Genomic DNA, 144179 nt, shown 5'->3' with positions numbered 1-144179 from the left:
ATTATTACAGCACAGGCGAACATAGTGAGCTAATTACGACGAGACAGTAGCAAAGTGACAAACAAAAGAACTCAAGTTGTTACTAAACATAAAGTGGATCACACAATGACCACACAGAGACGGAAGAGCAAACCCATCGATGCGATGTGACAAAACAGATATTATGGACACCACAACGACTTCAGCACTGACAGACACTGTAGACTTCCAAAGACAACAGTTGCGACGTGTAGGGAACTGATATTTTGTTCCCGTCTTAGATTGTATTAGGAAGCAGACTTCGTTTGTCTGTGCTGTCGTCATTTTGGTGTCCATATTACCTGTTTTGTCACATCGGTTGGTTCGCATATACGTCGTTGTGCTGTCCATTTTTTATTTACTATCATCGTTTGGTTCTTCTGTTTGTCACCGTGTTGTCCAAGGTTTTTTTTTGCTTTATTTAATTTTCTTGTTGCTACTTTCTCGTTGTTTTTACCCCTCTGTGTCTGTCTGTGATGTAACATATTTTGACTAATTCTTTCCACAGAATTTTCTGTTCTGTCGTGTTTTAAACTTGTTGGCATCGCCTGATTTTGGCTTATCTGCTTGTTTGCATATTTACCTTCGTTTCTGGTACGGAGGTTCACTATGATATACAGTATAACCAGTAATGCCGCATGTCCAAAACAACATTTTGAAGCAATATTTCACATTGCAAGAACCATTCCCAAGAACGTAAATAAATACTGATTCTCTGATACATAATTACTAATGAAAATACTGGATAGCAAATAGATTTTTTTTTTGTGAGACGATATACTTCACTTGTATAGCAGATTCCAAACGAATTATAGTAAACGTCGCATTTTGCAAAAATATTCTTAGTTGAACGCAATGTAAGATGAAAAAACTGAATTTTGATAAATTCATTTAATATGTACTGTGAGCCTGGAAACTAAATAATGTATTTCCTGAAATCACCACGAAAATTAGTTTCAGTTTAAGAATGTTATATTTTATTTTCTATTCGAAGAACACTCGTTTTTAAGGAAAATGGTAGTATTTATTGGTATGTCCGGCGCCAGGGTGAAGGGTGCGGTGCCGGTGCCGACTGACCTCTGATGTCACGGTGGCCATCTTGGATGAACTAATTGGACCTAAGAACTAAATCTCTACCGCCATTTTGAATTATGGAACTTTCGCCATCTTGTCTTCTATAACTTTCCGTGATTTTGTCTTTTATAATATTCCACCATCTTGGAATCGAATGCCCCACTCTCAAACGTTCAAATTTTCGTCACGACCGCCGTCTTGAAAATCAGTAATTTTTATGCTAGAATATCGGGAAGAATTTTAAAATTTATAAAATTAATTACTTAATAAGATTTTATTATAAAAACCTCCATCATTTCGAAATTTATCCTCCATATTGAAAATCCGTATTTATTATGCTAGAAATTCAGGAAAAAAATTAAAATTTATAAAAATGTTATTTAAAAACGATTTTTTTTGATTTGGAAATTCTACCTTAGACCTTGATCTTGACATTGGCATTGCATTTTGACCTTGACATTGAACTTGGCCTTGGACTTGACCTTTACTTTTGACCTTGACCTATGACCTTGTGCTTTACCTTTGACCTTGACCCAGGGTTCCTTTTATTCTAAAAAAGTTGCAAATTTAGTTACGACCGCCATCTTGGATTCTAGAAATGTAGCGATTTTCGTTAAGGTCGATAATTGAAAAATCCATAACTATTATCGGATTTAAATGAGAATTATTTTAAAATTCATAAAAATTAATTAAATTTTAATAAAAACTAAGTCCTCGAGTCCTCGGTTCAAACCCGCTGATAGGCAATAGATTTAAAATGGTGACAAATCATTACTGCACAGAAGCCACCGGCAGACTGACCTCCTACCACTAATGTCAAGACAGGATTAACGTCAGCAGCCAGTATGACGTCATGGCGGTCATATAGTTTTCGTCTGCTGGAGGCCGCCATCTATAATTCGACAAATGTTTTCGTGTGATAGAGGGTGATGACGCGATATTAGTATAATTTTTACCCGCTATATTACAGGAATAATTTATTGCCGGGGCACTTGCTATCTTGGAATCAGCCATTTTAAAAATTTGTAATTTTAGGCTATGAATTCAGAAAATAATCCCCAAAATCCTTAAAAAATTACTTGTTAAAATAAATATCAATTCGATCGATTCCTGTCCGCAGTTTGATACCAGGCAGTACAAAGCTCAATTAAATTTATTAATTATATATTACGAGTCTAAGTTCAAGGATACAAAAATTTAAAAAAACACCGATATCACATGAAACAGCAGCACAGAGAAGGAGTTAGCACACACCAACAGCCAGTCACTCATGTGATCAATACTCGCCCGCCAACTTTGCATTTTTTTTTTTTTCCTTGGCTTGCATAGAAAAAAAATATTTCCAACAATACATGTGAGTTTAAAAGTATTCACGTACGATTAGTCAAAGTACCTAAATTCAAGCATGTTAGCAACAAAGTTTTTTTAATAAATGGCCAGGTTTTAGAGACAGAGGCGGCCCGGACGAAGCCCGTCTGTCGCTGCGTGCCGCGCGCCGGGAGAGACTTGCAAGCTAGCAGAAGTGTTGGGTGGCCGTCCACCTGGCCGCTCGCTCGAGGCTCGCGACGCACCAACCAACACGGCAAACCGTAAAAGCATGGTTGAAATCATAACACGGTACATCTAGAGAACTTTTTCGAATGTCTTCAAAGTACGAAAACGGGAACGAAGAGTAAAAAACTAGACTATGAATGTAACATTTGTCAGCCGAAAATTTTTGTAGAGCATATACCAGAGTCTAATTCAGGCCATGTGGCACAAAAAAAAAGACATTCTCACAAATAATAACAAATAAAACAATCTAGGTATTTTTCGACATGTTCGGCAAACACTTTAAACATGTCATGTTCAATGTCTAGCGTATAGAATAGGCGTCTCCGAACCATCAGGCCAATAATGACCTAACTACAGACGTGACTACGCACATTTAACGAAACGACACACATTCAACAAAAGAAAGAAACACGTAATACACACATTGGACAGGCAATGGACACGCATTACACACACTGGAAACGCAATAAACACACAATACACACACTTTACACGCAATCGACAAGCAATAAACACAAAATACACACAATGGACACACAATGGACACACAATGGACATACAGTACACACACATACACTGGACATGCAATAGACACACTGAACATGCAATGAACACGCAATGCACACATTGAACACGCAGTCGCGGGAACTCAGTCTTAGTTAAAAATCAGAAAACTAAGAATAAACAATAATTTTTGAAATCCAAGATAAGTTATATATATTTTTGTTTAATTTTATACAAATGTGTGTAAAACAATTCATTTTTGTAGCTAGCTAGTTTTCATCAGTTCTTTGATTATTATGTCTAATTTTTTGACGTGAGAGTGGGTTTCTCCACTAATCGATGCAAATCTGTAGTCTCAGGCGATCACCCAATATGTTAGGACCTGCACATTATGTATAATCAATCTATTCTACTATCGTCATCTTCCTGGAAAGTTTGTTATTAATATTTTTATGATCTCTGTCATCCTTGTTATCATCGTAAGCTTGACGAGAATGATTTATTTTATCACGTAGACTCCATCATTTTGGTCTCAGAGCTTAATCACAGACTTCGATCTTGCCAGCTTCAGTGGCTTCATCACAGTGTTTGGTCCTGTCACTAGCTTCAGTATCACTGTCGCCATCATCGTAGAAGTCAGTCGTTGATATCAAAACTTCATCATCTACAAGCTTCCTTTTTAAGTGTCCAACATTAGTCCAAAGTATGGAGGATCTACTTCAGATGGGCTTGAATATATTCTCACTTTTCATTGTGATGATACTTCCATTGTCTTCAGTCTTCCTTAAATCATAAACGTCCTTCGAATTAAGTTCTTTGTCGAGATCAGGAGAGCTGTGATTATAATCATGTTTAAGACAAGGAAAATTATTGTAGTCATGCAGCACACTATTCTTTAGAATAGTAGCTTCATCGGTGTCCTCTATCTTGTAAGTGGCCTTGGCTTTATAAGTACTGACGTTTCGTTTTAAGCCATCGATTCGGGTTAACAATCTGTTTCACCAATCACAGCTTAAAATTTCGCGTAATAGGTTTTTAACACAATCATTCTTCTCGTGGCGTCTAGCATTCCTTCTCAGGATAAATTCCTTGCTGCGGTATCTATAGCGGTGTCCTTCCGATACAGCTGCAGGCAACGAACCAGGATCTATGTTTGGTTCTGCGACCAATGCCAGATGCAAACTGGGAGTTTCAATAGTTTTTAATATTTTGTCAGCAAAAGTTAATTGATCCCATACAAGAAACTTTTCGCAGGTAGTTCCTATTCCTACCAAAATATGTCATCACGTGTTTTTTTGAGGTATACATGATTTATTTTTCATATGGGATGCGGATCGCAAGAGGAGTGCTTCGCTATACATCAAGGAGAAGGAAGTTCCTCTTTTATGATAGTGTTTCTCAGCTCCTCAAGGCATGTTATTCGACAGAGAATGAATTTTTTTAATTTGAATTTCACTTGGTTAAAATATTTTAAATGCTAATTTAGTAACAGGAATGCAGCAATCTATACGGAACTCTGAATAAAATAGTATGTCTCATCTCGAAAAACAAAATTACACACAGGTATTTTTTCTCAGGAATAACCGTAAACACTCAGAGAATATCAGCAGAAATCTCGCCAGGAATAACCAGGAGCACACGGAGAATTACAACAAAATTTTTCCACGAATTATTAATGGAATTAGTGGTGGGAGGTCAATCTGCCGGTGGCTTGCGTGGAGGAAGTATCTGTCGCCATTTTAATCGACTGCCCTCGCCGGGTTTAAATCAAGGTCTCCAAGGCATATGTATATACTATTTTGTTAATTTTATTTACGTGAATTTTTAATGAATTTTTTTGTTAAAATATAATAATAGGGTATTTTCAAGATTGCGGCTGTAACGAAAATTGCAACAATTCTAGAATTAAAGATGGCGGCCACGTTCAAGGTCAAGTTCAAAGGTAAATTCCAAAGGCCAAGGTCAAAGGTCAAGTTTAAGGGAAAGGTCAACGTTCTACTTTCAAAATAAATAAAATCGTATTTAAATATTTTTTTTTATAAATTTTAAAATTCTCCCCAAATTTCTAGCAAAATTATTATTGATTTTCAATATGGTGGACAAATTTCAAATTGGGAGAGTTTTTTATAATAAAACTATATTAAGTAATTTTTTATTAATTTTAAAATATTTCCGATTTGCTATAATAAAAGTTATGGATTTTCAATATGGCGGCTGAAACTAAAATTGCAACATTTTAGAGAAGGGCATTCGATTACAAGATGGCGGAATATTTTAGAAGAGAAAATGGCGAAGTGTGTGAAGACAATATGGCGGAAATGTCTAGAATTCAAGATGTTGGTCGGGGTCCAGGTCAAGATGAAAGGTCAAGGTCATCCAAGATGGCCGCCGGTACGTTACAATCCAAAATGGTGACCGTAACAAAAAGTGAAAAGGTAACATCACCATTCAAGATGGCCGTCGTGACGTCAGATGTTGGTCGGCACCGGCACAGCACCCTGCACCCTGCCACCAGACATACAAATATATACTACCGATGCTTTCTTTTCCCATAATTTAAACTCGTATTTTTTACTTAATTTATTTACATTTGGTTGAAAACGTCTCACTATAATACACATAACTCATACATTTAAACGAAGCTAATGAAAATTTATTTTTTCTGGTTTGTCACCATGTCTTCATGATGTATTCAAATTATGTTCGCCAGAGAGCTTTTGGTTAAAAATATCATTTTGTGCGTGCCAAATTGAGCGTAGAAAGAGAACACAGAAGTTCCGTGAGGATATTAATTTAAATGAGAATTTTAAATATTCAAACTGGGATTCCACGAAAATAATGGGAAGAGAGATACTTTCATATTTATGTTTTGAATCAACATTCTATTATTGGTGGGAAAAAATCTGCGTTTCTACTTAAACAGATATTTCACTGAACCGCCAGCCTACATTTAGTTTTACAAAACAGCCGTTACTGCAAACACCTTTTTATTAAATACGTGTTTTAAATATCGGAAGAAGAATGTGGCTGTCAGTTTCATCATACTATCCGAATTTATAACAATATAATAATGAATCCATAATTTTAAAGGAAAAGATAACGAGTTGGTTATATTAAAGCACTTGATGACTAAGATATTAAATAATAAACAGCACTGACAATTTAACAACAACAAAATTTCTTGAAATTATTAAAGCACAGACATTTTGAAGCTCGTCAGTGGAATATTTTTACAAACAACAAACTCACTTTGTTTTGATGTGTGTCCTTTCACTGACTTTTTAAATATCATGTAACGTTTTGACATACTTTCATACTTACTTAAAACACATGTATCACACATACACATTAGTCTATTTCTCACATTTATTCAGACTTTTAAATTTTAATTAGTGCAATATAAATCAGAGATAAATATATGTATGTTTGTTAAGCTAAAACAAATTGTTGTTTTAAATGTGTCTCCACGAATATATATTTAATATTACACATATTAGAAATTTCAAATGTCAACTACTTTTCTTCATAATTTTTCTAAAACTTTTCACGTAATTTTCCTCTTCATAGCGTTATGGTTACTTCCAGCTTCTGTCTTCAGCTAATGGCTGAAAAAAATATATAAATTTATAAATAATTCTAGCCTCTTTAAAATTTAAGCTGCTACGAGGCTAAAATAAAAATTCGAAACCCATTAGCTTAATTATTCCCAGGCGTCCAATAGCGTAACGTTCTGTTGAACCATCTATCTAAAAACGATTTATTTTTAAACTTACAAACTCCTTTCAGTGTGGACAAATAGTGTGGTTTCATTTATCCTCCAATGGTGCATGGTGAATTCCCTTACGTAGAAATACATCAATAATATGTCTTGCAATTCCGAAATAGATCGGGGTTTCGTGTTCCTTATGTGGTAAACAGGTACCTAAGGTTTGCTCAATTACACATGATTTTGGGTTGTATAAATTTTAATCAGATGTATCAGAAATATCGCTGCTAGTTGGAATATATATAAAAATTAAAATAAATCAAGGGACTTGCTTAACTAGTCCATTGAAGGGTGTACATGGCTTCATAAGAACATGCGTGATTATAAAAAATGATTATTATGTCTGTTTGCAAATAATATTTAAGTAAATATTGAAGTCATAATGTTTTGTTCTCACATTTTTTCATCTCTGAAATATATTTAATTTTTCGAAGAGAAGACGTGGTTAAAACAAATACATCAAAAATGGTTTCTAGGTATGAAAATTGTGATACCGCATTTTCAGACAACAATATATAAACCCAACACCTCTATCTCGACCTATCTTGCGGGTGAAGACATGGTATCAATTTATGAACATAACATGCAGAAAGTTAAAAGGGGCGTGACTCCAAACTAGTTGTGTTCTACAGGGCAGCAAGGCACATTGTTAAAACAAAACTATATTTACAAGACTATTACATGGCCAAGCTCCTATCGCATAAATATTTATAGGCAAGGGCAAATTATTAATGAGTTGCCTTAAATCGACAGCGGGGTGAGTTTGAATTAAAAACTCGAAATTTTAGAATAGGTGAGTTGAGCTATGAACACATATTTAGGCCTATTCACAATAATAAATCCCAAGTCGTGAATAACACTCATAGGTATCAAACTCGCAATATTAGAACAATCTTGCTGTATTATGGTGGTTAGCTGGCTGAAGCAAGTTACAACTACTCACTGCAACAAAATTAAGTTTGTGTATCATGATCGTTGGTATTTATATAACGTTATAAGAAATTGACATAATAATTAAAACAAGAAATATACAAACGTATATTTGGGGCACTCCAAAAATATTAGCCACAGATTTAAGTTTTTTTTTTTTTTACATTAACACATGATTGTAAACAACTGTGTTGTGGTGGCTTCGCATCCCACGAGAGAAGAGACGTGCCCCTGAAATGACTGTCACCAGTGCTACGTATTTGTGTGGCGGGTGTCCAACCCTTCAGGCGCACTACTTTAAAAAGCGCGTGCACGCCCCACCCAGGCAGATATTTTCTCGACACATAAACATTGCATGAGTCAAATTAATCAGATTTAGAAAATAAGAATACAGTTTGCTTGAAAGTCACATTATTTAAAATAATTATAATAATTCAGCTTTGAATGTGAATGACACTCTTACGTCGGTACGCACGGAATAGTTTGTGTACAACAAGCGCAGTGCAGATCCTGTATAGTGACATACCAAAGGAACCCAGCAAAAATTCAATTATATGGCAGCTGTATCGGGTCACGGCTGCGAGTCTCCTAGACTCGTCCTCGGTGGTGGAGGCAGGAAGGCGATCGGCTGATCGTTGTTGCTTCTTCCCTTTCTTCCCCCGGAGCGTCTGAGAGTCTGGCGGCTGTCGAAAGAGAGAGAGAGAGAGGAAGAGGATAAGGTCGGGTTGTCCCAGCGAGTTCGGCGCGAAGTAGCGGCGGGAACGGGACCCGGAGCACGGCGTGTTGCAGATGGAGCTCCCTGGAGTAGCGGTCGCGCCAGAGACTAAGTGAGCCCGCGGTTCTGAGGGGGGAAGCGAGCCCCCTGAGGACTCCCGCCGCTACACGCTGCACCAGTCCCTTCTCTGCGCACCGCCCCGTTCCCGCGAGCCAGCACGGTCTTCTTCCGACATTCCTAACCGATGTTAATATCTATCTTTGGTATCTATATTCCAATAATATCGAATCCAAATACCGATATACTTAGTATCAAACGATTTAAGGAAAGGGGTAAACAATATAAATTTTACAATATATTTTATTATAAGACCAAAGACTTAATCACTGAATACATTATTGGTTACATATTAAAAATTTATAAAAATTACGAAAAATGAAAACTTATGAAATCTATTTGATGCCTATTCAAACCAAACATCGTCTGAAATACTGACAAATAAACAATATTTTGCAGGAACTTTCCAGATGAGCGAATTCTACCTTGAGTTATGGTAGCACCAGCATTTGAAAATATATTTTCACAAGGTACAGTACAGACATGGCCATGTTGTGTATATGTTTCCTTATTTTTTTTTCTTTATTAAAAGCTTACTTACTGGAGTCATTGTTTTGTTTGTCGTTGATTAATGGAGCGTTTCAATGCACTTATTGTAAATATTCGACATAACGAACTTCATAATAATATTAAATTTAACCCAAAGTATTTTCAGAGCACTGAACAAAACACATTACACCTAACCTTCTTTGCTGAGCTAGTTTATTATTGTTTGTTCTAAGGAGGTTGGAGGTTCAGTAGTATACCACTAATCAATTCCTTGGTTTGTTGTACCGTTCCGTTATTGACCACAGTTAAACAACGCGGTGGTATGTTACTTTACAAGTAATAAGAATAAGATGGAATAAGATGATAATAATGTAGCTTTTCATGAAGTGCGATATGGAAAACCCGATATGTGTATGTTTTTTTTCCCCCGATATAACGATAATATCGTATCCCATGTATCGATATAAAATAGCAAATATCGATATGTGTTGATATGTATTGATACCGCTCCGCGCGTGCCCCGTGAGTGTCGTGAGTCTCGTTAGCCACAGACGCGACCAGCCGCACCTCTCGCGCAAGCCGAGCCCGACAGACTGCCGCAGAAACGTGCGCGCGTGTGACTGATATGGAACTGCTAACTCTGCAAGTTGAAAGCCGGCCCGCGCTACGGGACAGCACTGGTCGAGAAGACATGTCTAAACATTTACCGAAATTGTAATGTGGGGAAGAAGTAGTGAAGAAATTTGCAGAAGAGTATTTGAAGATGGAAGGGGAGAGAAAAATGTTTTTTATAAGTAACAAAGTAAATATTTTTTTGTACTTTTTTACCTACAAATGCCTGTTAATATATATTTTTACACGATACCTGCCCTTCGCTGACAAGATAATGAGCGAGACTGATGTGTCGCAGCCTCCTCCACGCCACAGCTGTCCAGAGCTATCGATGCGGCATCTCAGATCCCTTGTTGCACTCCTTCCGCGGGACTTGGCTAGTCCCTTTTCCTTCTCCCTGCTTCATTTCGTCCCCAGACGAGACACCTGGCCCGTTGCGCGAGTTGCACTGTTCCCTGCAACACCTGTCCCGTTGTCGCCGCGTTCGTTACGGGTGAAAGGGAACCGGAAGAGAGAGACATAGAGAGGTGTAATGAGTTCCTCCACGTGTGCCCCTTTCACGCCTTTGTTTCCCGCGTCCAGGGGAGTCGGATTGTCCAATTCCAGGGTAACGAGGTTCCCGCCTCGTTCCGCTCCTGACCGCGCGACCAGCAGGGCTGGTCGGATGCAGCGATCCGACCGCGCGTGAACGACCCACCTTCGTCCAATAGCTAGCCGCGTCCAGCCACGCGCTGCGCGCGAAACAATGAGTGGGTAACTGATGTCGACGCCGGGGTCATTAAGGACCACAAGGGATCCAGAGATTAGTAACAGGAGTGAACAGGAGTGCACTGAGAAAACCCCACAGGCTTACGGCGACGTCCGCCACTCGCGAAAAAAAAAATAGGTTTTTATATACCACCTTTCTAAAAGGCGAGTGAACTGACCCATCGATCAACTTGCCCCTAAAACTGTTTTTTTTCTTTCTTTTAAAAACCCCGGTCTGTGCATAAACAGCAGCAGAGTTTATTATTGTATTCATAAACTCGCTTTTATTTGGCTGTTTAAAGGCTTTACTGTTATCCCTACAGGCACATAGTCAAAACTTTAAGCTCTAATGTGTTAATTACAAAAAATATATATATATTTTATTGACCAACCTCACGTATCATCAGTAAATGCTCCATAGTGTTTGTTGGCATGGTGGATAAATTACGCATAATTTTTCCCTTTAATAAGTTTAAATTTTATTTACATAATTTTTACGGGCATGCAAAAGTGACCCAAGTGCCAATTTCAGGGGGGAAAATAAGTGTTTTCTTAATACAAAACAAAGTCAGGTTAGTTACACCATTTATAACTCAAAACTGGCTGGACCGATTTTAATAATCTCTAATTTGTTGGATTTGTCTCCGCCCCGAATAGTAGAATAAATATTAAAATGTTAACAAAATTCACAGAAAAAAAAATTAAATAAATTAGGTTTGGAACTCCACCATATTCCACAATTGACAGCTCATGTCACGCAGGTTTACTATAGGCATACAAAGTTACAGACGTAAAAACTGTGAGTGTTATTTCTCTATGTCCGCCAAACAATAGCCGCGAAGCTATTCTAACGAGTAAAGTAGAGAGAGTAAGAAAAACTAAAGCTCTAAACCGTTTGTCGTTGCCATGTTTGGAACAATTAATAATTGTTTTTATCCATTTTGTGATGTATTGTTTACTTTTATAACTAAAACTAGCTGCAATACCCGCCCGGGCTGAACACAGTGGGAAGGGGACCTTTTTCGAAATCATATATAGTTAGTAATTGTCTTCTTAATGTGAATGTCAAGTGTGAAAATTAATTTATATCACTTTCAGATCCCGACAGACGTTGTTCTGCCAGTTTATGGTTATTTACCTGGTCTGTATGTAATTTAGGCTTTATAAAGCAATATAGAAAAATGCTGAAAAATAAGATATTACTAATATTGAAAAGATTCCATTATCTAGCTAATGCTCGGCCTGCATTGCAATGCCCCATTCAGTTTTGTTTTGTAATATGTTTGAAGTAGTTCCACATATACAAATCATCTATCCATCTCTCTATATATATTTATCTCTATGCATCTATTATCTCTCTATCTCTATTTATCTCTTTATATCTACATATATACTTCCCAATATCTCTATATCTTCTATATATAAGTCTATATATAGCTCTATACATCTATAGGTATATCTCTTTATCTAACCCATTTCATTCTCTATACCTCGCTCTATCTCAACTTATCTCTCCGTCTCTATCTCACTCTATATATATCACTCTATATCTATCTCTCTTTTATATTTAAATAAATTGTGTCATGCTTGCGCACTTATTCAACAAAAACAGACGAAGTGCCGCTATATAAAATGAAATAAACACATTTTTTGACACGATTCGTGCTCCAACTATTGAAAAATAGTTATACCGTCACAGTAACCTTCATGGGCATGCGCATAACAAATCATCAAAATTTCATCGCATACGGCACAAACAAACGAAAATTAAAGACATGACAAACGCTTCAAACGATGGTGCTTTTAAAATTCAAGGCAACTCTATCTATTGACGAAATTAAGAACAAAACTGTTATTAGCGCCTTTATTTTGCTAGCCGCTGCGAGCTCCACTAAGCGGACTGGTCTCGCCAAGGAGAAAAATATTAATTTGCCAGACCTTACTATATGTATGATCGTGTGTCAGACATAGAGAAATGACACTCACTTACTGTTTGTATGTCAATGACCTATGATTTTTTCTGTTATAAAATGTAATTATCACTTTTTCACTCCCTTAGGGATGGAATTTCATATTAATATGGAGTCTATGTGTTAATCCAGGTTATAAGCTTGCTGTAGGCCAAATTTCATTCAAATCCATTCAGTAGTTTTTACGTGGAAGAGTAACAAACATTCATACTTACAAACTTTCGCGTTTATAATATTAGTAGGATTAATTTAAACGAATCACCCAATCACATTAACACTACAGCACTACCACAGAAAAAAAGATAAAGATTGACAACACAGAATGTAAGAGAAACTCTCGGAACATTCCAGTGCCGCTGCCAATCAGTATGTAAACTGTAAGTCGCGGAAGTGTAATTATTTTTTATTTCATGTTTATGAATTGTTTTTTTAAAAGCATATAAGCGGCTTTGCTCAATTTGTTTATTTGTGCGAATGTTATTAATAAATCTTATTGTGCGAGTATTATTATTAACAATGCCACGAAAAAGAAGATATTATGTTTCCCAACAAAGCCGTAATGCAATTAAGCTTCGGAACATTGTGAATCAATCCACTGAAGAAGAACGAGAAATCGCTAGAGTAGTATTGCCCGACTTCATGCTTCTCAAACACAAGAGTAAAGAGAGGCAGCCCGTGAAACGGCTCGGTTGGCAATGAGAATTCTTCGAGCTTATCGGTGGAACTGGGAAGACATTCGTCAGGACATTGATTTTGGCACCTGTTCGTGCGAGATCCGACATTGCGGTAGCAGTTACTTCTTCTGGAATAGCGGCCACATTGTTAGAAGGATGTCGTACGGCTCATTCAGCTTTAAAATTTTCTTTAAACCTTCAATCTACTGAACAACCGACATGTAACATTGCGAAACACTCCGCAATGGCCCAAGTTTTAGTAGCATCTAAAGTCATCATCTGGGACAAATGCACAATGGCGCACAAACGCCCATTGGAAGCACTTGACCGAACATTGAAAGATCTGCGCAATGACTCGAGATGTTTTGGAGGCGCAATGATTTTACTGTCTGGTGATTTCCACCAAGCATTGCCAGTCATTCCAAGATCGAATCCTGCCTATGAAATAAACGCCTGCCTCAAATCATCAAATCTGTGGTGCTATGTGAAGAAACTTAAGCTGACATCAATCATGAAAGTTGCATTGCTGAACGATAAATCTGCTAAATATTGCTCCAAGCAATTGCTGACAATCATAATGGCCGTGTTCCTGTCAACGAATCGAGCGGATTGATTTTATTTCCTTCGAGTTTTTGCAATTTCGTCTCATCGAAAGACGAGCTTATCAACAAAGTGTTCCCGAACATCATTGCTAACCACAAAAATAACAAATCGTTGAGTGAGCGAGCAATTTTAGCGGCTAAGAACAAATATGTGGATGACTTAAACTTTTTAATTCAAAATCAAATCGTTGGTATTCTGCATTCATTCAAATCTATTGACCGTGTAACAAACGAAGACGCAGCCACCAACTATCCAAATGAATTTTAAAACTCCTTTGGTGTGCCTGGCTTACCACCGCACAATTTACAACTGAAATTTGGCTCAGTAGTCATAATGCTTCGAAATCTAAACCGACCAAAAGTATGCTATGGAAAGCTATTGGTGATAAGAAAACTGATGATCAATGTGATTCACGCGATGATACTCAAAGGAAAATTCAAAGGTAAAGAAGTTCTCATTCCGAGGATTACGATGATCCCAATCGATATGCCCTTTGAGTTTAAACGAATTATATTTCCGATTCGTCTTGCATTCGCCATGACTAAAAACAAATCACAAGGTCAATCCTCAAGTGTTTATGGTCTTGATCTAGAAAATGCATGTTTTTCTCATGGTCAATTGTACGTGGCATTTTCACGTGTCGGCAAACCATCCGCTTTATTTGTTCTTGCGCCCGATAACGAAACGAAAAGAGAGAAGAGAATCAAGCCGAGTGCAACCCATGCAGAAAAATACATAGCTTCAATAAAGCAAATGTCTTGCTGACACGCCATTGAAATACTTGATTTTTGTACTTTTATTGAATTTTTAGTATTAATTTCAATACGTTAATGAAATCCTAAATTAAGTATAGCTAAAAGTTAACACGACTTTCATTGACTGTTAGGAGGTACGAAGTTCGCCGGGTCAGCTAGTTTGTCATAAAACAATTGCGAGACAACTTTGTACGCAGGCACGCATGGTTTTGAAGCCTCACAATTCAGAGGCTACTCCAGATATTTCTTTCTCAGTTGTTATTTAGTTTTCTTAATAAATGTTTGAAAGAAACCTCAGTACAACTGTTTGCTGACCGCCCATGTACCCCCGCCCAAAATAACTTCAAAATTTCCTTGCATCTACGATGTTTATTCACCGCTACAATGACTAAACGGCGGAGGAAATTGCTTGGAGAAAAATAACAGAATACGTGGAGAGACAAGTTTCAAAAAATACAATCTGTTCTCAATTGTTTATTTTTTATTATTTATTTTTATTATTTAGAATACGCAAATTAAATATCAAAAAGGGATAAACATTAGAGTAAATTTTTTTTGGGGAATAATTATAAAAAAATCAATGTACACTTAAACTTATAAGGATATGGTTTTGTTATTCTATTTAATAACAAAAATATTTTAAATTTAAACCGTTAATATTTTCTCAGAATCCATTCGCTGTGAGTTGTTGTTTTCCTATATGTATTTTTTTCCTAAAAACTGTTAAAACGTGTATTTTTCCTTAACTCAATAAATATTTAACTTTAAATGTTTAACTAAAATTATATGTCCAGTGTACAATAAACGGAAACTGGCCGTTTTAACAACTAAAAAAATTAAAAGTATCTAAATTAAGAGGAGAAAATTATTATGACAATACTCAATCCACAAAGTTAAATTCATTAAGTTATATGTAAATATAATGAAAGTAGATGTTAAAATTATATCCGTACATATATTAAGACATGCACAGTAAAGATAGGAATATGAAGCCTACTGCGCTCTAGCAATGCGATAATCTAGCTGTAGTGCATGTACCAGCACAGCCATGCTTCATGAAGCGCTACGTAGGAATCGCATCTTTAGATACAATTTTGGGTCCAAAGTTAGATTTAGATTCATCAAGTCAGTTTTGCATATTAATCATTATTATAATCCTGCTGTCGCCAAGGCAAAGTGAAGTTCATTGCGGGAGTCAATAAGCATCGTAAAGCTTATTTTAGCGGTTTTTACAAACATATTTTAAAAATGATTTTTTCCAATCGAAACAAAACATTTAATTACCTAATATGTTACATTAAAAAATAATTGTTCATCGAATTTTAACAGAATATACTTTAGACTTGCCATGATCAGAATTGTTCTTGCTGCATTTTTTACTGAAAAATAATTAATATTTGGCCTTTTATTTTACGCCTAACTTATTTCCTTTTGAATGACTACAATAAAAAAATAACTGCTAGAACTATAAAGTAGAAGATTTTCGGAAGTAATGTGAGGGTAGTCAATAACATAATTAAATATTTTTTTTTATGATTAAACACCACAGAGCTTAAGTTTTGTCTATACAGATAAATAATATATTCTGTATGTACCTGTAGGAAATCTGTAAAGCTTTTAAACCGCCAAATTAAAGCGGCATTATATGAATAAAAAATACTCTGCTGTTTTTTATGCACAGAAAGGAGTTTTTGAAAAAGAAGGAGGGGAAGTTGTTTAAAGGGTTAGTTCACTCGCCTTTGGCAAAAAAAAAAAAACATCTACTGCAAAACCCTTTAAGCGAAGTAACGATAAATGTGATTTTTTTCTATAAACAATTGAACATAATTTTAAAAAATATCGAAGTCTAATGAATATAGATAAAATGTGTTTCGTAAAAATGTGTCTCTGAAAATTAGAGATATATCCAATTACGCTCAAAGATTCCAGTAGTATAGGAATGACGGAACTGGCACTGGGTTCTGGGTGTGGATTGATGATTGTCGGTCCGCCATATTGGATTGTGACGTCACGGCCACCATATCGGATGGGCGTAACGGGACACAGCGTAACGGGACAAGCATGACATTGGCCTTCGACCCTCAAAATTCGCCAAAATTGGGCAAAAATTGCCCAAAATTCCACAAAATTCGTCAAAATTTACATTTCTGTGAAAAAAATTCCGCCAAAAATTCTCAAAAAATTCCACAATTTAAAAATCAGGATTTCGAAAATCCTCAAAAGTCGTTTTGTCCTAGAAAGAACCCAAATTCCTAAAAGCGGCTTAAAACTCCTAAGAGCTAGCCGCTCTAAGCCGCAGAGGTCATGACCTTGAAAATTAGGATGCCATGACAGCCATTTTGAATGATGACGTCACCGTTGCATTTTTCGTTACGGCCGCCATCTTTAAAATCTTGATTTATTATCCGATTTTAATGAATTTTTTTTTAAAATTTATAAAAAAATTCAATTAATAAAAATTTAATAAAAAATATTTAAAAATCATACATTAACGACACGGAACTCAGAGTCCTCAGTTCGAACCCGGCGAGCGCAAAAAAAAAAAAATGGTGACCGATCCTTCCCCTCGTGGTGACTTTTGGCAGACTGACTCCCACCACTTTTTTTCAAAGCATATATATCGTCACCTAGTATGACATCATGTCCGCCATCTTGTCTTCGTTGCTGGAGACCACCATCTTGTTTTCGTCGGCGAGAGTGCACTGACGCCATGTTAGTTTAGTTCTTATCCGCTAGAGTGCAGTAATCATTTAGTACTGTGACACCCACCATCTTGAAATTTGGCCGCCATCTTGGAATCGTGTAATTATTTAGCTAGAAATTCGGGAAAAGTTCCAAAATTCATTAAATAAATCACTCATTAACTTACATATTGATTCGATCGATTCCTGTCCTCGGTTCGATACCCGATCGATGCAATAATGTTTAATTTTATGTAAAAAATAATAATTTCAATAAACCATGTTCAACATTCGTAAAGAGACTTTAAATCATCTACTACCATCATCCTATCAGACAACAAGACCACCATATTGGAAATTCGTAATTGTAATGCTAGAGATTCGGGAAAAAGTTCAAAATTCATTAAATAAATTTGTAATCCATATAATGATTGATTGGATCGACTTAGGTCCTTGGTTCGATCCCTGGCCGATACAAAACAACTTTAATTTAAAAAAATACTAAAAAAGTGTTAGGTTTGAGAAAATAAAAACACCACAAGTTCTTTTAAAAAAATTTTATTACATAAATTCAATACACTACTACAAGTACAAAAAAAAATGACAAATTACTAAAGCCTTTTGGATTCCTCGATTCAAACAGTCTTCTTATTGTACGGACTAAGCCTTTTACATGACTTTAAATGTCTATCCGATCCGGTCATCACCGCAGCCAGAGACGGACTGAAGTTCATATCACTTATATAGTCTCATTAGCCGGTACAACACATGAGTCAAATCAATAACCATGTTCATTATACGTCTCGGAGCATTTTTTATAATGACGATGTAAGCTATCGAGACGTGAAATTAGTTTATTGCACTTATTGCACTGAAATTGTATTCTTTGAACATTATAAGAACAACCGCTTCTTTCATGTCTGCGAGCATTTGAGGTGATAGTAAATGATACACCACAGTATTTGCACTGATGCGAAGTACGCTCTTCATTAATTGAAGTATTCAATGCTGATGAAACTTCAGCTAATGGTGGATCAGCACATATCGAAGTCTCCTCCAGTGTTGTCAGAGGCGTTGCCAACGGGATCTGCTCCAACATCGTCGGCGCCGACGTCATGGTTCCCGTAGTCGATGGTACATCCTCCATCGAGTACGACGTTAAAGTCGGCAAAGATGCCATTGAAGTCTCAAGAACAAGCAATTACACGTCTTATGCACCAGAAGAAACAAACTAGGTGATCCGTACACCGTCGACGTCAGTAACAAAACTGAGCGTCCTGCTGTCTAGGACTCGCTTATATACATGCACCGTATGGAATAATACGCTAGTCAAACCAAGAACATTTTACTAAAATACTAGAGTCAAAACAACATTAAAAAAATAGAAGCACCATCAAAAAAAAAGGAAGCACACTTGGAAGCACCTTCAAAAAAGGAAAAAAAAATTGGAAGCACCATCAAAAAAAGGAAGCACACTTGGAAGCACCTTCAAAAAAGGAAAAAAAAATTGGAAGCACCGACTACGAAAAGGCAGCACATTTGGAAGCACCGACTACTTAAAGGCAGCACATTTGGCAGCACCGACAACGAAAAGGCAGCACATTTGGCAGCACCGACAACGAAAAGGCAGCACATTTGGAAGCACCGACTACGAAAAGGCAGCACATTTGGAAGCACCGCCTACGAAAAGGCAGCACATTTGGAAGCACCGACAACGAAAAGGCAGCACATTTGGAAGCACCGACAAAGAAAAGGCAGCACATTTGGAAGCACCGACTACGAAAAGGCAGCACATTTGGAAGCACCGTCAACGAAAAGGCAGCACATTTGGCAGCACCGACAACGAAAAGGCAGCACATTTGGCAGCACCGACAACGAAAAGGCAGCACATTTGGAAGCACCGACAACGCAAAGGCAGCACATTTGGAAGCACCGACAACGCAAAGGCAGCACATTTGGAAGCACCGCCTACGAAAAGGCAGCACATTTGGAAGCACCGACAACGAAAAGGCAGCACATTTGGAAGCACCGACAACGAAAAGGCAGCACATTTGGAAGCACCGACTACGAAAAGGCAGCACATTTGGAAGCACCGACATCGAAAAGACAGCACATTTGGAAGCACCGACAACGAAAAGGCAGCACATTTGGAAGCACCATCATCGAAAAGGCAGCACATTTGGAAGCACCGACTACGAAAAGGCAGCACATTTGGAAGCACCGACTACGAAAAGGCAGCACATTTGGAAGCACCGACTACGAAAAGACAGCACATTTGGAAGCACCGACAACGAAAAGGCAGCACATTTGGAAGCACCGACAACGAAAAGGCAGCACATTTGGAAGCACCATCATCGAAAAGGCAGCACATTTGGAAGCTCCATCAACAAAAAAAAAAAGGCAACAAGGAAGCACAAGTTACGAGATCTAAGTCTTAGAAATCAGAATACAAGAAATAAAAACATTAAATTCTTATAATTTAAATTGTTTATTTTATTGCTTTACATTATACAAATGCAAGTAAAACAAGCCATTATTGTATGTAGCCAGCATTCCTCAGTTCCTTGAGTATGAAGGATATTTCTTTGATGCACGAATAGTTTCCTGCACAAAGCGAACCATGTAGAAGTCTTAGCCGGTCAACCAATATGTTTGGATCTTTCCATGATGTGTAATCAATCTCTTCTACCACCATCTTCCTTGCACCTTTATAAATATTATGATCTCTGGTGTCTTCCGTTTTACCACCAACCTCAGGGTAACTTTCATGTTTGAGACGGTGATCATCACAAGCTTGATCAGATTTATTTAATATATCACGTCGTTTCCACCGTTTCGGTCTCAGGACACCGCCACATTCTTCGATCTTGACAGCTTTAGGTGCTTCATCATTGTCTATGTCTTTGTCAACAGCCTCAGAGTCACGGTAACAATCACCGTAGAAGGAATCGTCTTCTCCCAATTTTCCGTAATATTTCGATTTTGATGATGTTGAAGCGTCTTCATCGTCTTCATGCTTCCTTTTTAGGAGTCCATCATTTTTACAAAGTAGGAAAGATCTACTTGAATTCGGCTGGAATATATTCTCACTTTTCACGTTAAGGATTCTTCCATTTTCTTCATTCTTCCGTAAATCATCAACCTCCTTCAATTTAAGTTCTTTGTCGAGATCGGAAGAGCCAAGAAAATTATTGTGGTAATGCAGATCACTCTTCCTTAGGATGGTAGATTCATCGTTGTCCTCTAGCTTGTACGCAGGCTTGGCGCTACAAGTTCTTCCATGTCTTATTAGGCTCTCTCTCCGCGTAAACGACTTGCTACATCGAACACAACTTATCATATTGCGCAGTGGATTTTTAACACAGTCATTCTTCTCGTGTTGTCTTTTATTCTTTCTCAAGATAAAATCTTTACTGCAAAACTTACACCTATGTTCTTTCGATACAGCGTCAGATCCCAAATCAGAATTCATATTAGTTACTGAGACTAATGCCAGATACCAATTGAGTGTTTTAAATTAGATTCAATACTTAAATAGAAATTTTTTCATATTTCATCAGCGAGAATTAATATATCTCCTGCAAAAGTACTTTATGCATGTAGTTCTGCTTTTCAACAACAGATGTCGCCACATGTTGCTTGCAGGTAAATAATATTTAGTTATTTTATGCGCGATGCGGGATGCTCACTATCGATCGCAAAAGAAGGATGGCTTCGCTAGACTCCAAGGAAAAGGAAGTTCGTCTTGCATGTTGGTGATCCACAGATGTCTCATGGCATAATATTAATTTGACTGAGTAATGATATGTGTTAATTCCACCTTATAAAAATATTGCAAGTTTTGATTTAGTAGCAGAAATTATCGAATTAAATGTAACTCCAAATAAAATGACATGTCTCATTAGACAAAAAAAAATCCATGCAGAGAGCGGTTTCTCAGAATAGTCAGAAACACTTGAAGAAACCACAGGAATGATTGCAAGAACACGGGAAAACCATCAAAATATTGACAAGAATATTCAGGAGCACACGGAGAAAACCACCATAATATTGACAAGAATAATCGGAAGCACACGGAGAAAACCGCCACAAGTTTTCTTTATCATAAAATTACAGAAAAAAATCAAAAATAAAAAAACACAACAAATTCAAAAACTGATTCTGGCTTGGACTAGAACTCTATCTTTGCTCAACAATGAGAAGTTCACAAGCTAGCATAATCAGTTTTTGAATTTGTTGTGTTTTTTTATTTTTGATTTTTTTCTGTAATTTTATGATAACAAAGAAAACTTGTGGCGGTTTTCTCCGTGTGCTTCCGATTATTCTTGTCAATATTATGGTGGTTTTCTCCGTGTGCTCCTGAATATTCTTGTCAATATTTTGATGGTTTTCTCGTGTTCTTGCAATCATTCCTGTGGTTTCTTCAAGTGTTTCTGACTATTCTGAGAAACCGCTCTCTGCATGGATTTTTTTTGACTAATGAGACATGTCATTTTATTTGGAGTTACATTTAATTCGATAATTTCTGCTACTAAATCAAAACTTGCAATATTTTTATAAGGTGGAATTAACACATATCATTACTCAGTCAAATTAATATTATGCCATGAGACATCTGTGGATCACCAACATGCAAGACGAACTTCCTTTTCCTTGGAGTCTAGCGAAGCCATCCTTCTTTTGCGATCGATAGTGAGCATCCCGCATCGCGCATAAAATAACTAAATATTATTTACCTGCAAGCAACATGTGGCGACATCTGTTGTTGAAAAGCAGAACTACATGCATAAAGTACTTTTGCAGGAGATATATTAATTCTCGCTCATGAAATATGAAAAAATTTCTATTTAAGTATTGAATCTAATTTAAAACACTCAATTGGTATCTGGCATTAGTCTCAGTAACTAATATGAATTCTGATTTGGGATCTGACGCTGTATCGAAAGAACATAGGTGTAAGTTTTGCAGTAAAGATTTTATCTTGAGAAAGAATAAAAGACAACACGAGAAGAATGACTGTGTTAAAAATCCACTGCGCAATATGATAAGTTGTGTTCGATGAAGCAAGTCGTTTACGCGGAGAGAGAGCCTAAAAAGACATGGAAGAACTTGTAGCGCCAAGCCTGCGTACAAGCTAGAGGACAACGATGAATCTACCATCCTAAGGAAGAGTGATCTGCATTACCACAATAATTTTCTTGGCTCTTCCGATCTCGACAAAGAACTTAAATTGAAGGAGGTTGATGATTTACGGAAGAATGAAGACAATGGAAGAATCCTTAACGTGAAAAGTGAGAATATATTCCAGCCGAATTCAAGTAGATCTTTCCTACTTTGTAAAAATGATGGACTCCTAAAAAGGAAGCATGAAGACGATGAAGACGCTTCAACATCATCAAAATCGAAATATTACGGAAAATTGGGAGAAGACGATTCCTTCTACGGTGATTGTTACCGTGACTCTGAGGCTGTTGACAAAGACATAGACAATGATGAAGCACCTAAAGCTGTCAAGATCGAAGAATGTGGCGGTGTCCTGAGACCGAAACGGTGGAAACGACGTGATATATTAAATAAATCTGATCAAGCTTGTGATGATCACCGTCTCAAACATGAAAGTTACCCTGAGGTTGGTGGTAAAACGGAAGACACCAGAGATCATAATATTTATAAAGGTGCAAGGAAGATGGTGGTAGAAGAGATTGATTACACATCATGGAAAGATCCAAACATATTGGTTGACCGGCTAAGACTTCTACATGGTTCGCTTTGTGCAGGAAACTATTCGTGCATCAAAGAAATATCCTTCATACTCAAGGAACTGAGGAATGCTGGCTACATACAATAATGGCTTGTTTTACTTGCATTTGTATAATGTAAAGCAATAAAATAAACAATTTAAATTATAAGAATTTAATGTTTTTATTTCTTGTATTCTGATTTCTAAGACTTAGATCTCGTAACTTGTGCTTCCTTGTTGCCTTTTTTTTTTTTTGTTGATGGAGCTTCCAAATGTGCTGCCTTTTCGATGATGGTGCTTCCAAATGTGCTGCCTTTTCGTTGTCGGTGCTTCCAAATGTGCTGCCTTTTCGTTGTCGGTGCTGCCAAATGTGCTGTCTTTTCGTAGTCGGTGCTTCCAAATGTGCTGCCTTTTCGTAGTCGGTGCTTCCAAATGTGCTGCCTTTTCGTAGTCGGTGCTTCCAAATGTGCTGCCTTTTCGATGATGGTGCTTCCAAATGTGCTGCCTTTTCGTTGTCGGTGCTTCCAAATGTGCTGTCTTTTCGATGTCGGTGCTTCCAAATGTGCTGCCTTTTCGTAGTCGGTGCTTCCAAATGTGCTGCCTTTTCGTTGTCGGTGCTTCCAAATGTGCTGCCTTTTCGTTGTCGGTGCTTCCAAATGTGCTGCCTTTTCGTAGGCGGTGCTTCCAAATGTGCTGCCTTTGCGTTGTCGGTGCTTCCAAATGTGCTGCCTTTGCGTTGTCGGTGCTTCCAAATGTGCTGCCTTTTCGTTGTCGGTGCTGCCAAATGTGCTGCCTTTTCGTTGTCGGTGCTGCCAAATGTGCTGCCTTTTCGTTGACGGTGCTTCCAAATGTGCTGCCTTTTCGTAGTCGGTGCTTCCAAATGTGCTGCCTTTTCTTTGTCGGTGCTTCCAAATGTGCTGCCTTTTCGTTGTCGGTGCTTCCAAATGTGCTGCCTTTTCGTAGGCGGTGCTTCCAAATGTGCTGCCTTTTCGTAGTCGGTGCTTCCAAATGTGCTGCCTTTTCGTTGTCGGTGCTGCCAAATGTGCTGCCTTTTCGTTGTCGGTGCTGCCAAATGTGCTGCCTTTAAGTAGTCGGTGCTTCCAAATGTGCTGCCTTTTCGTAGTCGGTGCTTCCAATTTTTTTTTCCTTTTTTGAAGGTGCTTCCAAGTGTGCTTCCTTTTTTTGATGGTGCTTCCAATTTTTTTTTCCTTTTTTGAAGGTGCTTCCAAGTGTGCTTCCTTTTTTTTTGATGGTGCTTCTATTTTTTTAATGTTGTTTTGACTCTAGTATTTTAGTAAAATGTTCTTGGTTTGACTAGCGTATTATTCCATACGGTGCATGTATATAAGCGAGTCCTAGACAGCAGGACGCTCAGTTTTGTTACTGACGTCGACGGTGTACGGATCACCTAGTTTGTTTCTTCTGGTGCATAAGACGTGTAATTGCTTGTTCTTGAGACTTCAATGGCATCTTTGCCGACTTTAACGTCGTACTCGATGGAGGATGTACCATCGACTACGGGAACCATGAAGTCGGCGCCGACGATGTTGGAGCAGATCCCGTTGGCAACGCCTCTGACAACACTGGAGGAGACTTCGATATGTGCTGATCCACCATTAGCTGAAGTTTCATCAGCATTGAATACTTCAATTAATGAAGAGCGTACTTCGCATCAGTGCAAATACTGTGGTGTATCATTTACTATCACCTCAAATGCTCGCAGACATGAAAGAAGCGGTTGTTCTTATAATGTTCAAAGAATACAATTTCAGTGCAATAAGTGCAATAAACTAATTTCACGTCTCGATAGCTTACATCGTCATTATAAAAAATGCTCCGAGACGTATAATGAACATGGTTATTGATTTGACTCATGTGTTGTACCGGCTAATGAGACTATATAAGTGATATGAACTTCAGTCCGTCTCTGGCTGCGGTGATGACCGGATCGGATAGACATTTAAAGTCATGTAAAAGGCTTAGTCCGTACAATAAGAAGACTGTTTGAATCGAGGAATCCAAAAGGCTTTAGTAATTTGTCAGTTTTTTTTTGTACTTGTAGTAGTGTATTGAATTTATGTAATAAAATTTTTTTAAAAGAACTTGTGGTGTTTTTATTTTCTCAAACCTAACACTTTTTTAGTATTTTTTTAAATTAAAGTTGTTTTGTATCGGCCAGGGATCGAACCAAGGACCTAAGTCGATCCAATCAATCATTATATGGATTACAAATTTATTTAATGAATTTTGAACTTTTTCCCGAATCTCTAGCATTACAATTACGAATTTCCAATATGGTGGTCTTGTTGTCTGATAGGATGATGGTAGTAGATGATTTAAAGTCTCTTTACGAATGTTGAACATGGTTTATTGAAATTATTATTTTTTACATAAAATTAAACATTATTGCATCGATCGGGTATCGAACCGAGGACAGGAATCGATCGAATCAATATGTAAGTTAATGAGTGATTTATTTAATGAATTTTGGAACTTTTCCCGAATTTCTAGCTAAATAATTACGGATTTTCAAGATGGCGGCCAAATTTCAAGATGGTGGGTGTCACAGTACTAAATGATTACTGCACTCTAGCGGATAAGAACTAAACTAACATGGCGTCAGTGCACTCTCGCTGACGAAAACAAGATGGTGGTCTCCAGCAACGAAGACAAGATGGCGGACATGATGTCATACTAGGTGACGATATATATGCTTTGAAAAAAAGTGGTGGGAGTCAGTCTGCCAAAAGTCACCACGGGGGGAAGGATCGGTCGCCATTTTTTTTTTTTTTTTTTGCGCTCGCCGGGTTCGAACTGAGGACTCTGAGTTCCGTGTCGTTAATGTATGATTTTTAAATATTTTTTATTAAATTTTTATTAATTGAATTTTTTTATAAATTTTAAAAAAAAATTCATTAAAATCGGATAATAAATCAAGATTTTAAAGATGGCGGCCGTAACGAAAAATGCAACGGTGACGTCATCATTCAAAATGGCTGTCATGGCATCCTAATTTTCAAGGTCATGACCTCTGCGGCTTAGAGCGGCTAGCTCTTAGGAGTTTTAAGCCGCTTTTAGGAATTTGGGTTCTTTCTAGGACAAAACGACTTTTGAGGATTTTCGAAATCCTGATTTTTAAATTGTGGAATTTTTTGAGAATTTTTGGCGGAATTTTTTTCACAGAAATGTAAATTTTGACGAATTTTGTGGAATTTTGGGCAATTTTTGCCCAATTTTGGCGAATTTTGAGGGTCGAAGGCCAATGTCATGCTTGTCCCGTTACGCTGTGTCCCGTTACGCCCATCCGATATGGTGGCCGTGACGTCACAATCCAATATGGCGGACCGACAATCATCAATCCACACCCAGAACCCAGTGCCAGTTCCGTCATTCCTATACTACTGATTCCTCTTAGAAAAAAAATTATTGATTATTCTTTATTTATAGCTGAGTTGGATCGTTGACTATGTCACATTTTATTATTTATTATGTTATCAATAGGCGTACACCAATATATAATGTGAGTTTTCTTACATATCAGGATTTAAAAAATGACAATGGCCATTTCTCTCGATTTCGAGCCAAATCTTATTATGAAATACTTTCTCCAGTAAACGTGAATAGCGACGATTTCCACAAGTCACTCGTTTCGTATATTTCAAGTTGTATTTCAGTGTTTCACGAATATCTTTCCGTTCTTGTATCTTTCACTAAAAATTTAAAATTTTAAAAAATTATTTAAATACAACAAGCAGTTCACTTAACTTTAAATCACTCATTTACAGCGTCTGATAAATAGCATGGAGGTTTCAGGAATTATGTAACACAGAGTCTGCTGTGAAATTACATTCAAATACTTGAGTCTTCCTAACCCCTTCCGGTAGCGAGATTGCAATGTTGTTATTAATATTTTATGGAGGGTTGTAGCATCCCTCATCATCTTATCATTCTTTTTTTTAAAAAGGTGATATGATTTACTAAAAGGTTCAAAATAAGTGTCTCTATACATTGTAAAATAATTATGTCAATCACGTGGATAAATCTTCAATTCACTTAGTAAATTAATGAGGGAAAGGATTTCTCTAATTAAAAGTCACTCTTTACACCACATATCTCGTTTCCTCTTTCGCGTTTGCTTCTTGTGAAAGACCAGAAGCAGCCGAAGACTCGTCTTTCGAGCTCAACATAATCCAAGCGGTCACTAATATAAAATTCAAGGAATTCCTAGATGACTTATAGGATACCAATGTATATTTTCTTAAACAAGCGCATGCGCACACACTCTTTCTTATTCTATCGTTCAACATCTCTCTCGGTTCTGTTTTTTTTTATAGGGGGGCGGGAGATGAATCATCTCACAAGGAGATTGAAAACTACCCCAGCAAACGTTTCTCTTTGTCCCAATACCTATTATCTGTCCATCACACGTCAGAAACATTTCACAACAATGCTTCACGAAAACGTTGGATTAAAATTTGGCCTTGAAATTTTACTTACATCGCATCCAAAGAAGTTTCACTTCAAAAACCCAAGTGAAAATCATTCTAAATCTACAGTTATCTTTTTTTTTTCTTTTTATTTGAAGTGAAATAGGTATAAGCTGTATATGAATCAATAGGTGAGGCGCCTGACACATTTAAATCAATCTTCTCCACAGAAAGTATCATTCAAAGAACTTACCTTTAAACCTGCTGTGTGTCGATCAGGGTGTGGGGGGGCCAACCAATCCTCGGGCGTCACACCTTTCGCCAGCCAATCCCAATCTGCGGACGAGAGCCTCTGCGAATTATGGCCGCCGCCGGGCTTTATGTAGTTCCTCGGGGTCGCCCCGCGTCTGGCCGGGCCTCATCCCGTCCCGGAGCTCCCTCGATAGTGCGCGGCCGGCTTAACCGCTCCGATAAATCGGAATCTTCTTGTCCCCGGGAGCCTTTTTCTTTTTACCCCCAGCTCGCAAGAACTTCCCCTCCGGCTATCGCGGCGGCTGCTACATTGTGAGTTAGTGGCGAAGTTGGGGGATCTTCTGTACGGGCGCGCTAACCTCGACCGCGCTGCCCAAAGGCGAGATGCTCTTACACAGGAGAGGTGGCAGCCCTGTAAGGAGTCTTGGATCTAAGGAATCCCTTTGAACTTCCTGGTACGAGTTCACTGAGGGAAGCCCGATTTTGGCCAATCCAATCCAATCTTTTCTGTGTTGGAGCCTTCAAATTACTAAACCTCTAGCAATATTGTAGCATCAAAAATCCTCAACACACCCAATGAAGGCCGATGATAATTCCGATCTCTTCCCTCCACCAATTATTTTTTTTAAGTAACGTGAGTCCTTTGATTAGTAGTTATTTTTTTTATGCCTAGTGTATTTTATTTTTAATTTTTGGTTTACAATTAATCTCTTTATCTTTATTATCTGTTGAAAAATTAAATCGTTAAATGTAAAAAACTCCTACGAAATTGTATAATGAATATTTTAGGTTCATTTTATTACTCTTAAGGCATTTGAGATATTAACACTTGCGTATTCTGTGTCCAATTAACCATAAATAGTTTCATCTGCTTCATTTAGAACACAAGTCTTTAAGTTATACATATAAAATAATGCATATTTAGCGCAGGACTTGAACATAGTCATCAGCAAAAGGCACTACCGAAGTTTCACGGGCGAGCGACGGGTGTCCGGAATCGTTCGGGCGTGGCCCTGTGAAGTGGCAAGTGCAAGGATTCCCAAGAAACTTGAGCAGTGTTTCCATGATAGCATTGCGGCTATAAATTGCAAACAGTATATGAGTGATGTATACAAAAACATGCTAGGCTACAAATAAACAAAACAAAATTACAGACTACAAGTAACGTACAGAAACCCTTTTAGAATAGTTATGTATTATTAAATAAATATCACAAGATGAGTTGATTTATATGTAGGAAAGACACGTAGAAACTCCTCATTTATAAGAGAAAACTTGTTTATGTTTAAAATATATGTTTAAAATCTTGAATTTAAGTTGTATGTATAATAGGAAATGTGAAATTACCCAAGTCAATATTTGACAAGGGTATTCTATAGAGGCCTGTGTCGAGAAAGCATATTAGGCATTGATAAACAGTCAACTCTTTGATCTCTTTTAAGACGTGCATTATTTAAGAAATTGCAGCATCAGAGTTCTTCCACACACCCAATAATGGCCGATGAAAATTCTGCATTTTTCCAGTCATCAATATTTTTTTTAATTAATGTGTGTCATTTGAATAGTTGTTATTTTTAATAGGCCTGGCGTATTTTATTTATTTTTTGGTTTACAATTATACTTTTTATCTTTTTTATCTGTTAAAAAATCTGAAACAAAATTTGCCAATTTGTATTAAATTGTACTTACAATAAATATTTTTGGTGTATTTCACATATTCTAAATATCTGAATACAGATCGGCAAAGTCTACAAGGATGGAAAATGCAGGTCCTGAAAACACTTTCCAGTTTAATTTTCCCTCCCGTCGACGTTTTCTCCCGATTAACTTTCAATGATTCACTTGAGGCGGTCCAGCTGACGGGCAGGCTCCAGCGACTCCCCGGACTGGAGGCTCTCACTCGCGATAATTAATGGCGGTGGCGTTCATCTCGCCCGGGCGGGCGGCAGAGCGACCCCCCGTCGTCTATTGGAAACAAAGGCCTCCCCCGAGGGTCGCCTGTCCTAGGACGGGACGAGGGGTGGCTTCTGGGGAGAACTGCAGGGAAACAATCTGCTACACAGCGGCACTCCGCGGAGGACCAAGTTCAGCTCCCAGATGGAGAATGAGTCCGCGTGTCCCCCTCAGCTTTCTTGCAGTAGTCAGCGAAGGAGGGCAAAACTTGGGGCATTAGTCTCCTCCCCCTCTTCCCTTACCCGCGACAAGGGCGGAGAAGCTACAAGAAACCCTCGGCGAGAAACACCAACACAGTCCTTCCTTCTCTCTCGCACCTGCTGCACAGCTCTTCTCTCTCTCTCTCTCTGTGTCTCTCCGATAACAACGGAGTCCGTGTTGCCTCTCCTTCTTCGTGTTCCGCGCTCCCGCGACCGCGTGAATATTTCATGTCGCGGAAGCGACGAAGAAGGAATGCTCGATAACAACTTCTCAGACGACGGCGTGAACAACGGGCTCGATGCGTCCACTGAATGTACACAGATTCCAAGCCACAAGTATTCATGACTGGATCGCTACGATTAAAATGCCTACAAATTGTTATAAAAAAAATTTAAGGACGCCACAAAATTTTATGTGAAAATTCCCCTAAATGTTGAATAGCAACATTAATTAATGTTTTTGTTGCCTTGTAAACTGTATGGTAGTAGGAACCAAGCATTTTAGTCAATATCAAATGGTTTCGAGAGAACACGTAAAAATTTCTTTTTAGGTCACGAAATAATATTCAGCAGGTTTGATTTCCAACAACTATTTTTAGCAGCCAAAAAAACTACTAACAGTGCACAAACAATAATTTGGTTAGCTTCAAGCTTTTATGCTGTTTCGTAAGTGACAAAATACAAAAGGAAGAGCGTACTGAATATTATTATTTTTGTGTTAGTGTGGTATAACGTTACAAACGACACTTTCTAATACATCTAAAGAAATTTCTTCTCCTCTGTGCGCAAGGATGTTAAGTGGCTTATTAATACGCTCAGCACAAAATGAAACGACATGTTTACAAACGGGAACATCAATGATTTTAAAAAAATTATCTGTAGCATTCTAGTTGGCTTGGACACAACGGATTCGAGGACGAAGCTGAAGGATCGTGGTATTTGTTTCCACATTTACTAAACATTTCAGTTATGCAAGTGATCATCCTCGAGATAATACTGATTCTGTCGGTCTTCAATCGTCACCTCCGCAATTGATCAATAAGCAAATAATAATAATTATAATTTCTGTCATCACAACATTCTTCACACATTCTAAATACCTTCTAGCCTGTCAGTTCGCCACACTACAAAAGTTCATGTGAACTCTCCAAGAAGCGCTCGCTAATGAAAATTACTTCTGACTTCACATCAAAAAAAACTAGTGTACCTCATTCATATATGTGCAAAGAATTTATGCCTGATAAACCTAACATTATTTGTTTTTTTTTTTTTCCAACAAGCTATTACCTGGAATGCGGGACTGAATCAAACATACATGGAAGTTAGCTAGAGACTATTTTTTTTTCACGGAGTCCGTGGGCTGAATTAAATAATACCTCGGCTAATTTTCTCGTCTCTTGATGGTGGGTGGACGATGGACGACGTGTGAAATGGTTGACGGCCACCTCCGCCGACACTGCGAGTTCCCAACTCGCTGGTGGTAGCCACGCGTCTGGCTCGAGGAGTCTCCGGCCGGAGCGAGTCTCCACTCGTACTGTATGATATTTATGTGTTGAAAATTTTTTGCCCGTGCTGCCGTCGTTGTGTTGTCAATAATACTTGTTTAGTTTCATCGCTTGTTCCGTTTGTCCGACACCAGCTGATTCTGTCCTTTTTTTCCTGTAAAATTTGTTATCTTCATGTTTTTATTTATTTTTGATTTTCGGAATTTCTCCATGACAAACAGTACTAAACTGCAATGGCGTATGTCCAAAAAAATACTTCATTAAATCCACTTGTCCCCTCTCGACAGCGCTCCCTCTGAACTCGCCTCCGCAACTCGCCGGCGTTGTTGCCCGCTCGCTCTGCACTCGCTCTCGCCGTGCGTGTGTCTGGCTGGCGGCGGGTTGCTAGGGCGAGTGAGTGACCTGGCACTGGGGTGGAGCTGCGGCAGTTCCTCCTCCGCTTCGTGCTGCCCTTGGCACTGGGAAGTTCTTATTTTATAAACGGTTAACTACTGTGTGTTGGACCCTCTAAATACATGCGAAGTGTGATCGAACACAACCTTTACGACTAATACTAAAACAATCCAGGCAAAACAAAATTTGAATTTTAAGAAAATGTATAGTATAATTTATATAGATGTATAAAATATATAGTTAAACAGAAATAAGAATTCTAGAATACCCTCCCTAAGGATAGCTAGAATCAATAAACTGAGCGCTTATAATAGCAAACAATGATGTTGGATAATTAGTGGTGCCTTTGGCACTAACGCCCTGCGAAGCTCACAACATGGACGATGACTACCCTACGAGGGTCTCCGACGACTGCTGGTTGTAGTGTTCCTCGTCTCTGTACCTGCCTCTATACGTAAACATATTTCAGAGCATACATTTGAAGAGTGGCAGAAATGCTTTTAAAAAAAAGTATTTTTGCAAAGGGATATATGTCCCGAAACAAACCCTTGAAAGATTGTAGACGCGAACAGCAGCGCGCTAATGTTAACCATGCGAGCTGACCACTGACCGAGACGTCACGTGACAGCAGCGCAGTGACGTTCAGAGGGAAGCAGGCGACGAGCAGACCCAGACGTTCGGAGTCAGCCGCTCGCACCAACAGCCAGCAGCCCCGTGGATGCTTGGATGTGATACGTTTACAAGTGCAGTGTTCACTGTTAGCGAGTATGGGGTTGTGGGTACAGATTCTCCAATCACCAACAGCACGGGCAGGATTTAACTCGTCGAGACGGCTGATGTGTTAGTGGTTTACGGGCACGTTAAACAAACTGCAAGCAAGAGCAGTGCGCGTTAACCAAGGGCGCTTCCACAATAGACCTGTAGGCTACCGAACACGAATACTTCCGTACGGCCTTACCAGCGACTGGTAAACTGGTAAACTGTTAGTTTCATACCAGGACGGGTATTAGTGTACACAAGACTGTTGGTTGCTTGTGCGCATGGCTGAAACGTCTGAACCCGCTCTAAGCGCCTGAACCCGCTCTAAGTGCCTGAACCCACTCTAAGCGTCTGAACCCACTCTAAGCGTCTGAACGCCACTGCGCTGCAGTCGCCCGTCCTCTCAGCCAATGCAGTGGTCCCCTGAAGCCCGCCAAATTCATATTAGTGCTTTACGGTTTGCGTTTGTAATTTTTCGGGGTTTCGTTTTCAGACATGTGTTCCGTAACAAAAAAAAATTGTTTTTTTTTTTTTTTTTTTTTTTTTTCATTATATGCCAAACTTTAAATTTATGCCCCAAAATTTGCGAACATTCTGTGCATACCCAGCGAAGGGACAGTTGCATGTCTGTTCCGTAAATAAACGCTCCGAAGGAATGGGCCACCGAGCGAATCACACTAGGTGGCGTTCCGCAACTTACCCCATGCTTGATAAGTATAGCTATGTTTATTAACCGGATGTATGTTCTTAACGGGAGTACGACCCGTTATATGCTGACGAACAATTTGGTATAGGCCAATTAAATTCTACTAGTCTCACGTGAAAAAAAAAATGCATAAGTGTTTTATAGTATGTACATGTGCCCAGGCATTTTGAAGAAAGTATTTGGTTTTTAACACTCTAGTTAGATGTAGAATGATAGAATAGGAAATTTCTTTATGCCAAAAAATAGTTCAACGCTTTGAATTCTCATTACGAAGTGTCAACCGAAAAAGATCAGCAGAACGTTACATTATGCGCGATGGGTGTGTGTACGTGTGTGGGAAGCCCAAATTATCAGTGCGAACAGATTAATGAAGCTCACGTTATATGATGAAACGTGGAATGATTTATTGATGTCGTGCTGCCGAACCTACAGTGTTTGTGGTAACTAGATTACACGCGGTACTCGCATTTTTCAAGGATTCCCATATTGGAAAGCGGTTTTATTTATTTTTTCTACATTTCTGGGAAAAATGATAAAATCGATTAAATACCGGCATCTCAAAATCGATAAAATTAAGTTATAAAATTTATAATTCAAAGGTAGGACCTTTGCGTGGTTCTTTCAGTATCAAAACAATAAAAATAATATGTACAAGCACTGCCAGTTGTGATTTACTACGTTAGTTTAAGTACAATTTCAATTTTGTTTTGTTTATTATAACGAACACATTTAAAAAATAACGATCTATTTCGTCCACCATATAGCAAGTTTTCTGCCTATTTCTTGTTTTGTTTTTTTCTAACTATATATTACTCCTTTGTATATCTATTTTTAATAATATGGTATTGTAAAATACAAATTACATCAGAAATAGAGTGTGTAGTTGGGCACCATGTTAAACATAACTATTGTTGTGTACTTTCTATATATTTATAATTATGTGTACTTAAATAATATTAATACGTGCCTTAAATACTAAATCCAGTTATTGTAATACCTAATCATATATTCATAGATCAATGATAGCAATTGATTAACTATACGAGTACATGCTACATATTCCATACATAATATAAATATATACATCAAAATTCGATATAAGTATTACCTCCATGATCTCTAATTATTTACAATGAATACGATATGATAACTGACTATATGCATGCAGGTCTAATCATATCATGGCAAAGGTAATAATACTCCTAGTAAAATTCCACCAGAAACGTACATATTCTATAAAATGTAAATCCTGTGCATGATATAGCCAACAATGATATTTCTTTAATTTGTTCTTTCCCTCAAACTGGAAGAAGATTGTCAGGACTACTGAGTTACAATTGCAGTTAGAAATGATTCTTGATCATTTACTAATCAGGATTTTTTCTAATCTGACGGATCAATACTTATGTATCCATTTCCAACCATAATTTGTATTTGTTACTCTCACATATATTTATTGTACAATTTAGGAAATTAATATCAACAATAGTATAAAGTAGGGCTGGGCCGATGCCGATCACCGATCACAATAATCGGCCGATTTTAACACATCAGCATCGGTACCGATCTGCAAATTATTTCCGATCACCAAACGCCGATCCTTACATACTACAGTAGAACCTCGATGATACGTTCCCGTTTCATACGTTTTCCCGTGTCATATGTAGATTAATTTTGGTCCCGCCGAAAGTACTATATTTACAATGGCTTACTTTCCCGGAACATACTCTTTTAAAATCATTAATTTCCCGTTTCATACGTTTTTACGAAGCGGAAAAGTCCTAAAATTCACAAATTTTTTTATTACATATATTCCTTCTGATAAATTACATTTTAATTAATGCTTTTATTTTGAAAAACGTTCATTGTATACCTTTGCAAACGTAAGAAAATAACTTTATCGCACCATAGATATGGATAGTATCACGAAGACTGTGCACTTCGCTAATAGCATATATGGCCAGCACCAAGCGAGACTAGTGGCGCAAACTAGCAATGATTATGAAAATGGTGCACGCGTTTTACAAAGGCACGGATCTCATATTTTGTGCATTCATTAATCTTTGAACTGAATATACCCGTTTGTTATTGTTTTCTTACGATCGGATTGTTTTGTATATTACGTTTCTCAAGTTAAAATTTTATTGAAAATTATTCTGCTACATATAGTTGTTTGTAAAATAAAACAAACAAGCAAAAAATTCTGATTTTTTTCCACAATAGCCTAATTTTTTTATTTTTTATTTAGGCTTGGTGCTTTTACATGCTGCAAGATCTGCACTGAATTATTTAGACAAAAACTTAATATTTACTTTGAAACTAACCCACAAAGAGTTGTCAAGTGTTAATGTTATGTGTGCATTGGTTAAAAAAGTAAATCTTTAATATCAACACATGATATACTGTTTATTTTCAAAACAATTCATCAAGAATTACCATGTGTGTCACTGAACTTGTGTATTGCATATTGTGTTGCACTCTTAGTATTGCAGTAGCATTTAGTTATTTATTTGGAAAATCTTTTGTAGGTAGATATTATAAAGCACTTATTTTCAAGACCTGTGAAAAGTGTCGTATGGGTACTTTGGTTTGTGGGGCGGGAAGGTCTAGAAATAGTAGAAATAGGAAATACTTACCTTACATTATATTACTGTTCATTTTTTAAAACCAATGAACAAATTGTCTTCTGTCAGAAGTGTTAAATAAATGGTAAGTTATCATAAAATAACCTTTTCATTGAAATTTTTTTTTTTTAGATGTTTATTTTTAACATCAAACAAGCTATATATTCTTAATTTGTCTGATCGGCAATGATCGGCGCCGGTCATCGGCGCAAATGATCGGTATCGGAATGATCGGCAAATTTAGTGATCGGCCCAGCCCTAGTATAAAGTATTATTCAAAAAATAAATTCAAGCATTAAAATAGAAATATTTTTGCCTGTATTTTCCATGCTTATTTCTCCCATGGTCCAACTGATATCGCCTTCCATAACGTAGTACTTCTCTGCCAAATATGAACGCAAATAAATAATCTTTATTTTTGATGCTAAGCAAATTTTTTTAGATTTAAAAATTCACATATTCATATTAATAAAGTTAACAAATTGACATCATGAAAATATTCTCCACATTCAAAACCAAACTTTCATAAATAATGTTCGCAGGCATTCACGGCCATTTTCTGAAGTAGCTTGGCTTCTGGGTTGTAGCCGGACCCGGCTTCAACCCAGAAGCCAAGCTATTTCAAACTATCATCCTTTGTTGCATGCTTTGCAAAATAATCTGCCATAGATAAAATATACAACTTTACCTTATAACATACAATATTACACAATGAGAATACGTATTAATACTGAAAAACTTATAACACACACTGCTTTTCTGCAAAGACAAACAAAATCAATTTAGCCATTTCTGTAATCATTCTGTAATCTTACTATCAGGAGTTGGTCATGTCTGCATGATTACATGCTAAGTGTGTGAAGCAGTTTTTTTTCTTCAGTTCATTGTTGCACCATATAGGTAATACGCCCAAAACATTTGCTGAGTGTAGTGTTTGCAGTGTGGTAACAATATTAAATGACTTTTTTCATGAAAGTGATTGTTTTTAACGAAGGAGATTCTAATTCATACTTACTAATCGTTACCATATGTGGTAAAATACCATTTCCGCAATGTTTTGGGCGTATACAATAAGGCGATGGCGATGTTAAAAAGTGACTTAAACTATGTCACAGCATGACGTCTCCTGGCATTTTATAACTCCATACTTACTTTATACAACGTATACTTGACTTACGTGCTTCTGGAAAAGTGTAAATGACGATTCTGTCATGACTTGCAAATATATCGATACTTTTACAGTTTATTGCATGTAAATCGTCACACTATGTGGCGAGTGTCATGGGTTCAATTCCAGAAATCCGGAAATAATAGCATTAATATAATCGAGTCATTGCTTAATGATTCGGATGTCATGTATAATATTGACAATCCAGTCAGTCTTGCACGACATGCTAGTTATGTCATTATCTTGTCATTACTATTGGTTCTCTTTCATGTATCTCAATCTTTCTAAACAGATATTTACTAAAGATTATCCAATAGCGATAAATATTCACGAAGTTTTTCATAATTATTATCACTTACGTGACCTTTAACAACTCGAGAATAGCGTTTAGTAAATATATGATAAATTAATTGTGACCCAAAACAAAAAAAGCAAGAAAAATATCGGTATTATAATTCAGGAAAAGCACTAAATTACTATAAACGGCAAAAGAAATTACTGCTGATAGTTACAGTCGATTAAAAAGACGTGATATTGAATGTTGGAAATTGATATTGAACAAGTAACGAAAGAGATGTAAACCTTTAAAAATTATACGTTACGATGTTGCCTATATGACAGAGGTGGTAATTAAATTACATTGTACCACAGAATCTTCTCATGAAAGAGAATAAAGTCTAATAACATAGCTATGTAAACCGCACCACTGCTGACTATGTAACAGCCGGAGGTTATGCAAGTATGTGAGGAATATCGTTATGGATTGAAGGGTGTAGTGAATTACAGTGCTGACAGTTTGACAAATGACAAAGTAAACCTTTAGTGAGGGGAGGAAGGAGGCATAATAATGTAGTGTGACGTGAGAAAGCAGGAAGGGACAGTGGCAATGCCAAAGCAATGTAGAACGACGAGAGGCGGTAGAAAGGACAGTGGTGGTGACATAGGAATGTAGCACGACGAGAGGCGACAGGAAAGGACAGCGGCGGTGACATAGGAATGTAGCACGATGAGAGGTGGCAGGAAGGGACAGCGGCGGTGACATAGGAATGTAGCACGACGAGAGGTGGCAGGAAGGGGCAGCGGCGGTGACATAGGAATGTAGCACGACGAGAGGCGACAGGAAGGGACAGCGGCGGTGACATAGGAATGTAGCACGACGAGAGGCGACAGGAAGGGACAGCGGCGGTGACATAGGAATGTAGCACGACGAAAGGCGGCAGGAAGGAACAGTGATGGTGACATAAAAATGAAGCACGACGATATGCGGCAGGAAAGGACAGTAGCAGTGACATAGGAATGTAGCACGACGAGAGGAGGCAGGAAAGGACAGTAGCAGTGACATAGGAATGTAGCACGAGGAGAGGAGGCAGGAAAGGACAGTAGCAGTGACATAGGAATGTAGCACGACGAGAGGAGGCAGGAAAGGACAGTAGCAGTGACATAGGAATGTAGCACGACGGGAGGCGTCATGAAGGGACAGCGGTGGTGACATAGGAATGTAGCACGACGAGAGGCGGCAGGAAGGGACAGTAGCAGTGACACAGGAATGGCGCCCTTGTTGCAGCGCTGCCCGAAGAGGACCCGGTGATCGAGGGCGTGCAGCCGTCCTACTCCGTAGGGGAGTACATCTCCGCCAACTGCACCTCGCGCCGCTCCTACCCGCCGGCCGAGCTCGCCTGGTACATCAACGGCATTAAGGTGAGAGACTGCTGTCTTCCGGATAGAGATCACGTGCTTAAAGGTTTGTGTCCAATCTATTCATGTAAAGATGACGTACGTGCTGCTCATGTTAGCAAGTATGATGTGTTATGGTTTCTACCCATTTAACAATGCATAGCTAGATGGGCTTCTTACAGGGGCCTGTCCTCTTCCAGATCATTGTTATTTTTTGAGTTGAATACTTTTAAACATGTAGACTTTATTTAGTTGCTACTCCTTCATATATTAATAAAAAAAATTCAGAACTATTTGTCAAAATTATCTTATTATCATTTTAATATATACCTAATAGGTAAGGAACATGAAATGTAACAAAAAAAACTGTTACTAGTGAACTAAATACGTACGTTTGTCTGTAGAACAGCATGTCATATACATAACTATTGTATTATATTACAATATTCGGCTAAACATATGACACTACTTGATTACAGACTTGGGTTTGGCTTTTTTGGATTGACTCATCTTAAATATTTTGTATTATTGAATCATAAACATCTATTCTGTTTTAAGTTCGCTGGTTTTAACTCTCAGTTTGTTTACTTAGAGATCCCTGACATCTTTAATTATAAAAAAAATATTTGAACATTAATAAAGAGTTATTATTTTTGACTCTTTGTGGAACTTGTTTGGCTGTGAAAGGGTTTTATTTGATTATTAATTTTAATTTTATTTCAAACTTTTTAAATTTAATTTTCTAAATTACTTCAGTTCAACTTAGATACGCGATGATGAACGCGCTATCCACAACATAGTACAAATAGTTACCTACCTTAAAACATATTCTTCGTATTTTGAAGAAAAATTTTAAATTTTTGTAGGTATATTGTATTAAACGTTATTATTTGTTTCTGTTGTATTTGTAATTATAAATTTGTAAGTATTTTGAATGTAAACATTTATTTAACGGCCATTTAAGATTTATATCGTCCTAAGGGACTACATACATGTGCGCGGACAACTCTATAAATCAACTCAAGCGCAGCTCCGTGTTTTAGGGGAGAGGCAGGGCAGTAAGGTAGTGGTGTTATAATGTGAGTCGCGTACCTATAACAGTAAGGCCTCCTTTAAAGGATAGATAAAAAAAGCAATTATTATTATATTTTAAGTATGAATTTTTCTAAAACGACAAACTAAACACATAAACGTAAAATTTATCATAAACAAATGCATGATGTAATTTATCGATCTTTTTAAATGAGATAACACAGTGGACATAGGAAACAGTCCCCAAGCGGGCATAAATCATGAATCATATGTTAGGCATGAAAACAGGCTGAACATGCAAAATATGTCTTTTAAAAAAAATATAGATAAATAGATTACATCTTTGTAAACGTGACAGCAAACTACATGTGAACACAATTTTAATTAATTCATTATTTTTATTGCACCTTAGATATTTATGAGTATGCCAATGCGCGCAACGCAATGTCCACTCAATGTCATCGGCGGATGACTTACACAGGTTGCGATTGAGTTAGCGAAGTTGACGTGAGGGAGCATGAAACAATCATTTTACATTCTCATACAAACACAAGAATAAATATAAGTACATTATTCCTCCAAAGGTATAACCCAGTGTAAATCACGCAAACCAGTTATATACATTATATGTTAAATATGGCATGTATATCTCATACTTAGAATACAATTTATATTTACTGGGTAACAAGTACGCTTCTTATGACCGAGAATCATTACTATATATACCTATTGTTACAACCTATTTGAGGAGAACTGGGTTCGTAAAGGATAGCCTAATAAAGTTGTATTGGTTTTATTAATTACTAATATTTACATTACTAATAAACAATAGTACTTAAAAATGTCTGATCATAATCACTCGCGCTTAAAAATGTTAATCGCAAGTCACTTAACGATTGTCAAGTTCCACAGTTCGCACTCCTCGTTGGAGCTAGGTTTAACAGTGGTTCGCCCCTTACGTCACCTCTGTACACCACACAGTCTCGCGCCACACAATCGCACTCTCTCGATCCCGTCGCTCCACATAGCGCCACTCTCGAGAGGGTCTCTTCACCGATGTCGCACTTCCCTCCACTCGCGGAACTCACCGAACTCTCGGAACTCGCTCGGAACTGTCACGGCACTCCCGCGGAGGCAGGCTTAAGTATCTGTGGTGCTCTTCACGAACCGATGAGAGCGGCTGTGACGTGTCGCGTCATCGTGGGCTGACCCGACGCCCGAAACATCGAGAATGACGATGCTTATTCACGCCAATCCTCGCGGTGGTCTCTGTGAGTCCGGAAATCCCAGGCCGATAAAGATAACATAAGCCCGATGTGGGACGGTGCGTGGGGAGCGTAGGGGGTTGGGTTGCGAGGACCCTTGTAATCCGGCCAGGCACGTGTGGCGTGCCTTACGTCAGTGAACGGTGCGTAAAGTCAGTGGTCGTGCGGGGCCGCCAGCCAGCTCCGAACCTGGCGCGCATCGCGATCTTGTCTCTCGCGTTCGTAACAATATATATGGTATATACCAGTGCAACAAACTGGTGCAAATAACATGAAGACATGGCAGAAAGGCTCGACAAACTAGAATCTCTAGACTTGAACATCGAACCTACAAGACATTAACAACAAATCCCGTCTAAGACAAAATTTACGTGCCATAACACAGGCAATTGGGTGGCAAGAAACACACAACTAGCACGAGAAAATTAAGTATTAACAATATAATCACGTAATCATTAGCGTCACCCATAAGAAAATGCAAACTTGAAAAGTCACACAAAACGCAGTTCACGTCAAAGACTCGCATTTATGCCATTTTAGCATACTAACAAAAGACAGAAATGTAAACTGGGTCACGCAAATTACACCCATGCCACACAAAACAACGCGGAAACATAAATTAAGAAAACACAAACGGGCTCAGCCAGCCAGCTGCAAAGATTAAACGTGGCCAAGACACAATAAGTTACTCAAATAGAGCATAGCAATCCTGATTGCCTTGTTAACGAACCCGCACAGTACAACAGACATGAGTTGCGTGCATGCGCTCAATCAAATAGTAGCAAAAACCCGAAAGGTTATCAAACAATTATCTAACTGTCACGAAACATGTTACTGAAAGAAAGCCCTACAGCAGTTCAAAGCATGTGCAATAGATATTAAACAGTCGCGTGACGAGTAATCTGATACGAACATAGCTGCAAAAATAAATAACACAAAATAAGATAATTTAGCCACTGTTTTATACATGATGATTCTAAAATCTAATCAAAAGAGTTTGATAAGAACTGCTAGAACAATAAATATTTAAAAAGTCAAGAAGTTAATTAATATGACGCAAACTTGAATTTAAAGTCAAACCGTCTGTCTGACTTTAATTTACGTGACGGTTTCCTACAGATTGAAACAAGTAGTAACATTGCTTCGGACAAAATTTGAAGAAAATTTAAATTAGCTCTACAGGAGCTTATATAAGCCCTCGCCTAAGCTAGTGCGCATGCGAGGACGAAAAATGTAGGAGAAGCAATACGCACGACACATTAGCACACGCAAAGTTTCAGAAAAAAATGGTGGGAAGGAGAAGAAGTAAACGGAGAGAGAATCTATGAGGAGGGGGGAAAGAGATAAGGATGGTGCGCATGAACGCTGACTTCCATTTTTTTATTCTAAAATAATTTTTTCAAATTATTTATTAAAAAGTTTATATATTTAGTCATGAAAAAAATAACAATAAAGACGAACCCAGTAGGCTAACAACGACGAGACAGTTTCAACAACAAGATTAAATGCAACAAAACCTGGACAACGCAGAAAATATACGAACACGACGATGAAGATAAACACATATTATGGACAACATGCGCCATGTTGGTTAGATGCCCAAAACATTGGCTGAAGTGTAGTGGCTGCATTATAAAAACAGTTCTCTCTGACATTTTTTTAATGAAAGTGATTATATGTATTTAATAACAGAGGTTCTAATTCATACATTCTATCATCAGTTAGACTATCAATCACCATTTCTTCAACGCTTTGTGCGTAACAGCATACCGTCTCCTTACAATTCATAACTCAATGTCTTAACATTTACGCAGAAAAGATTATGTTTGTATTCCAGTATTGTTATTTTCATAGAGCACTAGCAGAACCCGGCAGACTTCGTTCTGCCTGTATATATATTTTTATTTTTCAATAGTTGATATAATTTAATTTTTATTGACAGTTAATGACCATAGATAATTTAGTTGCGTGTGGTACAAATTTTATTCGTCTACAAATAAAAGAAAATAATTTTTTTATGGCTGCAGTACACGGCGTTGCCCGGTCTGATGAACACAGGGTGATAACGCTCAATGGCAGTATGGTGGACATAGATAAATGACACACAATTACTGTTTCTATGTCTATGACCTATGATTTTCTCTCATGGCGATCGGTTGAAAGGTTTAGAATTGATGCGCTGCAGCGCCATCTAGTGGAGAGTTATAGCAAAATGGATATCGCGAAAATATTCTCCGTGTTCAAATATTTACAAAAAAAATGGTTAGTATAAAATCTTCTCAATGGAAAAAAAAAACACTTCTGCGTACCAACTTTAATGACGATAGGTCAAATGGTGTCGGCGTTTATCGACGTCATACATGCATACATACATACACATATAAATACATACATACTAATATACAATTTATATATAGATTATAATGCTGAGATATAACTATCGTCTTTTTTTACTATAGGTGTTTGTTCAAAAACATAGAGATAGGTATTAGTATTTCTATCCCAATGCTAACAATGGCAAAATTGTATAAATAAGCTGGTTATCTTTAAACTGATGTACAGAATTTGGTCAAACATAGCTAATGAACCATCCAGATTAAACCAACATTGAAATAAAAAAACCGGACTGAAATCATTATATCAGTTTGAAAGCTACGATTCCACATACAGATACACAAACAGACAGGCAGGCTTCAAACATAAAACACTCCCTCTTTTTGCGTCAGGGGTTAATAAAATCATCTTATTCTGTCAATTTGTTTCTGTGAGTATAATTTTTGCTTGCAAAATGGTATTTTTTAGCAGACTGACTTACAGGCATCTTGCTCAAGTGAGCTATGTACAAAATAATATTTTGTTGTGCGTTGTAACATTTCGTAATTTTTTAAAAACTTTATTATCTGGAGCATATTTTTTTTTCCTTTATGGATTAAGGAAAGACCTAATTGTATTCATACATTTTAGCAAATCTGGTTTCAACCCTTTCAATTTAAAAATGTGTATATTAAGTAATTACCACAAAAAAAATTATTTACAAGAAAAAATATTACAACACAAACAAATTTTTTTTGTACGTGTATCAAGGATTTTTTTTTAATTGATTCTACATTTCATCAGACAGTAAATGTGACAGACAATAAAACCAAGGACAATAAACGAACACGACGATGAAGATAAACAGATGGTTACGTCACTACAACGACAACACCGACGAACACAGCAGGCTTCCTAAGACAGAACAGTTGCGAGGTTTCGGGTACTGGCATCGGTTCCCGTCATCAACTACAAACAGGCTGAGGTGCTGTCGTCCTTGTGTTTTCTATGACACTACCTGTTTAGGTTCATCGTTGGGCTTATCTGTTTGACTTCAGCTGAATTAGGCTGGTTTTACTGTGGGTTTATGTTTTCATTCTCATTTATGATTTAGCATTCATGAATTATTTCCCACGATAAACAGTTCAAAATTGCAATTACGTACGTCCAAGAAATTGTTTTAAATAAAAATTCTCCACTGCATGAATAATTTATAGAACTTACCCTCTAGGTGTCCCGATGGTGTCTGTCCACAATAAGCACTCAGGCCAATAAGGATTGCAGGCCATCGCGGCAGTTGTCTGAAGTTGCGTAGCTCTTGTGTTCTGTCGGGCGTCGGAGCAGAAGTGTCCACCAACGCTTCCGTCGATATTTCAGTTTCCATCTTCAGGGAAGAAGTCTGCAGCAGTAGAGTAGCCACAAGCCAAGCAACCTCGTTCATGACAATGTTGAGGTCGGAGTGGCAGTTCATTATCTGATTTTTTTTTTTTTTTTGTCAATTATATGGTTTGGCAACTTCAGAATAATTTTAATGGATACCAAACTTCCCGTAAATAATCTTGAAAGCATAAGAAATAAATGTCAGTAAACCATTTTCTTCATTTCTACGCTGTTATAATCGCCTATATTGAGGGACACTCCCCTTCGTGGTTCGTACCGAGCTGCAAGTGACTGGGAGTCCAGTGTCTTCACCGAGCCACCTGGCTGTCAGTGGGGTTTCAGGATCATAGGTGCGCGTTTTTGACTCTTATTTCCCCAGTTCATTGATCAAAACTAGCTATTTATGGCATGTATTCAAAACAATTTTAATATACTATATAAATACAGAAAGAATCAGTAATTCAGTGTTATGTATACACTTTCATAAAAATTCTAAATTTGAGTCGTTCTAGATAGTTTAGCAGTTAATATTATCAACATTATCATCATCATTTCGTGAAAATAGGTTCTAAAAATACGTATCTTCAGCATGCTTGGTAGGCTATGAGAATAAAAAAACACTATTTGTAACATACGAAAGAATAGCGTTAAGTCGTACGTTACTTTAAATTTGCTTCTGAGTGCTAGTTTGTTTTTAAATAAAATTTCCATACTGTGTTTCTTGTGCAAAGGTTTTGTAAAATTATCGTGATTTATATATTTCTGATAAATGTTTTCCAGTGTAAAATTTTTTTTCGCAATACATAATTTTATCTTATAGTACACTGCTAAAAATTATATTAAACTTACGTACTTAAGCGACGAATAATATACATCAGATATACGAAGGTTTCTCTGTAGTTTCAGCTACGCGCGACTCTCACTTCCTAGTCCTGTGTTTCGTCGTAAACAAGGTAAACACGCAAGTGGTTAAAAGAAGGGTGAGTGTGCTGTAGAGTTAACAAGATTTTGAAGGTTTTCTTATAATACTGCAAGATGACTGTTGCGAAATCGTGTTAAACTAACGAAGATCACTGAATAATTTGTAACCAACATTTTTTTTTTGTATATTTAAGGTGCAAATTTATAACAAGTTTGTTCACGGAATGGGAATCTGCAGGAGTTGACAGTTTTGATAGCAGCTCGGCGCAGTTTTCATCCCCGGCAGTTGGCGACACTGTTCCCTCGTGACGAAACTTAAGAGAGAGAGTCAAGCTCGTCAGATCTGCCGGGGCTAAACAGGAACTGGGATACAGGGAAAGAGACAGGGAGACGGAGATAGCGCCGGTGTGTGTAGCTGTCGCGCAAACTGCGCTTATCTCGTCTGTTGTCTCAATCTGTTTTCCCTCTCCTTCCTTCTGCCCTAGCGCTGGCTTACTCTCTCTCTCTCTCTCTCTCTCTCTCTCTCTCTCTCTCTCTCTCTCTCTCTCTCTCTCTCTCTCTCTCTCTCCTGCGCCTTCAACCCTCGCGAACTGCTATTAGGAACAGCAATTACTCCGCTGACTCGCTGCTTCCTCGCATCGCGAGCGACGAGAGAACCGTGTTTGAACACACACTCACACACACACACACACACTCTCTCTCAACCCACCCCCTTAACTGGGTCAATCCATCTTCCCACGCCGGGCGCTGTCGGTCACGTGCGCGGATAAGACGACTCCAAGCGCAGACCGCGGCCAGCTTAGACCAGTTCGCAGAAATTATTACCACGTGGTAAAAATGTCTCATCGGTGCTATGAGGTTATTCTTGTCGAATTTTCTCTGTTTATTTTCAAGTAACAAAACAACAGAGCAGGATATTTTTTAAATTATACTTATTTAGGCGCGTTATGATAAAATTATGAGAGTGAATTTTCACGATGCACGCGCACCATCCAACGAAATTTTCACAGGCTGTAAAGAAATGCTACATACAAATAAAAACTATATATGTGCTTTTAAATCATATACTTCAGTATTGAAACTTAATACTGGTCCATATAATTAAAAAAAAAGATTATTTGCTGTGAATATTAGTGATAGAAATGTTTATAAAGTTTTTCAATTTTATTTTTAATTGTATTTAAATAAGTTTGGTTTTTTCCACGTTTGTATAATTTATTTGCATTACAAATTTCAATATTATTGTTTACTAAATAATCAAAATTAATAAATGCTAGGAACATTAAGCGTGTTTATTATTTTCATTGTTGATTCAAATTATCTAGATAATTTTACTAAATTAATAAATAATATTATATAGTTGTTTAAATTAATATTGAATACTAAAAATTTATTTCAATTATTTATTTGATTGAATTCATAATTTACCTAGTAAGTGATAGAGCGATATTTATAATATGACTCCAGTTCTTTTATTTTTTTTGTTTCTTGTTTGCGTGCAAAATTAAAGTTAGGGTTTTTTACTACGTTAAGTAAGTATAACTTCTAATGCGCGTACATAAGTACACGCACCCATTTTGTTTTTACGTAGATTCTATGTCGAATTTAAAATACGTTGCCACGAGAATGGTTTGGTACAGAATTAACCCTTGGTTATTAAAACAGTATTAAAACCCTTAATTTTTTTAACATAAAATCATTTATATTCAATGTATAAATATAAAATTGAACAAGAAGTAAATATGTATTTCTATCTGCCAATCTGAGTAATTTTATATATTTACTAGCGACCCGCCCCGGTTTCGCACGGGTGGAATGTTGATACTAAATATAGGCTACTACATAATGTCTTTATATACAACGTTCATATCTTTTTTGTCATTAGACGCGCTATTTATAGGCACGCGCCGCCGGCCCCCCGGCCAGTACCGCCACAACCGCTATGTCCCTGCATTTTAAATCTGTAATATCTTGGGGCCATATTGATCTATATTAAATGCACAATGTATTTAAGGTACTTAATTGGATAACGATTAATGCTGTATTTCTTAAAATCGCTTCGTAAATAAGCCATTATTTCTCGTAAAAAGTAAAAATAAAAATGGCTATTGTGGGTTATCCCTAAGAGATTGTCATATACCATCGCTGACTGTTTTGTAGACCATTTTAAAATGTACAATACTGTAGCACATTATTTTGATCTATTTCGTAGGGTTCAGCCAGCGTTTGCAATGTAAGCGCAAAAAAAATGTGTTTATTTACGACATCACATTAGAAACCTCTAAAATTATAAGTGTTTCTCTACTATATTATGCATGTATAATAAATATGAACCTTCCTCTTGAATCACTCTATCTATTAAAAAAAACCGCATCAAAATCCGTTGTGTAGTTTTAAAGATCTAAGCATACATATGGACAGACAGACAGACAGCGGGAAGCGACTTTGTTTTATACTATGTAGTGATTTTTTTAAACATGCAGAACAAATATATTCTTTGAGTATGGCATCAAAATTCACCTATAATTCTTTTTACGATTAAATTAATATTTGTAAAAAATGTTTATTTAAAATATTTATATAAAACATAGAACCTGTAAATAATCCAGCTTATTTTACTTTTTTTTAAAAACCAATTATAGAGTTGTTAGTACGATAATTCAAATAGAAAAAGGAGAGTCCCTCTTAAAGCAAATCAATTATTTCATGGTACCTCTTTACAAATTATTACAAAGTATCTATAAAAATATTTGTTATGTTCGACAATAATTCGCTTCGGTGTTTATTTTTAATTTAAGTTTTATGTGAAGCTCATTATATTGGAAATATTACGGGTGCTTATTTTTAATTACTACCTACTTTACGTAATTATAAATTCTTATCACATCATTAAACGAAAAAGGTTTTTTTTTTTGTGAGCCGGATAAAATTTAATTTTCGTACCACCTGCAGGCTCTCCTGAGCAGTAAATTGTGATCACGCCACCGCGCGGCGGAGCAGCAAAAAAAAAAAAAAAGCCTGCCCCCGCGGAGCTGAGCGCTGCAGTCAGAGAGCCGGCTTCCAGCTGTTTCCCTCGCCGGCCTTCCATCGACCAGGCAGAGAGAGACGGGGCCGTGTTGGGAACACAGCTGCAGCCCGGCGGAGAACAGCTCAGTTGCAGCAGCGGCTGATTGCGTGTGATTGGAGTTGTACCCAGCAGGAGGGCGGCAGGGGGGGGAGGGGGGTAATTGCTTTTCACGTCGGCCGGGAAACTACAGTCGCCGCACATTCGGTTTATCGCCTAATGCCACAATAACGAATAAATTAAGGGCTTCAGAAGAAGAAGAAAACGCGATTTGAAAACTTCTCAAGATATCAAGAGTCGTTTTTGTTCACGAATAGCGTTTAAGAATACGCTGAGGGCGTATTTTTACAAGAGTGAAAATGACAACATCTTCGTTTTTCCGGAATAATTTTCGGGCATGAAACACCCGAAAGCACCCAAGGGCCTTGCGTTACACCATTTATCCTCAGTTCTCCGCCATTTAATGTTAAGGTAACCGCTCAAACACCACGGTTGTCGTATGCGCGACGAGAAGACTGCGCGCCGGTTGAGAGCTTGCTCTCAGAGGCGATACCGCGCTGGCAGCATCAGCGAGCGTCGCTCTTATCATCCTGCCTCACTAACACAGATACACCCGACTAGTCGGGACACTTAGGGTCGAGGAAAACGGGAATCCCGCGAGGAAACATCACGACGTCCGCTAAGAATCCCATTTATAAAAAAATAAGGGTTTGGCCCTGCCCGAGACTCGAACCTTGATATCCTGGGATTGAGGATAGTGAACTACCCACTGTCCACCGTGTGTTTATCCCCCTTCCGCTTTTCATTGTCACCTACACTACAAAATTAATTTTTCTTTCAGAAAAACCTACGGAGAACCTTAATTAAACACGAGCTCCCCTCCCTCCCACCCGCCATGGTGTTTCTGGACCCAACTCTGGCTGGGCTTGTGTGTCTCGTAAAACTTGTAAAACATTTTATAGTTCTAAATATTAGCATACAAATTGTTGGAGAGCCAGAAATTTTGCAAATTCTTTTGGAATCTAGCTAAAATGCGAACGTCTACACCTTATCATTGCTTTGATGATAGTAGAGAGACAGAATACAACATCGACCCCCTCAGAAGAAGGGAAGATTCTACGTAAGAAATCATCCAATAAGGAAGCATGCGATAGCACGGTTGCGTAATTTTAGCCTAACACGAAATGAATGAGCAGAATTTTCTGTCCTCTACAGTCAGTCTACGTATCCGTCTGCCACAGTTGTTCTATCAACAATGTTCGTAAACACTTTCGTGGTAGTCATTGTTAGTAAACACATGTGTTGCTCTGCAAATAACAGTTGGAGAATGGGTAACACTAGTACTACTTTTGAAGATTGTCACATTTCAGAAGACTATATGTAATTCATACTTCGTCACTTGGAGGCGCTATCAATCGCATATTGCAATAGAAGTTCATGAAAAGTACCCCCCCCCCACCCACACACACACACACAAAAGAGACTTATCATCTCAATTTTTTTTTATTGATAAAATTTTTGTAAACATTTGAGTAATACAACTACGTTGCGTAATTATGTTTAGACAACAAAAAAAAAATTTTAAAAAATTCTGCTAACTTAAAAACTAAACACATTTAATGTGTTCCATCAGGTAAAAAATTTTTTCACTGCAGGAATAAATATTTTTTTTTAAATTTAACCTGAATCGCTTTTGTTTTTAACTGATGGCGCACATTATCAGCTTTGGCCGTCGTTGATTTGGAACACGAGGGCGCCGACCGTGTGCAGTGTTGCCAAGCCGCTCCCGCTAAAAGGTCGGCCGGTTAAGCCCCGAGCGCGCGACTTGCAAAGGGGTATATTCCCCGGTCACTGCATCATAAAAAATGCAGTTGCGCCCCGTGCTTTGGGGGACGTTTTTGTGCTCCCGACCCCGAGGACAGGCGTGCATTTTGCATGGTTGTTCGGCAAGTTCACAATCACATGCTCTACTCCAGATGGGGCGGAGAGATACGGAAAGGACTTTTTTTTTTCAACAAAGAAAAAGCAAAAAATTTGCTAAGAAGTACGGTTATGAAAACGTATTGTAGCTCAATTAAACTTCAAGGATGAGTTGGATAGTTATATAAGTTCCGAAACAACAAACAACTATTACTGAGCCAATGGGAAACCCTCAACAGCAGGAGCATCGAATCACGGGCAGCATAGTCGGCTCGGAGCTTCTGCCCGATGAGACGATCCCGTCGCAGTGAAGCAGCGAGGCCGAGAGCTAGACACAGGAGCCCGCCGCGAGCTCCAGCCACAACCCCTTGGTTTCAGTTGCGTGCTCTAGATGTTCACGGAGTCGGGTCCGTGCCTGGTCCGCTTTGTGCTGCAAATTGACGTAGTCGTGTCGGATGACCGTGATCTGCCAAGGAACGGGCGACCTCAGCCCGAGTGTGTAGAGGACCGCGGAGTCTATCCTGGACGTCAGCGAGCCAGCCAACTGTCCATCCTCAACTGTCACACGGCGGGGAAGCTCCCCACTCCCACCCCCTTCACACATCTCCTCCGAAAGCAAACGAAGCATGGTCGCGGAACGAAACGCACCGTCCGTTCCGTTTCCCGGCCACCGCAGCGGCACGCCTGACCCGGTGTTGGAACCCGGACTCCTTCCGAGTTCAGCCCGCTTTTGTTTGCGCGCGCAAACACTCGAGAACTGCGAATGTAAAATCCCCACCCCTTTCCCCGCTCCTCTACTCGCAAATCCACTCGCGCACACACACACACAACTTCCGGCCCAGCCAACATCCGCTGCGGCGGCGTCGGCGGTAGCGGTTCCGAAAGGGCGGCCCCCAGCCCGCGTTGTCTTCGCAACTCAAACATCAAGTCCCGCGGGAGAGATTGCTTCCCCTTGGACCGCAATATTTCCCTGCTAATCGCTCCCCTCTTGCCCTTGGCTAGCCCTCCCTCGACCCCTCTCCGCAAACAGCCAACTCTCGGGGACGAGCTCCAGCCAGCTCATCAGCAAACTTCCGCGCAGCCCCGTCGACGTGTTAATTTCCCCAACTTCGGGGCGAACATGATAACATTTTGAGAATCATTTACCCTTCCCTTCCAACTCTGTAGCCCCCCCCCCCTCCGGGCCACCCTTAATCACGCACCCTGGAGAGGACTGATATTGCGTCTGGCGTGGACCTCCTCTGGAGCGGAACTCAGAGTATCGGAGGAATTGGATGGCGTGTGTGATCCCAGTGGTGCGTCAGCATTTCACTGCTGCTGTTGCCAATCCACCAAAAAAATCATCTGTGTTCTACAGCACATGGCGTGTTCAGAACGTGAGTAGATAAACGCAGAAATTTAAAAACAATAATATTTTTTTCCCAAAGTAATTTCCACTAACAGATTATTTTGTATTCCCTAATTTGGAATTTTCAGTTACCACTTATGGATTTTATTTTTATCAGTTGCCGATTCGAATGCAAAAAAAAAAAAGAGACGATACTTAAGATTTCTTCAAATTCGAGTTATTATTAGACAAAATATAAAGCTGCAAACTGGTATAAATGTTAACAACCTTTACCATTGTAACATTCTGAAGCCCCAGGAATAGTTAACAAGAAACTTAGAACGTAAGCAAGAGTGATGTGCGTACAAAGTTTTCAGACACGATTCTTTTATTAAACAAATTGATTACAATTTTGGAAGGCATTCTATAGGCCTAACACTCCTGACAATCACTTAGCAATGATTATAGCTTTTCTTCATTATAGGGAGTCATCTCAGATTAACCAGACTCTAAACAAATAATTACATGGTATCATTGAGATGCCTTAATGCAGGTAAACACAACACCCTTGTGGATTCTACACTGGTACCAGAAAAGAAGCGAATTTTTAAAGTCTCTACAAATCATTGTGAGATAATGCGTAGTTTAGGCAGTTAGGCGTCTGTGCAATCAAACCATTTTTCTCGGATTTGTTCGACCAAAGGCACGTGATCTAGTTTTAACGCTTTCACGGCTCAGCACTCGTCACAACTTGTTTTTGAAAATAACATATCATAATCAACTGTGATTTCTTTCGCTATAAGCATGATAAAAAAACTCGAAACTAAATACAAACACTCACACGTGCCGCCATTGATGGCGTCTGTTAGTAACACAGAGCTGAAAAAGCAAAGAAGCATCAGCGCGCAAGCGAGAAGCAGAGTTCAGCGTACAGCAGTCCGCGAAGGATTCGCATGAGAGCATTAGCTGTATTGTTACGAGTTACAATACTGTTGCAAATGATGGTGGTGACGAGACGTTATGATCATTACTCGGTGTTATGAGCCAGCCGCTAGACAGTGTGTCCAGACACTGTTACATATAATAACTCGAACGATACTGATTATTTTTTAAATACGATAAAACCGGAATTTGCAATTTTATAAGTATTTTCTGAAGTTCGTAGCTTAGATAAAAAAAAAAAAGAGTGAGCTAGTCTTTCAGCACTCGACATTGATGTGTAATCAACTAACTTCGGTAACGAGCTCTCGTGTTGCAAATAAACTTATAATACGAAACTGAGACGCCAAATTAAAAAAATAATTCTTTTAAAAAAATGCAGAGTCTGATAAATATATATGAAAAGTATTCATTTGAGAAGAAAACTGTAAAAAAAAATTCCCCTTTTTAAAACCTCACTATAATTATTTTTTAAATTCTTAACCTATCATTTTTGACGTTATATTTCTTTAGGCGAATTAAGAATGAATTTTAATATGCACCCGGAATGCTTACTGTATGAAAATAACACGCATTACACAATGTAAATTTGACAGGTTGAACGTCTAATGCGCATGAATGCAGAAACTGCTATAGCCACGAGCCGAAGTCGTCAATATTGTGAACCCACAGGGAATGTACTAAGTGTATTGGTGTGCCAAAGTAAACTTTATTATAGTAAAACTATCGAGGAATAATTTTATAAAATTGAATAGTCATAACCAAATATAATATCACCGTTACAAATACATATAGTTTATTAGCAAGGAAAATTGTAACATGTCAAAGAGATTAAACATTTTTTTGGTTCTCTAAAGTAGGTATTACAAACGTGACGCTATCTTTGAAATATTTTTCAACTTAAAAGTGGCAGTAAAATACATCCCTGATTTGGACTTGATTTTTGACAAAGAATTAAAATGAAATATAAACCCATGTTTTTAAAATTCATTAAACCGTTAATACTACAAATTTTCGACACTAAAATATTAACTTGAAACGTTTTAAAACACATAACACTAAGTATTGTGTATTTGTTTTTGTTTAAACGACTGAAATCAGTAGGTAAATACTTCCTTCAAACCAACTTTAACCTAATTGATCTGAGTTAACATTATTAATATATTAAAAGTAAAAATAAGTTACATTGAAGTGATTTAACCTCGTACTTCGCTCTTACGAAGCGCACACCTTATGTACAGTTCGTAAACAGTAAGGACGCTATTTATTTTAATCAGTGTAAAGATAGATTTTTAGGTAATTTAAAGCTTGGGATTATTTTTTACTATGAATATTTTAGTTTACCAAATATATTCCTGGGTAGTTTCATTATCATAAAGTTACATTTGGCACACCAATAAATTTGGCATGTGCCCTAATATTTACGTGACGATATACGGTTTTATGTTGCTACACGTATGTCCGCCATCTTTTCAAGGTTTATGAGACTTTTGCGCAGACGCAGCAGAGTTTCTCCTATTTCCGTTCCATTTTCACGAAATTAACCCTATCAAATGCGGTATACCAAGAGCTAAGATGTTTACACATCAATAAATAACTATTTCAATCTCATTCTAGATCATCATTCTTGTCGGGGTAAGTGACAAAAGTCTCTCTAATGAATGATTTACTTGAAAATATTGGTGTACAAATAATATTTGTATTAAAGTATTGCATTGAAGTCATACGTGACACGGCAACTTTTTTTTTGGCAGCGATATCATTGTTGTTATTAAGTATAAAATAAATAAATGTATGCGGCATTAATTTAAGTCGCATTTAAAACACATGGCAATTCTTTTCTCTCCGCAGACGGTTTTTATTAACTTTTTGCTCATATGACTTGGTGATTAGAAAATAAACTGTCAATGAGATGCAACATCGTTAAAAAGACGCTACATTTTTAATAGCAGCAGATTGCAAGAGCTGGAGATAATTATTCTTCCGACTGTGGCCATTCCTGACTCAATCCCTTGGGATTGGGGGGGAAAAAAAGTTATAAATCATCCATCTGGTATGTGCTGCAGCGCAAACCCCAATTTTCATCGCTGAAATTTCCGTCGGAGAGGAGGCGGGATTGAATTGTAATGTGTTTTCAGCGCGCTGCTCCGTGTCGACCTCTCGCTTGCTCTGGGAGGGCGCACCGCTGACAGGTGACGTTTCACGGGGAAAGAAGAAGAAAAACTCATCAGGGGAAATCTGCGCGCATTTATTACTTTCGAAGCCCACGTTGGATAGTTCACACGGCAGCAAAGTAACGAGATGTCGACTATTTTGTAACAAGAAGCTGAAGGTGAGAAAAATGACACAGTTCATATTTCCATTTATTCAGCGCATTAGCGAAGCAATAAAATGATATTAAATGTAGGTATTCAATGAATATTTTTAAGTAATTCGCGACCATTGTTTAATAAACTATCTTGGCTTTCATGTTGGAGACTCTCTACGCAGTGACAGATTGTACTGACGTTTTGCTCTTAAATGAATCAGCCTTATCTTCAGGGTTTGGAAATTTACTAATTCAGGGTTTATTTCCAGTCTTAAATTTTGTGGTGAAGTGTATCAAAAAAAGATATAAAAAATTTATATTATATTTGGTTACCTTTATAAAAGCAGACTGAAGAAAAAATATATAGGTAATTGATGAATAAGTTTTGTATTAAGTGTTTCGTATTTTATTAAGCAACATTTGCAAATTGATTGGTAGGATTAAAGGCTTTGTGTCACGAATACGTTTAAAGTCCCGGTGTAGTAAGTGTTGCAAGTTTAGAGACGTTTTATGCAGAAATAAAAGAAATGAAGTCATACAAGAATGGAATAAAATATCGTTTTCTCTTCGTGCGTCACAGGGATTATAATACAAATTCAGTCCGCAAGTACATCTAGTACAGTGAAAGGTCTGTAATGCGGCCTTATATGATTCATCACTTTCTGTAGCTATTCCAGCACCGATTGAGACTTGTCCAGCAGGTCGCATTACTACAATGGCGCCATTTTTAAATCGTTCAAAGTTCATTTTTAGGGAAGGTCTTCATTTCAGTACAATGTTACCCGTTTTCTAGCGGGTTAAGTTCTACAATTGACATGTCAAGTCTCGGTAATTATTTTGTGGAAGACCAATGTTCATCCCTTATAATATTATAATTGCGAAAGTGTGTTTGTCTGTTTGTCCTTATTTCACACAGAAAAGGAGCAACAGATCGACATGATTTTTTTTTTTGCATATAATTTAAATTCCATACCTAAGGGAGTGAAAAAAAGGGTGATTTTAGTTTTATAATTGAAAATCATAGGAAGTAAGTCATAGACACACAAACAGTGACTTTGTATCATTTCTCTACGTCATCCACAATTCCATACAGTAAGGCCAGGCAACTTCATATCCTTCTCTTGAAGAAACCCATCCGCTTAGTGAAGCTTCAAGCTACTAGCGAACTAAAGGTGCTAATAAAAGTTTAGTTTAGAACTTCGTCAATAGACGGCGTTGCCTTTAATTCTAAAAACGCAACCGTTCGGTGCGTCCGTCCCGTCTTGCCTAGGGGTTACCTGACTTCCCACAAAATGAAGCTGACAATTGGCGTCCCGGTTTTGCTGATACGTAGTCTTGTCTTGTATGTTTGTCGTTATATAGAGGAACTTGTTACAATTGGTTTTAAATACCATTGTACTGTATAATAAATTGTATTTGATATAACCCTTTATTCACGTTCTATTATCGGGTTAAACCACTTATCTGGCATGAACTTGGTCTGAACGTGTCGTATTAAAGACCTTTCACTGTAGTAACATTGCCCGCTAGGCATGGTCTTCGAGGGGGAAAGGGAAGGATATTGTTGAGTTTCTAGATTTTGTTAAAAGCTTGGGTTTTCCCTTATAGGATGAAAACCACAGGTAATTGCTTATAGAATTCATTAGAAACCTTACAAGTTATGCGGTACATACACACATTGCGTTAACAGTTGGCCAGGTAACTGTACATTTTTTTTTACTATGGACTTCGAAACATTGTTCATTGGGTAATAGGAGAGGCTCGACAAAATTATTTGCCTCCGGGTCCTTAATTTTTCTCGATGGCCCTGCCGCCAGTTATCAGTGCTATCAAACACATGAGATATGGACAGAAAGTAAGTAAGTTTAAGATGCATCTATTGGTAGAAGTGGAGATCGTAATAAAAAAACTACGAACTTTGCTTCAGTACTTCTCTCTGATTCTTACACTCTCACAAAACACTATTTTACACACTCTCTCACACACATTCGCACACTCTCCTCTTTTTCCTTCGTGCCTTCTTTTTCTCTCGTTTCTCTTTGTTTCTGTGTTCTCTGTTTTCCCTTTTTCCAGTTTATTATCCCTTTTATCTATTTTTCTATCTTTTTCTCTTTCTCTTTATTCTCTTCTTCTCTCTTTTCCTCTCTTTTCTCATATTTTCCTCTCTTTTATTCCTCTATTTTTTATCTTTCTGTTCTTTGCCTTTTCCCTTTTCCCTCTTTATCCTCTTTTTCTCTTCATCATTTTTCTCTTTTCCTTTTTTTCTATTTCATTTATTTTTCCTTTTCCCCTTTCTTACTTTCTCGTTTGCTCTCTTTTTCTTTCTCACTTCATTTCTCGCTCTTTTTCCCCCCTATTAATCTCTTTCTCTCTCACTTACTCTGTGTGCCCAGGGATATTTACAACTTTCTAATCGCACCGTGCGCGCTGAGGAGACAACGAAATGCCGGATGGAATCGGACAGGCCCTTGTTTCGAGAAATTCAAAGTCGTAAGTGGACTTATCCGTCTTCCCTTTAACAATGACGCAAATCCCCTGCTCCCACTCTTCCCCTTCCCAAGCTGGGGCATTGAAATTCCGCGTCTCCATCAATTCTCGCGACACTGTTGATGGAGGGAGGGGGGGGGGGCTGGTGTGTTGTCACAAGAAGTTGCGGTGAACTAGGTCGAGGAGTCAGGTCCCTCGACCCTTCGTCTTCCCCGGGGACCACGCTCTCAGGGGGGAGGGGGGTCGCTGTAGAGAAACTTCCTGCGCGTAAATGAATACGTATGCACGTACTGTCTCATAGGTCGCGCGTCAACACATCTCCCTCTCATCTCCCTGGCGAGCAACATAACACATTTACAAGAAAAATTCAAAATAGTTGAATGCCGCACATCAACTAGTTTTCACTTCAGTGGGGTGGGTTAGGATTCGAATGACGCCAAATTGGTTGCGATCATCCTTATACCCATGACAATTTGATATCGTTCAGTATTGAAAATGTGCCTATCTTAAGGCAGATTTCACACCTTAAGAGATTATTTATTTCAATTTCGTGGAATAATGTCTATTTACAATACCATTAAAATTGTCATCGTTCCATAAATGGATTAAACACTATACGCAAATGACTTCACTGGTAAGGCTATTGGTGGTAGATACTCCCTCACTATTAACTTCAGGAACTTCACACAATTGTATACTATGATTAACAAGGCCGAATTTTGAAAATTAAATGCCTGAAAATAGTTATAGCTTTAAAAATATGGAAACTAGTGTTACAACGAAAAGTATATTCGGCATCAGGCAGATATCGAATATTCGGTCGTGAGCGTGGCCGAATAGCCGAATATTCGGCCAACTATTCGACCTGATTAATGCACGTGCGAAAATTGACGTGCAAACCGCAGTCTGGCAAAGATCGCGCTCCCTGCTCTCTGATTGACCCATTTTCACTACGCTCACCAATCGCGTTAATTCTTAACAGTGTCTTGTATTGTGCAGGTTATGCTATGCTCAATTATGCGATGTAAACCAAGAGTTTCGGTTGTTTTATTTGTAATCGATATTTTTAAAACGTTTGTGACTTTGGAGAGGGTCTTCAGTTTGGATTTTCTTTGAAGAAAATGACGAAGATTCGCGTAATGTGCAGTGCAAAGTATGTGATACAAAAATTTATGTTTGGGTTCGATCAATCTTTTAAAGAACAAGCACAAGAAGGAGTATCAGAAGATACGTAACTTTATCCAAACGAAAGAAAACGCCGCGTATGATTTCGTTCCCTGTTCAAGTAAGTCCACGAAGCACTTAATATTTTACGACTGCCAAGAAAGAAAAAAAAAGTTATATATAAATGACCCTAAGACTGTACATACATTAATCTGATTGCCTTAACGATAGCGATTGATAATCAACCAATGAACATGGTTGAATTGTCTGGGTTTCTGGGTTTCAGGTTGCCTGACTTTACTATCTATATGACCGTGTGGTGAACATTTCTCCTAGTCCCGTATCCGTGATATAGGCACCGCCTGCGAGTGCTGCGTTATGCATCCCGTAACACTGTACTGTTCTGCTCGTAATCTAATGCAACGCACCCGGAGGTTTTGCTAAACAAAAGAAAACAAATTTGTAACGAACAGACGAACAAACTGAAAAGAAATTCAATATTGCATTGACATTCAGTTCTTAGCTATTTTCAAAATTTCATGTCTCCAGCTCATCGAAAATTTAGTTTAAAATCTAATGCAAAATTTGTAACGAACAGAGAAACAAACAGAAAAGAAAACGAGTTAGTAAAAACGTTTTAAAATAGCTTACATGGTCACTAACGGCAGTTTATAAATCCGTGAACCAATAATAATACATTTTGCTACAAGAATATCACAATCGCTTAAAGTGAATAATTTTTACACTTATAAGTTAAAATTTTAAAAATATGTCTCCAATAAAAATAAACCTTTTTAAGAAATAATATCTTTGAAAATTTATTTTTTATATGATTATAAATATTTATATACGAATTTAGACCAATTACCTAATTGTTGTTGACGAAACTGAATAAAATTAAATAATAACGCGACTTTTTTTACTTGTACATTATTGGAAACAAAGAAATCTCATTATTCTAAGTGACTGAAAATGTCTGTAATAAAAAAAAATATTTTTAAGAATTTCTAAAACGCGTAAGAATAGCAAATAAGACTTTTTTTTTGTAATTTTTTTTAAAGAAGTGGAACAGGTTAAAATCCTATCACGTCTGCTTTTAACGGAGACAGTTACTCTCAAACTCTTCCCCACGTTGAATTATAACCCCCCTTAATTTCCTCTTCGATTCCTTTTCAATTGCTATTCAGGCGAGGAGTTTCTTTGACAAAGACGCGGTCAGAATAAACAAGTGACGGGTTTTAAATAACGGAAATCTCCCACTTGGGTATTCGGAGTGATATTTAAATCGTGGTGATTAAAACTTTAGTGTAGTAGAATTCCAAACCCATAATTATCCCCTCTACTTAAAAAAAGGTCACGGCGTATTGCGTCAGCCAGGGTTTTAATTCCTTCGGGAACGTGAAAGCCGGTTTTTTGTTGTTGTTGTTTCTCGCGAATTATCATAAAATTCTGCCAGGCTTTCCTTTCATTCCTCAGCCATTAAAAATGCATTCAGGTGTTGCTAAAATATTTCCAACAATGTTTACTGTTTAACATTTTTTTTCAGATGCGTGTTTCTCACATTTTCTGTTTCCACAGCCCGTAGACGAGAAGATGACAAGGAGAGAAGGGGAAGGTAAGAAGGGAGAGAACTCAAGGGCCAATCAAAGCACAGGCACGTGACGAGAATGAGTGTGAACTCAGCTTATTAGTAAATCTGCGCGATGAAAAATCTAAGAAAAAATCGAGGTACAGCAATATTAACAGGTTAGGGGGGGGGGGGGGGGGATATATGAGGTTTAACTCTAAGTCTCAACGAAACAGCGACCTTTCAGTAAATCGCAGCAGATTATTTTTCGGGTCCTTTAGAATATAAAAATTTCTAAAAATTTTTAAATTTTTATAACAGCCCCTCGTAGAAGGAGTAGCTAAGGCGACACGAAGTTCCTGGTTATAATTCTGAGTGAGTCGAGGATGTGAAAGCAAATTTCTAAAGTCAAAATTTGACATGTAGGACACCCTCGATTCTCCTCCCAGAAGAAGTTTTGTATCCAAACCAACAAGGGTCGATGGTGTGGCTGATTTTTTGATAAAATTATTCTACATTAACATTGTAAAACTAAAAATATGATAATTTGTAAATAACATGTCTCTTAATTTTTTGAGCGTGAATATAATATTTCTGAAAAGAATGCTCGTACGCCGGCATGGAAAATTAAGCTTTTCCTATCCTGCAAAGTTGTATGCTACGCTGCCTAATTTCATCATATATTTTACTGAACGAAATCCCAAGGGGGAAAAACATTATTATTTGGAATTATAAAACAAATGTAATAATAAAAAATAATTAATTTGGTGGTTGCAAGGAAATTGTTATCAAATTGATTAATATACTAAGGAGATTTTTCCTGTCTAAATTTATGTCGTTGGTTAATATTTAGTGTACTGAGAAAGTTTGACTTTATTTAAAAGAATAAACTCAAAAATTACTGTACCTGTTTCAATAATTCTTTCAGTGTTACAAACCTGGATTATTCAAAATGCAAAAGGCTACGTTTTAATGTCACTATAATGCATATAATGCCAATATAATACATATATTGTTATTATAATGCATATAATGTACGGAAAATCGGGCTTCAATAGAGCTAGCTATGGGCATGTATTTTTCGCGAAAAGATTTCAAGACTAGCTAAGAGTTAAAACACTGTAGCATCGTCTGTTTTTCGTCATAAGTTCGGGTAAATTTTTAACTGTTGGTACACGAATCACAACCATTCAGTTCGGAAGCAAAAGCGCCCTGAATGGCCTGGTCAAATAAGGCAATGCCTCTCTTGCAGATTATCATCAATTTAAAGAAAGAAACCGCCGGCGTGTGCATACCTTATTGCAGTCTAATGAGGTTCAGATTTTTTGGGATCATTCTACAGTCTATTTTAAATTTTCATTCAACATTTATTGTTCAGTTGGAATTTTATAACAAAATTGATCGGCCATATGTAGCTATATCCGATATCAGCGAATACTTTATAACGAAACGGAAATTGAACCCATCAACGATGGGTACTACATATACTCGTTAAGAAACGTTTTTGTTCCGTCAAGCGTTCATCTCTCAAGTTGTATAATACGACTTGTTCTGAATTCACTGAATATTTAAATAAAAATTATATGGCGTAATAAAATAATCGCTTCTGAAATATGTAATCCTTTTACTGTTAGGATATTAGTATATGGTAATTCTACCAACACGTGAAGGATTTTCTGATGGTTATCTTCCGTTTGAGATTACTTATCCTGAACGCCACCACGCCATAAAAAATGGTCTTAGCTATTGAAGTTCCAAGACGTACCGTTCTTAAGGTATACGTATAGTGTATTTGCTAGTAATGTAGGTCTGCAACTAACATTTAAAAAAATTAATAAAAACTTAATAGCAAAGTTTTATATACTGTGACATTTATTTTAAAACAAATTAAAAAAAACAATATATTAACGTTGCAATACTTAAGCTCGGTGCTATCTTTCGTTTTAGCATGCAAATGGAATATTTGATATTTATTCCGTTTCTTACTGCGTGTAATCAGAGGCTTACGCTGGAGTGTTTACGTCGGGAGAGGTTTTAAACTTTTCTGGGAAGGGCAGAATTTATGGGCTAAAAGGCGGCGCAAAAAGTGGTTTTTAGAAGAGGTTCGTTTTTATCCCCCTTTGGAATGCAAAAAAAAATCGCTGCGAGAGGCTGGGTTGTTGCAGCGAAGTCCCCCTCTGCGCACACTCGTGCTCCAGTGTTCCCAACAGCCTCTAATTAGCGCCGGGTAGGAGGACCGCGTGAGTTCTGGTGCCTAAGCCAAGCATCACACGGCGGGTAGTTCAGGGCTGGCTAGAGTTACGTCAAATAACAGGTCAAAATAAACATTTTTAATCAGGTTTAATACTTCGTACGTGCACAGGTTTTCCCGGAACTCAAACTAAAATTCTCGGAAAATGTTTGGTAATGAAGTGCAATAAATGAAGAAATTAATGACTGGTGTTATTTGGAGTAAAAAAATGTTTTATCAACGTGGGATGTAATCGCAATACGCATGTAGTTATTTCTATGCCCAAAAATAAAAACGCACCAATGTGATGCGCGCTTGCTCGCAGCATCGACCGGTGGTAGTCGTCGGGTGTGCGGAGCAACGCGCGCTGTTCACATGAGTGCGTCGGAACGTATTACCGCCAGAAGGTGGTGTGTGTTGAACATCTGCTGTGAACGCTGGTAACCGTTAAAGTGACGTCAGCCTCAATTTATTCCACCTCGTCGCTAATCGGATTGTATAAGCCACTTACTACGTACTGGCAGGTTCGGTTCCTGAGGGTAATGCATGACCTTTTGGTCCAAGATCCCGACCCCAATCAATTCTTCTTCCGTACCATCCTTATTTGTCCGGTATTGCACCTGCTTGTTTAATGCATGCAACTTCGCACCCCGTTTGCATGCGCCCAGGGTTGTCCTTGTGTCTACGCATGTTCTACCAGGGCCCAACTTAACTAGATATAGTCTTGAGCTTAAGATAAGGGACTTATTAATAGCAGCAATTGCTGCCATAGCTGGCCAAGCGCCACCCCCCCCCCCTACTTCCCAAATAAAAAAGCACAATATGTATGCTATCTTACTTCATGGGGTTTAAACCCAGCATGATAAGGAGTATAGGCTTAGGACTGCGACGCACGTGGAGTCTTCCCTAACCCAGAACCCTACGAAAAAATACACTTAGTTTTAGTTAGGTTAGGAATAAAAACTATTTTAGCTTTCCAATCACTTTTACAACCTTTATATTTGCTTATTAATGGAAATTATTTGTAAATCAACCTCTCCATCAGGCGTATTTAACGATATTACCACCCCATCATGCTTTATAGATACTACCACCCATCATGCTTCCCAGAGTTATTGCTAATTGGTATGACATAATAAACAAAATCACATCTCGTGTTGCAGCTCTCAAAGACACGTGTGACGTTCTGACTGCTTCCGAGGGGGTAGCATGTTACATTAATTTTCTTCTATTATTTCGTGTTTTTGCACATTATTTTTAATAAATTCATAATACAACAATTTTTAATTTTTTATAACTGTTTTTATTCTAAACAAGTGTTTATTCATTTTTTACGAAGAAAACGCAAATTTTATGATAGTTCAAGCATTTACTGGAATCATGAAGTCATGTGGCATACATTTTTTTAATTAACCGTTTGAATGCAGCCTTCCTCTTTAAACTCTTATTTTTAGTTTAACATTCATAAATAAAATAGTTCGGTTTTCCCAAAACTTTGAATAATTCAGGTTTCTTTGGGTTTGAGTAAACCTAATTTGTTATGTATTCATGATTGATATAATAGAAATAAAGAGTTTCACAACGAAGGATTATACGGGATAGTTCATGATTTCATGCATTCCGTACATGCCATGACTGACATAAAACATTTGTCTTTAAGTTCATAAAAATCATTATATAAGGACTTTTAAATAGAAAATTATTTTATAAGCAATTGAATATGGTTATATTATGAATATATTTAAAATCCCGTGCAAAATCATTGAATATCAGAAGCGAAATATTTTACGATGCCATTCCTTTAAGCGTGAATCTTGCAGCAGAAGAGCGGACATGCGCATATTCATATGGCCCGACATGCATGTCGCTTCTCTCCCAAACAAGAGGCACCTTAACCACTCGTGTACAAGAATAATGCCTGTCCATTCCTGACGTCATTCAGTTGGTGTGCGATTCCACGCAGTGAGCACTGTGTTTACCTTCGCGTGCGATAAGTATCGCCTTCGACCCAGTCTTTGTATTATTGTCATTGAAATGTTTGTAAACGTTGTACGTCGAAACGTTGCAGTAAGAGGGGCGTTTTTGTTCGTTAGGATATACCATTAAAATAAACGTTATCAGATTTCCATAACATCGGAAACAATTTTTTTAAGTAATGTGAGGGTGCCATTGCTTATTATTAATGTTACGAACGCAGACAGGACCGCGACGCGCGCCAGGTTCGGAGCTAGCTGCCACGTGGTTCCACTGACGTAATGAATGCCACGCGCGCCTGGCCGGATTACAAGGGTCGTCACAACCCCCCTCTCCCCCTCCACTCCCCGCGCATCGTCCTGCCTCGGCGTCGTTATCTATCGCAGAGTGGCCTTGGGAATTCCGCAGGACGCCGCTTGAACGAGCGACGCTATTCACGATGCTTCGGGCGTTGGGTCGGCGCGGGATGACGCAACTCGTCACAGCTAGCCTCGTCAGTTCTAGAAGGGCGCCACAGACTACTTAAGCAGGGGCGCCCGTGAGATTTTGGAGCGACAGAGCCTGGTGACGGTGAGGACCGGTGAGTGCCACGAGTGCCACGTGAGCCCGCGACGAGTTCGGCGACAGTTCCGAGCGGATTCCGAGCGAAGGAAAGTGTGACATTGGCGAAGAGGGTGAGAGACAAACCCCCCCCCCCCAACACCATGAGAGTGGCGCAACGTGGAGTTCGACCTGGATCGTGAGAGTGCGGCGACTGAGTGACGCGAGACTCTGTGTGTGTGGACAGGCGCGTGGTAAGGGGCGAACCCCCTGTTGAGCCTAGCTCCAGTGAGGAGTGCGAACTGCAGAACTTTACAGACATTGAGTGACTTGAGGATAAACATTTTTAAGTGCCAGTGATTTGAGATCTGAAATTTTTAGGTACAATTATTTATTATTAATGTAAATATTAGTAATCAATAAAACTGTCTAAAACCTAATTGGGTTATCCCTTACGAACCCAGTTCTCCCCACTATATGAATTGTAACATTATTTTAGTAAAATAACGGAGTGTTACTAACGGTTAATTGATAGGTCGAAAACTTTCAAGCATAAAACGTTTCGAGGAATTTTGGTTTGATTTTTCCCATTTATCTTTATATATGTTGTACGAATACCATTTCCGTAACTGATTTCCAAGAGTGAATATTACTCAATCGTAATTTACATAAAGAATAACCTCCTGATATACACTGGCGGAAAATTAACTCTCACCACCAAAACTGAGTTGTGCTAGATAAACGAAATTGGGGAGGCGTTCGCACAAGTCAAAGATGACGCCTAATCATATTTGCGCGCTAGTCTACGAAGAGTAGTGGTTGTAGCACCACTATGACCATGCAAAGCAAGTTTACTCAAATACGCCCTGAAAACTTCGTGAGCGGTAGTCATCGTCCGGTGCTGACGTTGTAAGTTTAACATGCTTTTAAGGAGACGAAGAAGGTGGTATCAGCAGCTTACTTTGTTTGAACAAGGCCGAGAAGGTGGATGTTCTTTCCGCGATATTGCAGAAAGACGAGGCAGAGATGTGTCCACAGTGCATCGGTGTGGCAACAATGGTCACGGGAAGGCACTGCCTCAAGAGTCCGGGGTCCAGCCACACACGGGTCACTACAGAGAGGGAAGACCGCCGTATTCGCCGCATGACTGTGGCGAATCGTACTGCATCGGCAGCAGCCATTAGAACACTATTTGGCACCGGAGTGACATCTTATTAAAGCTTTCTCTTTACATATTATCTTACGCGCGAGTTCCTAAAGCCCTTGCGGACCGCCATATACTCCCTGTAAGAGGCTGAACCGATGGAAAGAGCACGGTCCCATATGGTGAGGGAAACGGTTAAGCCGTTTCATCGCGGCTCAGAGTCGTTGGAGAAGGGTATGTCGAGAGGCTAAGGAACCCATCCCAGAATCGGCACAATCCAGTAACAACAACCACCAGCGGCTTCCTCACTAGCATCCCCCCCCCCCCAAGCAAGTTACCAATTGACACCAGAGTGAAACAACGAACAGTAAAAAATCGATAACTTGAGGGACAGCTCCGAGCCAGACGTCCTGTAGCATTCATACCACTAACTCAGAATCATTGCCATCGGCGATTTGAGTGGTGTCAAACTAGAGATAATTGTAGGGCGGAGTGAAGATCTGTTGTGTTCTCAAATGAGAGACATTTTTCTGTCAGCGATGGCCGTAGGTTGGTAATAATGAGGCCAGATGAACGCTTGGAACAAAGCTGTATGCGGCGCCGACACACTGGACCTGCACCAGGAGTTATGGTCTGGATAGCAGAAGCACTCTCGTCATTATCCCAAGAAACCTTACGTCATCTTCGTACGTCTAACTGGTAATTGAGCCGGTTGTGTTGCCATTCCATCGTATTATTCAAGGGGGTGTTTTCCAACATGATACAATTGTCCTCATACCGCTGCTGTCACGCAGTCTACAGATTGTCGACAAGTAACCTTGGCCTGCGAGATCACCAGACTTTTCGCCCATTGTAAGGTGACATTATAGGACGACAAATACTGTGTCATTCTATACCATAAATAACCGTTGCTGATTTGACTGCCCAAACGCAACAGGCGTGGAACGCCATCCCACAAAATGCCACACGCGACCTGTGCGACACAATTCATCCACGTTTGCATGCTTTGTAATCCCTTTCTCCTGTAACTCACAATGAACTCTAATATTTCTACAGACATTTTTAGTGTATTTTATTTTAGTTATTATATATTTGTAAGTATTAATCAATGTACTTTATTCTATTTGTAGGTTCCTTTAGGTAATTTTAATACTATTACGGATGTAATGTAAATATTGAGTATTTTTATCACGCTTTTATTAGCTCGACTTGTATGTATGAATGGACATGTAATAAAATGTTTTCATTAAATTTTGACCCACTTTTCTACATACAGATGTGTTAATATTTTGCATACATATAACAACCTCTGACAATACAATATTTTGATTACTTAAGACTTTAGGGTTAATGGGAAGTCAGAGTGTCAAAAAACCACTAATTTCGATGTATGGGTAATAACCATGCTTTTTGTATATCCATGAGGTTGGGGCATGGTGGAAATTTACCCTCGGGTTGAATGTGCCCCTATGAAGAGGAGGGAGGGTTGATGATCAAAAATTAAAAATAATTGCTTTTGCAATTCGGAATGTTTCCGATACAAAAAATCGGGTTATGGTGAAAAATGTGCCCGAGGAATTCCCGGAGAATGGGGGTTAAAGACCCTAACTTTCGAAAATTTTCTAAATGTATTTTTTTTATTTGGAGTTTTTCCGATCCAATAGGTCGAGTTATGGTGATAAATGTTCCGGGGGAAGGATTCAAATCCCAAAATCTTTAACGCTTCCGTAACCTGTCTTGGAAGCTGATTTTAGGAAAACTCCGTGCCAGTTAATGTATATGCCTTATAAAGAATATCCCTACCGAGCTTCAAGTCTGTAGACATATACTTGAAAGACGGTCAAGAGCTTTTATTTTACCTATAACTGACAAATTCAGATCAGGCTTCCTTTTAATTAGTTCTTCAAAACCATAAATGTTTGGTATTTAATTTCATAATCATTTTAACTTGCCAGCTAAAACCATTGTCGTCTTAATTTTTTATAAATTAATTAATGCCTGCTGTTCTGTAGTAGCGCTGTAGTTATAATGTGCTGTGGTAAACAATAAAGTAAGACATGGGTAATGACAATTGTGTCGAACATGGCGTCAATAGACTGTCAAGATCTTTCATTTTTCTTACTTTCTAAGTTCTTCCTTACAATACCAAAACTTAGTAGTTGTATAGGAATGGGCTCTTAGCGAAAAAATCGGAGCAAGGGTGTGGTGGATTTTTGGCCGCCATCTTGAATTATGTCCCAACAGCCATATTGAATGACCTAGACCTTGACCTTTGAACTTGACATTGAACTTTGACCTTGAACTTTGCCCTTGAATTTGAAATTTTACCTCTGACCTTGACTTTTAATTTTAACCTTGAACTTTGACCTTGACCTCAGTAACCATTTTTAATTCCGTTATCTTGAAATCGAGTGCCCTACTTCCCAAATTTTACACTTTTCGTTACTCCCGCCATCTTGGACATTATGGCATCATCGTTACACTTGTCGTTACAGTCGTCATCTTGGAATCTAGAACGTTGAAATTTCCGTTACGAATGCCATATAGTAGTTTTCTGCTGAAGGCCATCATCTTGGATAATTACACGGCCGCCATTATGTTTTTTGCTGTTCTGCTTGAGACAGTCATCTTTCTTTTCGGTGTTTGTTCCTGGAAAGCGCCAGTATCGTGCTGTTTCATGCAATTAAGGTCGAGGTTAATTATCTGCCAATGTTTTTGTGGTCCTCATCGACATATTAGATTTAATTTTTGATACAAATTACATTGGAAGCGCTGTGATTCGAACCATTATAACTCTGTCCTCTGGGTTGGAAGATATACGCCTTAAACCGTACGGCCAACGATACAATTACCAAACCGTGAATTAAATAAGGTATATAAAGGTACATATTCAGACTTTTATTTTTTTTTAATTTGAAAGAATAATTATTATTATCACCTGTAGGTACGAGTTTCCTCAAGCACATGAGATCGCTCCTTCTATTCTATTGATTTTATAACGACAGGAGAATAAAACATCCAACCATTATAAAACGATTACAAAAACTGAGCGGTTTGAAATATTAAAAAAAACATCGTGGAAGAGTATGTTTATTTAATGCGGAAAGTGGTTGTAACAATATAAATTGCAGTTTTTTTTATCCCCTATACGTGCATAATGTAAGAACTGGAGTTCTGTATTTTTTTTTCCTTTCCTGTTATTTCTGTCTGATTACAATAATAACGTACGTACCTATTTATTTTTTTCAATACATGCTACCAGGAGCGCTAGTTAACACACATTACCTGCTAGAGAGGGCTGCCGCCATCTTGTTTTCAGGAATCGATACCAGAAGCGCTAGTGTCACATAGTACACGCTACAATTGCTAGAGTTTTTTGGCCACCATGTTAGTTTATATTGGCCCGTTAGAGTGCAAGAATAATTTATTGCCAGAACGCCCGACATCTTGTCAGCCGTCTTAGCACCATCTTAAAAATCTGTAATTTTTATAGCTAGAATAAATCATCAAAAAATCACTCATTAAAATAATGAGTTATTCAATTGATTCCTGTCCTCGGTACAATCTCTGGTCTATGCGAAACAAAAGGTAATTTATGTAAAAATAACTTATTTAATAAATAATGTTTCAAATAATAAAAGCGGCGTATGTTCCTCATCGTCCAGACTCCAGCAAGCCAATATGACCACCATCTTGAAAATTCATATTTATTAAACGATAAATTATGAAAATATTCCAAAATTCATCAAAAAAACTTATTTAAATAATCATTGATTCTATTTATATCCGTCCTTGGTTCGAATATCGACCAGTAATAAGAGTAACTAAAGCTTAAAATTAAATTAAATTCTGTTTTCTTACATGTTGTGGGGTTAATTAATTATTCTCTCAACGACGTTATACAAGTTACCTCTCCAACGAAATAAATACGTTGCCACTGTGCCTACCATTGATGTCTCATATCCCGATACTTGAAATACCTTCCAACAAGGTCTTGTACAATGTTAGACGTATAGGCCAAGCGTATTCGAACCAAGAGTTGTTTTCTCGGCGAACATTTTAAACAGGCCACGTCCAAGGTCAGACGTTTAGACGAGGCATATACGAACCACAAGGTCAATCATGATCTGACTACAATCTTGTTGATGTTCATTAAATAAAAGGAAGCACCTTTGAAAAAGAAAGCACAATCTAAAATCAAACAACGAAAATGAACCATATCTAAAACACAAACAACGAAAATGAATCACAATATAAAGCACAAACAACGAAAATGAATCACAATATAAAGCAGAAACAACGAAAAGGAAGTGCATTTAAAAAAGGAAGAACAATCTAAATCACAAACAACGAAAAAGAAACACATTTGGAAGCACAATTAACGAAAAAGGAAGCAAATTTGGAAGCACAATAACCGAAAAGGAAACACAATCGGAAGCACAACCAAAAAAGGAAGCACAAGTGGAATCACAAAGAGAAAGCCCAATCGAAAGCACAATCAAAAAATGAAGAACAAACGGAAGCAAATCAATCAAGAAAGCACAAATGGAAGTTCAATCATAAAACGGAAGTACAATCGGAAGCACGTTCAAAAAAAGTACGGTCAGAAGTACAATCGAAAATTGGGAAGCACAATCGGAAGAATATTCAAAACAAAGGAAGCACAATCAGAATTATTATCAAAAAGCACAACCAGAAGGATAATCAAAAAAATTGGTTGTCTGTAAAGTCGGTTTACGGACGATAGTTTAACGTGACAAAACATTGATGAAATGATTGATCCAGAAGAAATAGAAATATCATATTCGGCCTGAGACTGAGCCGTAATATGTTTTTGCAACCAAATCATTTAGACATTAAAAATATTATATTCTTTGAGGAAGATATTTTTTTTTAATTTTTCTATCATTTGTATGATAAAATCTACCTCTGCATACTTTTATGAATAAAATTGAATCAATTTTATTGATTTATCCCTATTATGTATGGATACAAAGAAGGAGTGAAATGAAATGTACAATTTCATTAATAAATTTACTTTTATTTGCATTCATTAATTCAAAAATATTTATTACTTTTGAAATGTTGTGTGCACCGTATTTATTTTTACAAGTAAAAAAAAAAATTCGCAGCTGTCGAGATTCGATCCGATAACTTCGGGATAGGTAGTCAGCCATGCTAACCCCACAGCCACGAGACCGTATTGAGAATAAATGTTTCAGATGGTATAAATTAATAATATTCGAAGCACGATCTTTGAATTTTTTTTAACTAACATATTCTCTGTTGGACTCGAAATATTTACACGCTCGTATGCTCATAACTATAATACGGTGTGTGATTAAGTTGATCAAATAATAACTCATGACAAATAATTACCAATGTCAAACTAAAGCTTGAAAAGTATCATACCAGCAATAAATATTAAGTTACACAGCTTAAACAATAGGCTACTCATACAACACTGTTTAAATATACTGATTTACACTAGTAATTAAAATAATACGTACTTTTAAGAACGCCATTTCCTTACGAATATACTCCCGTGGCGCGGTGCACAACAATAACCTCGAACCAGTACGCCGCCACGTGCCGGCCGAGTTCTCTGTACCGTCCGCTACATACCAGAGAGATGCCACGCATGCGTAAACACATCCATGGTCGGTGGTCGTCTCTCGGGGCGTGCGCATCTCTCTCGCGGGCTGTTGGCTGGGAGTTCCCTGCGACCTATTGGGTAACCGAAGGCTGGCAGTGCGTGTTGGTTTTGTGTGCGTGCTGGGGGCGGCCTAGCAGCGCCAACTGCTACCGACCGCGTCCTGCGGGTGGCGGATACGGGAGCCCAGCTCGAGAGTTGCAATCTCGCTGGGGTGGCTGTGAATAACCAATAGCAGTCCGCGGACCAATGGCCGGCCTGCGGAGTCGTTATTACGGCTGTCGGTGTGAAAGGTAGCCTGAATGCAGCTCGGCGCGTGGCGGGAAGCAGCTTCGTCGGCGAAGGCCCGCAGGGGAGCTCGATGTGCTGAAAAAATGCGAAGTGTAGACGAACTGCGGGCTGGAACTTGCGGAGCTGTGAACTGCTGCGCGCGCAACGGAATTGAAATGCATCGGAACTCTGAGGGAAGACATCAGGACCTTCAGCTGGGGCTGCTGTAGGTGTGGCAGCAGTAGCCTCGAGCGGCGCGACCTTCAACCGTCTCGGGGATTTTGGGTGGCGAGGTTGGTTCCCTCCCCCCACCCTGGCTTGAAAAGTACTGCTGTTGACCTGAAGAAGGAAGATGAAGATGGCGCAACGTCGGGCTGCCTTTCGCTCCGAGAGCCAGCAGTTCGAGCCGGTTTACTGGCTCGTCTGCCCGCTTCTGTCTTAACTGTGGCTGCCTGGGCAGCTGTGGCTGGGCTGACGTGATGTCGCCCGCCCCTGGGGGCACATGCGCCCCTGGCTAATAATAACCCAGGAGCTCCCAACTTTAAATGCGGGCCGCAAGGCCCAAGCACCCAACTCCACCAAGGTTGATTTTCAGCCCCTCCAACTCTTCTTACCTGGACCCTTCTTCCTCTTGTCCAGTAGTTACCTGCTTGCTTAATGCATGTTAATTGATCCCCGCATGAACCGGCCCAGGGTTTTCCCTGTGTCTATGCAGGTTTTACCTGGGTCACACTTAGCTAGCTTTAAGCTAGGCGACCAATGGGGCGTCAGTCATGGCGCCAATCGCAGCCATGGCTGGCCAATAAACCCCAATAAGCACATGATGCACGCGCCCTTGTCCTGCATGGTTAAAAACCCGCATGGTAGAGTGTATAGGCTTCGGCCTGAGATACACTTAGGTCCTCCCCTAACCTGGACCCTCCCCTACACACTTAGAATTAACTTAGGCTAGGAAAAAAAAAACACATCCATAGTGTGACATCCGTAGTGGGACATCCGTAGTGGGACAATTTCGTGCGTGCAGCCAGCGTTCATCGATTTATTAGACGTTGTCACGTCAAAAGGTAAGCACAAATGGAAGAACAATCAAGTAAAAGGAAGCACAATCAAAAAGGAAGCATTTAGAAGCACATTTTAAAAAAAAAAAAGAAGATCATTTGGAAGCACATTTGACAAAAAGGCAGCACTTTTGGAAGCACATTTGCGAAAAGGAAGCACATTCGTCAAAAAGGTAGCATATTTGGAAGCACATTCAACAAAAATGACGCATTTATACGAAAATTCAACATGGTAGGATACGGTCTTGCCATAGGGATACGATCTCGCCATAGGGATATTATCTCATCAGAAATTTACCATCTCATCGCAGGTCTCTTAACATGGATACGATATAATTGCATGGATACGCTCTTATCACAGGGATAAGATTCCATTAGTATGATACGATACTACTGACTTGACTACATGCATTTAACGAAAAGAGCGTACATTCACACGAAAATTCAACTCAGTAGAATGTGATCCTATCAGTAGGATAAGATCGCCAATATTAGTAGACTCCAACTGTCCTTGGCTCCAACTGCCTTTGCCTCCAACTGCTTCAACGACATTTAGCTACAAGACTACAAGGGTACGTGGCTACGGAGTTAAAATTCGTCGAGACTACAAGGATACGAGACTACAAAGCCACGATTCCTTTTTAAAATTGTGTTTTATGATAAACTTTTAAATGCTGCGTGCAACGATTGCAAAAAGGCTAGATCGATTCTGTTATAAGAAATGAATAAATTATAAAATTTGAATACCCCGGGGATTTTTCTGACCTTTAATTTTGGTCTTTAGACATTTTATGTTTGGTATTTGATTTAAGTAGCGTAAAATTTTATATTTAATGAACTTTCCTACTTTTTCCATTATATATTTTTGTAATGAAGTTTTGGGTAAAATATTTATTTTGCGTGCATGCTAATGATGTTGATGATTTTAAAATGTTGTATATTAGCTATCTTTGATAATTTATATAGCATAACCAAATTACTGTCACGTCTTAATCAGCTTAAAGATTTTTATTGATTATTTACTTTGGAATTAAAGCTATCATAGAAACTTAAATTTTGCAACTGTGGTATTTCTCCTTCGTCAGATTTTTTTGATTACCTAATTGGTATCCGCTGCTTTTGCGGGCTGTGCAAATTTTAGTCAGAATTTATTTAAATACGTTAACGCTCCTCTCTGCTGGGTGTCCAAGTTGCCTTCACTACCTCGGACAGTGAATAGTGTCCGCAGCTTGCATTCGAAATCGTGGTGACTACGACCGTTATAAGTGTTCCACCATGTCACATGTTTCTCTAGATCCGTACCTGATTCACACTTCCATCATGCAAATCAAACTTTTTACTGACAATGATTGTTGGTACGTTCTTTATACGATTCTTGCAAAGAGATATATATATTTAAATAATTATTTCGGATATATGCCGTTGAAATTATGAATTGTGTGTCCTAGAGGAGTTCTGAAGAGCGGGCCAAGAAATATTAATGTAAAAACACACAGAAAACAAGCCAAGATCAAGCTTTTTCAAATTTTAAATGTAAATACAGCTCAAAGAAAATTCTTGAGGGGAATTAGGTCAATATCGCAACACCGACGGACAAAGACAAGACTGTTATAGCAAAAAAACAGTAAATACGGACAAACAGACCCTCTGGACAACATAGTGACAGACAGAGGAACCGAAAGATTGTTATGATGAAAACATAAACAGGACAAAACACTGACAATACAGCGACGCACATGCGAATAAAGCGATGGAATTAAACAGGGTGATGACAACACGACGACACCACAGACGAACGCAGTAGCCCTTCCATGACAAAACAATTGCGACATTTCGGGTACTGCGATGTGTTTCCGTCCTAAGGCGCAAACTTTTACACTTTTTTATTTTTACAGTTATTGCAAACTACACGAATCTAATTTTCGTTTGTTCTGTGCGTACCTGCCAGCCCTAAGGGCTCAGTCATTCGCGATATACTTATTTCATTATTCCATCAAGGATGAAATTACGTCTCTTTCTTCCGAAACAACGACATCCGTCTCCCAGCGGTGATTCTGAATACCCCCGAGCGTGCGAGGTCGGTCTTGCAAATTAAGTGCCTCCCCCCCTCCACCAAGCCATTTCCTTCTTCTTATTTTGATCCGAACCACGCCCAAAAAATCTCTTTGGGTTCGCCGTTGCGAGCAATCAATAGGTAGACCTACACGTAAGTGGTGTGGTGGTGGAATCGGGGGGAAGAAGTGGAAAGCAGGAAACCGGGTTGGAGAATTTTCTAAAAAAAAAAAAAAAAAAAAAAAAAAAAACCGCTGGAACGTGACAAAAGAAATCGGGGAGAGCGGGGTTCTTTTCCTCTCATTATTTCTCTTCGTTCCGCGGACGTGGACGCGCCGGAGGGGTTGGAGATGCCAGGGAACTGGAGGATTGCAGACGTCTGCCCCTGGCAGAAGTAGCAGGGAGGGATGGTGAGGCACGAGTTGGGGGGGGGGAGAATAAAAGAAATCAGTCGATAGCAAGAGCAAGCAACGAAGAGTGTCTCTCATCAGGGATGGGACGTATCTCCCGGCCGGGATCAGATACGAGAGACGAGATGTTGTTCGTCTGCGGAGGAAGGACGCCGATGGGAGGTTGAGATCTCGAATGCTGCGCAGGCCTCCAGGGGGTTTCCAGGAGGAGTCGTGGAAAAGATTTCAGAAGGGTCGGGGAGGATGGTGGGGGTAGGATGAGAACCATTAGCCAACTGCATGGCAACAGAGGCGCCGAACCAAGGGGTCGGGGAGGGAGGGAGGGAGGTGCAACATTTATCACAGTCGGCGCCCGAGGTGCAGCGGTACAAAGTTCCGGAGTTCGGAACCCAACACCCTCCCCCCCTCCCAGCATCGCTGGAAGGGTCATTCGTTCTCGCGAGGGGTGGAGGTTCTCGCGGAAACTGTCGCAACAGCTACACCCCCTCCGGACGGGTAATTAGCATTTATGGCCACGCGCTAGAGGCGATGGGTGGGGGAAGGGGCAAGTCCCAGAAGAGGCATGGCCGACCCCGGGACCCCTCAGTTGCTCGGCTGGTTTAGAGCGAAGGTCTCCCCCTCCCCTCTATGTGTGCGGGCGGAACTGGGTCAGCGCGCTCCAAAGGGCTGAAGGGATCAAAGGCTCCCCGATTCCCCTTGGAACAGAAGCCTGTTATCGGATTCCCAACCCTCTCCCCCCTTCAATTTCGAATTTAAAGATGCTTGGATTGGAACGGCGCGTTACGCAGCGCAAGCGAACCCATTTTAATATGTCTTTGGGCTTCAAGTAACTGAAGGACAATGAATTCATTTCCAAACTCTTATGTCAACACTGAGAAAGAATGTTCGTAGGGACCAAAATTCTGTACCCACGACCCTCCTAGAGTGTTAATACAAGGACAGCAATAAACCAGGTGTGATGTAGGTACTATGTGACGGTTTCTGCAAACTCGTGTAGCTGTTGAAGCGACGTTTTTATAAGGTTCTGTACGTGTATCATAATATTTATGCTATCTTGTAAGTTATTAAAGAATTCTTTTCCACTGTCCTTTCCTCTGCTTATGTTTTACACCTTCAGTCGGAGCTCTTTTATTTTCGTATGGCTGGACTACATCACACTAGATTAAATTTTATTTTTATTTTAGAAGGCCTCTTTTAACTTAATGTACGCTGATTATCATACACTCTCAAGTTAGTAGGTGCAAACCCACAGTTTTTTTTTTTAATTCTCTATAAATCCAAGTGCACACTGTCGTTAACCTTTGTTTATTAGCTCCTCAAATTTTGATTGTATGGTGCAAGCTGTAAACTGTGATACGTTACAGCTACCAAATATTCTACTATCCTAGCAGTAAAATTCACATGCTAAAAAATCAAAGTTTTTAATACTCACATTACTAGCTGTAGGGAATTCTTATATGGGTACACATATTCCTTGCAATGGTTGACATTGCTATGCTTTGACATGTGAACGAGGTCGTCAGCAGGTATATAGAATATTTTTATACGGAACATAATTCAGACTTTTATCACTAATAGCATTTGTAAGTTAATATCGCACGTTCTCTAACACTTTTGTAATAACTTCAATCAAATGTGTGATTGTAAACAGTCATTGCGTATTAAGTTTAATTTATTTTTAACATTAAAAAATTAAATGGCCACGCATTCGCCCATCAGCTCATTTAACATAAATTTCCTCTAGTCCTATCGACAGTGCCAAATGTGTTTTGACTAAGGCTTGCAAGAACAAACAGGTCACAAAAATTTACGATAGAAGGTCCATTTTATCAGCCATTAAAAAGTGCGGTACTTTGTCGGTGACCTATTGTATTTCAAGCATTTTTTTAAGTGCCAGTTTATGCAAGTACAGCCTACATTGCGAAAAAAAAAATTACTAACCTTACAGTTTTACCAAAGTAGTCGTAAGTTAAAGTATTTTGCGGGCCAATACTGATATGAGATTGGCTCGCCACACAAACCGATTTCGCAAATTAATCAGATGGACGACTGGACTAGCGGTCTTTTAACTCGTTCATGGACTCGTATGGCCATGTCCTTGTAAAAATGTGAGAAGGGATTGCAAGGGACATATCTGTCATGAGACAACATCTCTGCAAGGGCCACTGATCAAAAAGCCCATACTTGTGGCAGTTCCTTGATCATCCGCAAGCGTGTGCTCTGCTTATCGATCAAGTAAAAAAAAAAAACACTTAGTTGCTCGCTGTACGGCGTCTAGAGTCGGGGAAACGATCGACAGACATATCTTGATTGTGTTTCGCCTATCCCTGTACTGCTTCCTTCTTCCACGCACGAGTCAGTGAGCCGTTTTATTCCCAGGATTTTGGACGTAAATATCCTCCAGTGGTTCCTTCAACATCCAGACCGGGAGAATACTTTCTGTATTGATGAAAAATGTCGTCCACATATTCTTCACCCTGCAGAACGCGGTAACTATCAGCGATCTGCAGTGCTTCAATCTTTTTCACGTTCCATTTTCTGCACCTTCATCGCATTCAATGAATTAAGAACCAATCTTACAGTTCTGCAACAGCAGTAATAAATTACTGCATTTTGTTTCAACACGACGGGGCCAAAATTGACATTATGTTGGTACGTAACCTCTTCCAAAAAAAAAGTTTAATACGAAAAGCCAAGCTTTATCCGCCATGTTTAATTTTTTTAAAGTATATTTTCTGATTCGAAACTAATTATAAAATGGGATTTGCGAACTTAAAAAATATATATAATGTTACGATCGCGCTTGGCTGCAGTGCTTGGCGTCGCCGCGCTCGTTCGGCCTGTCTGCGCCTCCTTCCACCCGCATCCTCTCCCTGGTATCTCGTGTCATACTATCACGCGACATCCTGACCGTTGCAGCGCGCACCTGCCTCAGATCGAGTTACTTAAAGAGGCCGCACTGCGGAATAAAAGGACTCAGACCTGTTTATCGGCGCGTTTTGTGGGAACCCGATGCTTGTTGCGTTTATCGGCGTTCTTTGAGCAGCCGCCGCGTCCTTCGAGGACTCACGACGCGTTTCTGGACATTTCGACGGCGAAGGTCGCGCGATATCTCGGAGACATGCCCGATTGTTCTGGACGGGAACCCAAGGGCTATAAAAGAAGGTTGGGCCGACCTTCGAGTCTGAGTCAGAGTCTGAGTGGGGAGTTCTCCCGCGGCGGAGTTTCCGGGCGATAGTGCCGCAGGTGCGGCAGAGTGGCGAAGTCCTTGGACGAGGGTTCCAGGGCAGAGAGTCGGAGTGAGTGGAGTCGGAGACTGAGTTCTCCCGCGGCGGAGATCCGGGCGATAGTGCCGCGAGTGCGGCAGAGTGGCGAAGTCCTTGGACGAAGGTTCCAGGGCAGGGAGTGAGAGAGTTCAGTGGAGTCGGGAGTTTTCCCGCGGTGGAGCTTCCGGGCGATAGAGTCGCGGGCGCGGCGGAGTCCCGAACGAAGTTGTGAGCGAGGAGTCGGGTGGATCCTCGGCGAAGGCAAGTGTCGTCGGCGGCGGCGGAGTGCGGCGGCGGAGTGCGGCGGCGGAGTCCCGCGGCGGAGACCCACGAGGGGTGCTGCGGCGAGAGTTGCGCCAGAGGTGCGGCCCAGCGAGGTGTGTGGAACGAGTGACTGGGGAATTGACATTTCTTTAAGTGTAATTAATTATTTGCTAATTTAGAAGATTATTTGTAAGTGTCAAGTAGTGGTAATAAATAAAACTGTGTGTGTAATAAAAATCTATTAATTGGGCTATCCTTTACGAACCCCCGCAGGGAAATCGTAACATTTTGGTGTCAGAAGTGGGATAGCCCTAATTAATAGATTTAAGATTCAGTTAAGAAATAGGATTTAGTTTTTCGAGAGTAAAGTTAGCATTTAGAAATTTAGTGAATTTGTAATTTTCTAGAGCTAGTTTGAGTTTAATGTAGTCAGTGGTAGTTTTGAATGTAATAGAGTTATTGTTAGTTTAATTAGAAGGTTCGTCTAGGTCATTTAAAATTAAGAACAGTATTAAAAAATAATTATTATTTAGGTTGTTTAATTATTAGTAAATGCTTTAGAGAGAGATGGCTACTGAAGGGCTTACTGACGAGCAATACAAGGAGATAAGGGTTGCCCTAGAAGAAATAAGAGCCACTTGGGAGAACTATAACAAAGAAATGTTAGCCAGTATTAAGTATTATACGGAAGAAATGGTAACCAAAATCGAGAACTTTACGGAAGAAATGAAGAGTGGAAGGAAGGAGAGTAAGAACCACCATGAAGAAAAGAAGAGCGGGTCAAATAATAGCCTAGAGGAAATGAAGAAGGGACAGGAGGAAATAAAGGGTCAGGATGAAATGAAGAATGGCCAGGAAGAAGTAAATAATGAAAAGAAGACCGAAGTGAAGATAAGCCTAGAAGAGAAGAACAGAGGAGAGAAGAACAGCGAAGAGAACAGAGAAGAGAAGACCAGCGAAGAGAAGACCAGCCAAGATGAGACCAGCGAAGAGAAAACCAGCCAAGAGCAGACCAGCCAAGAAGAGAACAGTGAAGAGAATAACAGCGAACAGAAGACCGGCCAAGAGAAGAACAGCGAAGAGAAGAACAGCGATGAGAAGAACAGCGAAGAGAAGACCAGCGAAGAGAAGACCAGCGGAGAGGAAAATAGTCAAGAGATCAGTGATGAGAACAGCGAAGAGAACAGCGAAGAACACAGCGAAGAGGACATTAGCCAAGGAGAGGAGAACAGCCAGGACATGAATATGGAAGAAGAGCTGAAGAAAAGCACAGAAGTAGTGAAGATGAGTTTCAAAGTAAGGAATATTGATCAAGAAGAAATGAAGATAAACCAAAGAGAAAGGGTAAAATGCCAAGAACTGAAGATGATCCGAGAAGAGATTAACATGAGTCAAGAAGAGATAGAGAAGTGCAAAGAAGAAACGAAGAAATACCAAGAAGAGATGCAGGAAGACCAAGAAGAGATGAAGAAAGACCAAGAACAGGGGAAGGAAGACCGAGAAGAGACAATGAGAACACAAAGAGTGATAAAGATGGTGCAAGGAGTAACTGAGTGCATTCCAGAAGATATTCAGAAGAACGAAGAGGGAATGAGGAACCCAGAAGAGACAAAGAGGAGCCGGGAAGAAATGCTGTGCGAACAAGTAGCTGCGAGAGAAGAAATGGAGAGAAAAAGGAAAGATACAAGGAAACCGTTGGAAGGCAATAAGCAATGCACTCAAAGGTATCGGGTCCGTCCAAAGCATCGGTCAGCCCGTTTCGGGCAGCTGGCCGAACGACATGGGGCATCTGCGACGCAGAAATGTCGCCGGGTGACAAGAGAAGCTACATCTAATGAGAGAGAGGGTTATCTGGTGAGACTGTACAGCCCGCGATGGAGGAAAGGCAGGAAGCCTAAACTTCGAGTAGCATGGGGACCTCCACGAGGAGATGTATTACCTGTTCGGGACGAACAGGTTTAAGGAGGGGGCAATGTTACGATCGCGCTTGGCTGCAGTGCTTGGCGTCGCCGCGCTCGTTCGGCCTGTCTGCGCCTCCTTCCACCCGCATCCTCTCCCTGGTATCTCGTGTCATACTATCACGCGACATCCTGACCGTTGCAGCGCGCACCTGCCTCAGATCGAGTTACTTAAAGAGGCCGCACTGCGGAATATAAGGACTTAGACCTGATTATCGGCGCGTTTTGTGGGAACCCGATGCTTGTTGCGTTTATCGGCGTTCTTTGAGCAGCCGCCGCGTCCTTCGAGGACTCACGACGTGTTTCTGGACATTTCGACGGCGAAGGTCGCGCGATATCTCGGAGACATGCCCGATTGTTCTGGACGGGAACCCAAGGACTATAAAAGAAGGTTGGGCCGACCTTCGAGTCTGAGTCAGAGTCTGAGTGGGGAGTTCTCCCGCGGCGGAGTTTCCGGGCGATAGTGCCGCAGGTGCGGCAGAGTGGCGAAGTCCTTGGACGAGGGTTCCAGGGGAGAGTCAGAGTCTGAGTGGGGAGTTCTCCCGCGGCGGAGTTTCCGGGCGATAGTGCCGCAGGTGCGGCAGAGTGGCGAAGTCCTTGGACGAGGGTTCCAGGGGAGAGTCAGAGTCTGAGTGGGGAGTTCTCCCGCGGCGGAGTTTCCGGGCGATAGTGCCGCAGGTGCGGCAGAGTGGCGAAGTCCTTGGACGAAGGTTCCAGGGCAGGGAGTGAGAGAGTTCAGTGGAGTCGGGAGTTTTCCCGCGGTGGAGCTTCCGGGCGATAGAGTCGCGGGCGCGGCGGAGTCCCGAACGAAGTTGTGAGCGAGGAGTCGGGTGGATCCTCGGCGAAGGCAAGTGTCGTCGGCGGCGGCGGAGTGCGGCGGCGGAGTGCGGCGGCGGAGTCCCGCGGCGGAGACCCACGAGGGGTGCTGCGGCGAGAGTTGCGCCAGAGGTGCGGCCCAGCGAGGTGTGTGGAACGAGTGACTGGGGAATTGACATTTCTTTAAGTGTAATTAATTATTTGCTAATTTAGAAGATTATTTGTAAGTGTCAAGTAGTGGTAATAAATAAAACTGTGTGTGTAGTAAAAATCTATTAATTGGGCTATCCTTTACGAACCCCCGCAGGGAAATCGTAACAATATATATATATTCATCGCCCAGCCATGAAAGCAAAGAAAATGAACTTCTTCAATTAGTCGAACATAAATTTTGATTGTGAATTAATGCCTGCTTTTTGTACAAATAGCAGACAAATTATGCCATATAACTGGTGAAAATGCTTGCAGTAAAACATATTTATTGGAGACCTGCCAAATTCGCTTTATTTCGTTACAATAAGCTAGACTCCACATACCTGTACACAAACAACCCACCGTCTTTAGTTCATTGGCTGTTGCCTGTTTCTGTCCAGATTTCATATGGTTGGGTCTCGTGGATTTTAGTTAATGTCTTGTCTTTCCTGAATTTCAATGATAGTCTTATTCAAATTCATAACGGTGTTCATTTTAGACAGTTTCCAAATAGTAACGCAAATTTGGAGGTTTCCAATAATTACCATTGCATCAAAACGTGGATCATGAATACGTGGTCGCCCTGATACAAAAATAATGACATGAAGTCCATCTACCCAGCATGGCAGTTGAGATCAAGCTCTTTACTGGACTTGAGCGGGTTTTTTTTTTTTTCGATTTAACTATCGACGGATGTTTCCTGTGGCCGGTGGCTTTACTCTAGATGATACTTTTACCCTCGTCTACGCACCCACTTCGTCCGTCAAAGCACGCTAGCCTTCTAAAGGCATCTAAGTATGCAATGCAATGTGTGGTATTTTACTATACGATTCACTGTCACACGTCATTACTGTATTCATTATCATTATGACAATTTAATATCACATTACCACAAACAGTAAACTTTTCTGCTTACCGCCGCGCCGTAAAATTGGTGATAATATTATACTTGATAATGTTCCAGGGAAACTATTATTGATGACTCACGATACAGGAATTATATACAGAATGAGTCTGAATTCGACTAACAAACATTGGCCGTGAATTCATCACGAGAAAATAAGTTGAAAAATATCAACACGTAATATTGTATTAAGTGCTTTCCAAGGCTGGTATACGTCTTTGAAGTGGGGGCTGAACAATTGTTTACTATAAATAATAGAGAAATAATTTACGATAGAACACTGAATTTCTGGATTATGTTTAATTGAATTAACTTCTACAACCACCGAGAATTTTGTCACTGTAGCAAAATTATCTCATTGAAATATTGTGGGTTTTGTGGCGTGTTACTACCCCCAGTCATTTCAATGACATAATTTTGCTACAGCAACAAAATTCGTGGTTGTGTAGAACTTCAATTGAACATAATCCAGCTCACCAGTGTTGTACTTTAAATACTGTATCTATTATTTGAAATGAAAATTGGGTTCAGCTCCATTTTCAGAGACGTATAGACCTCTAACTTTCTTGGAAAGTACTGCAGACTGTAAGTCGTATAGATGCATTCAACTTATCTTGTTGTGATGTACTTGCAGCCGAAGTTTATTCAGACTCACCCGGTTGGTGTTTGCCATGGGGGGGGAGGTGTAGGTTGATTGCTTGTTTGCAAACTTTGTCAAAATATATGCTACGTATTACCTGTTTTTTGTTAAATGTCATGTATTTGTAGTGTCAAAAATGTTTTTTTTTCTAACTACGTCGTGGTTATTAAATTAAATACCTATATTTAAACAGCTGTGTTATGCATACATTTATGCTTCTCTAGTTCTTTATCATAATTAATTTTATCAAAATTTTATACCGATTGAAAATCCCAAAAATGCCAACATGACGGACGAGTGATACCGTCCATCTTAACGGCACCGTCTACCTGGACACACATACGGTGCGCAAAGCTACAGAGCTATAGAAAAATTACACGATTTGAAAACTGCTCAAGATATCCAAGTGGGATCTGTTTACGAAAAGCATTTAAAAATTCGGAGAAGGTCGATAAGAAGTTTGGTTTCCGGATTTAAAAAAATGTATTTTAAGAACAGTTAGCATGGGTAGGTGACGTGTTTCCAGTGCAATTTTTAGGCAAAAAACAACCGGCACAGATTCTTGAAAGCACTTAAGGTGCTTGCATTATACCATTATCTTCATTTCTCCACCATATAATGTTACGGTCACAGCTCAGATTTCATAGTTGTCCAATGCACGACGAGAAGACTGCGCGGTAATTCAGAGCTTTGCGCTTAGAGGCGATACCGTGCTAGAGATACCAGCGAGCGTCGCTCTTATCTTCCCGCCTCACTAACTCAAGTAGGTCTGGTGCAAGTTGCCTATCCCGGCAGGAGGAAGGCGCCGCCTCATCGAACTCCCAATTCCACGCCATGCGGGCGCGGACAAGAGCGGGGCGCGCATCAGGTACTCGCTAGCGTCGGAGCAGGGGGTGTTCCTCCCCCCTCCCTGCGATAATAGCCCCCCCCCCCCCCACCACACACTCCCCCTCCCCCGCCCCTACCCAGCCCAACCCACCGCCTCATCACGCATTCCGGGTACATTTCCCGCCGTGCCGGGCGGATTACATTCTCGCCAAACAGGCGGCAATGAATCACCCCTCCCCCTTCCCCCGTCGTCCTTTGACCGTCGGCCGCCCCGCCCACCCAGAAAACGTTTCACGGGTCGCATGTGCCCATCGAATATTTTCTGACGTCATTTGTTCCCCTTTGCGTTTCGACTATTTCCGACACGCACATTTATTTTATTTTATTAGTGCTAATTTACGTTTCAATTATATTCATTCCTCCCTACGTTTTAAACAAGGGAAAGGGCAGTGTTTTTTTTCGGTGACAGTAAAATTTTCAATGGAAGAATACATTTCACTGGAATATAGATTAACCCGAATACAATTTTTTTTTTTTTTTAATTTAAACAATACGATATTCACAAACTGCCGTCACTGCCAAACATACATATTTATTTTTCAGGTTATTTTTATATAAATATCGATTTTTCACAATTGAGGAGATCTGTTGAGTGTGGTTGGTCTTTTTTTCTCTCCTGAAAGCAGACTATACGTTTGAATTCCACATTTCTGAAGTATTCAGGAAGTTGGGGTCAGTAGCCTATGTCCCAGCAATGAGCGTCTCTCCGCAGCTTGCAGGGCGGCGGGAAGGCAAGTGCGAACTGCGCGCCCAGGAATGAGCGCGGCTGATCGCTGGCTCGGGCCGCGTCGCCACAGCCGCCGGTCCGCGCTCAGGCGGGGCGTGTTCCCTCCTGACAGATAAACGTCACGCGCACCGACGAGTGAAGCGAGTGTGTGTGTGTGTGTGCGAGCTCGCGCGCGGGTCGATACGCAGTTGGAAGCAGAGCTGAGGGTTGCCATTTCATTCCCGTGGGCGCGCTTGGTTTTGTTTCGTTCCACCAGTTGGCGTTCCCAGCTGTCTGTCAACGTGAATAATTCACCGGATGAGCGTGGCGAAGCGAACCCCGGTAGCGAGTAGCGAGTAGCGAGTGCCTTTGCGTTTCAGCGAAATTACTGCAAAATAAACTAAACACCAGAATAATTCGCTACGTGCTGTCAAACTAAACCAAAAAAAAAAAAAAATTGGGAAAGGCGCTTGCATTGCCGCAAGTTCTTGACGTGGGAAGTTCACGTAAGAATCAATTATGTACATAATGGATTTTCACTGGAACTCATATCACTATCAGTAATACGACAAAGTTGGGGCGGTTCAAGGCCAGCCACTACTGTTGGCGCTTGCTCTACATTACTCAAGAGTCTAAAGTTTGAGCTAATAAATTATGTAAAAAGTAAGCATTATCGTTTACTAGGACAGTGGTTCTCCAAGTGAGTTCCAGGGGCCCTGTGTTTGGGTTTTTGGTCACACACGAGCTGGGAATCACACGTGGTATTATCTCTAATGGAACGCAGTTTTGAAATTATGGAACCATTTGAGACGGGTCGTGTGTGACTTCAGCGTTCGTAGTGGACGTCGACCGGTCTGCACCCATTGGCTTGGCCACCTCGCATTCGGGTTTGTGAAAAAATAGTGCTCAGTAAAGAGAGCTGTTTAAAACGAATAAAACGAAATTGCACTTATTTATGTCAGAATCATTGAAAGACGAAAATTTTTAAAATTATTTATCTTGACTAGTAATTCTGCTAGGAATGTTAGCTACGTTCTGATCTACAATATGCAATTTGCACACGTAACCCTTTCTAGTTCATTGAATTTATATCTTTATGTCCTGAACTATCTCTGTTGTGAGAGGAACGTGTTATTTTTAATATCATGATTATTATATCTCACCTTGCTAGGCCGGGTGACGTCCGCCATCTTAGCTTTCTTCCTCTCCCTGCAGTCTGGTCCCTGCAGCGCCGGCGAGGGCGCCTTCGAGGAATCCTCGCGAGCTGTTCGTTCTTCCAATCGTCGTTACATGCCATTTCGATTGTACAATTTCCCCATGTGCTTTTACATTGTAATTTTTTTCACTCTGTTCTTTAGTAGTCCATAAATGTTGGCACTGGCCAATGAGTAGAAGTGAAGTACTATTGCTGGTGTCCGCCATATTTGATTGCGCCATCTTGGATGAAATTACCTATGAGCTTGATCTTCCAAATTTTCCAAAATCCACCTAAAAATTGCAAAAATTTGTTAAAATTTTAAGGGAAAACATTTCACCCAAAAAAATAAAGAATTCTGAAAGATTTTTAAAAAAAATTATCATTTTTGAGGTAAAATTTTCCATCTGAATTTCAAAAGTCTTAATTCTTATTTCCTCAATGTAATATTATTTTTGCATTTAAAAAAACTAAATGTTACTAGAGAGTCATAAATTCACCATCCACACACCAGTGACCAGTAAACTGTTGGGGAACTTTGGCATTTTCCTTTTATTTATGTAAAATACCTAACATAACCTAACTTTTACTATTACAGCAGCAAAAAAATGGTTGCGTGGTCATCAGGCGCGTTCAAAGTAACTTAAGAATTCAGCAATTCAACTGAACAAAAAAAATAATAGTTACTTGAACGGTGAGATATAAATTTAATAGCAACATAACCAATGGGAACCCTGGAATTTACAATTGTAACAAACACGGCAATAAAACACGTGCAAAGGGCCTTACAGTTGTCTAAATTTCTACTTTATTGTATATTTACACCTCCCTTCTCCTAAATAGACCACACAATCCTAAACGTTGGCCCTTAAGTTATACTCTGATATTGAGTCTTCTGCGTTGATTGAATAATCCTACCAGCTGCAAGGGAGTATAAATTTATAAAATAATTCAAATCACACGAACGCTGAATATTCGGGTCGCGTTTGGGTGAGTGCAATCGTATCCATTCATCACGCTGGACTAAATATCTCCATAGCAAGCGAGTGAGTGCCGGCAGGCATTCTACCCGCAGGTGGATAAATAGTTGGTCAAGTACCAGCGCGAGGTGGGGCAGCCTGACCCAGAGAGGCTGCAGAGCTGCTCGCTGTCGCTGCATTACTATATGTTAAGCGGCAGTATCGATGGATCGCGAGAGACTCGATACGGAGGCCAGTAAGTGCTGGAGGGCATGGTGTCCGCAGGTGGAGAAGTGGTTCGCCGAGTACCAGCGCGAGGCACTGCGGCCGGACCCGGAGGGCCTGCACAGCCGCTCGCTGACGCTGCGCTACCAGGTGCAGAGGCGGCACGAGGAGGCGGCGGGGAGGCGGCTGGAGCTGCGCTGTGCCGCCACCGTGGCGGGGGTGACACGGAGCAGCGTGGCGCGGCCGTCCCTGGGCCCCGCCCCCGACCAACAGCTGTCGCAGGGCCACCTCGTCAACACAGGTTCCGTACAAACCCGTGTGTTTCGCGAGTTATCTTGGTTATCAGTTAGAATGCAAACAACTATACATTTGCATTGATACTTTAGGTTGACAATAATTTTGCCACTCCCCTGTGGAACCGTGGACTATTCAATTACCACCTGGCAGGAGAGAGACAGAACACATCGACTTCCTCAAAGGCATGGGAGGTTCTATCAAAGAACTCAGCCAATAGGGAAGCATATGAGGCTACAGTATGCAAGGGACTGCGAATTTTATCCTGTCACCAAATGAAACCAAAAAAAATCTGGTTTTCTACCAATATACTTACTTGCTCTAAAAATACATTTAATTACATTATCAACAAAACTAAGGAGGAAGTGTGATTCAAAAGGGAATAAGTAGTATAGTTTGGTTCCTCCTGGGACAGGGTTCAGGGTGTGGAGCTGGAGCCGTGGAGCCGGCCGATTGCTCTTATGTCACGGTGGCCATCTTCGATGACCGTGACCTTGACCTTTGACATTTACCTTGAACCCGGCGGCCATATTGGATACGCCATATTGGATCCACCATCTTTAAATCGAGTGCCCCACTCACTCATGATGAAATTTTCGTCACGGCCGCCATATTGATTTTTTTCTGTTCCGCTGGAGGCCGCCATGATTGGATACCGTCGACTTTGTTTCTGCTGTTTGATCCTAGAGAATGCCAACGTCGCTCTTGATTTTTTTTCTGGTCCACTAGAGGCCGCCATCTTGTATACCGTCGACTTTGTTTCTGCTGTTTGTTCCTAGAGAGCGCCAGCGTCATTCTGTCTCATCACATAAGGTAGATGTTCCATTACCCACCATAGCTATTATGGTCCTTATCGGCATATTTTTTTATGCGAAATACATTGGAAGGGCTGTGATTCGAACCATCACAGCTCTGAACTCTAGGTTGGAAAACATACACCTATGAACCGCATGGCTATCGAGACATTTACCAGACTGAGAATTAAATAAGGTGTATATATAAAAATAACATAAATATTCGGAATTGTATTTTTTTTAATTTTAAGTAATAATAGCACCACCTGTTCGAGACAGAACCGCCATCTTGTTTTAAGTCACAACTGTTGCAATTTGCATTACGACTGCCATCTTGAAAATCCGTAATTTTAATGCCAGTAATTCCGAAAATATTCCAAAAAATATTTAAAAAATTTCATACTACAAATGTTTAGTTACTTAATAGTTTTCGGACCTCGGTTCGATTCCCGGCGAGAGTAAACCAGTAATTTATTAATATATATAAAAATGTCTAAACATAAAATAAAAAAAAATGTTTTACACCACACGCGACATTTTGAATTACGTCACCTTTTGTATCAATTATCGTTAAAGGCGCCATATTGAAAATCTTTATTTATTATCCTATTTTAATGAAAAAAGTTCATAATTCACCAAAAAATTAACTTATTAGAATAATGATTGATTAGATCGATTCCCGTCCTTGGTTCGAAACTGGTAAGAGCAAAAAATAAAAAAATACGACAGATCCTTCCTCCACAGAAGCCACCTACAGACTGACCTACCACCACCAATATCAAGGTATATATCGTCAGCTAGTATGACATGTCCGCCATCTTGCCTTCGTCCGCTGGAGAACGTCATCTTGTTTTCGTCTGCTAGAGTGTGCTGGAAACATGTTAGTATAATTTTCTGTTCACCATACCTTTGACCTCGACTGTTGGCATTGATATTAGACCTTGACCTTGAAATTTGACCTTGAAATTTGACCTTGACCATGAAATTTGACCTTTAACTTGAAATTTGACTTTGACGACATCATGGATCCGACATTTTATGTTCAGTACATGCAACCAGGAGCTACCACCTGCTAGAGGACATTGCCATAATCTTGTTTTCGTCTGCTGGAGGACACCATTTTGTTTGTGTACTCGTATTATAGAGTGCATTACCATCAAGCTAGTTTTATTCTAACCCGCTAGAGTGCAGTAATCATTTATTATTACTGAGGTGCCCGCATTCTTGAAATTTGTGCGCCATCTTGGAATCGTGTAATTATTTAGCTAGAAATGTGGGGAAAATTCCAAAATTCACCAAAAAAATTACAATCAATTTACAAATTGATTCGATCTGTTCCTGTCCTTGGTTTGAAACTTGAACAGTGACAAGTGTAACTAAATATTAAATAAATTTAAGATTCTGTTTTCCATTACATTTTGCGGAGTTTATAAAAATAAAACACAAGACAATATACGACAATGCTACTAAATCAGCACTTTCAATTATTTTTACCAAGTGGAATTTTAAAAAAAAAATAAACAACCATTACTCAGTCAAATAATATACCATGGGACATCTGTGAAGCACTAACATAGAAGACGAACTTCCTTCTTCTTGGTGTCTAGCGAAGTCATCCTTATTTTGCGATCGTTAATAAGCATCCCGCATCCCACATGCACTCTATAAGACTAGTACACAAACAAAATGGTGTCCTCCAGCAGACGAAAACAAGATGAGTAGTATATAATAGGGCAAGCTGGGACAGGCGCCAGGCGGAGGATTGAAGATTGTTTACATTGTGACGTCACGGCGGACATCTTGGAGGAGTGTAACGGGACACATCGTAACGGGACAAGTTTGACCTGGAATTTGATCCTCAAAAATCGCCAAAAATGACCAAAATTGGGCAAATATTGCCCAAAATTCCTCAAAAATCGTCCAAATTTCAATTTTTTTGAAAACAATTTCCGCCAAAAAATCTCAAATAATTCCACAATTCAAAAATTCGGATTTCGAAAATCCTCAAAAGTCGTTTTGCCCTAGAAAGAACCCAAATTCCTAAAAGAGGCTTAAGCATCCTTGTCTACAGCCTCCGATAAGCCTCTGACGTCATCTAGGATTATGACCGCCATCTTGGATGGTTGTGACCTTGACCTTTGACCTTGACCTTTACCCCGGCGACCATTTTGGATCAGCCATCTTGGATCCGCCATCTTGGATGACGTCATTGTGATCTCGAAAATTCCGGCATTGTGTTTTCCGCCATATTGGACGATGACGTCACCGTTGCAATTTACGTTACGGCCGCCATCTTTAACTTTTTTATTTATTATCCGAATTTAATGAAATTTTTTTTTAAATTATAAAAAAATTTTAATAATAAAATTTTAATAAAAAAAATTAAAAAATCATACATTAACGACACGGAGCTCGGAGTCCTCGGTTCGAACCCGTCGAGTACAAAAAAAATTAAAAATGGCGACCGATCCTTCCCCCTAGGTGGGTGCTAGCAGACTGACTTCCACCACTTTTCTTAAAGCATATATATCGTCACCTAGTATGTCGTCATGTCCGCCATCTTGTCTTCGTTGCTGGAGACCACCATCTTGTTTTCGTCGGCGAGAGTGCGCTGACGCCATGTTAGTTTAGTTCTTATCCGCTAGAGTGCAGTAATCATTTAGTACTGTGACACCCACCATCTTGAAATTTGGCCGCCATCTTGAAAATCCGTAATTATTTAGCTAGAAATTCGGGAAAAGTTCCAAAATTCATTAAATAAATCACTCATTAACTTACATATTGATTCGATCGATTCCTGTCCTCGGTACGATACCCGATCGATGCAATAATGTTTAATTTTATGTAAAAAATAATAATTTCAATAAACCATGTTCAACATTCGTAAAGAGACTTTAAATCATCTACTACCATCATCCTATCAGACAACAAGACCACCATATTGGAAATTCGTAATTGTAATGCTAGAGATTCGGGAAAAAGTTCAAAATTCATTAAATAAATTTGTAATCCATATAATGATTGATTGGATCGACTTAGGTCCTTGGTTCAATCCCTGGCCGATACAAAACAACTTTAATTTAAAAAAATACTAAAAAAGTGTTAGGTTTGAGAAAATAAAAACACCACAAGTTCTTTTAAAAAAATTTTATTACATAAATTCAATACACTACTACAAGTACAAAAAAAAACACTGACAAATTACTAAAGCCTTTTGGATTCCTCGATTAAAACAGTCTTCTTATTGTACGGACTAAGCCTTTTACATGACTTTAAATGTCTATCCGATCCGGTCATCACCGCAGCCAGAGACGGACTGAAGTTCATATCACTTATATAGTCTCATTAGCCGGTACAACACATGAGTCAAATCAATAACCATGTTCATTATACGTCTCGGAGCATTTTTTATAATGACGATGTAAGCTATCGAGACGTGAAATTAGTTTATTGCACTTATTGCACTGAAATTGTATTCTTTGAACATTATAAGAACAACCGCTTCTTTCATGTCTGCGAGCATTTGAGGTGATAGTAAATGATACACCACAGTATTTGCACTGATGCGAAGTACGCTCTTCATTAATTGAAGTATTCAATGCTGATGAAACTTCAGCTAATGGTGGAACAGCACATATCGAAGTCTCCTCCAGTGTTGTCAGAGGCGTTGCCAACGGGATCTGCTCCAACATCGTCGGCGCCGACGTCATGGTTCCCGTAGTCGATGGTACATCCTCCATCGAGTACGACGTAAAAGTCGGCAAAGATGCCATCGAAGTCTCAAGAACAAGCAATTACACGTCTTATGCACCAGAAGAAACAAACTAGGTGATCCGTACACCGTCGACGTCAGTAACAAAACTGAGCGTCCTGCTGTCTAGGACTCGCTTATATACATGCACCGTATGGAATAATACGCTAGTCAAACCAAGAACATTTTACTAAAATACTAGAGTCAAAACAACATTAAAAAAATAGAAGCACCATCAAAAAAAAGGAAGCACACTTGGAAGCACCTTCAAAAAAGGAAAAAAAAATTTGGAAGCACCATCAAAAAAAGGAAGCACACTTGGAAGCACCTTCAAAAAAGGAAAAAAAAATTGGAAGCACCGACTACGAAAAGGCAGCACATTTGGAAGCACCGGCTACTTAAAGGCAGCACATTTGGAAGCACCGACTACGAAAAGGCAGCACATTTGGAAGCACCGCCTACGAAAAGGCAGCACATTTGGAAGCACCGACAACGAAAAGGCAGCACATTTGGAAGCACCGACAACGAAAAGGCAGCACATTTGGAAGCACCGACAACGAAAAGGCAGCACATTTGGAAGCACCGACAACGAAAAGGCAGCACATTTGGAAGCACCGACTACGAAAAGGCAGCACATTTGGAAGCACCGACAACGAAAATGCAGCACATTTGGAAGCACCGACAAAGAAAAGGCAGCACATTTGGAAGCACCATCATCGAAAAGGCAGCACATTTGGAAGCACCGACTACGAAAAGGCAGCACATTTGGAAGCACCGACTACGAAAAGACAGCACATTTGGAAGCACCGACAACGAAAAGGCAGCACATTTGGAAGCACCGACAACGAAAAGGCAGCACATTTGGAAGCACCATCATCGAAAAGGCAGCACATTTGGAAGCTCCATCATCAAAAAAAAGGCAACAAGGAAGCACAAGTTACGAGATCTAAGTCTTAGAAATCAGAATACAAGAAATAAAAACATTAAATTCTTATAATTTAAATTGTTTATTTTATTGCTTTACATTATACAAATGCAAGTAAAACAAGCCATTATTGTATGTAGCCAGCATTCCTCAGTTCCTTGAGTATGAAGGATATTTCTTTGATGCACGAATAGTTTCCTGCACAAAGCGAACCATGTAGAAGTCTTAACCGGTCAACCAATATGTTTGGATCTTTCCATGATGTGTAATCAATCTCTTCTACCACCATCTTCCTTGCACCTTTATAAATATTATGATCTCTGGTGTCTTCCGTTTTACCACCAACCTCAGGGTAACTTCCATGTTTGAGACGGTGATCATCACAAGCTTGATCAGATTTATTTAATATATCACGTCGTTTCCACCGTTTCGGTCTCAGGACACCGCCACATTCTTCGATCTTGGCAGCTTTAGGTGCTTCATCATAGTCTATGTCTTTGTCAACAGCCTCAGAGTCACTGTAACAATCACCGTAGAAGGAATCGTCTTCACCCAATTTTCCGTAATATTTCGATGTTGATGATGTTGAAGCGTCTTCATCGTCTTCATGCTTCCTTTTTAGGAGTCCATCATTTTTACAAAGTAGGAAAGATCTACTTGAATTCGGCTGGAATATATTCTCACTTTTCACGTTAAGGATTCTTCCATTGTCTTCATTCTTCCGTAAATCATCAACCTCCTTCAATTTAAGTTCTTTGTCGAGATCGGAAGAGCCAAGAAAATTATTGTGGTAATGCAGATCACTCTTCCTTAGGATGGTAGATTCATCGTTGTCCTCTAGCTTGTACGCAGGCTTGGCGCTACAAGTTCTTCCATGTCTTTTTAGGCTCTCTCTCCGCGTAAACGACTTGCTACATCGAACACAACTTATCATATTGCGCAGTGGATTTTTAACACAGTCATTCTTCTCGTGTTGTCTTTTATTCTTTCTCAAGATAAAATCTTTACTGCAAAACTTACACCTATGTTCTTTCGATACAGCGTCAGATCCCAAATCAGAATTCATATTAGTTACTGAGACTAATACCAGATACCAATTGAGTGTTTTAAATTAGATTCAATACTTAAATAGAAATTTTTTCATATTTCATCAGCGAGAATTAATATATCTCCTGCAAAAGTACTTTATGCATGTAGTTCTGCTTTTCAACAACAGATGTCGCCACATGTTGCTTGCAGGTAAATAATATTTAGTTATTTTATGCGGGATGCGGGATGCTCACTAACGATCGCAAAAGAAGGATGGCTTCGCTAGACTCCAAGGAAAAGGAAGTTCGTCTTGCATGTTGGTGCTCCACAGATGTCTCATGGCATAATATTAATTTGACTGAGTAATGATATGTGTTAATTCCACCTTATAAAAATATTGCAAGTTTTGATTTAGTAGCAGAAATTATCGAATTAAATGTAACTCCAAATAAAATGACATGTCTCATTAGTCAAAAAAAAATCCATGCAGAGAGCGGTTTCTCAGAATAGTCAGAAACACTTGAAGAAACCACAGGAATGATTGCAAGAACACGAGAAAACCATCAAAATATTGACAAGAATATTCAGGAGCACACGGAGAAAACCACCATAATATTGACAAGAATAATCGGAAGCACACGGAGAAAACCGCCACAAGTTTTCTTTATCATAAAATTACAGAAAAAAATCAAAAATAAAAAAACACAACAAATTCAAAAACTGATTCTGGCTTGGACTAGAACTCTATCTTTGCTCAACAATGAGAAGTTCACAAGCTAGCATAATCAGTTTTTGAATTTGTTGTGTTTTTTATTTTTGATTTTTTTCTGTAATTTTATGATAACAAAGAAAACTTGTGGCGGTTTTCTCCGTGTGCTTCCGATTATTCTTGTCAATATTATGGTGGTTTTCTCCGTGTGCTCCTGAATATTCTTGTCAATATTTTGATGGTTTTCTCGTGTTCTTGCAATCATTCCTGTGGTTTCTTCAAGTGTTTCTGACTATTCTGAGAAACCGCTCTCTGCATGGATTTTTTTTGACTAATGAGACATGTCATTTTATTTGGAGTTACATTTAATTCGATAATTTCTGCTACTAAATCAAAACTTGCAATATTTTTATAAGGTGGAATTAACACATATCATTACTCAGTCAAATTAATATTATGCCATGAGACATCTGTGGAGCACCAACATGCAAGACGAACTTCCTTTTCCTTGGAGTCTAGCGAAGCCATCCTTCTTTTGCGATCGTTAGTGAGCATCCCGCATCCCGCATAAAATAACTAAATATTATTTACCTGCAAGCAACATGTGGCGACATCTGTTGTTGAAAAGCAGAACTACATGCATAAAGTACTTTTGCAGGAGATATATTAATTCTCGCTGATGAAATATGAAAAAATTTCTATTTAAGTATTGAATCTAATTTAAAACACTCAATTGGTATCTGGTATTAGTCTCAGTAACTAATATGAATTCTGATTTGGGATCTGACGCTGTATCGAAAGAACATAGGTGTAAGTTTTGCAGTAAAGATTTTATCTTGAGAAAGAATAAAAGACAACACGAGAAGAATGACTGTGTTAAAAATCCACTGCGCAATATGATAAGTTGTGTTCGATGTAGCAAGTCGTTTACGCGGAGAGAGAGCCTAAAAAGACATGGAAGAACTTGTAGCGCCAAGCCTGTGTACAAGCTAGAGGACAACGATGAATCTACCATCCTAAGGAAGAGTGATCTGCATTACCACAATAATTTTCTTGGCTCTTCCGAACTCGACAAAGAACTTAAATTGAAGGAGGTTGATGATTTACGGAAGAATGAAGACAATGGAAGAATCCTTAACGTGAAAAGTGAGAATATATTCCAGCCGAATTCAAGTAGATCTTTCCTACTTTGTAAAAATGATGGACTCCTAAAAAGGAAGCATGAAGACGATGAAGACGCTTCAACATCATCAACATCGAAATATTACGGAAAATTGGGTGAAGACGATTCCTTCTACGGTGATTGTTACAGTGACTCTGAGGCTGTTGACAAAGACATAGACTATGATGAAGCACCTAAAGCTGCCAAGATCGAAGAATGTGGCGGTGTCCTGAGACCGAAACGGTGGAAACGACGTGATATATTAAATAAATCTGATCAAGCTTGTGATGATCACCGTCTCAAACATGGAAGTTACCCTGAGGTTGGTGGTAAAACGGAAGACACCAGAGATCATAATATTTATAAAGGTGCAAGGAAGATGGTGGTAGAAGAGATTGATTACACATCATGGAAAGATCCAAACATATTGGTTGACCGGTTAAGACTTCTACATGGTTCGCTTTGTGCAGGAAACTATTCGTGCATCAAAGAAATATCCTTCATACTTAAGGAACTGAGGAATGCTTGCTACATACAATAATGGCTTGTTTTACTTGCATTTGTATAATGTAAAGCAATAAAATAAACAATTTAAATTATAAGAATTTAATGTTTTTATTTCTTGTATTCTGATTTCTAAGACTTAGATCTCGTAACTTGTGCTTCCTTGTTGCCTTTTTTTTTTGATGATGGAGCTTCCAAATGTGCTGCCTTTTCGATGATGGTGCTTCCAAATGTGCTGCCTTTTCGTTGTCGGTGCTTCCAAATGTGCTGCCTTTTCGTTGTCGGTGCTTCCAAATGTGCTGCCTTTTCGTAGTCGGTGCTTCCAAATGTGCTGCCTTTTCGTAGTCGGTGCTTCCAAATGTGCTGCCTTTTCGATGATGGTGCTTCCAAATGTGCTGCCTTTTCGTTGTCGGTGCTTCCAAATGTGCTGCATTTTCGTTGTCGGTGCTTCCAAATGTGCTGCCTTTTCGTAGTCGGTGCTTCCAAATGTGCTGCCTTTTCGTTGTCGGTGCTTCCAAATGTGCTGCCTTTTCGTAGGCGGTGCTTCCAAATGTGCTGCCTTTTCGTAGTCGGTGCTTCCAAATGTGCTGCCTTTGCGTTGTCGGTGCTTCCAAATGTGCTGCCTTTTCGTTGTCGGTGCTGCCAAATGTGCTGCCTTTTCGTTGTCGGTGCTGCCAAATGTGCTGCCTTTTCGTTGTCGGTGCTTCCAAATGTGCTGCCTTTTCGTAGTCGGTGCTTCCAAATGTGCTGCCTTTTCGTTGTCGGTGCTTCCAAATGTGCTGCCTTTTCGTTGTCGGTGCTTCCAAATGTGCTGCCTTTTCGTAGGCGGTGCTTCCAAATGTGCTGCCTTTTCGTAGTCGGTGCTTCCAAATGTGCTGCCTTTAAGTAGTCGGTGCTTCCAAATGTGCTGCCTTTTCGTAGTCGGTGCTTCCAATTTTTTTTTCCTTTTTTGAAGGTTCTTCCAAGTGTGCTTCCTTTTTTTGATGGTGCTTCCAATTTTTTTTTTCCTTTTTTGAAGGTGCTTCCAAGTGTGCTTCCTTTTTTTTTGATGGTGCTTCTATTTTTTTAATGTTGTTTTGACTCTAGTATTTTAGTAAAATGTTCTTGGTTTGACTAGCGTATTATTCCATACGGTGCATGTATATAAGCGAGTCCTAGACAGCAGGACGCTCAGTTTTGTTACTGACGTCGACGGTGTACGGATCACCTAGTTTGTTTCTTCTGGTGCATAAGACGTGTAATTGCTTGTTCTTGAGACTTCGATGGCATCTTTGCCGACTTTAACGTCGTACTCGATGGAGGATGTACCATCGACTACGGGAACCATGACGTCGGCGCAGACGATGTTGGAGCAGATCCCGTTGGCAACGCCTCTGACAACACTGGAGGAGACTTCGATATGTGCTGTTCCACCATTAGCTGAAGTTTCATCAGCATTGAATACTTCAATTAATGAAGAGCGTACTTCGCATCAGTGCAAATACTGTGGTGTATCATTTACTATCACCTCAAATGCTCGCAGACATGAAAGAAGCGGTTGTTCTTATAATGTTCAAAGAATACAATTTCAGTGCAATAAGTGCAATAAACTAATTTCACGTCTCGATAGCTTACATCGTCATTATAAAAAATGCTCCGAGACGTATAATGAACATGGTTATTGATTTGACTCATGTGTTGTACCGGCTAATGAGACTATATAAGTGATATGAACTTCAGTCCGTCTCTGGCTGCGGTGATGACCGGATCGGATAGACATTTAAAGTCATGTAAAAGGCTTAGTCCGTACAATAAGAAGACTGTTTTAATCGAGGAATCCAAAAGGCTTTTGTAATTTGTCAGTGTTTTTTTTTTGTACTTGTAGTAGTGTATTGAATTTATGTAATAAATTTTTTTTAAAAGAACTTGTGGTGTTTTTATTTTCTCAACCTAACACTTTTTTAGTATTTTTTTAAGTTAAAATTGTTTTGTATCGGCCAGGGATTGAACCAAGGACCTAAGTCGATCCAATCAATCATTATATGGATTACAAATTTATTTAATGAATTTTGATTTTTTTCCCGAATCTCTAGCATTACAATTACGAATTTCCAATATGGTGGTCTTGTTGTCTGATAGGATGATGGTAGTAGATGATTTAAAGTCTCTTTACGAATGTTGAACATGGTTTATTGAAATTATTATTTTTTACATAAAATTAAACATTATTGCATCGATCGGGTATCGTACCGAGGACAGGAATCGATCGAATCAATATGTAAGTTAATGAGTGATTTATTTAATGAATTTTGGAACTTTTCCCGAATTTCTAGCTAAATAATTACGGATTTTCAAGATGGTGGCCAAATTTCAAGATGGTGGGTGTCACAGTACTAAATGATTACTGCACTCTAGCGGATAAGAACTAAACTAACATGGCGTCAGCGCACTCTCGCCGACGAAAACAAGATGGTGGTCTCCAGCAACGAAGACAAGATGGCGGACATGACGACATACTAGGTGACGATATATATGCTTTAAGAAAAGTGGTGGGAGTCAGTCTGCTAGCACCCACCTAGGGGGAAGGATCGGTCGCCATTTTTAATTTTTTTTGTACTCGACGGGTTCGAACCGAGGACTCCGAGCTCCGTGTCATTAATGTATGATTTTTTAATTTTTTTTATTAAAATTTTATTATTTAAATTTTTTTATAATTTAAAAAAAATTTCATTAAATTCGGATAATAAATAAAAAAGTTAAAGATGGCGGCCGTAACGAGAATTGCAACGGTGACGTCATCGTCCAATATGGCGGAAAACACAATGCCGGAATTTTCGAGAACACAATGACGTCATCCAAGATGGCGGATCCAAGATGGCTGATCCAAAATGGTCGCCGGGGTCAAGGTCAAGGTCAAAGGTCAAGGTCACAACCATCCAAGATGGCGGTCATAATCCTAGATGACGTCAGAGGCTTATCGGAGGCTGTAGACAAGGATGCTTAAGCCTCTTTTAGGAATTTGGGTTCTTTCTAGGGCAAAACGACTTTTGAGGATTTTAGAATTCCGAATTTTTGAATTGTGGAATTATTTGAGATTTTTTGGCGGAAATTTTTTTCAAAAAAATTGAAATTTGGACGATTTTTGAGGAATTTTGGGCAATATTTGCCCAATTTTGGTCATTTTTGGCGATTTTTGAGGATCAAATTCCAGGTCAAACTTGTCCCGTTACGATGTGTCCCGTTACACTCCTCCAAGATGTCCGCCGTGACGTCACAATGTAAACAATCTTCAATCCTCCGCCTGGCGCCTGTCCCAGCTTGCCCTATTATATACTACTAAGATGGTGACAATGTCCTCTAGCAGGTGGTAGCTCCTGGTAGCATGTACTGAACATAAAATGTCGGATCCATAATTGTCGTCAAGGTCAAAGTCAAATTTCAAGGTCAAATTTCAAGTTAAAGGTCAAATTTCAAGGTCAAGGTAAAAGTTCAATGCCAACAGTCGAGGTCAAAGGTATGGTGAACAGAAAATTATACTAACATGTCGCCAGCACACTCTAGCAGACGAAAACAATATGGTGACTTCCAGCAGACAAAGACAAGGTGTCTGACATGATATCATACCAGCTGACGATATATACCTTGTTATTGGTGGTGGTAGGTCAGTCTGTAGGTTGCTTCTGTGGAGAAAGGATCTGTCGTTTTTTTTTTGTTTTTTTTTGCCTTTACCAGTTTTGAGCCAAGAACAGGAATCGATCTAATCAATTAGTATTCTAAAAAGTTAATTTTTTGGTGAATTATGAACTTTTTTCATTAAAATCGGATAATAAATAAAGATTTCCAAGATGGCGCTTTTAACGATAATTGATACAAGTGGTGACATAATTCAAAATGTCGCGTGTGTCATAAAACATTTTTTTTACATTTTATTGAGAATTTTTTGAATATATTAATAAATTACTGGTTTACTCTCGCCGAAAATCGAACCGAGGACCGAATTCGTTTTGTAACTAAACATTTCATGTAGGTAATTTTTTAAATATTTTTTTTTTTTTTAATTTTTTTGGAATTTCTAGCATTGAAATTACGGATTTTAAAGACGGCGGTCGTAACGAAGCATACGTTTTTTTTAATATTTTAAATCTAATTTTGATTATTTATTTTTTTTATAAATTTTAAAATATGTTTCATTAAAATCAGATAATAAATAAAGATTTCCAAGATGGTGGACATGACATCATTCTAGCTGACTATATATGTACCTTGACATAAGTGGTGGGAGGTCAGTCTGTCGATAGCTTCCGTGGAGTAAGAACCTGTTGCCTTTTTTTAATTTTTGTCCTCGCTGGGTTTGAGCTCCATGGCATAAGTGTACATTTAATTTTTTTTAATCATTTTTTATTTAATTTGTATTATTAATTTCGATTGTTTAATTTATTATAAATTTTTAAAATTTCCCGATTTTTTAACATAAAAATTACGGATTTTCAATGTGGCGGTTGTAACGGAAATTGCAACTTTTGTTTTTAAATATTTTTATTAAAATATTATTAATTGATTTTTTATAAATTTAAATTTTTTTTCATTAAAATCCGATAAGAAATAAAGATTTTCAAAATGGCGGCCGTAACGGAAATTGCAACGGTGACGTCATTATCCATGTTGATGTCAGAGGCTTATCGGAGGCTGTAGACATAGATGCTTAAGGCTATATATGGACTTTTTTAGCCGCTGGTAATTTTATGGACTAAAACAGGAAATTACCTCTCGAAACGGGAATTTTTTTCTCTCGAAAAGAGAATTTTTTTATTTTTCAAATTTTTTGAGATTTCTTGACGGAATTCTTTTTTTAAAAAAAAGTGGAAATTTTGCCCAATTTTGAGAAATATTGGGGAAATTATGAGAAATTTTGGCAAATTTTGAAGGTCAAAGGTCAAAGTTCAAGGTCAAAGCCATCCAAGATGGCCGCCATGACGTCATAATCCAAGATTGCGGTCGGCACCTCAGCACCTCACCCTGAACCCTGTCCCAGTAGCCCCTTTTCTATACTATTGATGCCACTTCAAAATGTGCGTAAAAAAAATTTTAACTAAAAAACTGGCAGCCCGTTTTAAAGTTGGACGTAGTTTTCTATTAAAATTTTCTAAACTTGTTGGCACTCTTCAAGGGCCAAGACTTCTAAATCTAAATTGCGCCGACCTTACTTTTGCATGCGCTGACCTCGCGGGCTGGATGGCTTCTCTGGTCCTTGCAGAAACCGGGCTCCTTCAGCAGAAAGACTGGAGCAGCCCCGCCGATGCGCGCGCAGTCCAGTGGCGATGACGTGCCTCGCCAATAAAATAGGATTAATAGTACGCCTATCGTACGACTTTCCCACAAGTCCACAAGCACGGCCCACCACAATTATCGTGTCCTTAACGTTGCAAATTATGTTACTGCAGTTAAATTTAAACAAGTAATTAGTCATATAGAAAGTGGAAAAAAATATTTTAACATAATTATAAGAAACAAATTTTGAAATATGAGTAGTAAAACATAAGTGAGGCGGGAACCTAAAAAAAAACTCAACAGGATTACTAAATTAAATGGACACAAACAAGGACACATCACTAGACGCGAGTGTCGGGATCCTTAGAAATCTAGAAATATTTGACGCGAGTAGGAATGAAACCTGATCATTAGGGAGCAAACTGAAGATGGTCGCTTCCACACTACGGCGCTCTTTCAAAGGATCCTTTATTTGAAGTGTCATTAGGGTTGCTATTCGGGAACGGCCTACCCTTATAAGGCTCCTCCATCAATCCAAACCCGAATCGTCTATGGCACGATGTGAATTTACTCACCACCAAAGCAAATATTGTATCTCTTTGACTTATCCACATTTTGACAGCATTTTTCTCCATTTGACATGTGTGTACCGCGTGCTGCATGAAAATAGTAAAACGTCCTTTCTTAAAAAAAAAATTTTTTGGTCATGAATATTCTAAGGCTGTTCATTTTTATGGGTAATTTACCATAAAATGATATTTCTCAAATCTTTGTTTAGGGGAAAAAGTTATATCCATTGTAAATGTGCCACATTTGTATGAAAAATGTCCTAGATGATACTATAGGATTAAAACTACCAATGAGGAATGTCAACAAAAATGTATTTCATTGTATGAGTTATAAGTTAAAATTACAGTACATGAAATGTATGGCGTGACTTTGGAAAAACCTTTTTGCTGATAAAATACTTTGCTAGCAAATTGGTTTGAAGATGAGTGAACTTCTATTTTGTTTCAGTCGCAGACGACTTCAAGTCCGCCAGAACTGTTTGCATCGTGATGACATCAGCTCTCCTGATGTCGACGTCCTGATGTTCACACTGACTTGCTTAATATGTTGTACCTCTAAAATTTAAACATTTCCGAATTCTTTGTCCATTATAGTTACTAAACTAAATGTATGATTTGTTTTCTATGAATTGTGGTTCCACAGGGAAGCATACGATCCTCTCGCGGGTAGAAAAATTAACAGTAAGCAATAAATTTGAAGTGCAAGAATTTGAATGTGAAAATAGTTTCATCCTGCCAAAACAATATTTTGTCAGAAAAACATTGTTACAAATGTTGCATATTATAAATACCACTGCTATAGTAGATGTTGGGGAGAAATGTGTAAACTTGATTTACCATAATAGAGTATTAATTGACGTCACCTTAGAATCTTGCAAAGGCAAACTGAGGCTAAACAATGGACTTTGGCATTGATAAGCGCAGTTCTTCTATACATACATTTAACCCCCTCAGTACGGCATTAATTTCCTTGAAAATGTGAGCTTCAAATTTATTTTTCAAATTAATGATGGTCAACGTCTCACTTCTAATTTTATCGCATTCTGCATATGCCGTGTTTATTCGTGTTTCAATTTTACGAACACATCACGTCACGTCACACCTTAATAAACAATGCACTTCCCCCCCCCCCCTCCTTTTTTTCTTGCAAGGTAGTCGCGACACATCTGGGCAACATGAAAATTCAACGAGAATTTTAAAAAGAAGTTTGCTTGAAGAGTGTCTCCTTTGCATGTTTATGATGTTCTTCGTCGTAATCAAGGACTGTGAATTTATGCTCAGTGTAATGTTCAGCATGATCGTGAAATGTTTTAAATAAACCATAAGATTTGTTGAACCGTTTGGACTTTTTCATTTTTCCTTGTAATTCCATAGTTGCCACAGCCTAAAACTGAAAGTAATAAATTAACTTGTAACTAATGCACCCAAGAGACTAGATGAGGAATTATTGTCCATTTCAATACAGTGTTACATGCTTACACAAAAATTTTAATCTTAAAATTGGTAATATGTTAAAAAGCTGTAAGACACACACACACATATATGTGGGTGTAAGTGTGTGTGTCTGACAGCTTATATATATATATATATATGTATATATATACACATTTTAACACTAAGAGGAAGATACGGAGTAAAAATACCTGCATAGAAATTTACATTTGGCAAGCAATAGGGCCAACTTCTTTTCAGTAATGTGAGTAGGCTGTATTGTCCTTGAGTCTTTACATATGAGGAAACGTCATCGTTCTCCAAGAAAAACAGGTTAGGCAACCACTACAAATGCAAAACCAAGACAGACTCTTTTCCAAAAAAAAATACCAAGGACATTCCACAATACTTCGAACATTTAATAAAAAATAACAATGAATTTTCTTTTATTCTTTGAATTTATATGTTTCAAATAAGTATCTTTAGTAGGGGCATTTATTTTTCGCGAAAATATTTCTAGACTAGTTGAGTGTAAAAAAAATGTAGCATCATCCATATATCGCCGTTGGTTGAATTTCCTTTAGGCTTATTCTGTGCGGGGGAAAAAATCTGTCCCGAATGGCTTGGCCAAATAAGGCAATGGCATCTCTTACAGACGACCGCTAAACACTATCAGGAACCGCTGACCGGACATACCTCATTTCAATCTCAAAATCATTCAGAATTTTTTTTTTTTTTTTTTTTTTTGAGAAATACTTACTCCTACTCGATGGTGGCAAGCTGTAAAATCAGTAACTATAATCAATATGGTCCTCATTTCCCACCGTATGTGTAATATAAAATATAACCTATATCGTATCTTTTCTTTGAATAAAATACAGGATGTCTGTCAATAAAAGTATGTCCCAGTTTCAATGGTATATTATAAGACTTTAATTTAGACTATTTACAACAAATCATACATACAATTGAAGGTAAACTAACCTGGTTTTTCTTACACACATAAAACATAAAATCCAATTCTTTTCACCCTTCGGTTTACAAGTCCGGAGTAATGTAAGAAATAGCCTCTTAACTTCTGTGTCTCAACTCTGACAAATCATTAGGTAGCGACGGAATTTAGACACGATATTTTATAAAGCAAAAACGTAAAAACATCTCATGGCGTTATGTCAGGTGAATGTGGAGGCCAGCGAAAAATAGCTTTGTCGTCTCGGCCATTACGACCAATCCAACGGTCAGGGACTTCAAAGTTCAAACACTCTGGTACGAACAGATTCCAATGGAGTGGGGCTCCATTCTGTTGCAAAATAAAGATTACAGGTTCACCCTCTACTAATTGGGAAGTTACGCTCAATGTTCGCAATTTTGCGTAGGGGGCGCTGCAAGCGAGAAAACAACAAAGCAGTATTTGCGCATGCGCTTATCTAAAACTGTTTGAGTGACTCTTTAATTGTGACCTTGAACCAACACTCTACAACGCTTACAGTTGATACTATTAAAATTTATGACTGGGACATACTGTATATTTCTGGCAACATATGATTATCACCAATGATTATTTCGTTACAATATCATCATGGCCAGTTATTGTCACTACGACTGACGTATCTGCTGTCGAGAGAAGTTGGTCCTCATTCAGCAAATGGGAGAGAGTGCTGTTACATGAGTCGGAGCTGGCTGCCACGTCAAAGAGACAAGGTGAGCCCAACCACTGAACACTGAGTGTTCCACCGAGTTTACAACCACAGTATATCTTTATTACAGCAACCGTTTAAATTATCATTTTAAAAATTAATTTAATGTTTGACATTTCATATTTTTGTTCCAATGAATGCAACGTTATTTACAATACTTGATGATGATGACGATGATGATGATGATGATGATGAGTCGTTTTACTCATCACTGGGTGTCAGTGAGCACGGGCGACACGGTGATGACAGCCTTGACGTCCCTATATTGCCAAGGCAGGATGATTCCGTAATGGTTTGGCTTTGCCTTCCGCGATGTTTAGATGAAAGGGACATCACAAACCCTCAGTTCTGAACCCAGAGAGGTTTGTAAAACCCCCTCCCAGCCGGGGATCGAACCCGGGGCCCTCGGCCCACCAGCCAAACTCGCTAGCCACTAGACTCATTGGGCGGAAGTGTGTGGGGTTCCCTGACTCGCAGGCGAAAATCAACAGCAAAAATATTACCAATATTTAAATTATATTTTCCACCCAAGCTTATGTTGCGAACAACAAATTAAATTGAAAAATAAACAAAAGTCATTTAAGATTTAGAGGGCTGGACCAAAAAAGAAATCGTCTATTGACTTAAATATATTTTTTAAGAGATCAAAAATTCATTTAACAAAATTATTTAGCGACGACAAATTACAAAGAGCAACGCTGTACCAGAACAAATATGTTAACTATAAATATGCCTAAATAATTTAGCATAAAAATTCATACTAAAATATATACCTAACCCAAATACAACGAATTTATACATAACTTCCAAGAATTTAACATCTCAGATTATAATTTAACTTTAACAAAGCTTCTTAAGGTTTAATAAAAACATTAATAAAATCTTAAAATTTGTTTAAAAGTTAAGATCTTAAAATAAGAATGCTAAATATGTTTTTGTGAAGCGAAATCGCGGCGCTCTGACGCAAATAAAATTTATTTCCAAGGTAAAGGTTGACAATTGCCCACACACACGCCACCTGGAGGGTCAAACACCAGCTGTTTTAAAAATACCTCAGTGTACTCGCAATTCCACTAAGCCTGAGTATGCGCGCTGGGTGAGAACACAATGTTAAACCAAATCTCAAACTAGCAGAGACGCTAAAGATATAGGTGAGAGACGAATGGTAATTAATTTCAAAATTCAATAATACCATAATTTTAATTTTTTCTCGAAACGTCTTGATATTTATTAACTTTCCTTAAAGAAAGTTTTCGCATTTGGAATAACAAAATTTCCTTCTCAACATAGCCATTTACAAAATTTATAAATCGCGCATAATACTAGCGCAAGCTCTAAAATGATTTTAATACAACAAAGCAGTCACAAAAAAAATTAATAATAGTACACGCCGCGAGCCAGTCAAAATTCTAACCAGTAAATAAAATATATAAAACACGTTACTAATATCTTATCTTTAATCAGAATACCATCGCTCATTCTTGCAAAACTGACAATCCGAGAGATTTACAAAAAAAAATATTAAAAAAACACTATTACATTTTTTTTTAATACGTTGTTGCGCATTTGTTTTATCAAATTCTCTTCATACCTCTACGATTGTGCAAACGTCAATTCCCTTCCCCTACTCGCTTGCCACGTTTAGTTACAGTCCACCCTCAGAAATATTATTCATGCCGCAGTTCCAATATAAATAACTAGGCATTCTTCACGCACGATCAACACATATTCCAAAATCTCTGCATCACATTTAGTGCCCTATGGTTTTGAGTTAATTCCTGTCACAAATTTCGCAAAAAGAAATTTTCCAATAGCAAAAAATAAAACTTCCATTTTGCTATTCCTGTCATATTACGCTAAAGTTACTAACGTCGTAGTTCCGCACGTGTATACCGTCCAGTTCGCCACAAGTTTATCATGAGGCAAATGACCGTTACTCCCCAATTCAAAAGCACTGTTGATCATTACACTCCAGCCAATCTTACTCATTTCCAAAACTTGGCCCACGCGGGCTTTAGCAATTTCATTTAATTTGATGACCTTGCTCTATGCAACGGCGCTGACGTCCAGAGGTCGACGCCGATGTCGAGTCCCGCAGTTTGACGACGAGACCATCGCCCTGGAGCGCGGCTCAGACCTACCGCACGCGCCGCCGTGTGAGGACAGAACTCTCCCTTGTGACTCCACTCCCAACTGCACCCCGCCACCTGCACCCTGTCTCCGGCTCCGCTCGGCTGCCAGTCCGGAAACAACCGAAGTCGAGCATTGGCAAGCGTGGCGGGAAGCACAGTAGGAAACAAATTATATTAAATTTAAAAATTCTCTCCACACTTGTAATACTTAACAAAGCTTTAATTTGTTTGTATACGTTAAGTTCGCCACTGTGACGTCATTCCCACTCTCGAGACTCAATATTTTTTTTCCGAACCTAAGTAAAACTAAGTACGGCTTGCACTGTCGTGAATTGAGGTGAAGTAAAGTATTTCTCCATTTTATTAACCTTCAAGTTTTTGCTTGGATTTTACTTAGTTAATTAAAAACTAAGTGTATTTGCGAGGGTCACGGTTATGGAAGGACCTAGATGCGTCTGAGACCGAAACCTGTACGCCTAGTCACTCTGGGATTAGCCATGTAGGGAGAGGACCACATGCATCGTGTGCTAGGAGAGTTTGGCCTGCCATGGAATCGATTGAAGCCATGGCTAACTCCCCTTTCTTAAAACTAGCTTTAAAATATGCTAAGTCAAGTAAAACCTGCAGAGAAACCCCTGGACACAGACATGTGGGATGCAAGGACATGCATTAATTGAAAAGAAGAGTTGGACAGAGTAGAAAAGTGCTTACCATGCGGGGGTTGGGGTGTTGGGAACTTGTAAGTGTGGTCCGCTTTCATATATTGTATCCATTGCTGGATCTGTGACCAGGAGCGCTCCCAGCCCTGGTGGTGAGTGGCTACAAAGGCCAAATAGCACCTATAACTAGCAAGTGGGGAAGCAAGTGTTCATTTTTACACCTGACTCTCAACGCAAAGGAGGAGTGCGAGAAAAACCCGGAGTTACCCAAGTTACAGTCTTAAGGATAACCTACTACCTCGATGATTTCTGATATTTCTCGCTACACGAATCGGTTTAGCGCTCACACTAAATTATTATTTTTTTTTACATGGGGAAGAGCTTTTTACGAGGTCCGTTTACCTTGCACAACTGGTTTCAGGTGAGCGATTGAGCACGAGTGGATTTGTACTTGCGTTTACGTAGCAGCTTGGGGTTCTCTCTCTCTTTCTCTCTCTCTCTTTCTCTCTCTCTTTCTCTCTCTCTCTTTCTCGTTGACCATACCCCCACCTGCCCTCGCACGCCGCTGTTTTAAGGGTCGCGGATCACCTGTGGAGGAGGAGGGGAATGGGGTGGTTTTCCGTTTTCAATACACCTGTCGTGCCGGGGCGGACAGTCCTTTGTGCGTGGCCGGCGGACGAAAGCGCGAATTCGAGCGAATTCGTGCGAATTCGCGACACAACAAGGCTTCCATCGCGCTGCGTGCGGACCCAAGCTTTTATTTTTTTTTTTTCGCTCCTCGTTGTCTCGTGATGATGAGTTCACCCCCTTACCCCCTCCCCAACACATAACCCTTTTCAACAACCCTTGTCCACTTGATAGTTCAGCCGGGTAAATTTTTTTTTTCCACCCTCCCCTGTGTTTCGAATAAAAAAAAAATACGTGCTCGCTGGAAATGTTTACACGCGGCTCCTGTGTGTTTCGATGCGAACACGCGATGTAGCAGGACCGGAACTAGGGGGGAGGGGGGAAGTTTCGCGGATGACCCTCCTGCACCGAGCGACGAGAGGCCGCGCTACACGTTGCGAAGGGCTAATTCGACCGGACGCGGGGTTTTGCGTTCTGTCCCAATTACGCTATAGTATTTTTTCTCCTTTTTTTTTTTTTTCGTTCCTGGCACACACCGCGAACATCCCTCTCTCTCATTCGCAGGCTGGGCTACAGAGGCCTAATTCTGGATGCATGTTTCCATCCTCCTCCCACCCCTTCCTGGTTAAATTCTAGCCAGCGATGGTCGCGCCCGGCCGCTAATCGAGCGAGCGAGAGAATCGATTGGCAAAAGCCCGCGACTCGATTAGTGGCACCGCGAACCCGTTATGTAAATGTTGGTTCACCCCCCTCCCCCACCAACCACTCATAAGGTCGGATAACTTGATGTCACTGGGGTGAGGGGAATTTTGGCGCGCTTGGAAAATTACGATAAAAAAAAATTTATATCTAATGTGGTGTTTTTGCTATAACGATTAACCCCTTAGAAAAAAATTAACCTCAGTATTTTCTTATGTGTATATATCCTTTTCAGTCTATTTACAGTAGTGTGTGATTCAGATTATTTTACAACCTACTAATGTAATAAATAAATGCAACAGATTACTTTGCAGACTAAAAATAATTACAATATAAAAATGAAAGATCAAATACGTAGATAAAGAATGTAAAATTAGTTGCGGGTTTTTCCAATGTCTAAATAAACGGTTATTCTTATGCAACAAAACACCTAAACTTTGACATTAATTTTATTACTATTTTCAAAATAATGATAACTCTATAGCTTGCGCAGAAATTCTATGTAGCCTACGTTTAGTTATTATTATGCAGCACATGTTCTTTAATGTTAAAATTCTTTCATTATTTCCAGATGATTTGGCTTTAGCATGTAAGTTGCATTGTTTGAGAGTATTTAATGTTAAAATATATTTTATGTAATTCAAGCTCCAACTAACCTTTTTCTCCGTTGTGAACATATTGTTACGATTTGCCTCGGGTTCGTAAAGGATAGCCCAATTAATAGATTTTATTTCACACAAACAGTTTTATTTATTACCACTACTTGTCACTTACAATTAATCTTCTAAGATGGCAAATAATTAACTACACTTAAAAAAATGTCTATTCCCCAGTCACTCGTTTCACACACCTCGCTGGGCCGCACTTCCGGCGCAACTCTCGCCGCAGCACCCCTCGTGGGTCTCCGCCGCAGGACTCCGTCGCCGTACTCCGCCGCCGCCGTCACACCCTTCGCCGAGATCCCACACGATGACTCGCTCGCCACTTCACTCGGGACTCCACCGCGCCCGCGACTCTATCGCCCGGGAACTCCGCCGCGGGAAAACTCCCGACTCCACTCACTCACTTCCTGCCCTGGAACCTTCGTCCAAGGACTTCGCCACTCTGCCGCACCCGCGGCACTATCGCCCGGAAACTCCACCGCGGGAGAACTCCCCACTCCGACTGACTCACTCAGACTCTCTGCCCTGGAACCTTCGTCCAAGGACTTCGCCACTCTGCCGCACCCGCGGTACTATCGCCCGGAAACTCCGCTGCGGGAGAACTCCCCACTGAACTCTGACTGACTCGAGGGTCGGCCCAACCTCCTTATATAGCCCTTGGGTTCCCGTCCAGAACAATCGGGCATGTCTCCGAGATATCGCGCGACCTTCGCCGTCGAAATGTCCAGAAACGCGTCGTAAGTCCTGACTTGATGTAAGTTTTTGGACATACGCCATTGCTAAGTGATAAATCAATTAATTTCTTTTCCAACTTCCTCAGAGAAATATGCATACCGGGTCCATACCGGGCATTGATGTTATCTTTAAAATATTTGTGCAATGGGAGTGCATGACTTGATGTAAGTTTTTGGACATACGCCATTGCTAAGTTCCTCCTCATCTGTCCAAAAACTTACATCAAGTCATGCACTCCCATTGCACAAATCTTTTAAAGATAGCGTCGTAAGTCCTGTCGAAGTACGCGGCGGCTGCTCAAAGAACGCCGATAAACGCAACAAGCATCGGGTTCCCACAAAACGCGCCGATAAACATGTCTGAGTCCTTTTATTCCGCAGTGCGGCCTCTTTTATGTAACTCGATCTGAGGCAGGTGCGCGCTGCGACGGTCAGGATGTCGTGCGATAATATGACACGAGATACCAGGGAGAGGATGCAGGTGGAAGGGGGCGCAGACAGGCCGAACGAGCGCGGCGATGCCAAGCACTGCAGCCAAGCGCGATCGTAACATTATCATCTAAAAATAATGCATTATGTCCACGTGTTGAATTAATACCACAAAAATATTCCAAACAAACATTCAAACACGTTAAATTGAAAACTTTCATTGCGTGCCATTGCGCTGATACAGTCGTATGTCAAGAAAACTCAGGAGTCCCATAAATGACACAAAAATCAGCTTTTATTTTGTTGAGTCAGCCTCATACCGTAGATGAATTTTCGTGAAAGATTTTTCGTTCTGTTTTTATTCAGTTTAGAGTGCTTTGTACTAGGTTTTGAAACGCATCGTTGTGGTTTTTATATTTCAGTTTACGTGTGTTTAAGTTATATTTTCTAAGAATTTTAGTTCACTGGTTTAAGTACAGCTTTGGTTACCAAGACAATATCATTGATTGAATTGACACACCTGAGACATCCGGAATAAAAAAACACTTTTGTTGTTTTGGTAATTTATTACTTTACTAATAAATTAGATTAACTTTTTTATTCTGACGCTTAGGCATGATTGAATATGAACAGATGTTAAAAAATGTAATCCCCTGTTTTTAATAACGCGGATGGCTACAATGTTCTAACTGTTGGTTTGTTGATTACTCATTCCGTTGTTTATTATTTTTTCATTGGGATTGCTGAACTAATTTCTCCTGAGGGTTCTCTGTGTGACACATTATCTTAGGTTGCTTCTTGCGTTTGCGTAATTTATATCAAATTCTAGATTTTGAGCGAAAAACAGTATTAGCCTTGAAATGCTGTACGTATAAAAACCATTCAATTAAGTATTAACCTATGTTCAGATAATCGTTCAAGAATAACGACAGAGTAATTGTTTGTTAAAGGCAGATAATAAATAAAGGTAAATAATTGTTTTCTTATGTCCATTCCCTCATTTGGGGGGGGGGGACGCTTATTTTCTTGGTAAAAATTCCTTAGGGTATACCTTGAATTTTATTTTATCGTTCCCAGAACAATGGATGTTTTTCTCGGCTGCTAGATGAAAAACAATATGTACTGGATATACAACTTCATTAAATTGCAGACTTCTTTTTTATTAAAACTGAGCTATGGAAAGTATCTTAGAAACTTTTATCATGGAGAAAACTTATTTATGATTATTAAATTGACTTCAAGAGTTAATTAATAGTTTTAGTAATTACAAGCCAAGTTTTTGCGTGTATTTTCGAATAATTCAGCTTTATTATCGCATGTAAACTAAAATTAACATTAATGAATCGAACTATTTTCGCAATAATAAAATAAATTCACAAAATCTAATACTAATACAGTGAAGAATATTTACTAAAACTATTATTTAAAACTATTTTAAAAAGGTATCAACACAAACTATTAAAAATATTTGTTTCCGGTTCTATAAAACCAGGGGCGTAGCCAGGGGGGGGGGGGTTTAGGGGTTAACCCCCCCCCCCTTAGCCCCAAATCTTTAATTAAATTTCTTATTCATCACTCAAAGAAATTTCATATTAAAAATTATTAAAATTTTTACCATTACAATATTTAAATTTAAGTACCGAAAACTACTAAAATAGCACTATTTTACACCTTAAAATCAAAATTTTCCCGGGGGAGGACCCCCGGACCCCCCGCTTTAATACAGGGGGGGCCATGCTTCTTAACACCCCCCATACACAAATCCTGGCTACGCCACTGTATAAAACACCTTCCTTCTATGCCATAACATAAACCATGCTAACCAGCTCTACTTGACGTTTTTTTTTTTTTCAGAAGACTTGTCGTATATCGTCCTTATGTATACTACATAAAGAAAAGTGTCTGTGGGGTTTTTTTTATAATAACTCAGAGAATTTTGAAATTTTTCATAATTTATTTTCATAATAACAGAAATGCTACGGAAGATCTAAGTTTATGAAGAAAAAAAATTGGTTGTCTGTAAAGTTGGTTTACGGACTACCTATAGTTTAACGTGACGTCATAACAAAACATTGATGAAATGATTGATCCAGAAGAAAAGGAAATATCATATTCGGCCTGAGACTGAGCCGTAATAGGTTTTTGCAACCAAACCAGTTAGGCATTAAAAATATTATATTCTTTGAGGAAGAAATTTTTTTTAATTTTTCTATCTTTTGTATGATAAAATCTACCTCTGCATACTTTTATGAATAAAATTGAATCTTTTTTTTTAATTATCACTATTTTGTATGGATACAAAGGAGTGAAATGAAATGTACAATTTAATAAGTAAATTTACTTTTATTTGCATTCATTATTCAAATATATTTATTGCTTTTGAAATGTTGCGTGCGCAGTATTTCTTTTTACAAGTACAAAAAAATACTTAGCAGATGCCGGGCATCGAACCGACAATCTGTGGATTAGAAATTAGCGCTGCTGACCGCACGACCACGAGGCCCTACTAGAATAAAACAGTTTCAGATGTTATATATGTAGTTATAAAAATTTTGTTCACGGTAGGGGAATAATATTATTTCGTTTTTATAACACGATTTTATAACAAATACGCATCCCAAATACACCAAACTTATTTATAAAGTGTTACAATATTTTTTATAACATTGTGCAAAAGATCCCGGGTGTAATTTGAATTATTATGTGTAACTGTAAAACACCATTGTTGGTTCAAAACGCATTTGAATATTCAACATTACTTTTAAATAACCGTACCGATTGTGTTGAAAATCGGTGGACGATCATTAAATTGCATAATATTAATCATTCAAACGACGAAAATATGATTGAAAAGTCAAATCGATGGTTGTTCCAATCGAGTGGAAGAGAGATGCCACGCATGCGTACAATGAGCATGAAGAGAGATGCCACGCATGCGTACAATGAGCAAACAGGACACATCCGTAGTGGGACATCCGTAGTGGGACACTTTTTTGTGCGTGCAGCCGGCGTTCATCGATTTATTAGACGTTGTCACGTCAAAAATATGTTTTGGTTGTTTGTTTTCTATATAAATAAAAGCTACGGTTTCCTTATAGCTTGGTAAATTTTGCATGATTTATCTTGAAACAAAACATGAGGAAAGTAACTGTCCACATGAGAAAAAGCCTCGCCACCCTAAATAGCGCCATTCTTCATTCAGCGTAAAGCCTTGACAACGTTGGGCGCTTAAGCTGGTTGTGAATATATGTACAGTATGTTCGAAAAGGAATAAAACCCAATTATAAAATATAATCGTATCAACTGTAAGCGTTGTAGATTTTGGGTTCAAGGTTACAATTAAAGAGTAACACAAACAGTTTTAGTAAAGGCATGCGAGAGAATGGCTTTGTTTTTTCTCGCTTGCAACGCGAAATAATGACTTTGTCCCCAATAAGTAGAGGGTGAATCTGTCAACTTTATTTGGCAAAAGGATGGAGCCCCTCCCCATTGGAATCTGTTTGTACGAGAGTGGTTGAACGTCGAAGTCCCTGACCGTTGGATTGACCGTAATGGTCAAGACTACAGAGTTATTTTTCGCTTGCCTCCACGTTCACCTGACATAACGCCATGGGAATTTTTTTTCCTTTGGGATTTATAAAGGATCGTTTCTACTTTCCTCCACTAACTAATTAGTTGCCAAAGTTGCGACATAGAATTGAACAGGCTATTTATTGATTCTATTACTCAGGACGTGTTAACCAAAGTGTGGGAAGAATTAGACCTTATTTTATATGTATGCCGTATCAAAATGAACACATTGGACTTTTTTTTTAAAAGTAAGTTTACCTTCAATTTTATGTATGATTTGTTGTACTAAATATTCTAAATTAAATTGTTATAATTTACCATTGAAACATTGCATTATTTTATGGATAGCCCGTAAATGTGCATCTAAACCCAATTCAGAAACCGTATTTAAAATGACGTTAATAATCGGCGTGAGCTATCAGCGCGGTCGGTATATGTTCTACTCGATGCTTGTAGTATTTAAAATGTCGTTAATAATCGGCGTGAGTTGGCAGCGCGGTTGGTAGATGTTCTACTCGATGCTCGACGAGACGCTGCTCACAAACCAAGCTTCTGTCTAAACTTATGGAAATGATAGCTGCTGCCGCGTGGAAGCGAGCAGGCTCCGGAAGATGCTTCGAGCGTCCCCTCTTTGGAGCTCATCTCCGATTGGCTGGTTCGTTTGTGAGCGCTATTATAAATGCGTGAATGTGTGTCGATGAAAACATCAGCCATATGTAGCAGACCAAGTTGGTTCAAAAACTTAGTAAATATGTTGATTAGCTCAAACAAGCATTAACAATTTTATTTGGTTAAGTAAAATAATACGATTTTTTTATATTCTAATGCAGCATCCCAGACTGCTTCAAACACTTACTGTTTAACTGAACAAGTAGTTAACCTAGGTTACTGCATTTATTATTTTTAATTTTACCCTTTTTTCAAGTACTATTTGTAACAATGCAGGTAAATATTTATAATTAAATTTTTTGTCTGATTTATTGCGGCGTGGTGACTTACTAGAAGTTGACATCCTGTGTTTCTCCGGAAGGATGAATAATACAACATTCTTTGCATTTATGTATAATCCAATTTTCGAAATACTTATTTCATACATAAGTACCTAAAATTATAAGAAAAAAAGTTCATCACAGTTGGTGAACCCTCGCCTTAACCGAACGTGTTCACTTCAACCAGTTCGCATTAAGTATTTAAAATCTTTTTCATAGCCGCGTTTTCACGAAGCCAGTAGGCGGACCAGTAAAAGGCATCGTGAGGTTTCATGTGTATAAAATAACATTACTCATTTAGTCAGAAGATGACAGCATACCACCAAAATTGGGATTTCTTTTCTCAAACTTTAAGTTGTTGGTTTATTGTTGGCGACATATTGGTAAACATACCTTTTGGTAATTGGCATGAACTATTTCGTTCGGACCACCGTATGTTAGTTCCGTGTGACTTCTTATTCCTGTCTCAACGTTAAAGGCTAGTTTACGAAGAATACTTTAAGGGACCCGCCTACCTGGGAACACATGCCGTGCGCAGAGCTTCAGAAAGAACAACGCGATTTTAAAACCGTTCAAGATATCCGCGTGGGGTCTGTATACGAATAGCATTTAAGAATTCGCAGAGGGCCGATAAGAAGTTTGGTTTCCAGATTAGGTTTTAAAATTTGTATTTCAAGAAGAGTTAGAATGGTTAAGTGACGTGTTACCAGTTCAATTTTTAGGCATAAAACAACCGGCACATATTCTTGAAAGCACTTAAGGGACTTACATTACACCTTTATGTTCATTTCTCCATAGCTCAGATTTCATTGTTATCTTATGCACGGCGAGAAGACTTCGTGGTAATTCAGAGCCTTGAGCTTAGAGGCGATACCGCTGTAGAAGCACCAACGAGCGTCGCCCTTTTTATCCCGCCTCACCGACAGTGCCTGACGGGGCAAGCCCTTTTAGAATCGTTAGTAATAATTACTCCTGTACTTATAATTCGACTGTGTATGCGAGTGCATTAATTTATTATGGACGATCATAAACCATTAACACTCGTGTGTGCGGAGTCGTGTTTTAAGGACAGGAGTTGATTCTGAGCAGCTCGATCGTAAACTGCACGTAAGATCGAACACTGGGCCAACGTCTCCCCGGCCAGATGTCGCTGCCGGGGCAGACTCCTGGTAGTCTTGTCAAGGAGTGGTGGGGGGTAAGGTTCTGCTCTGCAGGGCCCCGAGGGATCAAGGAGCTGCCCTGAAAGTCGCACAGGGCGGCATCTGGCGGGATAGACAGCTGTCTCGGGGTCCGAGCTGCTGCACAAAGGAGCATCGCCATGAAATGAAAACAAGCGAAGAAATTGTTTGTTTGTCTTTGGTTGTTTTTATTTTTTTTAATCCACGTCTTTGTGGAGCGCTTCTTGAGGCATTCCCGCTAACTTCTTTCATTCTTCATCTCTTTCTCTCTCCCACGCACTCGCTGACGAGGAAAGTTTCAACGTCTATGCACGCTGTTATTGCAATATATGACAGGACGTCCTGAACCGAACTCTGGAATATATAAATTTCCTTTCTTCTTTTTCCTCCATCCCAGCCTGCCGGCTGCAACCTACAAACGTCTGAAAGGACCTTTTTTTAAACTTACAAAGTTACGGAATTAAACAACTATAAGATGGCAATACTTGTTTTCTTTTCAGTTACAAAAAGGCTATATTAACGATGATTTCATCAAACTCTATAAGTATAATCTTACTATTTGATGCCACCGTGCTTTGTTACAGGCTTAACACGGCTCATTGCACAGGACCCTCCTTGTGGGTCTGCCACTACCGTGCCTCGAACAAAAAAAATCTGAATCGAATTTTGAATATTAACTCATTAAAAAAATATTTAGAACATAAATAAAAGGAATAAATGGTACCCAAGTACGCCATCTTGGATTAAATATTTTTCTAGGGGCCTTCAAATTCGCATTTACCTAGCCAAAAATACCGTGTCAGTATAATGGAAACGATAATTGAGTACAAAAAACTGCGTTAAGATCCAAAAAAGAATGAGGGATCAACAATGCAGTAGCCGTTTGCCAGGAGACGAAGTGAGCGTCAAAAATGCAACAGCCGTTGCAATGGAGATTATAGGGAAAACGTGTTCGAGAATCGTGAGAAAAATAAGTAATAAATTGAAAAAATAACTAAGACGAATTACAGAAAAACAATATATGTATGTTCAAGGTGCAAAGTAACAACCTTGGAGAATATACTTAACCAAATTTCACGTCTCTGGCGTTGCCGCTTCACGCTACACAAACTACCGACAGACTCTCTCTCTTTCGCTCTCGCTATTTTATTGATAAGCAAACATCATAGCTCTCGGTATACGGCATTAGGTAGCAGTATACTCGTGAAAATGGAACAGAGATCGATGAACGGAAATGTCGCACAACGATGACGGAACCACTTGTAGCAACATAAACCCGTACATAGTCACTTTTGTAAACATTAGAGAACATACCAACGTGTTGGTGTGCTAAATAAAACTTTATGATTGTGAAACAACCTTGAAATATATTTTGTAAACTAAAATAATATCCACGGTAAAAAAAATAACCCCAATTAAAAAAAAAAAAAATTAGAAAAATGGCATTACACTTTTGATAATACATAGTCTCATTTCAAGCCCCAATTGTCCCGATAGCACATTGGTAGAACGTGCTGTTCATAAGTTCAAAAGTTAATTTTAATGTGGTTGAAAACTCGTCAATAGAAAACAATTTTTTTTTTAAATTTTAGTAACAGATTACTGGATTATACAAATTGTGCTTTAAGACAATATATATGACTACCTTCTTTCAGTTATTGTCTTAATAATATTAAATACATATCTTACTACATTGTATTGGTTATTTAAAAATCGACCGGCTTATATCTTTATTTTTACTTACAATAAAATTAATTACTTTTATTAGGAAATGCATGTCCATGAGTTCGCATACGTATTAAAAAATAAAAACTTTTAAATAGTACAACTGTTATTTAATCCTGTGTAAATATTTATATTTATCTAACATGTGCGAAAAATTTATAGTATGAATTGTTTAATGAATTTTTACATTAACAGTATTCTAATAAAATTCAGTTTACGAAATAAGTTCTAAACCCGAGGTTGGTTATTTTATTTAAAGTCGTTTTGGCTTATATCGGAGCCGTTTCTAATAGTTTAAAATTTCCTTCTGTTTCATGTTTAGTTGTGCTGCCAACTGCGCGTGATGGTGGCAATCAACGTTTACGATTCAGGCAGCAAATTATAGCGGCGGTTGGTGAAAGTACGTACTTGAAATCGAATATTTATCACGTTCCGTATTGAACAGTGTGACGCATTCCCATGTGGTTATTTTTTTAAGTCAGGGTTTATAAACATCGAAAAAATGCGATAACGCAGGTAATGCACATTTTAAGAATATTTGCAACATTGGGACACTTTAATTTGCTCGTTATCGAGGTTATGTGTTTACACAAACAACACTGGCAAGTACTGAAAGACTGGCTCTTTTTTTAAAATTTAGATAGATATGTTGTAAAAGTTCGAAACAGCGTAACGATTTGCTTTCATGCTTGCGACGTTTCTTCATTACTCGGCCAGGATCGGCCAGGATCGGCCAAGATCGGCTGAGCTGCGGAGACTCGTCCTGCGACTAAGAGCACAGCATACGACCGGCTGCTCCGCGCCAAACAAAACTGTCCCTACTTATCAATAGAGAGAGTGTGTGTGTGTGTGTGTGCGTCTTTTTTCCAGAATCCCATGGTTTAAAACTGATTGGCTTGTGGACTGTAGCAGTGTCTAAGGCGAAGACTTCAAGGACGCTTCGGTCGACCTGGCAATCGCCATCTTCAGGGTAGCAGTTAACTGAAATGTTCGTCTTCGACGCAGTTACGACCCAGAAGCATGGCAACTCCAGACAATGGCCGTGAAAGCTGTAAACCTTGTTAATCCTACGGTTGGTTACAATTATTGACCATAGCCAATTTTAAAATCGTAATATATTTGATTGATTACTAGAAATATATGATATTACAAATTATAGATTTGAGAACCTTTTTTTTTTAATTTTGTACAATCTCATATGCCATGTTGATTTTTTTTTTCATTTTCTAGTCATTAATTTTAATTCAGGGCTAAAACTGAAATTTTGACATGCATTTTAACATCCATAGGTGTTCTTTCACAAACCTTTACAAAAATATTCGTTTAGAAAAAGCCTTTAAATAATAGTTATGACAATAAAATGAAAAATATTAACTTGGCGTGTGAGATCGAGCCTAAACACATAAAATAACTGATTTTTTGAAGTTATAAATCTTCAGGCGCGTTATGGAAAAATTGTGAGAGTTAATTTTTACGATGCGCGCGCGCCATGCAACAAACTTTCACAGGAAGATGGCGGACCCACGTGTATGAAAATAAACCCATACATAGTCGCTTGCATAAAAATAAGGGGACATACCAATCGTATTCGTCTGTGCAAAATAAAACCTAATTATAGTGAAACTGGCGTGTAATATATTTGGTAAACTAAAATAGTCATACTAAAAAGTTATCGCAAGTTTTATAAAACCTAAGGATACTGGTATTACAATATTACAATACATATTCTCCTTGTACTCTTCTGTCAGGTTTCATAGCGCAGTGGTTAAATGGCGCGGTAAATATTCTAAAGTTCTGTGATTCAAAACAAGGCGATGGAATGATAGTTTTCAACATTTTTAAATTACAGATTATTGGATTACCTACACAAATTTTTCTTTAATCAGATATATATATATATATATTTATTTATTTATTTATTTTTCGTTTTGCTATAGGCCTAATATTATTTTATACACATGTTTTCATTAATATGGTATACTAAGTACTTCTTTAATTTATTTTTGTTACAATAAATTTCAAAATAGTTCAGTGTCTTAAATCGGAAATAAGTATCAATTCTAACGTCCGTACATGAGTACACACACGCACACTTTTTTTTCATTTAACTGACGGTAATTCGCCTTATTCATCCGCGAGGCGTGAGTGCGGTTGCGATGCGAGCCGAGCGATGAGGAGGGGGAGTGGGACGGAGGGGGTGCTCGGAGTGCGACGCGCCGTGAAGACGGGAGAGAGGCGCCCGTCCAGTAATCGATTCAGCGCGCACGACGCCCTCGGCGGCAGCCAAAGGGGCGGTCGGATTGAACACCTAGAGGGAGGGGCACGGGTGGTGGGGGAAGAGTTTAAAGGGTGCGAGGCAGGGTTGTAATTGGGTCTGGTCAGAGGCACAAAGGGTTCGAGGACACTGGTGCCAAACACCCCTCTTCGGCGAACCAGCTGAAATATGCGGCCAGCTGGGACCCGACCCACCCCACCCCTTTCCCCCCTCCCCTAAATCCCAAACCAATCCTCACCATCGACTCACCACTTTCCTGTAGCCCACGCAGTTACAAATCCGACACCGAGACCGAATTTGCATATGGTTGAACCCCTCACACGTTGTTATTTGCGGTTGTGGAACGCCTCGACGCGTGCGCGGTTATTTTGATTCGCATTCACGACAACTCGTCATTGCTGTTGTCCTGAACTCATCATTGTTGGCAATATTTGCCTGAAATTCACGTAGGATACTTTTTTACAAACTATCCAGTTACTTAATTAGATCAAGAATTGTTCATGACTGGTACATTTTTTTAGCTTATTTTAACGTGACCTCGTAAGGAACATCTTGCAGTACCTAATAACAAGACCTTCCAAAAACTACAGCAAGGCACTCTTCTTGCTTTCACTACACGATTACCGTCATTAAATCGGAGTATACGACAGGACAATTTGAATACGTCGTAGGTACTCTGAAACTACAAAGAATCCTTCCTTTATATCAGGCTCAGTCTTTGTCAGACAATCCGTATATTTACTGTAATTTCTAACTGGACTTGCGCTTGAAATTAGTGTACCAAACCGAAAGGCATTTCCACACAACCATACCTCTTAACCTAAATAATTCATATTCACAAAACGTGCAGTTGTAGCTGTTACGTTGTGAACAGCGGTACCTTCATTTTACTATCCCTGTGCTGTGTTTAGTCCGAAACGCGTTATGGTTTGTGTGGAAAGTGCAAACTGCTGGCCTAGTGTAAGTTCCACGCAGTGTAAGTTGTCCCAGGTATCACCAGTAGGCTGAAGCGAAGCGACAAGCAGCAGACAACAGATGACGTCACAGCAGCTTGCGGGTATATAAACCCGAGCATGGATTATATGCCTGCGCGACCTGTGACCTGCACATAGGCTAGCTACCCATGCATGAGTATAAAGGGTCTCTTTGGAGTGGCTCGCACAGCTTTACACTACACGTCACACCCTAGAATAATTAGGACACTTGCATTATTACTTCACACTAACAAGCCTATAATACCTCAGACCCCACGACACTACAATACACCAGTTAGCCGATCCAACTGTTGGGGAAGTAAGTATTCTTCTTTTCCTTCCCCCCCCCCCCCCCAACTCATCGAACACCAATACTCAGATAAAATTAGCATTACGAAACAAAATACACCTTAAGGTACACTTTCGGCCCTTGTGCCCAGTTATCCCACATAACTATAGGGACTGTAAACAGTAGCGGTTCCAATGATCTCTAGGATAAACTCCATGATACTCTATGCATTCGGAAAAATTTCACCTGCTCATTGGCTAATGACTCGAGGCGCCTGTTTACTGGCATGCTTGTGATCCAATACTTCCTTCGTTGAGGGGTTATTCATTAGCTGAGAGTCCTTCAGACCAACTGTGGTCCAATCACTGAAGCAGCAAAACGTTAAACGCGTTTCGATTCAAGCCTATCGCAAAATGAATGAAACCACGAGTTTTTTCCTGTCTCTATTACATAACACGCATCCCACCCGTGTATGTAAGTAACTACCTACTAATGTGAGGGGGGGGGGGGGGAATCTTGAAATAAAAAGTGCTCAGAGCGAGTAGTGGAAACTTAAGTTTCTGGCCTCGCACACACACAAAATGGCCGGACATATGATGGATCGACGGAGCCTCAGGGTCGGTCCACACGCAGAACATCGGGCGTTACTCTGGGAGTGCTTCGGCACACGAGCGGCTACAAGCGCTACGGCAAGACTAGTAGCGTCGGGCGAGCGCCGGTTTGTCATGCCACTCGCTGGGTGAGTCGCTGAACGAGTGCGAACTCGTTACTGCAGGAACAACGGCTGTGGAGCGAATGGGAGACTCGCTGTTTACTCGAAGCAACGAAGCGAGTACCGGCAGTAGATGAAACGCCAGTTCAAGACTAACTATTTTCAATAGTCGCCCTTCTTGGTTGAAACGAGTATTTGGAAAACACGTTAACTTTAGCTAGAGTAAGTAAATAGCTTATAAATAGCTGACAGTAATGACCACGTTATATTTCAGATATTTGTGTGAGAGTACCATAATATTATTTGTCTTTGATGGGTGTAGTTTTAAAATTTTCCTTCTGTATTTAATTTTTTTTTAATGACTGATACCAAGCGAGTTTCGTACACTCGAGGAACAGAGTTCAATACTAAAGTTTGTTTAATATTTTAACGAGGTTAAAATTTAAGTTGAAATCGCAATACCATAAATAGTATTGCAGTTATTCCTGCTTGTTGTACTTAAATGTTTGTACAGTTGTGTAAGATTGCTACGAGGCTTCTGTGAAAAGAATGAGCAGCCTTCTTCAATAGTGTAATAGTCATGGTACGAGTATAATGTAGTATTTAATATTTTGTTTGGTATAAATAAAATTGTAGGTTTTTAAGGTGACTTAGCTTAATTTCATATCTGTCTACTTTCAAGCTTGTCGATAGAAATCCCAACACACCTGCCTATTGGCATGTCCAGGGTTCCGGGTTCGATTCACAACGAAGTCGGGGATTTTTTACTTGTGGTAAAGTCCTCACCGAGTTAAGGAACAGATTTTGTGTTGTACAATCCCTCCTGCGTAAGGCGCTTTCATCTCCCCTATTCTGCGCTGGACACACCGTGGTTATCTCCACCAAAGCGATGGTGTTGGGTATCCAAATCAGCCCCCTGGTTGATCAACTTCACAATCGATATCTCTTAAGTACAGGATCATCATAGTTATCATCACTTGAGCGACCTTTTACGCCCATGATATTGCACCAAAATATGTGTGCATTAAAGCTTTTTTTTGTTAATGGATCAGAAACATTAATGTTAAATTACAGATATTTTGACGTGATAACGTCTTGTAAATCGATGAACGCCGGCTGCATACACGAAAAATTGTCATGTTCTGCATGAGCCGAGCGTGCAAGAACCGGCCAACCACCGTGCGAGAAAATTTGCTATATTATAAAACAGGTTAAGGCGGGCTTTTAACAAATTTTTCGTGATTATATTTAAACAAATTATTTAAATTAAATTTGCAAAAACTGTATATAATATTTTAAAATTAAAAAGTATCCAATTTTTAATCATTGTTTTCTTATGACGTTATCACGTATAATTATCGTCCGTAAACCGACTTTACAGACAACCCCCTTTTTTAATTTGTACATTTACATGAAAACTACTGTATCACTACAAAATAGTGTTCGAAGTATTACTAGTTCGGATTCTTTCTCAGAAATTTATGCTCTATGTTGTTCCAGTACTTCCAATAGTTAAAAAGGTTTTTTTTTTTTTTTGCAAACCGTTCCCTGAATAGCTTTCCAGTATTAACTGTGCACATTTACAAGCATTATATAACCAAATAAATCAAATTATTAAATATTCGATTACCTTTTCTGTGGCTTGAAAAAAAATATGCTTGAATGAAAAATCAATTAAAATATAAATTTTGAGCAAATTTTCGTAAGAAATACTCAGTATCCTTATCTCGTATAAACATACTTCACATATGTAAAAATATTCACAGCCACGGTTTGGACAAAGTTACAATATTTTTTTAGTAGTACAATATATAACTAGGCAAATTTTTTTCCAAGGAATCTTTTGTAAAAGTACAGAATTTTTTTCTCTGTGTGGCAGGATAAAAATTCAAGAGAGGTATTGAGTTAAAATTTTATAAATATCCCTTAAATAAAAGTAAAAATAAAATATTTACATGGCGTGTGAGACAGAGACTTAAGGTAAAAATTAAATTTTCATACAATCGAACACATTCTCTGGTCAGGTCAGAGTCGAAGCTGTTTGGTCAGCGATTGTGAATGTTCCGGGAGTAGAAAAGGCCTGACTTTAAGTCACATTGGCCGCTTCGTGCCAAAGTTGTTTGCCCAGCGAACGTTTAAATAGGATTTCAGTTTCCGGATGTAGCAGACTGGATCATCCCTGATCTCCGTTATCTTTCTCCTCTCTCTCTTCTCACTCCGCTTGGCAACGTGTAATTTAGTTTCAGCAGAGCCGCGCTTATTCTGCAGGCGAGGTGGCACTGAAGACAGCGCCAAAGAAACTTAACCTTAATCCTTATTCACTTAGAACCGGCGCCGTCTCGTAGTGGAATACCTCCTTCGAAGCCACCTCGGGTCAGGCACGGCCAAGCCAGACAGGCACAAGTGCCGGCAGAACAGTTCGTTTTTCAACATGTCAAAATATGTCATAGCTTACGGCGTTATTAGCTTATCGGGCGGATTTCTGGAATTTTACTTCGCTCGCGCTTTACCGACGTTGATTAAAATTTTAATTTATATTTATTCATTTTCGCGTTTATACAGTTGTCTCTTTTTTAAAATGGATTGAAAATTGGTAATTTATTGAGCACTAAATTATACATTCCACAATATCCACAGTCTATCAAAAACAACGAAACAAAATGTTCTTTTTTAATCGTCTATTAGAATAACTTCAAGCACTTTTTGAGACTTTAACAAAAAAGGATTTTTTTTATTCTTCCAATAAATGTTGATTGAATATCATTTTTTTTCAAACTGTTAGTTTATTTTACTTTCTTAGGTACATATTTTTCAATGCCATTAAAATTACGAATCCCTTTAAAATGCACTTGAAAATATCTTTAAGGATTTTGATCCTCTGATTGCATAGTTTAAAATTGTAATCACGTATTTGCCAATAATGGCCTGCTTTTGAGTAAATATTTTGCTAAAACTCTTTTATTCAACAAATTTAAAAGAAGTTAGTAAATTGAAATTATTTTAAGTAATAAATGTTAATCGTTAATAATACTTGACAGTTCATTGGAAATAATATTTAATTGTATTATTTGAATAATATTAAACGTACCTATCGTATTCTTAAAGAATATGCACAACAAGCAAGTTATGATTTGAAACCTGTATAGTTATAATATGAGATTGTATTGATTATTTTCCTATTCGAAAAATAAATCTGTATATTTAGGCAATATTGGTGTAATATTATACTTAATATTTTATATGAATTGACCAACAATAACTTTGAAAATATTCATTAGATAAAAATAATTCCAAGATAATGGTTACGATAGTGCACCCATTCATTAATTACACAACTATATATAAAAATTCAATGTGTATGGATATTTGTAATATTTTGTGTATATTTGTTTCTCAAATTTCACTGAACAACAGTTTATTAATTTTAAATATTCCCATGTGAAACGTTTTATTCAGTTTTATACTTGAACATATAAAATAAATTTTTTATCTAAAATAAATAATTATTTTAATAACAAAACAATATTAAAACGATTTTATCAAACGTTGTTTTGCTGTTTTAACAAACAAATTTTTCACTCAATCTGAGGGAAAAAATTATGAACTGTAAAGAAATATTCTTTGCAGTAAACATTGTGATAGATACCAAACCAAATATTTTAATAAAATTCAGCCATTATATACTTGAATTAAATTAAATTTGGTCACAGTAGGATGTAAAGAATAAATTACGTTGCATGAATAACCATATATTATTCTGATTGGAGCTGATTGATTGTACGCCTTTTATATAAAATTCCCCTTAGTTTTCTCTTTAACTACATTTGCCTTTTCCAAAAACATGCCAAATCTTCTTATAAAATTAGTAATCTCCACAACCATGGTTTATTTCTGCTACGTAACGAACATCGGTTTATTGAGATCGTCAGCTCGTTTCCTGATTTCTCTCCCCCCCCCCCCCCCCCCCCTCCTTACCCGGGACAAATCCAGGCTCTGTAAGCCACGATGTTCAAAGCAAACAGAACTCTTCTCTTGATTCCTAGCCACTTAACTGCTGCGCTAGATTTTTATTATCTACTAGCTGCAGTAGGCTACCCAGCGTTGCCCGGGCTGAACACAGGGTGAAGGGGAACTGTTTAGAGATCAGATGTAGTTAGTAATTGTCTTCTTAATTTGAATGTCAAGTGTGCAAAATAATTTATATGACTTTCAGATCCCGACAGACGTTGTTCTGCCAGTTTATAGTTATTTACCTGGTCTGTATGTAATCTAGACTCTATAAATCAATATAGAAAAAAATCTGAAAAATAAGGGATTATTAATATTGAAAAGATTCCATTATCTAGCTAATGCTCGGCATGCATTGCAATGCCTCATTCAGTTTTGTTTTGTAATATGTTTGAAATAGTTACACATATACAAATAATCTATCCATGTCTCTAAATATATATTTATCTCTATCTACATCTATAGTCCAATATATCTATGTATCTCTCTCTATCTGTATTTATCTCTTTATATCTACATATATACCTCACACTATCTCTATGTGTTCTATATGAGGGTACTGATTGCCTCGTTGTTAATATCACACGGGTGTTTTTTACTTGTATGGGAAGATAAAGAATGATAAGGCATCTAGTGCGTGGCAACAATGTAAATAGGCAAAAGGAAATAAACTTCTAGCGCCTGCGGCATTGTCAACACACACTTCGTACGTGTACTGCATGTTGTATCTAACCCCCTCCAACACATTTGATTCTAAATTGGACTTTTAGTTAGGATCCCTAATGTTATTGATAGTATAATATAGCCTATAGCCTTCCTAGATAAATGTACTATCCAACACTGAAAGAATGTTTCAAATCGGACCAGTGGTTCCTGAGATTAGCGCGTTCAAACAAACAAACAAACAAACTCTTCAGCTTTATAATATTAGTATAGATGTTGTTTGAACTCACTTAACTAATACCTTTGAAATGAGAGCTAAGGAATATGTTTAGGTAGCCATACATTAAACCATTAATTTGGTTGAGAAGAAAGAGCTTTCAAGGCCACATGGGAACCGATTATTCATAGATAGATTCGATTTCAAGATGTTTATGTTTATGAGTTTACTAGGACGGATCTTTACTTTAAAGTTTAAAGATGGCCAACAATTATGTTATACTGCCATTCACTGACGCGAAAGAAATCATAGTTTATATTATTTTGTTTGCCTATTGATTTTTTTTCAGATGCACGATTCGCGTTTATTCTTCATATATATATATATATATATATATATATATATATATATATATATATATATATATATATATATAAGTGGGCGGACTAAGAGGCTAATATGTGCCTCTGAAGTTGAAGCTGAACTTTTTTGTTACTGCAAATGATGTATAAATATGTATTATATAAAATAGAGCGCATGGATAATATTTGATTGAACAAAGTTCTAAAACCACAGCAACATTTTTTGCTCTTCTAAGATAAATTAATTGAAATTTTTTTTATTTAAATTTTTGTAATGTGGTGTTCCTCTTCTCCCGAACTCAAAAAAAAAATTAAAAATCATTTTACAATATCGAAATTTTTTGCAGTGGTCGTAGAGATTTTCATTTCAACTAAACATGAACTAGATGCCAAATGTCCCATCATAAATACTTTCACTGCGATTTGCAAAAAAAAAAAAAATATTATATAGCGCCAACTTCAAAGATGAATACCACTAGCCTTGAAAACCACTCTAGACCATCAGTCGTGTATATGTTTCTCAAATTTTTCGGTCGAATTCTGGCTCATTCTGTGTAATACCGATTCGAAACATGCAAGGTTTAAAAGTAAGAGTGACAGTTATATGTATATGTTCAGCACAGAACACAGCACCTTCTACGTTAGGAAAGAAATCTCTTGACTCCCTTGGTAAATGAACCGAGGCCACTTACTTGACTCTGACCAGTAGACCGAATGATGATGATGATTCTTACTTTACTGGAATATCCGAGCTTCAAGAACAGTTCGTTTGTACAGTTGTTAAGCGTCTCCTTTGAAAGTGTCCAAAGGGGGAAGAGTGAAGATTAGAGAGGTTCTTTTTTTCTCTTTTTCTCTCTTTTTTTTCCGGGCGACTAACCGGCCGATATGTGAAGGAAAGTCGCTGGTTTAAGGGATTCGTCCTCTCTCGTTTGTCGAGTCTGTACTGTCCCGCAACATGTCGCCATTGTGTCTCTCCTCGGAGGGCGAGCTGGCGCGCCCGGTCATCTGGACAGCCGGTCCTTTTGTGCGGGCGGCCATTGTCCTCCGACTTCTCCCCCCCCCCCCCCCCCCCCCTCTCGGGACACTCGTCCACGTGCGAGCTGACTTCTTCCCGGCAGCGAGAATGTTGCCAAGGGGCCGCTGCCAGGGAGACGTCAACTCTTTAGCAATAACGATTTGCTTCGTTGATGTCTTACTAGATGAAGTACCCGGCGGTTCCCGGGCTATACACATCATAATATGAGGAACATCACGACCGAGTTTCAAGTCTGTAGGACACACTTGAAAAAAAGGGAAATTTTGATATATATTTTTTTAAGTCCCATTGGTTGAACAATCTAGGTGCATCAAGGCTACGCATCAGCAAAACTGGGACTCCAATCTTCAGCTTCATTTTGTGGGAAGGCAGGTAAACCCCTAGGCAAGAAGTGATGAACGCACCAAACGATAGCGCATTACAAACTCAAAGCAACGCCATCTAATGAATAAGAGTAGTATATAAATGGGGCTTCTGGAACATGGCTTCTGGCTGTGGAGCTGTGTGTCCTTTCCGCCATCTTGGATTGTGACGTCACGGCGGCCATCTTGGATGGTTGTGACCTTGACCTTTGACCTTGACCTTTAATTTGATCCTCAAAAATCGCCAAAAATTTGCCAAAATTGGGCAAAAATTGCCCAAAATTCCTCAAAATTCGCCAAAATTTCAATTTTTTTGAAAACAAATTCCGCCAAAAAATCTCAAAAAATTCCACAATTCAAAAATCAGGATTTCGAAAATCCTCAAAAGTCGTTTTGCCCTAGAAAGAACCCAAATTCCTAAAAGCGGCTTAAAACTCCTAAGAGCTAGCCGCTCTAAGCCGCCGAGGTCATGACCTTGAAAATTAGGATGCCATGACAGCCATATTGGATGATGACGTCACCGTTGCAATTTACGTTACGGCCGCCATCTTTAAAATCTTTATTTATTATCCGATTTTAATGAAAAAAACTCCAAAATTCATCAAAAAATTAACGTATTTGAATTCTGTTTGATTATATCGATGTACGTCCTTGGTTCGATTCCCGGCGAGAGTAAACGGTTGATCCTTCCTCCATGAAAGATACCTAGACTGATCTACCACCTCCAGTACCAAGGTATATATCATCAACTGGTATGACATCATGTCCGCCATCTTGTATTCATCCGCTGGAGACCGTCATCTTGTTTTCATCTGCTAGAGTTTGCCGATACCATGTAGTATAATTTTATGTTCACCATACCTTTGTCCTCAACTGTTGACATTGAACTTTGACCTTGACCATGAACTTTGTCCTTGACCTTGAAATTTGACCTTGAACTTTGACCTTGACCTTGAACTTTGACCTTGACCTTGAAATTTGACCTTGACCTTGAAATTTGACCTTGACCTTGAAAATTGACCGTGACATTGAAATTTGACTTTGTCCTTGAAATTTGACTTTGTCCTTGTCGACCATCATGGATCCGACATTTTATGTTCAGTACATGCTACCAGGAGCTACCACCTGCCAGAGTACTCCATCTTGTGTGTGTACTTGTATTATGGAGTACATTTCCATCTGGTTAATTTTATTCTAACCTGCTACAGTGCAGTAATCATTTATTACCGAGGTGCCCCCGCCATATTGAAATTCGACCGCCATCTTGAAATCATGTAATAATGTAGCTAGAAAAGCGGGGAAAAAATCCAAAATTCATTAAATAAATCACTCATTAACTTACATATTGATTCGATCCGCTCCCGTCCTTGGTTCGATACCCGATCGATGCAATAATGTTTAATTTTATGAAAAAATAATAATTTCAATATACCATGTTCATCATTCTTAAAGAGACTTTAAAACCTCTACTAACATCATCCTATCAGACATCAAGACCACCATATTGGAAATTCATAATTGTAATGTTAGAGATTCGTGAAAAAGTTCAAAATTCATTAAATAAATTTGTAATCTATATACTGATTGATTAAATCGACTAAGGTCCTTGGTTCGATCCCTGGCCGATACAAATCAACTTTAATTTTAAAAAAGTACCAGAAAAGTGTAAGGTTCGAGAAATAAAACACTTCAAAGTCTTTTACAAACATAATATTTATTACACAATTTCTATCCTACTACAGAATCACTTGCGAAAGCCAGCAATCTTATAAACATTTAGCCCTGCATAGACGTGCATCGACTACTTCTTAGCTCCAAATGGCTCCAAATGCTTCAAAAGGCTCCAAATGCTCCAACAGCTCCAAAAAAAGGCTCCAAATGCTCCAATAACCACCAAATGCTTAACACAGCTCCAAATGGCTCCAAATGCTCCAAACGGCCTCCAAATGCTTGACAGCCTCCAAATGCTTGACAGCTCCAAATGGCTCCAAATGCTCCAAACGGCTCCAAATGCTCCAAATGTCTCCAAATTGCTCCAAATGCTCCAAACGGCTCCAAATGCTCCAAATTGCTCCAAATGTTCCAAACGGCTCCAAATGCTCCAAATGCTCCAAATGCTCCAAACAGCTCCAAATGCTCCAAACGGCTCCAAATGCTCCAAATGTCTCCAAATGCTCCAAACGGCTCCAAATTGCTCCAAATGCTCCAAACGGCTCCAAATGCTCCAAATTGCTCCAAATGCTCCAAACGGCTCCAAATGCTCCAAATGTCTCCAAATGCTCCAAACAGCTCCAAATGCTCCAAACGGCTCCAAATGCTCCAAATGTCTCCAAATGCTCCAAACGGCTCCAAATGCTCCAAATGCTCCAAATGCTCCAAAAGGCTCCAAATGCTTCAAAAGGCTCCAATTGCTCCAAACGGCCTCCAAATGCTCCAAATGGCTCCAAATGCTCCAAATGGCTCCAAATGCTCCAAATGGCTCCAACAGCTCCAAAAGGCTCCAAATGCTTCAAAAGGCTCCAATTGTTCCAAGAGCTCCATCTTCAATTGATTCCAACTGATTCCAATTACTTTTCTTATCGAACTTGGCATGGTTACTAACATGTCTTTATTAGTATACATTTTGACTGGCAGTGGTAACGTATTTTGCACCTTTAAGTTATAAGTTTTATTTAGAAATCAGATTTCGATAAATGGTAGATACCATTTGGAAAGAAAATATATTAATTTATCTTCAAGTTTATACACATTTAATTTAAGCCATTATTGTATGTAGCCAGCTTCCCTCAGTTCTTTGAGTATGAAGGATATTTCTTTAATGTTCGAATAGTTTCCTGCACAAAGAGATCCATGTAGTAGTCGTAGCCTGTCAACCAATATGTTAGGATCTTCCCATGAGGTATAATCAAACTCTTCTGCTGCGTTCATCATCCTTGCATGTTTATAATAAATATTATTATCTCTGGTGTCTATCGTTTTAACACCAACCTCAAGGTCACTTTCGTCATCGTGACAGTGATTATCACAAGCTTGATCAGGATAATTTATTTTATTACGACGTTTCCATCGTTTTGGTCTCAAACCACCATCACAGTCTTCGCTCTTGCATGCTTTTGGTGCTTCAGCACAGTACTCAATCATGTCAGCCTTAGATGTGTCAGCACAGTCTTTGTTCACGCCAGCTTCTGATGTGTCACCACAGTCTTCAATCATGTCAGCACCACAAACTTGATCAGGATAATTTATTTTATTACGTCGTTTCCATCGTTTTGGTCTCAGACCGCCATCACAGTCTTCGATCTTGCCTGCTTTAGGTGCTTCAGTACAGTACTCAATCATGTCAGCCTCAGATGTGTCACCACAATCTTCAATCATGCACGCTTCAGATGATTCATCATAGTCTTCGACCTTGTAAGCTTCAGATGGTTCTCCATCTTTCTCATTTTCATGGAGACGACTAGATATTGGAGTAAATATATTTTCATTTCTAATGTGGTTACAACTTCCTTCGTTTGTTTTAGATTTTAAATTATTATCTTGATCTAGATCAGTAATTTTAGCATTAGCTTTTTCGCCTTCGTTCCTCTTCCGCGATGTTGTAGCCCAGTCTTCGTTATCTTTATTCATCTTAATTGTACAGGTCTTGTAATGTCTATCCAAGTAATATCTTCTACCAAAGGATTTCTGACACTGACTGCAATGAAATGGTTTTTGACAAGGACCCAAATTACACTCGCTTCTCTCATGTCGTTTAGCATTCTTTCTCAAGGTAAACACCTTGCTACAGTATCTACAGTGATGACGTTTCGATACAGCGTCAGATCCTAAATCGGAATTTATATTAGTTACCGAGACTAATGCCAGATGCAAACTAAGAGTTTTAAATTAGATATATTACTTAAATAGAATTTTTTAATTATTTCATCAGCGAGAATTAATTTATCTCATTCATAGGTACTTTTTGCAAGTAGTTCTGCTTTTCAACAACAGATGTCGCCACATGTTACTTGCAGGTAAATAATATTTAGTTCTTTTATGCGGGATGCGGGATGCTCACTAACGATCGAAATAGAACGATGGCTTCGCTAGACTCCAAGGAGAAGGAAGTTCGTCCATCCTGTTAGTGCTTCTTAGATTTCTCAGAAATTATTTGACTGAGTAATGATAATTTTTTTTAATTTCCGCCTGATAAAAATATTACAAGTAATGATTGAGTAGCAGAAGTTCACTAATTATATGCAACCTTGAATAAAAAATGACATGCTTCATTAAGTAAAAAAATCCTTCATGCAGAGATAAATTCCTCATCAGTAACCAGAAGCACTCGGAGAAAACCATCAGATGTATAGTCAGGAATAATCAGAAGCACCCAGTGAAAACCATCAAAATATTGTCAAGAATAATCAGGAGCACACGGAGAAATCCATCAAAATATTGTCAAGAATAATCAGGAGCACACGGAGAAATCCACCATAATACTGTCAAGAATAAACGGGAGCACACGGAGAAAACCGCCATAATATTGACAAGAATAATCGGAAGCACACGGAGAAAACCGCCACAAGTTTTCTTTGATATCATAAAATTTCAGGAAAAAATTATAAAAAATAAATTAATAAAAAATTTAAAAAAATAAAATAAAAAATACATAAAATTCTGTCTTGTACTAGAACTATATCTTTGCTCAACAATGAGAAGTTCACAAGCTAGCAGAATCTGTTTATGTATTTTTTATTTTATTTTTTTAAATTTTTTATTAATTTATTTTTTATTATTTTTTCCTGAAATTTTATGATATCAAAGAAAACTTGTGGCGGTTTTCTCCGTGTGCTTCCGATTATTCTTGTCAATATTATGGCGGTTTTCTCCGTGTGCTCCCGTTTATTCTTGACAGTATTATGGTGGATTTCTCCGTGTGCTCCTGATTATTCTTGACAATATTTTGATGGATTTCTCCGTGTGCTCCTGATTATTCTTGACAATATTTTGATGGTTTTCACTGGGTGCTTCTGATTATTCCTGACTATACATCTGATGGTTTTCTCCGAGTGCTTCTGGTTACTGATGAGGAATTTATCTCTGCATGAAGGATTTTTTTACTTAATGAAGCATGTCATTTTTTATTCAAGGTTGCATATAATTAGTGAACTTCTGCTACTCAATCATTACTTGTAATATTTTTATCAGGCGGAAATTAAAAAAAAAATTATCATTACTCAGTCAAATAATTTCTGAGAAATCTAAGAAGCACTAACAGGATGGACGAACTTCCTTCTCCTTGGAGTCTAGCGAAGCCATCGTTCTATTTCGATCGTTAGTGAGCATCCCGCATCCCGCATAAAAGAACTAAATATTATTTACCTGCAAGTAACATGTGGCGACATCTGTTGTTGAAAAGCAGAACTACTTGCAAAAAGTACCTATGAATGAGATAAATTAATTCTCGCTGATGAAATAATTAAAAAATTCTATTTAAGTAATATATCTAATTTAAAACTCTTAGTTTGCATCTGGCATTAGTCTCGGTAACTAATATGAATTCCGATTTAGGATCTGACGCTGTATCGAAACGTCATCACTGTAGATACTGTAGCAAGGTGTTTACCTTGAGAAAGAATGCTAAACGACATGAGAGAAGCGAGTGTAATTTGGGTCCTTGTCAAAAACCATTTCATTGCAGTCAGTGTCAGAAATCCTTTGGTAGAAGATATTACTTGGATAGACATTGCAAGACCTGTACAATTAAGATGAATAAAGATAACGAAGACTGGGCTACAACATCGCGGAAGAGGAACGAAGGCGAAAAAGCTAATGCTAAAATTACTGATCTAGATCAAGATAATAATTTAAAATCTAAAACAAACGAAGGAAGTTGTAACCACATTAGAAATGAAAATATATTTACTCCAATATCTAGTCGTCTCCATGAAAATGAGAAAGATGGAGAACCATCTGAAGCTTACAAGGTCGAAGACTATGATGAATCATCTGAAGCGTGCATGATTGAAGATTGTGGTGACACATCTGAGGCTGACATGATTGAGTACTGTACTGAAGCACCTAAAGCAGGCAAGATCGAAGACTGTGATGGCGGTCTGAGACCAAAACGATGGAAACGACGTAATAAAATAAATTATCCTGATCAAGTTTGTGGTGCTGACATGATTGAAGACTGTGGTGACACATCAGAAGCTGGCGTGAACGAAGACTGTGCTGACACATCTAAGGCTGACATGATTGAGTACTGTGCTGAAGCACCAAAAGCATGCAAGAGCGAAGACTGTGATGGTGGTTTGAGACCAAAACGATGGAAACGTCGTAATAAAATAAATTATCCTGATCAAGCTTGTGATAATCACTGTCACGATGACGAAAGTGACCTTGAGGTTGGTGTTAAAACGATAGACACCAGAGATAATAATATTTATTATAAACATGCAAGGATGATGAACGCAGCAGAAGAGTTTGATTATACCTCATGGGAAGATCCTAACATATTGGTTGACAGGCTACGACTACTACATGGATCTCTTTGTGCAGGAAACTATTCGAACATTAAAGAAATATCCTTCATACTCAAAGAACTGAGGGAAGCTGGCTACATACAATAATGGCTTAAATTAAATGTGTATAAACTTGAAGATAAATTAATATATTTTCTTTCCAAATGGTATCTACCATTTATCGAAATCTGATTTCTAAATAAAACTTATAACTTAAAGGTGCAAAATACGTTACCACTGCCAGTCAAAATGTATACTAATAAAGACATGTTAGTAACCATGCCAAGTTCGATAAGAAAAGTAATTGGAATCAGTTGGAATCAATTGAAGATGGAGCTCTTGGAACAATTGGAGCCTTTTGAAGCATTTGGAGCCTTTTGGAGCTGTTGGAGCCATTTGGAGCATTTGGAGCCATTTGGAGCATTTGGAGCCATTTGGAGCATTTGGAGGCCGTTTGGAGCAATTGGAGCCTTTTGAAGCATTTGGAGCCTTTTGGAGCATTTGGAGCATTTGGAGCATTTGGAGCCGTTTGGAGCATTTGGAGACATTTGGAGCATTTGGAGCCGTTTGGAGCATTTGGAGCTGTTTGGAGCATTTGGAGACATTTGGAGCATTTGGAGCCGTTTGGAGCATTTGGAGCAATTTGGAGCATTTGGAGCCGTTTGGAGCATTTGGAGAAATTTGGAGCCGTTTGGAGCATTTGGAGACATTTGGAGCATTTGGAGCCGTTTGGAGCATTTGGAGCTGTTTGGAGCATTTGGAGCATTTGGAGCATTTGGAGCCGTTTGGAACATTTGGAGCAATTTGGAGCATTTGGAGCCGTTTGGAGCATTTGGAGCAATTTGGAGACATTTGGAGCATTTGGAGCCGTTTGGAGCATTTGGAGCCATTTGGAGCTGTCAAGCATTTGGAGGCTGTCAAGCATTTGGAGGCCGTTTGGAGCATTTGGAGCCATTTGGAGCTGTGTTAAGCATTTGGTGGTTATTGGAGCATTTGGAGCCTTTTTTTGGAGCTGTTGGAGCATTTGGAGCCTTTTGAAGCATTTGGAGCCATTTGGAGCTAAGAAGTAGTCGATGCACGTCTATGCAGGGCTAAATGTTTATAAGATTGCTGGCTTTCGCAAGTGATTCTGTAGTAGGATAGAAATTGTGTAATAAATATTATGTTTGTAAAAGACTTTGAGGTGTTTTATTTCTCGAACCTTACACTTTTCTGGTACTTTTTTAAAATTAAAGTTGATTTGTATCGGCCAGGGATCGAACCAAGGACCTTAGTCGATTTAATCAATCAGTATATAGATTACAAATTTATTTAATGAATTTTGAACTTTTTCACGAATCTCTAACATTACAATTATGAATTTCCAATATGGTGGTCTTGATGTCTGATAGGATGATGTTAGTAGAGGTTTTAAAGTCTCTTTAAGAATGATGAACATGGTATATTGAAATTATTATTTTTTCATAAAATTAAACATTATTGCATCGATCGGGTATCGAACCGAGGACGGGAGCGGATCGAATCAATATGTAAGTTAATGAGTGATTTATTTAATGAATTTTGGATTTTTTCCCCGCTTTTCTAGCTACATTATTACATGATTTCAAGATGGCGGTCGAATTTCAATATGGCGGGGGCACCTCGGTAATAAATGATTACTGCACTGTAGCAGGTTAGAATAAAATTAACCAGATGGAAATGTACTCCATAATACAAGTACACACACAAGATGGAGTACTCTGGCAGGTGGTAGCTCCTGGTAGCATGTACTGAACATAAAATGTCGGATCCATGATGGTCGACAAGGACAAAGTCAATTTTCAAGGACAAAGTCAAATTTCAATGTCACGGTCAAATTTCAAGGTCAAGGTCAAATTTTAAGGTCAAGGTCAAATTTCAAGGTCAAGGTCAAAGTTCAAGGTCAAGGTCAAAGTTCAAGGTCAAATTTCAAGGTCAAGGACAAAGTTCATGGTCAAGGTCAAAGTTCAATGTCAACAGTTGAGGACAAAGGTATGGTGAACATAAAATTATACTACATGGTATCGGCACACTCTAGCAGATGAAAACAAGATGACGGTCTCCAGCGGATGAATACAAGATGGCGGACATGATGTCATACCAGTTGATGATATATACCTTGGTACTGGAGGTGGTAGATCAGTCTAGGTATCTTTCATGGAGGAAGGATCAACCGTTTACTCTCGCCGGGAATCGAACCAAGGACGTACATCGATATAATCAAACAGAATTCAAATACGTTAATTTTTTGATGAATTTTGGAGTTTTTTTCATTAAAATCGGATAATAAATAAAGATTTTAAAGATGGCGGCCGTAACGTAAATTGCAACGGTGACGTCATCATCCAATATGGCTGTCATGGCATCCTAATTTTCAAGGTCATGACCTCGGCGGCTTAGAGCGGCTAGCTCTTAGGAGTTTTAAGCCGCTTTTAGGAATTTGGGTTCTTTCTAGGGCAAAACGACTTTTGAGGATTTTCGAAATCCTGATTTTTGAATTGTGGAATTTTTTGAGATTTTTTGGCGGAATTTTTTTTCAAAAAAATTGAAATTTTGGCGAATTTTGAGGAATTTTGGGCAATTTTTGCCCAATTTTGGCAAATTTTTGGCGATTTTTGAGGATCAAATTAAAGGTCAAGGTCAAAGGTCAAGGTCACAACCATCCAAGATGGCCGCCGTGACGTCACAATCCAAGATGGCGGAAAGGACACACAGCTCCACAGCCAGAAGCCATGTTCCAGAAGCCCCATTTATATACTACTAATAAGTTCTAAACTGAACTGTTATTAGCGCCTCTAGTTCGCTAGCAGCCGCAAGCTTCACTAAGTGGATGGGTTTCGCCAATAAAAAGGATAGGAAGTTGCCAGACCTTACTATATGACAATGTGGCGGATATACAGAAATTACACAAATTCACCGTTTGTGTGTCTATGACCTATTGCCTATGATTTTCTGTTATTAAACTGAAGTTACCTCTTTTTCATTCCCTTAGGGATGGAATTTCATATTTTAGCGTAGTCTATGTCACTCTCCGGCCCATAAACTATTTATATGCAAAAAAAAAATATCATGTCCATCCGTTGCTCTGTTGCTACATAAAAGAAGGACCAATAGACAAATATACTTTCGTATTTATAATATTAGTAAGGATAAACAGTCAACAAACTTGACCTTATTACAAATGTACTAATAACTTAAAACAAACTAATTAAATGAGTTGGTGAATAAATTGTTTTAAAGACTGATGAAATAAACCCTGTGGTAGTTAACAGTGATATGACATTTATGCAAAGTACAAATCCATACCTGGCCAAAACGCACGTTAAAAGTGAAAATTTACTGATCGAAACCCTTGGATGATAAAAAAAATATTCAATAATTCACCTGAACTATAAAACTGAACAATGCACAATATAAGTTTATATTAGAGGTTCTTTATTGTAGCAAACATGGTGATGTCTGACACACTACTTTATTCGTTATTCACCCTCCCTTCCCTACCCACATAATTCAGGAACTACACACTCTAAGCGTTGCACTTTTCGTTATGCTCTGAGTCATCACCCTCCTTACGCTGCCAGCTGTAAAGAAGTCTCACTTCAAAGGTAACAACTACAGTCGCTACAGAAGTAATGAATTACGGAGTACCGTCTCGTCCACATCGATGCCATTGAACATGCATGACGGGTGGAGCGGCGACGGAATGGTTGGGATTCAACGAGATCACCCTGAGAAAACCCACGTATTCACAGCAACAGCTACCGTGTTTCACACTTACTGACAATACAAATCTTAAAACCAAATATTAAATCGTGACAAAAAATTAATTAGGTACTCGAAAACGAAACAGCAGAAATTTTTTAGCTTGGATTTCATTATGGGAATCTCCTTGATACCTTGTGCTTGTGCACAGTTATGTGAAATATTTGGTAGACTGGGGCATGCCCGGCATCTACCCGAACGCGAATCTAATCCCTGGGAACCTAAACTGAGGTCCACACGCGAGCAAATATTTGCGCCACTAACTCGGGAGGAGCAGGATGGCCCACGCTTGTGGACACAGAGGCAGGCCCTCAGCTGGAAGCAGCATGCAGGAGGACGAAGGATTCGATCACGACCAACCTCTTGTAGCAATATACGAAGAAAGACTCCCTGTGTAATCAAACTTTCCCCGTCGGTTCGGCCCTTCCCTTCCAGCGGACAGCCTTTGTGGATTGGGGGGGGGGGGGGGAGGAGAAGTGCCCTGACAGGGCGGAGGCGAAGTTTCGGTCGAGGACCAAAGGGCAATGAAAGAGGGGAAGGGGCAGAGAGAGAATAAAATGTCCAAAGCCACCAAAGCAAAGTTCAGTCAAAAATAAAACCGGAGACGAGCCCTTAAAGTATAGCAATGCGTGCGAGGAAATTGTTCCTGGGAATAATATTAGTGCGTGTACTTATGTACGCGCGTTAAAAGTTATACTTAATTGGCATAATAAAATAATTAACTTCAATTTTGCATGCAAATAATTAATACAAATAAAATTATTAAAGGACTGCAGTAATATTATAAATATGTTTGTTATGGTTCAATCAAATTAATATTTTTGTAACAAAATGTTAGTCAATATTAATTGAAACGTATGTATAAAATTAATTATATAGTTTAGTAACAGAATCGAGATAAATTTTAATTATAAATAAAATCAATATATATGCTGAATGTTTGTTCTAATTTATTAAGTTTAATTATTAATTAAATAATAAAAAATAATTTATCATTTATAATGCAAATTTTCTATACATGCGGGGCCATAACCTCACTTACATAAATACACTTGACAATATTCATAAACGCAATTTTTATCACTAATATTTTCAATAAATAAATGTTTTAAATATATGTACTAGTATTCAATATCACTTAATTATATGATTTAAAAGCACATATATACATAATATTTATTTGTATGTAGCCTTTTTTCATACTGTGAAAATTTGGTTCAACTGTGTACGTGCATCAAAAATATTTTCTCATCATTTTTTTCAAAACGCGCCCAAATAAGTATTGTAAGTGTGTGTGTGCCTGCCTAGCTACTACAACTGTGTTTGACACAGCTAACACGTCACCGTTACTTATATTTGAGTAATTAAAGATTAATGTTTTCTCAAATTTGATATTACGGTGTAGTGTATGTTAGGGGTAAAGCATATTAACTGGCTGGCAAAGTATGGTGGTTGGCTGTATTCGTGTGTGGTTAGTACCAAAACTAATAATATCAAATAAGTAAATAAATATCAGAATATTACTATATAAAGTAATTTTCAGCACATAGGTAGGTACAACACTTGAAATGAATGCCCATGATCTGAACAAGTCTGAATAGAAAATTTATGTTCAGATACCCTAACGTTGTACCAGCTTAGAAGTAACCTACCAAATACAAATAGCCAGATATAAATGAACTCGGGCCAAGTTTGGATACTACACCGTAATTACTGAATTCTCAATGGTTAAAACTACCGGTACTAGCTCTCTTTGTGGTAGATCATGTTCTTCAGCCACTCAAGACTTCTGGGTAGATTGGTTGATGGTCGCAAGAACTTGTAGAAAGGGACGCTGTAAGAGAGTTCTAATCAACTACGACTGCCGTAGGCTACGATTCAGTGACTGGATCGGCGATACAAAATGGTCCTGAAAACGTGGTACAAGGAAAGTTCTCACCACGAGATGACAGGAATCAGATGTAGAAGTCGCGATGCTGGAAGCACTCACGAAACGCCTCGTATGTCGTGGTAAGGCATATACCCTGTATTCAGAGGTAGATTAACTCAGAATTCTCCTATCTGAATACTCTTCTAACACTGTAGTATTTAACTATCGTGGTTGACACGAACTTCCTGTTTCCATTACGGGCACCAGGTTTTTGGCGACACATCGCAAGGGAAACGTCTTCTATCGACCATGGCGTCGTGGAATTCTCTCTATTCTTTCCTTTCTTCCTTTTACCACTTCCCAGGATTGTTGTAGCAACCAGCGAGCTCGCAACTAGGAGGAAGAATACTAAGCAGTCGTAGTAAAAATCAAATGTACTGTAATTAAACATGTGTATAACTCATGTAAAGCTTGCAGAAAAAGGAATGGCATTAAAGAATAATAAATGAAGAAACGAAATTATTAAACTGCTGCAATTTCCAAAGACTAAACATACTTGCTTGCCTTAGCTATCCCTATTAGTGTTGTTGCTGGTACAACTTATAATACAAATGCATATTTAAATATAATAATTCATTTACAATAAACATGAAATAGTGAAATCAACCTGTAAACGGGTGACTGTTTACAGTATAACTTCAAAAATACGAATTTCCCACATTGATCAGAGTGCGTCCTAAATAATTCTGTAAATAAAACTTTCACTCTTTCATTATGGTGGGGAGAGGAATTTCTAACAAAGGACACATATTTAGTTCCTACAATTAAAAGTGATAACAGTTTTATGTCATTTAAGTTTGAAAATTTTGGTCATTGTTAAAGCATATCATACAGTTTAATGTAGTGCCTTTAAATTGACTGGTTGCTATAACATTTATTCTCTTGTGAAGCCATTAGCATTTAGTATTGAATTCACTCTCGGGAATGGCTACACCTGTGATAATACTGTCAATATACATTATATTATGGTATTTTTAAAACTCTTGTGTGAACTCAGCCTTAAAGAAGACAATTTTCAATGCTAAGCAATAATAAATGGTTATGATGGCATAAAAACTGTTGAAACACATATGACATCGTTCAGATCCTCCCTCTGCTTTTACATCATTGTCACTACAAAATAAAATTTACTAAAAAAATATTATGTTGATTATTTTATGTACATTATTTAAACTAATTTTTGGCTTTCTTTGATTTCATTAACTTTACCTCAAACTATCGCAGTTCGATTTGATCACTATAGATTTAAAAAAAAATTGGACCCATAGTTGATCTTCATGCTACTGAACCAAAAATTATTCTATATTATTGTTTATCAAACTTTTCTCAGTTGAAATTCGTCTGATATTGCTCTGAGTGATGATACAGTGTTAGCTGTAAAGACTAACTCCCTTCCCTTATTATCATTAACTGTGATAAGAAATTTGAAATGAAATATATTCATAGATCAACAATAAGACAAGCTCACAGCACACCACGGTGGTTGGAGAATGCTTCACTATTACCGTAGCGTTGATACATGAAACTAAATCTAATTATAAGTTATTGAGTATTTTTAACTAGTTCATAGCCTATTGAAAATTTTAATATTTAATATTTGCAGAATTTGAATTGGTGTTGCAGATTAATTGTAAATCACTACAATCTGCATTTAGGTACATTCTTGAAATAGTGTGTGAATTAAAAATGCTTTAAATCATGTCGACATTGAAATCATTAACATGATGAGTATTTATAATATTAAAATAAAGCTTTTAGGCTTACCTGGGGGGAAGGAGATGACAGGTGTAACCCGAGAAAACCCACAGTCTCACTTAAATATTCGTTACGTTTCCCACTTTTGAAAAATATGGCTCGAACCAGGTTGGAGTAGAAGCTAGTTCGCTTTGGCGGGAAACGAATGGTCAGACC

At 38.7% G+C, this 144179-nt stretch overlaps 1 protein-coding gene across 1 annotated transcript; it reads left to right on the top strand.

Moving 5' to 3' along the window:
• The first annotated feature begins 33459 nt into the window (after positions 1-33459).
• Positions 33460-103147, top strand: LOC134530126 (uncharacterized). The gene is made up of 4 exons (XM_063364777.1): positions 33460-33463; positions 38501-38634; positions 87702-87942; positions 103074-103147. Exons 1-4 carry the CDS (start codon positions 33460-33462, stop codon positions 103145-103147), a joined length of 453 nt encoding a protein of 150 aa, XP_063220847.1.
• Positions 103148-144179: the final 41032 nt, after the last annotated feature.

This window comes from Bacillus rossius, chromosome 1 (genome assembly GCF_032445375.1).
Source record: "Bacillus rossius redtenbacheri isolate Brsri chromosome 1, Brsri_v3, whole genome shotgun sequence".
Classification (NCBI taxonomy): Eukaryota; Metazoa; Arthropoda; class Insecta; order Phasmatodea; family Bacillidae; genus Bacillus; species Bacillus rossius.
Note: the sequence above shows the minus strand (reverse complement) of the source record. Positions and strands in the feature narration are given on the sequence as shown.

What these genes read in the sequence shown, in the direction of transcription:
- LOC134530126 (XM_063364777.1), top strand. An exon ending in GGTACATCAACGGCATTAAG is followed by an intron (nt 38,635 to 87,701) that starts GTGAGAGACTGC and finishes TGGTGTCCGCAG; the next exon opens with GTGGAGAAGTGGTTCGCCGA. An exon ending in GGGCCACCTCGTCAACACAG is followed by an intron (nt 87,943 to 103,073) that starts GTTCCGTACAAA and finishes ATTTTGTTTCAG; the next exon opens with TCGCAGACGACTTCAAGTCC.